The 144,179-nt window shown below is 43.0% G+C and overlaps 2 protein-coding genes across 4 annotated transcripts in view; one reads left to right on the forward strand and one right to left on the reverse strand.

Moving 5' to 3' along the window:
* LOC141144595 (uncharacterized) overlaps positions 1–6,606 on the reverse strand; it is a 40,922-nt gene extending 34,316 nt beyond the window's left edge. The window contains exon 1 of one of the 2 annotated variants that reach the window (XM_073630430.1): positions 6,530–6,606. The gene's annotated coding sequence lies outside the window, so the exon portion shown is untranslated. The remainder of the gene's footprint in view (positions 1–6,529) is intronic. The other variant, XM_073630428.1, reaches the window with a different exon arrangement.
* Positions 6,607–37,057: 30,451 nt separating this feature from the next.
* CLEC3B (C-type lectin domain family 3 member B) lies at positions 37,058–89,295 on the forward strand. Of its 2 annotated transcripts, none has more exons than XM_073630431.1 (3): positions 37,058–37,215; positions 81,647–81,751; positions 88,496–89,295. In XM_073630431.1, the coding sequence occupies exons 1-3, from the start codon at positions 37,122–37,124 to the stop codon at positions 88,894–88,896; spliced, it is 600 nt and encodes a 199-aa protein (XP_073486532.1). In that variant the 5' UTR covers positions 37,058–37,121; the 3' UTR covers positions 88,897–89,295. The 2 variants fall into 2 exon arrangements, with proteins under 2 accessions (XP_073486532.1, XP_073486534.1); XM_073630433.1 differs by having other exon boundaries at positions 81,650–81,751.
* Positions 89,296–144,179: the final 54,884 nt, after the last annotated feature.

Raw genomic sequence — 144,179 nt, forward strand, 5'->3', positions numbered from 1 at the left:
ACTATACTACACTACACTGAGAACTACACTGTCCACTACACTGACCACTATACTATACTGTCCACTATACTACACTACACTGACCACTATACTACACTATACTGACCACTATACTACACTACACTGAGAACTACACTGACCACTATACTATACTGTCCACTATACTATACTATACTGACCACTACACTACACTGTCCACTATACTACACTATACTACACTATACTGACCACCATACTACACTGTCCACTATACTACACTATACTGACCACTATACTACACTATACTGACCACCATACTACACTACACTGTCCACTATACTACACTAACAACTATACTACACTACACTGACCACCATACTACACTGTCCACTATACTACACTGACCACTATACTACACTGACCACCATACTACACTATACTGTCCACTACACTACATTGTCCACTACACTGACCACTATACTATACTGTCCACTACACTACACTGTCCACTATACTACACTACACTGACCACTATACTACACTACACTGTCCACTATACTGCACTACACTGACCACTATACTACACTATACTGTCCACTATACTACACTATACTGTCCACTATACTACACTATACTGTCCACTATACTACACTGTCCACTACACTGACCACTATACTATACTGTCCACTACACTACACTGTCCACTTTACTACACTACACTGTCCACTATACTACACTACACTGTCCACTATACTACACTACACTGACCACTATACTACACTACACTGTCCACTATACTACACTGACCACTATACTACACTACACTGACCACCATACTACACTGTCCACTACACTACATTGTCCACTACACTGACCACTATACTATACTGTCCACTACACTACACTGACCACTATAATACACTACACTGACCACCATACTACACTGTCCACTATACTACACTGTCCACTATACTACACTACACTGACCACTATACTACACTACACTGTCCACTATACTACACTACACTGACCACTATACTACACTACACTGACCACTATACTACACTACACTGTCCACTATACTACACTGACACTACACTGACCACTATACTACACTACACTGACCACTATACTACACTACACTGACCACTATACTACACTACACTGTCCACTATACTACACTATACTGTCCACTATACTACACTATACTGTCCACTATACTACACTGTCCACTACACTGACCACTATACTATACTGTCCACTACACTACACTGTCCACTTTACTACACTACACTGACCACTATACTACACTACACTGTCCACTATACTACACTACACTGACCACTATACTACACTACACTGACCACTATACTACACTACACTGACCACTATACTACACTGACCACTATACTACACTACACTGACCACCATACTACACTGTCCACTACACTACATTGTCCACTACACTGACCACTATACTATACTGTCCACTACACTACACTGACCACTATACTACACTACACTGACCACCATACTACACTGTCCACTATACTACACTACACTGACCACTATACTACACTACACTGACCACCATACTACACTATACTGACCACCATACTACACTGTCCACTATACTACACTACACTGAGAACTACACTGTCCACTACACTGACCACTATACTATACTGTCCACTATACTACACTACACTGACCACTATACTACACTATACTGACCACTATACTACACTACACTGAGAACTACACTGACCACTATACTATACTGTCCACTATACTATACTATACTGACCACTACACTACACTGTCCACTATACTACACTATACTACACTATACTGACCACCATACTACACTGTCCACTATACTACACTATACTGACCACTATACTACACTATACTGACCACCATACTACACTACACTGTCCACTATACTACACTAACAACTATACTACACTACACTGACCACCATACTACACTGTCCACTATACTACACTGACCACTATACTACACTGACCACCATACTACACTATACTGTCCACTACACTACATTGTCCACTACACTGACCACTATACTATACTGTCCACTACACTACACTGTCCACTATACTACACTACACTGACCACTATACTACACTACACTGTCCACTATACTACACTACACTGACCACTATACTACACTATACTGTCCACTATACTACACTATACTGTCCACTATACTACACTATACTGTCCACTATACTACACTGTCCACTACACTGACCACTATACTATACTGTCCACTACACTACACTGTCCACTTTACTACACTACACTGTCCACTATACTACACTACACTGTCCACTATACTACACTACACTGACCACTATACTACACTACACTGTCCACTATACTACACTGACCACTATACTACACTACACTGACCACCATACTACACTGTCCACTACACTACATTGTCCACTACACTGACCACTATACTATACTGTCCACTACACTACACTGACCACTATAATACACTACACTGACCACCATACTACACTGTCCACTATACTACACTGTCCACTATACTACACTACACTGACCACTATACTACACTACACTGTCCACTATACTACACTACACTGACCACTATACTACACTACACTGACCACTATACTACACTACACTGTCCACTATACTACACTGACCACTATACTACACTACACTGACCACCATACTACACTGTCCACTACACTACATTGTCCACTACACTGACCACTATACTATACTGTCCACTACACTACACTGACCACTATACTACACTACACTGACCACCATACTACACTGTCCACTATACTACACTACACTGACCACTATACTACACTACACTGACCACCATACTACACTATACTGACCACCATACTACACTGTCCACTATACTACACTACACTGACCACTATACTACACTGTCCACTACACTACATTGTCCACTACACTGACCACTATACTATACTGTCCACTACACTACACTACACTGTCCACTATACTACACTACACTGTCCACTATACTACACTATACTGACCACCATACTACACTGTCCACTATACTACACTATACTGACCACCATACTACACTGTCCACTATACTACACTACACTGACCACTATACTACACTACACTGACCACCATACTACACTATACTGACCACCATACTACACTGTCCACTATACTACACTACACTGAGAACTACACTGTCCACTACACTGACCACTATACTGTCCACTATACTACACTACACTGACCACTATACTACACTATACTGACCACTATACTACACTACACTGAGAACTACACTGACCACTATACTATACTGTCCACTATACTATACTATACTGACCACTACACTACACTGTCCACTATACTACACTATACTACACTATACTGACCACCATACTACACTGTCCACTATACTACACTATACTGACCACTATACTACACTATACTGACCACCATACTACACTACACTGTCCACTATACTACACTAACAACTATACTACACTACACTGACCACCATACTACACTGTCCACTATACTACACTGACCACTATACTACACTGACCACCATACTACACTATACTGTCCACTACACTACATTGTCCACTACACTGACCACTATACTATACTGTCCACTACACTACACTGTCCACTATACTACACTACACTGACCACTATACTACACTACACTGTCCACTATACTACACTACACTGACCACTATACTACACTACACTGACCACTATACTACACTATACTGTCCACTATACTACACTATACTGTCCACTATACTACACTATACTGTCCACTATACTACACTGTCCACTACACTGACCACTATACTATACTGTCCACTACACTACACTGTCCACTTTACTACACTACACTGTCCACTATACTACACTACACTGTCCACTATACTACACTACACTGACCACTATACTACACTACACTGTCCACTATACTACACTGACCACTATACTACACTACACTGACCACCATACTACACTGTCCACTACACTACATTGTCCACTACACTGACCACTATACTATACTGTCCACTACACTACACTGACCACTATACTACACTACACTGACCACCATACTACACTGTCCACTATACTACACTGTCCACTATACTACACTACACTGACCACTATACTACACTACACTGTCCACTATACTACACTACACTGACCACTATACTACACTATACTGTCCACTATACTACACTATACTGTCCACTATACTACACTATACTGTCCACTATACTACACTGTCCACTACACTGACCACTATACTATACTGTCCACTACACTACACTGTCCACTTTACTACACTACACTGTCCACTATACTACACTACACTGTCCACTATACTACACTACACTGACCACTATACTACACTACACTGTCCACTATACTACACTGACCACTATACTACACTACACTGACCACCATACTACACTGTCCACTACACTACATTGTCCACTACACTGACCACTATACTATACTGTCCACTACACTACACTGACCACTATACTACACTACACTGACCACCATACTACACTGTCCACTATACTACACTGTCCACTATACTACACTACACTGACCACTATACTACACTACACTGTCCACTATACTACACTACACTGACCACTATACTACACTACACTGTCCACTATACTACACTGACCACTATACTACACTACACTGACCACCATACTACACTGTCCACTACACTACATTGTCCACTACACTGACCACTATACTATTACTGTCCACTACACTACACTGACCACTATACTACACTACACTGACCACCATACTACACTGTCCACTATACTACACTACACTGACCACTATACTACACTACACTGACCACCATACTACACTATACTGACCACCATACTACACTGTCCACTATACTACACTACACTGACCACTATACTACACTGTCCACTACACTACATTGTCCACTACACTGACCACTATACTATACTGTCCACTACACTACACTACACTGTCCACTATACTACACTATACTGACCACCATACTACACTGTCCACTATACTACACTATACTGACCACCATACTACACTGTCCACTATACTACACTGTCCACTATACTACACTACACTGACCACTATACTACACTGACCACTATACTACACTACACTGACCACTATACTACACTACACTGTCCACTATACTACACTGACCACTATACTACACTACACTGACCACCATACTACACTGTCCACTACACTACATTGTCCACTACACTGACCACTATACTATACTGTCCACTACACTACACTGACCACTATACTACACTACACTGACCACCATACTACACTGTCCACTATACTACACTACACTGACCACTATACTACACTACACTGACCACCATACTACACTATACTGACCACCATACTACACTATCCACTATACTACACTACACTGACCACTATACTACACTGTCCACTACACTACATTGTCCACTACACTGACCACTATACTATACTGTCCACTACACTACACTACACTGTCCACTATACTACACTATACTGACCACCATACTACACTGTCCACTATACTACACTATACTGACCACCATACTACACTGTCCACTATACTACACTGTCCACTATACTACACTACACTGACCACTATACTACACTGACCACTATACTACACTACACTGACCACCATACTACACTGTCCACTATACTACACTACACTGTCCACTATACTACACTACACTGACCACCATACCACACTACACTGACCACCATACTACACTACACTGACCACTATACTACACTACACTGACCACTATACTACACTACACTGACCACTATACTACACTATACTGTCCACTATACTACACTGTCCACTACACTGACCACTATACTACACTGACCACTATACTACTCTACACTGACCACCATACTACACTACACTGACCACTATACTACACTACACTGACCACTTTACTACACTACACTGACCACTATACTACACTGACCACTATACTACACTACACTGTCCACTATACTACACTATACTGACCACCATACTACACTGTCCACTATACTACACTACACGGACCACTATACTACACTACACTGTCCACTATACTACACTAACCACTATACTGTCCACTATACCACACTATACTGACCACCATACTACACTATACTGTCCACTATACTACACTATACTGACCACTATACTACACTGACCTCCATACTAAACTACACTATACTGACCACTATGCTAACCACTATACTATACTACACTGACCACCATACTACACTGTCCACTATACTGACCACCATACTACACTGACCACCATACTACACTGACCACTATACTACACTACACTGCCCCCCATACTGACCACTACACTACACTGACTGACCTCCATACTAAACTACACTATCCTGCCTACATTCTCTCTCTCTCACCCCCCCCCCCCCCAGTAACAAGACTCTCACTCACCTTCTTATCTTGGCCTGCATCGATCCAGAGGAGGAGAAGACAGCGGCGGCTCACATTCTTCTCTCCCCTGCGCCCTGTGATTGGGCGTATGGGGGGTCATGTGCGGAGGCGGGACTTCAGAAGCGATCTAGGACAGGCCAGCCCTACGCCTCACATGACCCCCATACGCCCAATCACAGGGCGCCGGCCACTTAACATGGCAGCCGGGCCGGGGACACAGGATCGAGAAATTAGGAGGAGGCAGCCAGTGACACATACTGGCACCCCCCTAAATGTCGCGCCCGGGGCCACGGCACCCCCTGCACCCCCCACGCTACGCCACTGGGTGACTGAGACATGACCTTTTGCCTAGACTGAGTTAATTATCACAGGACATTTTCTCACAATAGCAGCAGCTCCAATAGGAGTCGTCCCGTCTCCTACATTGTATAGAGGACAATGTGATCAGCTCATTCAATTAACATAAACACAGGTAGTTGGAGTTGATGACACCAGCATCTCCTCACAGTATGTGTCCCAACAGTATAATTCAGTCTTATCAGCAGGGGGCTGCTGGAGGAATCCCCCCTCCCTCTTCATGGACACAAATCCCAAATGACCACAGCAAGGAGTCCCCAACAGAATCAAACAACATACAATATATACATATATACACGACTGAGTCCGATTAGTACAGTTCAGACTGGATTTTTAATTCACCTCACAAAGAGTATTGTTCCATTGAAAATCCAGGGCACATAATCAAAAGGCAAGAGGCTTGCATTCAGTCCTCTCCAACAGCCTCTGTCCAGTCTAGGTCTGTCACACATCCTACCTATCCCAATGCACCTTCAGTGTCACTTACAATTCTACTTCCTCCACTCCTCTTCCCTTCTCTGTCGGGGTCCCCCAAGGTTCTGTTCTTGGACCTCTTTTATTTTCAATCTACACCTCTTCCCTGGGTCAGCTGATAGCCTCTCACGGCTTTCAATATAATTTCTACGCTGACGACACACAAATCTATCTCTCCACCCCTCAACTCACTCCATCAGTCTCCTCATGCATTACTAACTTACTAACCGACATATCTGTATGGATGTCACACCACTTCCTCAAACTCAACTTGTCCAAAACCGAGCTTATAATATTTCCTCATTCACGTGCCTCTTCCCCTGACTTGTCTGTCAAGAGCAATGGCACAACCATCCACCCGTCCCCACATGTCAGGGTACTAGGTGTTATCCTGGATTCTGAACTCTCCTTTCGGCCCCACATCCAATCACTTTCCAAAGCTTGCCGCCTCAACCTCTGCAACATCTCTAAATTACGTCCCTTTCTAACCAACGAAACCACAAAGCTCCTGATTCACTCCCTGGTTATCTCTCGCCTCGACTACTGCAACTCCCTCCTCATTGGCTTACCTTTAAATAGACTATCCCCCCTTCAGTCCATCATGAATGCTGCTGCCAGACTCATCCACCTTACAAATCGCTCAGTGTCTGCTACCCCCCTCTGCTAATCCCTCCATTGGCTGCCACTCGCCCAACAAATTAAATTCAAAATACTAACAATAAGTTACAAAGCCATCCACAACTCTGCCCCCAGCTACATCACTAGCCTAGTCTCAAAATACCAACCTAATCGCCCTCTCCGTTCCTCCCAGGACCTCCTGCTCTCTAGCTCCCTCATCACCTCCTCCCATATCCGCCTCCAGGACTTCTCCCGAGCCTCGCCCATCCTCTGGAATTCCCTACCCCAATCTGTCAGACTGTCTCCAAATGTATCCACATTTAGGCAATCCCTGAAAACTTTCCTCTTCAGAGAAGCCTATCCTGCCTCCATCTAACAACTGCACTATTTTCTCCATTAGCTCATCCCCCACAGCTATTACCCTTTTGTATAACTTGACCCTTCCTCCTAGATTGTAAGCTCTAACGAGCAGGGCCCTCTAATTCCTCCTGTATTGAATTGTACTTGTACTGTCCTCCCTAATGTTGTAAAGCGCTGCGTAAACTGTTGGCGCTATATAAATCCTGTATGATAATAATAATATTAAATACGTAGAATGTGATGTTAAAGGATAAAACTTACCCGAATATAGTCCTTCTGCAGGACTTGAATGATGGCAGAACAGGTCACTGGAATAATGATTCCCAGAGCCTGGGGGGAGATCCCAGTCATGAACTTGAGGTCCTGGAGACTTTTCCCTGACGCCAAGTACCGCAAGGTGGCGACAAGCCTTTGCTCAGGAGTAATGGCTTGCCGCATGCAGGACGCTTACTAATATAGGGGGACAGCAAAGCCAATAGACGGTGAAAGCAGGGGTCCGTCATCCGGAGATAATTCCTGAAATCATCAGGATTATTCTCCTGGAGCTCCCGCAGCAAAGGCATATGAAAGAATTGGTCACGATTAAGCATCCAATTCTTGGTCCAAGAACTCCTCCTCCCCCTGTTCCTGGACCGGACTTGGGTCAAAGCAATAACTCCAAGCCCAACAATAGTAGCACAAGAACGCCACATGGCTAGTATACGAACGGCCGTTCAGAACGAACTGACAGAATGCACTGAAAATCAGAAAGAACCTGACAAGCACGACTTGAAAATCAGAAAGGACCTGACAAGCACGACCTGAAAATCAGAAGCGAACCAAAAAGAACGCACTAAAAAACAGAAACGAACTGACAAGCACGCACTGAAAAACAGAGACGAACCGACAAGCACAACCTGAAAAATAGAAATGAACTGACAAACACGAGGCTGAAAAGCGCGAATCGACACTCACCAAACTTCTACTAACATGAGATTAGCAGAGGGAGCCCAAGGGTGGTGCATGACTAGTGAACTTCCTTTTTATCGGCTCGTAGTACGTCTAGCACGTCACTGCATCCGTAATTGTTGGCCAACATTTGTTTGATCGTGTGTATGCAAGACAAGTTTGAGCCAATGCCCTTCAGACAAAATTCCACGGTTTTGTTGGCGGAAAGTCCGATCGTGTGTACAAGGCATAACAGTTTTCCTTTTCATTCAATCCAGCCATTCCAACGTTAGTACAGCGATCTCCCCCAGTTAGCTGTTGTGTTCTGACAGGGGGATGGCCCCCTTGCCAGAAAACTCAGATCACAACATCTAAAGGATTGTTAAGCTGCAATATATTAAATTTTGGGCTTTAATGCCGCTTTAAGTTTTACTGCCCCCTACAGGAGGCTTTGGACACTGGCAAACACAAAAAACGTGTTTCAGCCTAATCTAACCCCTCCCATGTAGTTTTTATTTTGAATTTAAAAATATATGTAAGCATGTTAGAGATGGCTGCACTTTACACTAGCCCTTGAACCACAGAGGAAAACTTTAAAGTGACATGCCTGTCTTAAACCTCATCGTGTGGCAAATTCAATAGGCACCACTGCTGACAAACCTACACATTTGCAGCCAGGCAGAAGCAGTCCCAGTCTATTCCACCCACAGTCTAAACAGCTACAATGATGGCCCTGAGCCAGTCCTTACCACTCCCTATCTTTCTGGACTAACAAAACTAAAAGTGACACTGAGTGTGGGGTGACAGTGAAATGCTCTACAAGGTAGAGTGGGCAGGAGAACAGTAGGACCAGTTGATTCACTAGCTGCAACCCACCTTGCACATTGACCATTCCACTTAGATGCAACAATACTTCAAAGATTTAGACAATTGAGGTCCCAGGAAGGATCTGCGGAATCTGTAAAACAGTAGAGCAGGAACAGAACTGTGCAGCCCTGCAGTCTATTTTCAGTGACCTGCTGAATCTGCTGCACAGTGCCGGGACAAGGTCATTCAGCGTCCAGGACGAACATGCCAAACTGCCCCCCCGGGGTTGTGCATGGGTTAAATGCTCATTAATGCTTAGTACACATGATGAGAACATTGGATGAAAACAATGGCATTTGGAGCGATTGTCTGATAATCTGATCAATAGTACACAGCTTTGAAGAGCTGATTATATCAGTTCATGTGAAAATATCACAAAATTAGCACAAAAAAATTCTTGTAAGAGAACAGAACAAATGATTTTCGTGTAATTAGCATGGTATTTGCACACACAAAAAAAAATCTGGATAAAAAAAAAATAGGAGTTCTGTAATTTCTCAGGTTGCTAGTAAAAAATGTGTTTCGCCAGTAAATTTCCCATGTTTTGTCAGTAAAAAATGCTGCGGGAGGTTGGCAACCCTGGTTTCTGGTCCGAATTCAGCCAAAATTTAAGACCGAAATCAGATCTGAAACAGAGAACAGGAACGCACCGGACCCCCTGCTGTGAGCAGCTCCACACAGCAGTGCGAACCCAGCCTAACAGATTCATCCATCCACACAAGAGAGGTAGATGCATAAATCCCCTTTACCGAGACATATTCTGACAGTGGGGACTCCCTGTCAGAATACATTGATCAATGCTGCGGCTGATTGGCTGCAAGCCGCCGGTCGAACAAGGTTTTCCAGCAGTCCCATTCTACAGAAGCTGATCTGATGGGGCGGCTTCTAACAGGCAAGACCACACATATATCAAAATTCAGCTGGTTCCTGCTAAACCGAAAGAATTGTGATCTGTGTGTACCCGGCTTTACCTTATTTCTTGGTGGTCCACTAGGCTCTCCCAGTGCTGTGACTGGTCCTGTGGAGCTCCTGGGTGCATTGTGAGTGGCTGTGGTCACACTCCAGCCTCATCATACCATACAGGGTTAATGTTCCTGGATGGTATATAATAATGCTGAGGTCTGGGTGGAGGGAGGAGAGCACTGCAGCTTGCTGGAGCAAGTACAAGTTTTCTCCCAGCACTGCAAGGGTGGATTTTTTTTACTTTGGGCTGCATTACATCACCTGCTGTTTGTGGTCAAATCTTTTCATAGGTTAGAAATATACTGGAACTTTTCAGGTGCTATATAGATGTATTCCACATACACACTATGTTTTATTAAAATGCATGATTTTCATAAAGATACAGTGTGTGTGTGTGTGTGCAATACATCAATGTAGAGCCTGAAAAGTCCCAGTATATTTCTAACCTATTTATAAACATTTTACTTTTACTTTATTAAACCCGCACTGCAAGGGTCAGTACAAGTTTACAGCACAGCATTGCACAGTGTGGATAGCAGAACAGATCTGTATTTACAGGAGGAGAAAATCAGTCTGTTATCTGTCACTTCTTATCTTCAGTTGGCTGGAGGAGAGAGGAAAGCTCTGTAGGCTGAGCAGAATGCAGTGATCAGGGCTTCAGTGTAGTGTTGTCTGCCTGCTCTGCCCACCTGTACTGGAGCTCTCACTGTCTGATCCAGCCGCCCAGCCTGTCAGGGATCTGTGCCCAGGATAGTGTCTCTGTCCTTTCTGGGGAAGCCTGCAGCAGTATGGGCACATTCTCGGCTCTACTTTTGGACAGAATTAGCATCACAGAGGTTGACACAAAGCATGATGCTCCAGTGTTTTGGTGCCCCCCTCCCACACTCCGCCCAGGGCAGTGGCCCCTCCCGCCCCTGCCTTGTACCTGCCCTGCTGCTGCAAGACTCCTACACTGATTTAGAGCATGGACTTTGTTCGTGTGTCCATTTGGAGAGACACAAACCCTCCCCAGGATATTATCTGCTGCTTTAATACTATCAGCTAAAGGAAGGCATCATGCAGAAGGGCTGTGACCAAGCACTAGTTACCATTATTGGTAAGAGATAAAATAGAATGAAATAAAAATCTTCCAAGACCTCACCACAAATACAAGATCTATCTTTTGTGAACACTTACAGATTCCACTTGTCAGATTGGTGCAGCAAATTACTGAGCGTCAGCTTCAATCTGCAATCCACCATCCAGAGGATCATTGGCCAAAACACCCAACAGGCACAGCAGTGACTGAGCCCCTTCCACAGATTCTGGTCCCCAGTACTAGACAGAGCTGCTAAGAGGGCTATTGACCACTGACACATCCTGTTGCACAGAACTCAGCTAGGTTTAACAAATAGCAACTTGAAAGATTGGGTCCTTCAGCACCAAGGTAGTCAATTAACTCAGGAAGCGATTTCAACTCCTAGCTGAACTACATATGCAAAATGCAAATAGCTTTTTTGCAAGAAACACTTTTAATCTTGGGGGCCATACCTAAACTAATCCACACCAGATATCCATCTTCTTATGTCACAAACCTTTCTACTAAATCTGAAGGAGTTCTCAAAGGAATTGACCAAAAGGATCAAACTCAGTCTCCAAGATAAACTGGAGGACACAGAAAGATTGCTTCCTCTTCCTCAAGGATAAAATTAATGATAAACCAGTCACGTTAGCCAACATCTACAGCCTCAGTCCTAAACAAGTCCCTTGCAAAATCTGTGAAAAACTATTGAGCTTTGCCACTGGCATTCTCATCCTGGGGAGCAACTTTAACCCACCAGTCAATCCCCTCATTGACTCCTCTTCTGGCACATGTCATTACCTACAGAGATTTTAAATTCTAACTCAATTTTTTCCCCAGGTTACATTACACCTGTGTATGGGATGTAAAATGATGCGGTGGAGCGTTCCCATGTGTGTGCAAGATTCTGTTACTTTGGAAATTTGCGCTGCTATGTGGACAGAGCACAGAGTGAATGAACTACAAGTCCTGTCTGCCACTATGACAGACGGACTTGTAGTTCTTAATGAAATAAAAGTACAGATATACCTACACTTGTAACTCATTGACACTTTCTCCAGCTCTGTAACTGATAGTCCATACCTAGGTATGGGCAAGGAGCTGTAGAAAGAGCCTGCAGGACCCTGGCATTGCGCTCGTGATCCATGGAACGCAGGTGCAATGCTTTGAAGGCTCCTGTAAAAACAAATATTAAATGCACATTTGTTTTCCTGCAAAAAGGTGGACTTACTTCACTTTCCCCAAAATATGTTGTGCACGCTGAACCCTAAAGAGAAAAATTACAAACTTTATTCCACTTTCCATAAGAATTATTCCAGGTTAGGCAATTTTTTTTCTGTTGCAATAGTTTTTATTGAAATCTTTTATTTATGAACATCACAAAATAGAGCGGCAAACAATCCTTGCCATGCTCATATCATTTAACAATACAAATGCATAGGGAACAAAAGAGAGGGGAAGTGGGGGGGGGGGGGGGGGGGGCAGGAGAGGGAAACATAATTGAGGCTTTGTGAATAAGACAGGGCAACCTTGGTAGCCGATATAGGCACAATAGCAAGCATGAGGTCCGGATCCTTCCAGCATACACTTATAATCCTAAAAGCTTTGAACAACAATATCGCAAAACCTTTATGAAATATTCTTCAAACAAGTAAACTTTTATCTTACGTTGTAGGCTGCAGTTACTCTCTCCATTGTCAGAACACAATTCATTCTTTTATGGAAAAAGTAACTCCCACTACCGATCATTTGTAAGAAATAAGTAGAGTAAGGGGTAAAATGGGGGGAATGGAAAAAAATAGAAAAAGCGAGAAAGGTAGAAAAGAAAAGGAGGTGAGTCTGTCTGGGAGTCTAATGCCAACGGTTCCTGAAAAATCAGCACTTTATGTCTGCGACCAAGGAGACCATATTTTGTTGAAAAGACACTGTTTATCTCGAAAGATACTAACCATTTTATCATTTAGCATTATCCAAGTTAGTTTAAGCTTCATTAAGGCTATGTTTATAACTGAAATTTTCCAGGCGGTTGCAGTAGCAATTTTGGCAGACTATTTGTTTTCGTCCCAAACTATACTCCCCTACCCAGGAAAAGCAAGGATTGAACTCATGACTATGTCTGGCCATCACACTGTTAATATGACACTATCTTACCCCAGCTGGAACATAAAATGGGCAAACAAACCAGATGCTTTTTGAGGCTTAACCAGAAATGCTTCCATGAACAAAGCAATAAAAACAGTAGATTATTAACCCCTCTCCTCTAAAGCCAAACAGGCACTCCTATCAGTTGTTGCCATAAATGCAGTTGGCTGCAAAATACATGCTAGAAATGACAACATAACAAAACAATTCCAGGCTTCCCCTATCAACACCAAGTGTGTTGATGGAGGAAATGCATTACCTCTGGCCTGCTTTAAGCTGGCCATGGACGGAGCAAATTTCTGTCCTTTAAGCACGGGTTGCAGGAAAGAAAATCGCTCGATTCCCCCATCAACACAGTCAGTGTTGATTGGAAATGCCTGCCATGGAGCTAATGTGTTATCCTTGTGGTGGGCCCTTATGTTGTAAAGCACTGCACAAACTGTTGGCGCTATATAACTCCTGTAAATAATAATAACATAAGTGTTAGGAATCCATTTCAATTGATTCATGTTCTACTAAGAGTTGGACACATACCTGTAGGTATTATTGTTATTTGGGTAGAACAGCTGATTTCTCATGGATAATATCTATTAATCAAAATGATAGTTACTAATAACTCATGGATTCCGCTGGAGAATATCGGCTCAAATCTGTTTTTAGCTTTCATACCTTGGGAATAGTAGATACAGGACCTCCATATATACAGCTCCCATCTCAATACTATGATTCTTCTGGGCATAGAAGTAAGGGGTTATGTACTGTATCTTTTGTAGTTAAAGCCCTGTAAATCTGTGCTTAATGCATAAATCAGTTCTACATACATAACATCGATGGAGAAATCTCCCCCACAGATGTGTATGAACATACCATCTACCAATATGTGTCAAGTTTAATAACAGGGATTTCTACCCTCTCACACTGTAGCTTTCCCAAGGGGACTGGGGAAGAAAGGGCCATGGCACTAGATCACTCCTAACATTATGACATCACACACACAGAGCATAGGCATGCCTGTGACATCACCACATGTCTGGGGTAATGTTGAAGAAGCAGACAAAACTAGAAAAACTAGAGCCAGTCAGTCAGGGTGGCCCAGAAGATAGAATTATCCCAATAGCTGGCCAAGAGCGGGTGGCCCCATTTTCTACCTCATAAGCCTTATATTTATGCCTGTCTATTCTCTCGTAGGTTGTAGTCCTGGGGGAATTTCCAGCATGCCCAGAGGTCTTCTCAAACTCCACCCAGGTGACACCAGGGATACATATGTATCAGGGCAACAACCATATATACAGTACATTTAACGTGAACAATTATCAAATATTTAACATATTTTGGTATTGTCAAAATCAGCTCATCTAGTCTTAATATGATAAGATCATAAACTACACAACTTAAGTATATTAACCAGAATCCACATACCACAATGAATTTGAATTTGAATTAACTTAACCCAGGGGTGGACAAGTAGCCTGTAGAAAATTGATTCACTGTACTTCCATTTTTTATCTTAGTCTCCTCCCCAAGCATCTGGATGTTCTTTTTTTTATTCCTACCTCTTTATATAACAGCTAATTTGACTCTAAACCTTGCAGATACTACTCTCCTTCATTGCCTGATATTGCTTAAGGGAAAACACTTCTTTCTCTTAAAAATGATGTACCTTATAGAAGTGCTGTACAAAATCCTAAAACAGACAGGGCCTAAATTAGTAAATGAAGCTGGGCCTGATATACCAAAGTATAAAGGGTGGTGGAGGATCACTTTAAAAATCTGGCCACTTCACAATCATGGAGATTACATTTTGTTGTCCTTTTTTTCAAATTCCCCAGTATATGATTGAATGTAGTGATGAGGAGCAAACCAAGTAAAGTTTGCTGGACATTTGCCAAAAGTTTGCAAACTCCCAAAGCAATGTATGAGACCCTACTGAAGTCTATGTGAGCCAATTCTTGTATTTTTTCTAGCTTTTTTCAAGGTCAGTATGCAAGCATTTGGTAACTAGGCACTGCCATAGGGGACATGCACTAATGCAGTAAAAAAAAAAAATTTTTAAATATTGTTCAGTGGGGAGTAGCGCTTAATAAGACTTACAGGGCACCATGCACATTTTCTTTAAATACAATGCACGGTAATTGTTGCACCTGTAGTGACATTTTAAAAGAAAACTGTTGCTGCTAATGGCAGTTTTGATCCCCAGCCTGTTTGTGTTTGTAAAAAAATCAGCTAGGGAATCCCAAATGACATCATGGACCAAATTTGGTCAAAATTATTTTGGTCAATGATGTTCCTTAACCACTTACCGACTGCGCTATTGCCAAAAGACAGCTAGCGCGGTCATCAAGTTCTGGGAGGGCATCCATGAACGTCCTCCCAGAACCACGCATCCAGAGTGCTCTGTGATCACTGTGTCCTTTGGACACTCGGGGCTTTCACACTGGAGACACAGCAGCGGCAGTTTCAGGTTGTTTTTCAGGCATTATTTTTAGCGCAATAGCGCCTGCAAACCGCCCCAGTGTGAAAGGGGCCTAACCGGCAAGTGTGAGAGGTAATATTTACACTGATAAGGCACTGAATATCAGTGTCCTGATTATCAGTGTAGCCTCATCAGTGCCCATCGGTGCAGCCTATTAGTGCCCATCAGTGAAGGAGAAAAATTGCTGATTTGCAAAATTTTATAACAGACACAAGAAAAAAATTTCTTCTCAAAATTTCCAGTCTTTTTTTGTTTAGCAAAAAATAAAAAACCCAGTGGTGATTAAAAACCTTGAAAAGAAAGCACTATCTGTCACAAAAAAATTCATATAAGTGCAGTGTTGCATGACCACGCAATTGTCATTCAAAGTGCTGAAAGCTGAAAATTGGCCTGGACTGGAAGGGGGTGAAAGTGCCCGGAATTGAAGTGGTTAAAGGGGGCTTCCAGATTACAGTAAGTTCACACCTTACAGATCCCCGCATACACCAGGTCTTTAGTCTAGAAGCACCTGGAATGTATTCAGCTGCTTTATAATGAAGGGTTCATTTGGCTTTATTTAGTTATGGTTGATGGTCACATGGTACACATGCTAAAAAAAACTTTAACAAAGTACTTAAATCGTATGCCTTACACCCCTTTCTACTCTCCTTGCTTTCTCTCTGCTGATTTGCTGCATAAAACAAACAGTGTCTGAACAGAAAGGCAAAGGTTTCATTGAGAAATAAATTGTAGCAATATTATTAGTATGTTACATTATATTACATTATACCATATTTAGTCAGTTTAGGGCTATTCCTGTAATGTCAGTTTAGGCCTCCTTCAAACGTGGCATACTAAAGCATTAAAGCGCGCACAGAGGGCGGTGCACACCTCTGCATCCCTGTGTTGGTAAACATGGCCCTCCATAGGCATATGCTTTAGTACATCCCATGTGAACAAGGCCTTAGGCAACCTTACAAGTTTAGAAAAAAAAATGGAACTGTTAAAATGACTAACCAGTGGTGGATGTTGGGCATACTGTATGTTACATGCCCAAAAGGTTTCAGCAAAATACTTTAGGCCTATGCCATATGCCCTTCTCCTCTCTACTCACTATTGCTCTCTCCACTGGTTTTGCTGACTTGCTCTGTATCAAAGCCGCTGCTGTGTATAACAAAAGCAGTGCCTGAACAGTATTCCTTGAACAATACGATTCTATGAGAAACACAATGTAACAACATTATTTTTACATTGTATTTACTCAGTTTCAAAGGATGCACGATCTGAATATGATGTCAAGTAAAGAAACCCCACAAGTAAAAAAAAAAAAAAAAAAACATTTTTAAATAAAATTTGCTTCTTGATCCTTGTTAACCCTAATCAGCCCCGATTGGTTCCTTCCTCCCCTTACCTATTATTTTTCTTCTGACTTTTTTTTTTTACATACAAGATTCACACAACTTTATTGGATTTAATTAGAAAAATGGGTGAAACTTGTGTGAATCCTGTATGAAATTTTTTTCACAGAGACCCCCAAAAGATGCATGTAAAAATTATGCAAATTTGAAAAGAAATACTTTATTAAGGTGAATAAGTTACTTAGTAAATAACTTACAATTGCTTTGTACTAGATTTGTAATTTTATTGTCATAATAAATGGAACACATTAAAAAAAGAAGTTTGCAATTGGTATGGACAGTAATACTATGGGGATGATTTACATAAACTGGAGAGTGCAAAGTCTGGTGCAGCTGTGCATTGTAGCCAATCAGGTTCTAACTTCGGCTTGTTCAATTAAGCTTTGACAAAAAGCCTGGAAGCTGATTGGTTTTTTATGCAGAGCTGCACCAGATTTTGCACTCCCCACTTTTAGTAAAGCACCCTCTATGTTTTAAAACTAAAACTGATCAAAGTAGTATGTGTTTTTGTGTATAGGTGACATAGAAAATAAACAATTTTGCAAGACAAAATCACCAAAAGAAGCATTGTTTGTCCAGAAGAAATGACATATTTCCTGCCTGATCAAAAATAAATACAACGCTTGCAGTTGTGATAGTATAACATTCCCGTGGTAAAAACCACAATAGAAAAAAAACAATCTCTTGCAAAGTGTTCAGGTGCTCCAAATAAGTACAAAATGCTGAAGTGCTTCATATAAACATGCTGTGCCGTGTACCGCACTCCCCTCTTGTATCCCCACTCACCAGAAACAATGGACCCTCAGCTTTGCAGTCTGGGGGTCAAACACGCTAAGATCTGGTGTTGGTAGGGTAGGACTCTGGGACTCCTCAGCAGGATCTCCAAACATAAAGGATCTTGGGGTGACTAGAATATCCACCAGGCTTGATAAAAACAAATAGAGGCCCATAGTGCTGCATAAAATCGAAATGTATTGCACAATCATTAGTGCCGCTTACAAGATTGCTGATAAAAACAAGCATAGGACAGAGAATGGGCTCTTCCGGGTTTGCCGTGGCTCAGTGGAACAATTGCTAATCAGCCAATCACATGACAGAAACTCAATGCATTTAGGCATCTAGACGTGGTGGAGATGACTTGCTGAAGTTCAAACCGAGCATCAGAATGGGGAAGAAAGGGGATTTAAGTGACTTTGGTGCCAGACGGGCTGGTCTGGGTATTTCAAAAACTGCTGATCTACTGGGATTTTCACACATAACTATCTCTAGGGTTTACAGAGAATGGTCCTAAAAAGAGAACATTTCCAGTGAGCGGCAATTGTGTGGACGAAAATGCCTTGTTAAAGTCAGAGATCAGAAGAGAATGGGCAGACTGGTTCAAGATGATAGAAAGGCAACAGTAACTAAAATAACCACTCATTAAAACCAAGGTATGCAGAATATATCAAAAACACATCAAACCTTGAAGAAGATGGGCTACAGCAGCAGAAGACCACATTGGGTGCCACTCCTGTCAGCTAAGAACAGGAATCTGAGGCTATAATTCGCACAGGCTCACCAAAATTGGACAATAGAAGATTGGAAAGACGTTTCCTGGTCTGATGAGTCTCCATTTCAACTGTGACATTCAGATGATAGGATCAGAATTTGACACAAACAAAATAAAAGCATGGATCCATCCTGCCTTGTATCAACGGTTCAGGCTGGTGGTGTAATGGTGTGGGGAATATTTTCTTGGCACACTTTGGGTGCCTTAGTACCAATTGAGCATCGTTTAAATGCCACAGCCTACCTGAGTATTTTTTATGACCATGTCCATCCCTTTATGAATACAGTGTACCCATCTTCTGATGGCTACTTCCAGTAGGATAATGCACCATTTGAGAAAGCTCAAATCATCTCACCACTGGTTTCTTGAACATGACAATGAGTTCACTGTACTCCAATGGCTCCCACAGTCACCAGATCTCAATCCAGTAGAGCACCTTTGGGATGTGGTGGAACAGGAGATTCACATCATGAATGTACAGCCAAAAAGTCTTTAGCAACTGCATGATGCTATCATGTCAATATGGAGCAAAATCTCTGAGGAATGTTTCCAACACCTTGTTGAATATATGCCACGAAGAAATAAGGCAGTTCTGAAGGCAAAAAGGGGTCCAACCCAGTGGCGATACTAGAGTTGGTGCGGTAATACATGGTGTCACACCCCCCGGCACTAAGCAGGCTAGTGCATCGGTGCGTCTCTCCCCCCTTAACCTACCAAAGTGGATGGAGCTGGAATGGGATCGGGGGGATGGATGGAGCCGGGATAGGGTCGGAGGAGATGGATGGAGCCGGGATAGGGTCGGGGGGGATAGATGGAGCGGGGATAGGATCAGAGGGGATGGATGGAGTGGGTACGGGATCAGGGGGATGGATGGAGCGGGTATGGGATCGGGGAGGATGGATGGAGCTGGGATAGGATCAGGGGGATGGATGTAGCAGGTATGGGATCAGGGGGGATGGATGGAGTGGGTATGGGATCAGGGGGAAGGATGGAGCCGGGATGGGATCAGGGGGGATGGATAGAGGGGATATGGATCGGGCAGGTTAGATGGAGCCGGGATGAGATCAGGGGGGTGAATGGAGCGGGTATGGGATCAGGGGGAGGGATGGATGGAGCTGGGATGGGATCAGGAGGGATGGATGGAGCTGGGATGGGATCAGGGGGGTGGATGGAGCCGGGATGAGATCAGGGGGGATGGATGGAGCAGGTATGGGATTGTGGGGTGGGTGGAGCTGGATGGAGTCGGGATGGGATCAGGATGGGGGGGGTGGATGGAGCAGGTATGGAATCGGGGGGTGGGTAGAGCTAGATGGGATCAGGGGGTGGATGGAGCCAGAATGGGATTGGGGGGTGGATGGAGTCGGGATGGGATCAGGGGGGAGGGATGGATGGAGCGGGTATGGGATCAGGGGGGATGGATAGAGCCGGGATGGGATCAGGGGGGATGGATGGAGCTGGGATAGGATCAGGGGGATGGATGTAGCAGGTATGGGATCAGGGGGATGGATGGAGTGGGTACGGGATCAGGGGGATGGATGGAGCGGGTATGGGATCAGGGGGGATGGATGGAGCTAGGATAGGATCAGGGGGATGGATGTAGCAGATATGGGATCAGGGGGGATGGATGGAGTGGGTATGGGATCAGGGGGAAGGATGGAGCCAGGATGGGATCAGGGGGGATGGATAGAGGGGATATGGGATCGGGCGGGTTGGATGGAGCCGGGATGAGATCAGGGGGGTGAATGGAGCGGGTATGGGATCAGGGGGGAGGGATGGCTGGAGCGGGTATGCGATCGGGGGGGTGGGTGGAGCTGGGATGGGATCAGGGGGGTGGATGGAGCCGGGATGAGATCAGGGGGGATGGATGGAGCAGGTATGGGATTGTGGGGTGGGTGGAGCTGGATGGAGCCGGGATGGGATAAGGATGGGGGGGTGGATGGAGCGGGTATGGAATCGGGGGGTGGGTGGAGCTAGATGGGATCAGGGGGTGGATGGAGCCAGAATGGGATTGGGGGGTGGATGGAGTCGGGATAGGATCAGGGGGGAGGGATGGATGGAGCGGGTATGAGATCAGGGGGGAGGGTTGGATGGAGCCGGTATGGGATCAGGGGGGATGGATGAAGCCGGGATGGGATCAGGGGGCTGGATGGAGCCGGGATGGAATCGGGGGGATGGATGGAGCGGGTATGGGATCGTGGGGTGAGTGGAGCTAGATGGGATCGGGGGAGTGGATGGAGCCGGAATGGGATTGGGGGGTGGATGGAGTTGGGATGGGATCTTTGATTGGGGGGTTGGAGGATATGTGCTAGGGGGTGCTTTTGGAGGGGAGAGGATTTGCGCTGGGGGAAGGGGGTCAAACTTAAAATCTGCCCCCCTCCTTCTACTTCTAGTACAAGTCCTTTCTACCCAAAACAAAGAGCACCCCCTAGCACCTATCCTCTAACCCCCCTAAAATCACTCCTGGCAGCATAATTGTTACCTGCCAATGCCCCAACCCCCCAACCACTGTCCCCCTCCTCTGCAATACTCCTGTTGCATACCTCAGGGCAGGTGCTGTAGCATGGTGTCTCTCCTCATCCTCAGCTACACATCAGAGCCGATGAGGAAGCAGCAGTGAGTGCAGCCGGCGGGGACAAAGATGTGATTGTGGCCACACCATGTGGGGCTGTGTGTGGGGACGATCGGATCCCGGGCACCTAATCTGTCTCTGCCTCACTTCCTTCTCCTCCACTCTCCCCGCACATTGCATGGAGCAGAGGAGATCCCAGAAGGGAAGGAGGGAGCCGCGGTGCCCCTCTCAATGCGGCAACGGTGCCAGTCTGAGCCTGGTGTCACCTGGGTGCGGGGCGCACCCCCATAGCAACGCCACTGGTCCTACCCCGTACTAGCAAGGCGTACCTAATAAAGTAGCCAGTGAGTGTATTTTATCCATGTATTAAAATGCCTGCCTATAGTTCAGCTTTAAACAAGTCTGTCTGAAGCTGGTCATGCACTGCTCTAATTTCTACTAGCTTAATTCCTCACTGGATTGTGTATGGCCCTACTGGTATCATCAAAAGTCAATTGTTCATTTAACACTTGACGAAGAAACTTGTCAAGAAACAACAGGACCTGTATCCAAGAAGATGCAGCCACTATTTCAGAAATTTAGCCGGCAGTGTCTGTCGAAATGCAATAGCCTAACCGAAGAGATTCGTCCATCCACACTGTTTAGCCTGGATCGAGGTTTTTGTAGATTAAATTTGCTCAGCCCATTTGTGTGGCCATATTTGGTCTATCCTTAACCTTCACCCCTACAGATATTCCCGCTGACTGACAGCCTGATGAATAAGAGCAGTAAAGTACTGAGGAGAAGCAGTGAACAAACATAATCTAGTGATCACATCTGAGCAACCGAAGGTACCTGGACCAGGTAAGTAAAAGAATCCAGTAAATTTGTCATGATCTTATTTAGGCAGTATGTTTCACAAAATATGCAGTGAAAATTAGTTTAGTGGTGAGACATGCATATTTAACACATCCAGATATTTTTTAACTGAAACTCCTGCAGGGTATTTCTAGAACGTTATGCTTAAGTATTATTATTATTTTTTTTTTTTACATATAATCTTAACCACTTCAATACCAGGCACTTTCACCCCCTTCCTGCCCAGCCCAATTTTCAGTGTTCAATGCTACCACACTTTGAATGACAATTGCACGGTCATGCAATGCTGTACCCAAATGACATTTTTAGCATTTTTTTTCACACAAGTAGAGCTTTCTTTTGGTGGTATTTAATCACCACTGGGTTTTTTCATTTTTTGCTAAATAAACAAAAAACAGACCGAACATGAAAAAAAAAATGTCTTCGTCTCTGTTATAAAATTTTGCAAATACCGTATATACTTGAGTATAAGTCAATCCGAATATAAGCCGAGGCACCTACTTTTACCACAAAAAAACTGGGAAAACTTATTGATTCCAGTATAAGCCGAGGGTGAGAAATGCAGCAGCTACTGTAAGTTGAAAAAGAGGGTCAACAATGCCCATCTGCAGCTGCATGCCTCCCTGTGTCTATTGCAGCCTCCCTGTGTCAATTGCATACCTTCCCTGTGTCCATTGAAGCCTCCCTGTGTCCATTGCAGCCTCCCTTTGTCAATTGCATACCTTCCCTGTGTCCATTGAAGCCTCCCTGTGTCCATTGCATGCCTTCCTTGTGTCCATTGCAGCCTCCCTATGTCCATTGCATACCTCCCTGTGTCCATTGCAGCCTCCCTGTGTCTATTGCAGCCTCCCTGTGTCCATTGCAGCCCTTCCCTGTGTCTATTGCAGCCTCCCTGTGTCCATTGCAGCCCTTCCCTGTGTCCATTTCAGCCCTTCCCTGTGTCCATTTCAGCCCTTCCCTGTGTCCATTGCAGCCTCCCTGTGTCCATTGAAGCCCTTCCCTGTGTCCATTGAAGCCCTTCCCTGTGTCCATTGAAGCCCTTCCCTGTGTCCATTGCAGCCTCAGTGTGCCGATCTGATTGTTCAGTGTTCCGCCTATCATGGACATCCTCTCATCCCCGTCCATGGGATGAGGACGAGAGAACGTCCGTGATAGGCGGAACACTGACTCACTGCTGGAAAACTGAGTGTTCCCCTACGGACGAGGACGAGGAGGAGGCGCGGCTTTTGTACACTGGTCGGCTGCCGTCTGAGCATTACACACGGGCTGATCAGGTAGGCAGATGGCAGTGACTCGAGTATATGCCGAGGGGGGCACTTTCAGCACAAAAAAATGTGCTGAAAAACTTGGCTTATACTTGAGTATATATGGTACATATTTGTCTTTTTCGGTGATCTGTGCTGATGAGGCTGCACTGACAGGCACTGATAGGGCTGCATTGATGGACACTGATAGGGCAGCACTGATGAGGCTGCACTAATGGGCATGGATGAGGCTGCACTGATGAGCACTGATGGGGTGGCACTGATGGGCACTGATGAGGCTGCACTGATGAGCAGTGATGGGGTGGCACTGATGGGCACTGATGAGGCTGCACTGATGGGGCAGCACTGATGAGGCTGCACTGATGAGCAGTGATGGGGTGGCACTGATGGGCACTGATGAGGCTGCACTGATGGGGCAGCACTGATGGGGCTACGCTGATGAGGCAGCACTGATAAGCTGCAATGATGGGCACTGATGAAGAGGCACTGATGAGGCTGAACTAATAAGGCTGCACTGATATGCTGCACTGATGGACACTGATTTGCACTGATGGGGCTGCACTGATAATCAGGGCACTGATTATCTGTGTACATGTCCCCATCACAAGAAAGACACTGACAGTGCTGAGAAAAGGAAATGCTGATAACCGCATTTGTTTACATGTGATCAGCTGTGATTGGACACAGCTGATCACTTGGTAAAAGGGCGCTGTGATTGGCCCTTTACCCCGATCTGTGATCAGCTGTGTCCAAAGGATCACATGGTAAAGAGCCAATGCCATTGGCACTTTAACCTGATTGGGGATGCGTTGTGTCCAAAGGACACCACCGATCGCCGCACTGCGCACTCCCATGTAGCAATTACAATGGATTACAATTAACAACACAGAAAAAAACAAAAAAGATCTCCCCACACCTACATGAGTTAAATTACAATTATTTATTTGCCTTAAAGAGCAATATACAAAGAAAAAACACCAATCCCTATATCCCCCTATAATTTTGGCCAGAGGGGAAGACCCCCAAGAAAATAAAAGGGGGGTTCTCCTTGTGGTCTACCCCCTTCAAACAACTAAAAACACACAAACTGCGTAAATGGTGTAAATGGAAAAAAAAACCCTCACAAAGAGGAGGGGACACATGAATCACACAGTCTGCAGACCTGATCCCTCCCCTAATATAAAACACTCCCTTATGCGTACCTAAAAAACACATCGATCACCCATAGGAACCCAATTCCTAATGTGGGGCAGTGTGTTTCCGAAAGAATAGGTTATATGTCACTGTCTATCTATATCTTTATAGATATATACATATACATACAGTACTGTTCAAAAGTTTTATGCAGGTGTAAAAAAATTATGTAAACTGAGAATGCCTTCAGAAACTGTCCCACAGTTGAATGGGACACAGCCTAATGCCGCGTACACATGAGCGGACTTCTCATCGGACTGAACTCCGAAGGACTTTTCGACAGAGTTCCGTCGAAATGGACTTGCCTACACACGATCACATCAAAGTCCGATCCTTTCGAACGTGATGACGTACGACTGGACTAGAAGAGGAAGTTCAATAGCCAGTAGCCAATAGCTGCCCTTGCGTCATTTTCGGTTTGTCGGACTAGCATATAGACGAACGTTTTTTTCGATAGGAATCGAGTCCATCGGAAAGATTTGAAACATGTTCTATTTCTAGGTCCATCGGAATTTTCGACAGAAAAGGTCCGATGAAGCCCACACACGATCGGAATGTCAGCCGGAATCGTTCCGTCAGACCTTTGCTACCAGAAAGTCCGCTCGTGTGTACGCGGCATTAGATACACTGGGTGATATCCACTCGAGGGACTCCCAGTCGTCAGTCAGTCAGCAATTAAATGAATGCATTATACATACTGCTAATAGTCTTATCCTGCTGGATTGTGTATAGTAAAAAAGAGGAAGCACTTTCAAATATTCCAAAGGCTGTATGCAATGACAAGCTATTCAATTCTCAGCAAGTGTGAAGCAATGGAACTAATTTCCTATTTTATAAAACTGGGACTATTCCCACAGCCTGCAGGTAATTCTCATGAATAATCCTTAGTACACACATGTAGCTTGTATGATAGCTTGACAGTCACGGTTTTATACAACTTTTCTCAAGATTAGATCGAAATCAATTTGTCAATGTATGTCCAATCATCTCCAATTGCAAGCCAAATGATAGTATACCTTGATATTTCAATCTACATCTGTATATGCAATATTGTCTTCTGCTCTCCTCTCATTGAAAACGGGCTAAGCAAAACGCTGTGCGTCAATCTCAGAGTATTATAAGGTATGAAATAATGTTCTTAAATATTTTAGTTATGCCGTGTACACACGAGCGGAATGTCCAACAGAAAAAGTCTGACGGAAGCTTTTCATTGTCTATTCTGATCATGTGTAGGCCTCATCAGACTTTTTTTTTTCGAAAATTCTGACGGACCTAGAAATGGAACATGTTCTAAATATTTCTGACGGAACCAATTCCTATCGGGAAAAGCGCTTGTCTGTATGCTGTTCCGACGGACCAAAAACGACGCATGCTTTGAAGCAAGTACGAGACGGAAGCTATTAGCTACTGACTATTGAACTTCCTTTTTCTAGTCCCGTCGTACGTGTTGTAAGTCACCGCGTTCTGGACGGTCGGACTTTGGTGTGACTGTGTGTAGGCATGACTGCTTGAGCGGAATTCCGTCGGAGAAATCTTCGCAGTTTATTCCGACGGCAAAACCGATCGTGTATACAGGGCATAAGACTGGAACAATCCTCACAGATACTTTTAATGTAACCACAAACAGGGTTCCTGCAAGCTGCAGGTAATCTTATAGTGTGGGTTACTCATGGATCCGGTGATTATACAGAGATCGCTCAAACATTGGATTGGGATCGATCTGTATATATGTATACAATTAATTAGATGTTCAAAGAAGCTGTTCCTTTTCCGTTGGTTGTTTCCTTGTTTTCCCTTCTGTTAGCACAGTGTGTTGCAATAAAAGGAGGGCATTTGTAGTTCTCCTGTGGGAGTTTTTGTATAGCCAATGTTCACAATATCCTGTCACCAATCCTCTTTTTCCCAAGTTCTTTGGGGAATGATAGGGAGTCATTCAGGAGGTAGTTGTAAAGAAATTCATCCAGACAGAAATTTTTCTTCAGGCTTGTGCATCGTGATTGCAGTCATTAAGTCCTTATTATTACATCTCCCGAAATTCATTCGATAAGTACTACCATTTTGAATAGGCGGGATTCCCATTTTTTCTCTTTTTTGTCCATGTAGCAATTGACTCATGTAGTCAGTTCACTTGAGCAAAATGTAGTATTGCTGTGCAGAAAAAGCAGTAAACATGCTTCTAATTTATACCAGGGCTCCTGTGCACTAATTGTTTACTCCTAGTAATATAGACACTTATTGCCAAATGAAATGACAATTTCAATTGTGTAACCATCTGTCACAGCTCCCCTCAAAGATTCTATATCTTCATTCTAATCTAATCGGTGGTGGATATCGCTTTGCTGACCTGGATTATGCTCTACGAAAAGATGCTGAGTGTCTTAAGGGATAAACAACAGCTATTTGATGAAATGGAACCTCTGGCTCTCTTATTTACTGGTCCTGGATACCTAGAGGTGGTCTCCTTGAAGAGATGGCGTCAGACTCCTGTATCTTTGGACAGACATTCCTTGTCTCCCATCTTCCCCTTCTTTTTTTTTCTCTTCCCACTTTTGCTCTTTTGAGATTTTCTTTCTAAATAGTTTTTGATAATAATGTTGGATTTTGTACCCTGACTTCTGATTCTATCGCAGGTTTTTTGATGGGTTCACTTTGGGTTTATACCCTTGAGCTAGTTCCTTTCATTTAGTAGCATAATGCCGCGTACACATGGTCGGACTTTTCGTCTACAAAAGTCCGACGGACGCCGACGGACTAAAGCTGGCTGACAATCCGATCGTGTGTGGGCTTCCCCGGACCTTCAGCGGACTTTCAGAGGACTTTTGCAGCCTCAAATCTGACGGACTTTAGATTTGAAACATGCTTCAAATCTTTACGTCGTAACTACGCCGGACCCAGAAATCCGCTCGTCTGTATGCTAGTCCGATGCACAAAAAAACGACGCATGCTCATAAGCAAAAAATAAACGGAAGCACTCGGTCTAGTAAAACTAGTGTTCGTATTGTAGGTAGCACATTCCTCATGCTGCAAAATCTGTGATCGTTGAATGCAGCGCATTAATGTCTTCTTTAATAATGCTATAAGAACGAAGATGTTTTGCTGTTCATATTCAAACAGAGTTCTCTCAAACTGATTTCTGGATTCTTTTTCTCTTTGATCTCATGAATGATATAGTATTCTTTTTAAAAACAATGTCTCCATACTAATAATAATTTTTACACTTGTTTTTTTTGGTGGAGTCATCTTTTATTTTAGATTTTCTCCAGATGTTTATTTTATGATTGTTGTCAAACTTATTTTATCTTTATCTAGCTTTTTTTTTTTTTTTTTTTTGTGTTTGTAAAGTTACCACAAAGAACCATTTTTTTTTTTTTTGTGTTTGTAAAGTTACCACAAAGAACCATTTTTTTTGTTTTTTTTAATTTTTTTTTAGTTTTTTATTTCTTAAATTGAACACAAATACATTTTGATTTCATTTTTGTTTGTTTTTAATGTTGTTTGTTTTAACTTACCACAAAGAACCATTTTTTTTGTTTATTGTGTTTTTTTTTCTTTTGTATATAAAGTTAACACAAAGAACCGTTTTTGGTTATGTATCATTTTTTTTTTTAAAGTTACCACTAGAACATTATTAATGTATTTTTTGTGTGTTTTTGCAACCTCAAGGAGATTGTTGTCCCTTGTTAATTTGACATTGTGTCTAAATCAATGATTTAAAATAAAATACATAAAGTCTTTTCATAAACTCAAATATCCATTTATTCATGGTCTAAATAAAATAAAGAGGACGTCAACGCTGGAAAAAGTCTGTGGACAAGAAAATTGCGATCTTGAGGAGTCCATATAAGAGGGAGCACAATCTGGTCCAGGAATCCCAGAGATCAACAGCAGCAGCAGATGATATAGATGTCCCCAGACTGTGGTCCTACAACAGCCTGCGTCTTCTGTCAGACCAGACTGAACCCAGGTCATCACTTTCTTCTCTTCCCTGCAGCCTTTCCTCCACGCTGCCCTGCACCCTTCCCTGCAGCCTTCCCTGCAGCCTTCTTTGGAGGCTGTGGCTCTGGTGTTTGAGTTGTGGCAAGAGGAGAAGGAGGAGAAGGAGGAGGAGGAGGGGGGGCTGCCTCATGTAATTGTGTGTTGCTGGTTAGTGCGCCCTGCAGCCCCTTGTGTATTGTTTCCCCAAACAGTCTCTCACAAATGAGGCGTTGGCCCCACTCCATTTTAAACAGCCTGCTGGCTAAGTAGCACCCATAGGCCTCTTCAGCTTCGGGGGGGCTCCTTAAAAAATTGCTGGCCTCTCGCATGAGGCGCAGGGATGCCTCCTGTGTCACCGTCCCCTTCCTGGCCCTTTTTTTTGGAAGGCGGAGAGGAGGCACTTGTGATTGTGTCAGGCTCCTACTGGGCCCAGCCACCTCCTACCTGACACTGGGTCCGGCCTCCTGCCTGACACTGGGTCCGGCCTCCTCCAGGATGACACTGGGTCCGGCCTCCTCCAGGATGATGCTGTATCCGGCCTCCTCCAGGCTGTCCATGGGCCCGGTCTCCTCCTGCCTGCCACTTTCCCCACATTCCTCCTGGCTGCCCTCATCCTGTGTATAAAAAAGGGACATAGTTTTAGTTTTTTTTTGGGGGGTTCATTAATGACACACAATTTGCTTCTCATGACTTGCAAATTCAATGTGAATACATCTCTTAATAAAAGAGTCTAGAAATTAGACACCCTCATTTTTTGAAGCAGGTGACAAACATATTTCGCCACTACTGTCAATTGATATGTATACATCATTTTTTTTTTAAATTATTTTAATCAATCATAACATCCAGTTAACCTCATTAATATTAGGACAGTAAATATTTGTGAAATTAATTTACCTGACTCCAGATAGTCACATCCAGTTCATCCAGGATGGAAGACCCAGCTTGGTCCTCATCAGCCTCTGCTGGGGTGGAGGGAAGGATGCATGGAAGAGTGCATGGAAGGGTGGAAGGAAGGGTTGAAAGTGATGCCCTGGCTTCAGTCTGGTCATCAAGAAACCGTAGTTTATTGTAGTACCACAGCCTGGGTACATATACATCATCTGCTGATGCTCCTGATCTCATGGATTCCTGGATCTTGTTATGCTCCCTCTTATACATGTTCCTCAAGATCCCAATTTTCTTTAACAACGTCTCCATTGTTGCTTCCGGGATGGTCGTCTGGACAAATGTCAGAAGTCTCTCCAGCGTTGACTTCCTGACATGCTTTAAATAATAATCTCTCTATATTTGTCTATGAAAGCCGACAAAAATTCAGGCTCCTTAAATTTGGCATTCATAATGTCTGTAAAAGATAAAGACACAAGACAAAAAACACTTATTATGTTTCTGCTAAACCCTCATCATCTTATCCCTATGTAGGCCTCATCAATCTGTCAAGCCATATAGGCTGCTTGCTACAAAGTTTTTACCAAATTTATAAATTTAAAATTACCTTTGTTTAGTAGCGTCCCGGTCCACTATTACGCACAGAACGTACGTACGACACAATACGTAACAACGTTTTATACACTGCACATGCGTAATACTCCGCCTGCTTGGCCCACCCCTGACGTTCTTTTTGTTTACACATATACCCCGCCCTTGACTCTACGCACAGAACGTACGTACGTACGACACGTGCGCAAGAACCCTCTTTATACACTGCGCCTGTGTGAAACTCTGCCTGCGTCGCCCGCCCCTGACGTTCAATTTTAACTCATGTTCTCCGCCCCTTAACTCTACGCACAGAACGTACGTATGACACGTGCGCAAGGCCCCTCTTTATACACTGCACCTGTGTGAAATTCCGCCTGCGTCGCCCGTCCCTGACGTTCAATTTTAACTCATGTTCTCCGCCCCTTAACTCTACGCACAGAACGTACGTATGACATGTGCGCAAGGCCCCTCTTTATACACTGCGCATATGTGAAACTCCGCCTGCGTCGCCCGCCCCTGACGTTAGATTTTAACTCATGTTCTCCGCCCATTTTTTGTACGGTGCGTAGTGGGGTGAATAATGGCGGAGACACATCAGGTGTGTACTACCTCAGGTAGCGAAGAAAGCCCGGAGGCCGGAACGTCACGATGTGGGAAGCCGAGATTTAAGGCCTCCAATATGTCCTTTAAAGAGATGGTGGAAATGGTGGCAATTCTTAAAAAAAATGTTGGGATGATGGGAAGTATGGGCCGTATGGCCGGCCAAATTTGAGAAAAGCCAAAATAATGGCGAAGGTGGTGAAGAAATTACATGATTCTTTTGGGGTACAGCACTCGAAGGATCAGATTCGAAAAAGATGGTCCGACCTGAAACTCCGGGAGCCGGATCAGTACAGACGGATCCGTAAAGTCTTGAAAAAATGTAAGTACTTGTCGTATTTTCATCTTCTGTTTATTACCTTGTATACTGCTCCATGTGGTTTTCTTTACTATACGATTTTTGCATCGTTTGAAACGATCTTTTAATAAACCTTGTTACATATATATATATATATATATATATATATATATATATATATATATATATATATATATATATATTATATATATATAAAAATAATATATAATATATATATAAATAATATATAATAGATATATATAATATCTCTCTCTCTCTCTCTCTCTCTCTCTCTCTCTCTATATATATATATATATATATATATATATATATATATATATAATATCTCTCTCTATATATCTATATGTACTAAAATATCTGTGTGCTAAGTATATTCATTTTTTGGTTGACATAGGGGAAAAAACACTCAGCCAAGAAGAACCCAGTCCCCCCCAGCCAAAAGAACATACTTGGGAAATCAGCCCAAGCCCCACTGAGGATGTGGAGGAAGGAGAGGTGGGCGACATGGGCTCCCCACCAGGTGAGTGTCTGACACACCAGCTTACGGTAATCTATGCATGGCTGCCTTTTATTTTATGTAATTGTTTTACTCTATTTTAGGTGATCTGGTTGTGCTTGACTCAAGCAACAGCGCCACCCCCGAGGATGTTGATGAAGTATGCGACATGGGCACCCCACCAGGTCAGTGTCTGAGACACCAGCTTATGGTAAGGTAAACTATGTATGTCTGCATATTTCTAAACACATCTTTTTTTCATTCTATTTTAGGTCCAAGTGACTATTTCACAACAGACAGTGCCCAACGACTAATTTCTAAAATAATGGCCTGGAATGGGGAGATTGATCAAATGCGGAATCGGCTGGATCGTATGCAGCAGGAAATGAAGGACATGATTGATGTTTTGGGTCGAATCTAAATGCCCTTTTTCAACCCCAAAAACATCAATCATGTCCTTCATTTCCTGGTTTGCTGACCCCATTCTGGGCCTTCTCTTTTGTATTTTGTGGAAATTATATGCCTGTTTAACAACATAAAAAAACAAAAATTACAAAAAAATGGAGGCCTGTTTTGAAAAAAAAAAAACTGTTTTTAAAAAACCAAAAAATAAATAAATAAATAAATAAAAATAAAAAAAGGCCTGTTTGTAAAAAAAAAAAAGGCCTGTTTTTAAAAAAAAAAATAAAAAAGAGGCCTGTTTTTAAAAAATCAAAAAAAAAATCAAAAAATAAAAAAGAGGCCTGTTTGTTAAAATCAAAATAAAAAAAAAATATTTTAAACTATAAAAAAATATAACTAATTATATTTTTCCAAATTTGTCAATATATTGATATATTTTTGACTATGAACATTTTATACTAATGCTTAAGTGAATGTTTACAGAATATTAAAACATCTGTTTAGTAATTAACTAAATGTGTGGTTTGTTATTTCAATGCTCAGTATCAGTTTGTTTAAATTTAAAATAGTTGTTTACAGTGACAATGGAGCTTATTTAGTCAAGGAAAATACACTTGGCACTACAAGTGCTCTACCATAACCTAGGAGAAAGCCAAAAAGAAAGGCAAGCAATAAATATAATTCAAAATTTCATCAAGATTTTTTTATTTTGATAATTTAGATATCCTGGCCCATTGCAATGGCCCCCCTACCCATAAAATAATTTACATATTGCTGTCGAACTTGACGGGCACTTTGGGGGGCCAAGCCAGTACGGACAGTATCCAGGCCCATAAGATTGTCACTGATAAGTCCGGCCTCAGGCCCAACTGGCACAATATAATTTGTGGAATGTTTGTGCAAAAAGTTGTGCAGGATGCAGCACAATAAAATGATAAAATTAAGTTTGTGTTCCGCCAAGTTAATGGATGTTTGAAACAGGCGGAACCGGCTGGCCAGAATCCCAAACGCATTCTCAACCACTCTTCTAGCTCTGGCCAGCCGGAAATTAAAAACCCTCCTCTCCGGGGTGAGGGTTCTTTGGGGGAATGGCCTCATGAGGTGCTTGCTCAGAGCGAAGGCTTCATCTGCTATGAAGACAAAGGGGAGTCCTTCCACGTTATCCGCATCAGGTGGCAATCCCAGGCCACCACTCTGGAGACGCTGGCAGAACTCCGTCTGGGCAAATACTCCTCCATCCGACATCCGGCCATTCTTCCCCATATCCACATAGAGAAATTCATAGTGTGCCGACACCACCGCCATTAAAACAATACTATGGAACCCCTTATAATTAAAATAGTATGACCCCGAATGGGGTGGTGGCACGATGTGGACATGTTTCCCATCTATAGCCCCTCCACAATTGGGAAAGTCCCAACGGGGGGCAAAATGAGATGCCACAGTCTGCCATTCCTGTGGCGTTGAAGGAAACTGGGGAATCAAACAAGAAAACAAAACTCAGTAATTTATAAAAGAACATTGCAACAACATTATACACTTAAAACATTATTGCCCAGCATCAGTATAACATTAAATACTTGAAATCTTCTTGAATAAATAATATGGAAAGGCACACTTATCAGATTGCTCACCCCCTCTGATGGCACATTGTTACATTTTAGGGGGTGGTGAAATTAGAAATTAATTAAAAGTTTAAGGACACGCAGGGTTTTATTGACTAAAGGCTACAAGACTGTGCAGTTGTCGCACTCTGCAAGTGCAGTTGCTCCACAGCTTAGTAAATGAGGTAAGGTAAAAAGGCTTTCATGTTGCAAGGAGTACCCAATCACATGCAAGGGCAATTCATCCAAACACTTTGTGGCTTGCACATGATTGGATGATGGAAATCAGCAGAGCTTCTGCTCATTTACTAAAGCACTGGAGCAAATGCACTTGCAGAGTGCAAATGCATTTTGCAAAGTGCAATATATATTTGCTTTGTAAAAATCAACACCACAGAACATTATAGCAAATTATTAGGGGGAGTTTGGAAATCAAGTTAATTACATGCACACTATTTGGATTGAGTTTAGGTGGGGGGAAGGGTTTGGAAATCAAGTTAATTACATGCACACTATTTGGATTGAGTTTAGGTGGGGGGAGGGGTTTGGAAATCAAGTTAATTACATGCACACTATTTGGATTGAGTTTAGGTGGGGAGAGGGGTTTGGAAATCAAGTTAATTACATGCACACTATTTGGATTGAGTTTAGGTGGGGGGAGGGGTTTGGAAATCAAGTTAATTACATGCACACTATTTGGATTGAGTTTAGGTGGGGGGGAGGGGTTTGGAAATCAAGTTAATTACATGCACACTATTTGGATTGAGTTTGGGGGGGGGGTTGGAAATCTAGTTTAGGACACGCACACTGTTTGGATTGCGTTTAGGGGAAACAAAATACAATGCAGCTGACTAAATACATTCAAACTGAGTAGACTAGGTGGATATGTGCCCAGCATTGTATGCTGGGGAGGTTAGTGAAGGCAAATATACATGCATGACAAAAAAGAACAGGAAAAAATTCCAGCATGTGTGAGGAGAAAAAGGAAGGAAGGCAAATATACATGCATGACAAAAAAGAACAGGAAAAAATTCCAGCATGTGTGAGGAGAAAAAGGGGACATTCACACTATATTGCAATGATAGTAAGTAGTGTTTGAGTTAAGAAATACATTACATTATCAAAGATTAAAGAAAAGAACATGTGATGCTAATAAAAGAAAAAATTCTTACCTTAATATAGTCCTTCTGCAGGACCTGGATGATGGCAGAACAGGTCTCTGGGATAATGATCCCCAGAGCCTGGGGGGAGATGCCTGTCGAGAACTTGAGGTCCTGTAGGCTTCTCCCTGTCGCCAAGTACCGCAACGTGGCAACTAGCCTCTGCTCTGGAGTGATGGCTTGCCTCATGCAGGTATCCTGCCTGCTGATATAGGGGGTCAGCAAAGCCAACAAACGGTCAAAAATGGGGTCCGTCATCCGGAGAAAGTTCCTGAAATCCTCAGGATTATTCTCATGGATCTCACGGAGCAAAGGCATGTGACAGAACTGGTCACGCTGAAGCAACCAATTCTTGGTCCATGAACTCCTCCTCGCCCTGTTCATGGACTGGTCTTGGGCTGAAGAATGAACTACAGCACCAAGCACATACAATGCACGAGCTCGACGACGAGTACGTACAGGTAACATGGCTTCAAAATAGTCGGCTGGTCAGAAAGCACTTAACAGAACGCACTGAAGAACAGCAAGGCCTGTGAAGAGCGACCTGAAAATCAGGAACGAGCGGACAATAAAACAAAGATTTCTCAATGCCAACTGACCAAACGCACTGAAAAGCAGATACAAACCTCACAAGCACAGACTGAACAACAGTTAAAACGAACTGAAAAATACGAGTCTCACAAGCGCGAATCGTCTCTCACCAAACTTCTACTAACACGAGATAAACACGAGATTAGCAGAAGGAGCCCAAAGGGTGTCGTATGGGCTATTGAACTTCCGTTTTATAGTCTCGTCGGACTTGGTGTACGTCACCGCGTACTAGGCTGTCGAACTTTTGTGTGATCGTGTGTAGGCAAGTCCGTTCGTTAGAAAGTCTGCCGCAAGTCCGCCGCAAGTCCGCCAAAAGTCTGCCGAAAGTCTGTCGGAAGGGGCTGTCAGACTTTTGTAGACGAAAAGTCCGACCGTGTGTACGCGGCATAAGAGTTGCAAATATTACCTGCTTGAAACACGGGACTATACTGGTATCCCTTGACTTGGTACTACTGTATGCCTTTGCCGTTCTTGATAGCCTCAGTAATGTAAAAATGTCTGATAGATTATATCACTCTCGTTTGTAAAACTAATAAAAACGATTGAAACAGAAAATATCTTCATTCTAAAATAACTGCAACTGTTTGCCAGTAATGTACAATAGATTTTTTATTTTTTTGGTCAATGTAGTTAATTAGATTTAGTTATGTTTTAAGATGCATGCCTAATCAGAGTTTATGTCTTTCTATACCCTTAAGTACCATAAAACTAGCATTTTCCAGACCTTTATTAGCATACATAATTGTATTATAATGCCTATTGCTAGGCTCTGCAGAGGTTAAGGAATGCTTTGCTCATGATGTGGAAGGAGTTCCTGAACAGATGTTTTTATTATAGGCGTATTTAATAAAGTGCAGGAACACAGTGTACTTCAAACGGTGCTTGGGTTCGCCATGGAGTACAAACGAGCCTTCCTGGTGCTGTGCCTCTTCTGCTTTGTCCAAATCACCATTCAACAGAAGAAGCAGAGGCATACAATTAAACAAGGTAAGACCTATTTTGTAAATACACTTTTTATTCTTGTCCCTTGCAGGAGCACATAAAAAGCATTTAGATACATTTGGTAAGAAAAATATATTCATTTTGATTTCATTACAGTACCTTATTTTAATGTACTTGTAAATTATATCATTGATAGTTTTTTTTTTAATGTTATAAAAAGGTAAATATATTTAACATTTTTTACAGTATGTAAAAAAATATAATTATATCATTAGAAATCTATATAAATAAATATATACATATATAGAGAGGGGGGAGAGGGATCCTGTCTGTCTATCTATCTATCTATCTATCTTTAAATAATTATAGATATATATATATCTATATATATCTATATATATCTATATAGATATATATAGATATATATAGATATATATATATACATACAGTACTGTTCAAAAGTTTTATGCAGGTGTAAAAAAATTCTGTAAACTGAGAATGCCTTCAGAAATAGAAGTGTTAATAGTTTATTTTTTATCAATTAACAAAATGGAAAGTAAATGAACAGAAGAGAAATCCAAATCAATATTTGGCGTGGCCTTTGCCTTCAAAACAGCAGCAATTCTTCAATTCTTCTAGGTACTCTTGCACACAGTTTTTGAAGGAAATCTCCAACTCTATTTGCAGTAATGCAGCCCCAAACTTGCAAGGAGGCTCCGTCATGCTTCACTGCTGCCTGCAGACACTCATTGTACCGCTCTCCATCCTTTCGCGAACAAACTGCCTCCTGCTAAGCTAAATATTTAAGATTTTGACTCATCAGTCCAGAGCACCTGCTGCCATTTGTTTGCACTCTAGTTCCTATATTTTCATGCATAGTTGAGTCGCTTAGCCTTGTTTTTACATCCTATGGATATATTAAAAAAAAAAATATATATATATATATATATATATATATCCTGAACTGTAAGTAGAAAGATATCTGGAGCTTCTATTGCTAGTTCCTCATCCAGGCCTTACCACCTAATGTGTCACTGGTCAGGAACAAGCATGTAGCTAGTGAAGTATGAAAAGTTTGTATTCCTACCCTGCATGCAGATTCCAGATCCATAAATTGCTATGAAGTAAAGCAGGGATCATAATGACAGCTCTGCAACTTAAACACTTGTGTATGAACAAGTCAACAGTGTCCCCTCAAATGTTTCTGTCCTCCCAACGTCCCATTAATTCTATTAACTGCATTTTACTATACATTCCTATGACCAGAGTGTTAATCGCTGAGCGCTGCAAGCTGGAATGTTCAGCACTTAGAATTATTTCTTCTCTTTCCAGCTCTTTCCAGCCCCCCCCCAAAAAAGTTAACCCTTTGACAAAGATGGGGCAGCAGATGAGAGTCCTAATGTAACAAGCTGCTGATCTCTATAGCAGTTCAGGCAGTTCTAAACATTCAGTCCTTGTACATTAAAGAAGTGAATTCTATGGCTTATAAAGCTCTTTTTACATGTGGCTTCGTTAATTATGGTTCTCTCAATATTCAACGGGGTGTTGTAATGGGCCAAGGGAGGGCTCACTGATGCTGATGATGTTTGATTCTAGTTCAGCATTAATTTGGATAGACAGCAAAGGCAGATCGAAACGGGCTGAAAATGATCTTGAAAGATAAATACCATAATTATGAAAATAAGTGTTTTTGGATGAAAAAACACTAATCACAGTTTCACTGTCTCCGTAACCACCCATCTGCCAATGTGAGCATTTATCTTTGATCAGAAAACTGGGTGTAGTTGAAGGGGTGGTGTAGTATCTCTATCTTGGCTTGACTTTATTTGATGATGTGTTGTGTTTCGCTGTTCATATGCTTTCCCTGATTAAATAATCCGACTTGTTAGCATTCCTGTATCTGCTGCCTGTATACTAACTGTATGTCAATACCCATGATTCTAATACCTATTAACTATACCGAATAACTGGAGAGCATGTGGAATACATTTAAGCTCAACACATAAGTTTTAGATATGACCTTAATAAAATTGTCCAGTACTCTGCTGTGACTACATAAATAAAGCTTGTAAGGGTATTTGATCACTCCTGCATGAAAGTTAAAACGTTTTAGCTATAGGTTATACCGTGGGGACGGAAAGTATTCAGACCCCCTTAAATTTTTCACTCTTTGTTATATTGCAGCCATTTGCTAAAATCATTTAAATTCATTTTTTTCCTCATTAATGTACACACAGCACCCCATATTGACAGAAAAACACAGAATTGTTGACATTTTTGCAGATTTATTAAAAAAGAAAAACTGAAATATCACATGGTCCTAAGTATTCAGACCCTTTGCTGTGACACTCATATATTTAACTCAGGTGCTGTTCATTTCTTCTGATCATCCTTGAGATGGTTCTACACTTTCATTTGAGTCCAGCTGTGTTTGATTATACTGATTGGACTTGATTAGGAAAGCCACACACCTGTCTATATAAGACCTTACAGCTCACAGTGCATGTCAGAGCAAATGAGAATCATGAGGTCAAGGGAACTGCCTGAAGAGCTCAGGGACAGAAATGTGGCAAGGCACAGATCTGGCCAAGGTTGCGAAAAATTTCTGCTGCATTTAAGGTTCCTAAGTGTACAGTGGCCTCCATAATCCTTAAATGGAAGACGTTTGGGACAACCAGAACCCTTCCTAGAGCTGGTCGTCTGGCCAAACTGAGCTATTGGGGGAGAAGGGCCTTGGTGAGAGAGGTAAAGAAGAACCCAAAGATCACTGTGGCTGAGCTCCAGAGATGCAGTCGGGAGATGGAAGAAAGTTGTAGAAAGTCAACCATCACTGCAGCCGTCCACCAGTCAGGGCTTTATGGCAGAGTGGCCCGACGGAAGCCTCTCCTCAGTGCAAGGCACATGAAAGCCCACATGGAGTTTGCTAAAAAAATACCTGAAGGACTCCAAGATGGTGAGAAATAAGATTCTCTGGTCTGATGAGACCAAGATAGAACTTTTTGGCCTTAATTCTAAGCGGTATGTGTGGAGAAAACCAGGCACTGCTCATCACATACAGTCCCAACAGTGAAGCATGGTGGTGGCAGCATCATGCTGTGGGGGTGTTTTTCAGCTGCAGTGACAGGACGACTGGTTACAATCGAGGGAAAAATGAATGCAGCCAAGTACAGGGATATCCTGGACGAAAAACTTCTCCAGAGTGCTCAGGACCTCAGACTGGGCCGAAGGTTTACCTTCCAACAAGACAATGACCCTAAGCACACAGCTAAAATAACGAAGGAGTAGCTTCACAACAACTCCGTGACTGTTCTTGAATGGCCCAGCCAGAGCCCTGACTTAAATCCAATTGAGCATCTCTGGAGAGACCTAAAAATGGCTGTCCACCAACGTTTACCATCCAACCTGACAGAACTGGAGAGGATCTGCAAGGAGGAATGGCAGAGGATCCCAAATCCAGGTGTGAAAAACTTGTTACATCTTTCCCAAAAAGACTCATGGCTGTATTAGATCAAAAGGGTGCTTCTTGTAAATACTGAGCAAAGGGCCTGAATACTTAGGACCATGTGATATTTCAGTTTTTCTTTTTTAATAAATCTGCAAAAATGTCAACAATTCTGTGTTTTTCTGTCAACATAGGGTGCTGTGTGTACATTAATGAGGAAAAAAATGAACTTAAATGATTTTAGCAAATGGCTGCAATATAACAAAGAGTGAAAACTTTAAGGGGGGTCTGAATACTTTCCGTCTCCACTGCAAATCCTAAATGGTAGACATGTGCATTCGTTTTCGTCCGAATGCATTTTCGTCCGAATTTCAGGTATTTTCGTTATCGTTTTAACAAACGATAACGAAAGTGCAGAGTCCGAAAAACGAAAGATCCGACATAAACAAATGCTTTATTTTCGTTTTCGTTGCTACAACAGTTCGATATAGATAGGAGATTCGACATGATGATGACAATAACAATCTGTGTCCATCAAACCTGTGGTCGAATGTGCCTAACCTTGAATCAAAGAAAAAAGGGGGTACCATCCAGTTATGTCACAAGAGTTGCCGCCATCCCTGACGTAAGGAGAAAAAAGAAATAACCCCTCAGAAAATGGTGGGACTTTAAAGGCAACGGAGTAAAGATAAAAGCAATTTTATTAATACAAATATACAAAAAATATACATATCAAGAAAAATCTACTACAATCATGTAGAATGGTCAATTTAACAATAAAATCAGGATTATACTGGTGAGCGAACCAAATGTATATTCGTGTAGTCTTCCACCTGAGCCTACGCATTTCGGGACTGCAGGAGTCCCTTCATCAAGGGCAAATTGTAGGCAGACTTTACACTACATAATGAAACATGAAAATAGTGTAATTAGAGACAAATGCATTGAACATGTTTCCTGCATCTAATATCATTCTGAAAAAAAACAAAAAAAAACGCACCTACCCAAGTATAACCGGGGAGGGAGGCTGACTGTCGGAGTAATTCTCGGGGGCAAAAACAAACCGGACGCCAGGAATCCAAAAAAGGAAACGGGCGTATCTCTGGCCCCGCCTCTTCCACACTGGTCCCGATGTGCCACCCCAGGAGGGGATTCCGGGAGTGACAGCACTATCCCAAAGGGGCCCAACAAGCAAAGAACCAGAGGGGGGGGGGGGAATATATCTGAAAATACAAAAGAAAGGAGGCCTTATAGGCTGGAGTACTATAAAGAAGCAAAAAGCACCCATATGCTGAGAATGCATGAACACCGCATCATGCGGGTATGCGTACAGGCCGGGTGTAGAAAAATAGTCTGAATGTTCATAACTTACCCCCAATGCTGGTGTATGAGGGACGTGAAAATTAGGTGTAAATAGATGTCCCCGATGTGCAAGTAGGGGGAGCAGATGTCCCTCAGGAGCAAGAGCAGTTCCACGAGTTGTCAGAAATAGCAGCTTCGTACAATACAAAGTCTGTAGGGTAATACAAGAGAGAGGCTTACTCACCAGCAAGACAAAGGTATTGGCTGTGTGTAGTGATACCTAATGTGCGTGGACAGGATATTCCTCAAACAAGCACAATAAAGAGCATACCATAATTGGAGGTTACCGAAAAAAAGAGAGAGGCAGTATTAACAAAGAGATGCGGGATAGCCTTACCTTGTCTCGAGTATTATGTTGCAGTATAGTCAGTGGCTTTATGCCGTCTCCAACCACCGTCGCCGAGCCGGACAGTCACACCGACACGGCGTCCGGTGGTTGAATATAAAGGGGAAGAGGGAGTGAATGCGGCACTGATTGGCGTCTGAATTCCGCCAATCATATCGCCGCTCCAATCAAGATGTAGGTGCCATGGAAACCCCACAGCGTCGATCCGCCTACGGACGCTGAGGGAGGGGATCCATGGCAACAATAAGACGCCGCTCAGTCCAACAGAGAGGCGATCTGCCCCGTCTGCTGATATTAAGACAGGGTATACACCAACTGAAGTGCTGCAACCCAATCAAGCAAGGGGACTGCTGGAAAAGCGTTACTATATGAAGATTAAAGGGGGAGTAAGTGAATAGGAAATAGGAAAGCAAGAACAATGAATAAACACAACTGCCTAAAAGAATTTGTAATGGAATCATCAACCTCATATATTAGTACCCTCGGGTGGTCACTAAATGGGCACCACAGGGGCAGTGGGACCCTGGGCGGGAGCTGCACGGCCCCCCCCACAGCGGACTGTGGGGGGGGTCATGCAGAAATCGCCCACCGACGCATGAAGGGGCGCCAAAATCCGCAGGCGTGGAAAGGCAGCGGAAAGCCGCCAATCCCCCGCGAGTATGTTCCGGGTACCCATAAAAAGGCCCCCCAAAGGACAAAAATTCCCGGGAGGCCCGCATGCGCCGGGCGGGAAAAAGAGGGGTCAGAGCTGTGGTGAACAAAGGTGTTCCCCAAGAAACGCCGACAGTGTGCCTCAAATGAGGATATGTCTGTGTATATATATATATATATATATATATATATATATACACACATATAAAAAAAAAAATATATATATTTTTGAATTAATTAAACTGTACATGATGAAAAAATACAAAGGGGCAACCGAGAAAAGCATAACAGCACCCTACACATAAGCACCTTATAAATCTTTCTCACAAACTCCAGAGGAGAAACCCTCTAAAAAGGGTCTAAAACTCAAATGATCATTCAAGCCGGGGGGTGAGGTGGCAGCAAGGTCTGCAATCCAGCGGGCTTCCCGCTGTAGCAAGGCCTTGTTCCAATCCCCACCTCTCGGGCTGGGGTGAACTCTATCCAAAATGAAAAAGTAAATATTTGGAAAGGTAACATGATGCACGTTCATCACATGTCTCCCCAGTGGGAGCTCGGGATTCGCTTTCCTCATGGCAGTGATATGCCGTGAGGCTCACAAAGAGAATTTTTGTTTGGTCTTGCCTACATAAAATTGAAGACATTGGCAGACTAAAAGGTATATCACACCCTCTGTCTTGCAGTTTGCAAAGTGGCGTGGTCTATAAGGATGCCCATTTGGGAGGGTCACATTCTGTTGTGTATTCATATATCTGCATATGGAACATCCTCCACATGTGAATGTTCCAAACCTCTTACATGGGTCCCCATGTGATCCACTAACAAATTCACTGCGGACCAAATGGTCACGCAGGGAACTGATACGCCGATAGGTGATCGCTGGTCGTGCGGGTAAGTATGGACGTAGGGTGGAATCAGAGTATAAAAGGTGCCAATGTTTGTTGAAAATGGATTTAATCGATTCATGTTGGTTTGTAAACCTCATAATCATCCTAGTGGTGGAATCCATCATAGCTTTTTTTTGAGGACTAAAGAGGAGTTTCCGCCGAGTATGTCTGTTTGCACGTTTGAACGCTTTTTTCAAAAGCGTAGAAGAGTAGCCCCTCAGACGGAGTCTGTCTCTAAGAGCAGCAGCTTCCGTCAGATATGTCTGTTGATCGGAGCAATTCCGTCTCAGCCTCAAGTATTGGCTGTAGGGAATCGCTCGGATCAGTGGTTGGGGGTGAGAACTGGAGGCATGTAAGATGGTATTGCCAGCGGTGGGTTTCCGAAAGAGGCTGCTAGAGAGAGTTCCCTCAGAATTTTTGCTGATGGTTGTATCCAAAAATGTAATACTGTGTGGACTGTAGGTCACAGTGAACTTTAAATTAAAGATGTTATGCTGCATCATTTTGATGCATTCGTTTAGTTGGCTTTCAGAGCCTTCCCACAACATCAAAATGTCGTCTATGTAACGATACCATGCGGCTATGTGTTGAGTGTGTGATCTAAAGGCCTCATCAGAAAGGAAGGACTGCTCCCATTCCCCCAGGTACAGGTTTGCGTAGGACGGGGCACAGGAGGTCCCCATCGCAACGCCCTGTACCTGGAGGAAGTGGGAGCCATCAAAAGAAAAGATGTTATGATGAAGGATAAATTCCAGGGCCATAATGACAAACTCACAGAGTTTCTTGTCATCTCTGTGTGTTTGGGTGATAAAGTGTCTGACCACAGTCAACCCCAAATGGTGGGGAATTGAGCTATATAGGGCCTCAACATCAATAGCTACCAGTAGTGACTGTGCTGAGACATGTAGACCTTCCAGGGATTGTAATAAGTGGATGGTATCGCGCACATATGACGGCAAGTTTTCGACGAATGGTTTTAGGTGGGAATCTACAAACAGACTCAGATGTTCCGTAATAGCCCCATTCCCGGAGACTATAGGTCTACCTGGTGGTGTTGTACAATTTTTATGGACTTTGGGTAGACAATAAAAAGTTGGAATTTTTGGAAATTTAATTCGTAAAAATTCCCAGATGTCCTGATTGATGATACCCTGTGAAAAGGCACCGTCAACTAGGGCATAAAATTGGATCTCAAATTTGGCAATACTAGTCCTGGGAATAGGCCTATACCAGTCCCGGTTGGACAAAACTTTATGACACATGATTTTATATTGCTCGTTTGACATGATCACAATATTGCCACCCTTATCAGAAGGCTTAATGACAAGGGAATGGCATTTTTTAAGGGTATTTAAAGCGAGCAATTCCGTGGGAGATACATTCCCGGTCTTTTTGTGTATTTTAAGTTTTTTAATTTCAGACGTGACCAGAGTGACAAAAGATGACAAATTAGGGTTAGAACCAAGGGAAGGGAATTTATCCGATTTGTTCTTTAGCTTCTTATTAGCGTAGGATGGAATGGTAGGTTCGGTGGATTTATCAAGAAGGAGGGAATCTAAATTAATTGTGTCGATAAGGTCAACAGAGTCCTCATTCTCCAATAGCGACAAAAGGACGTCTAAATCCTTGTCATGTTGTTCATCGGTGGTTTCGGGTTTAGTTTTGGCCTTAGAGTACATGCTCTTCAATAGCAACTTTCGGGCAAACAGGTTTAGGTCTTTAATAACCTCAAAAGTGTCAAGATTGGAACTGGGACAGAAGCTCAGACCCTTTGACAAAAGGGATTTCTCTTCATCTGATAAAGTGTAGTCGGATAAGTTGATGATGTTTCTATCATCAACATTGGTGGTATTAGATTGTATACAATTTAAGTTTTTGATTTGGGAATGGTGTCCTTAGGAAAAAAACGGCTTTGGCCCACCTCCCTTTTAGATGCTGAGCTCGCACTTAATTGCGAGAGCTGAACAGTCGTAAGTGAGGAGGAAGCGGTGTTACCACCAGGGTTTCCTGTGGGGGGATAGGGGTCCTCACCACATGTACCGTAATTGCCCGACATATGTGTAGTGGAAGGAGCAATGGGAGTGGAATGTTCAGAAATGTGTTTCTTATGTGCATTTCCCTCTTCTCCGGATAAAGGGCGTTTAGGTTTGTTGTGCCTGTTCTTATTGCGGTTGCGAGAAGAGGAGGAAGCGGAAACAGAGGAATTGATAGAGGAGTCTGACCCTCTTTCCAGGGTAGATTTAGTTAGACTTTTGTTTTTGGAATTTAGGGTATGATTATTTTGGGTCCACTTGTATGCTCTCCCTTCCTGGAAGGACAATTTGTCGCGCCAGAACTTTTTATCTTTTTTTCCGAGAGTTTCGGAGGCAATTTGATCCAAGTGAATCTTAATTCTTTCCTCATGTTCCTTAAGTGAGGGAAGACTTTTAAAAGATTGTAATTTTGAATATATATTATCAATCTCTTTGTCAAGGGCCAGACTACGAATCTTATATTCCTCTATGAGCATCCTCATCATCCTGCGTGTGCACGCCTGCAAGTTATCCTCCCACTGTTTCTTAAAATCAGGGCTGATGTTCTCAATCAGAGGGAAAATTTGAATGCGCAATCCATAAGGATTGATGTCCTCTCTGATGTATCTTTCAAAGTGTGCCTAACCTTAGCTCTATTAGTCCAAGATTATTCTACATAGAGAGAAAAGATTTGACGTAGAGAGAAAAGATTCGACGTAGGGGAGAAAAGATTTGACGTAGGGGAGAAAAGATTCGACGTAGGGGAGAAAAAGATTCGACGTAGGGGAGAAAAAGATTCGACGTAGGGGAGAAAAAGATTCGACGTAGGGGAGAAAAAGATTCGACGTAGGGGAGGAAAGATTCGACGTAGGGGAGGAAAGATTCGACGTAGGGGAGGAAAGATTTGACGTAGGGGAGGAAAGATTCGACGTAGGGGAGAAAAGATAAATAAAAATAATGATGATGATGAATGTTATTGGCTGATTGTAACCAAAGAGGTGGAGCAATAAAATAGCTAGAACTAAGTACACACGTACTTTGGCTTATGGTGTCTGTTGAAAGTTCTAAGAAGATTCGACGGAGCAGGTAAACTATACGGCATTGTACAGTTTAGCTGCTCCGTCGAATCTTCTTTGAACATTCGACAGACACCATAAGCCTTCAATGACAGATTCGACCTTAATTTGGATTTTCGGACGAATGCAATTTTTAACGAAAAACGAAATAAATAAAAACGAATTTCAAGAGTAACTAAATAAATTTATTTTTGAGACGAAAACGAAATTCCGAAACGAAATATTTCAGTGTGCACATGTCTACTAAATGGTTGTTAAAATGTGCCTGGTATAGTTATTATAACATAGGCCAGTTTTATAAGATGTCTATTGAAAATAGCTCTAAGCTTGTTATTTTTGTATAATGTTTATATGCTAATTTATTGGAAATGCAAGCTCTTTAAGAGCCCATTCACACAGGGGCAACACGTCTTTCAGTGCGACTTTGGGAGGCAACTTGGACACGACTTGAGTATGAATCACACCACGACTTGGGGCAACTTACAACACAACTTGAAGTCGCCTCCAGGACAGGGAACTTTACAAATGGCCAATCAGAGCTTATCAGCTGTGTGTGAGAAGGAGGGGGTTGGCTGTTTAGTGGAGGAAATTACTTTCTGTTTCCTTTCTGCTTCCTGTAAAGTTGCCTCAGTATGAACAGTGATCAGACTTGGAGGCAACTTCCATTGAAATCAATGGGTACAAGTTGCCTTCTAGTCGGATTGAAGTAGTACAGGAACCTTTTCTGAAGTCGGAGCGACTGCAGTAGTGTGCATTAAGACGGATCTATTCACTTACATTGATTTTTTCATGTAGCGCGACTAGGGGCGACTTGGGGCAACTTGAAGTCGGATCCAAAGTTGCCCCTGTGTGAATGGGCTCTAACTGTAAGAGGTCTGTGTTTTGGATTATCTGCTTTCACTTTTACGTCTCTTAATAAGATCCATATAGATGAATATAAATTTCACTGACATTCTTGGAACACCTTGGAGCCTACCAGACATCTGACTGACAGAATGTGAGGAAACAAAACAGGAAACAAAACAAAAAGACTAAAAGGTCCATCTAATGATGTGGAAGATGCATTGCCAGTACTGGACTTATAAGAAAAGTTGCATAGTCAACTATCAATGGTTTAGACATTTTGCATTATTTCTTTTAATTACATTTGCAGTAAAGATAAAACGGAAGCCTTTCTTTTTACAGGATCCATAGAAAATACAGATTTTTATGATTTTTTAGTCCATTTACACATTTTATTTTTTACACACCCCCCCTCCCTTCTCCAGTTCAGTTAGCAGCTCCCATTTGAAATGGACATCCTTCATTGCAGTCCAGGGCTCTAAGATCTTAATTAGTCAGCAAATCTGGTCACATAACTTTTTTTTTATATCTTTTTCAGCTTGGGTCACGCACCCACCTATCCTACTTATAAGACAAAACGCCTCTTGACAAACTGGGAACTGTTCATTGGCACTTGTGATTCCAAGTGGCAATGAACAGTTCCAAGACTGTCAGGTTGTTGTTGTTTATCCAACTTAAGCTCTCATACCTATATACCTCTAGTGCACAGGTGTCAAACACAAGGCCCGCGGGCCGAATCCGGCCCTCCAGGCCATTTTATGTGGCCCTCGCACCTCTCCTGCAGCTGCAGGAGAGCTCCAGCCCTCCTCTGGTCCTCCTCCAGACCCCTACTTTCTGCTTTCAAGCAATGCATCCAGCTTCTTCCCAGCAGCAGCATAAGGAAAGGGGGTGCACTGTGATGTTAGGGAAAATAGGGGACTTAACTTCTGATGGTGGGGTGGCTCTTGAAATCTAATGTAAGGGGAGGGGATGCGCTGGACATCTAATCGTACAGATACAACCGGCCCTTTTGAGGACAATCATAATACTGATGTGGCCCAGGATGAAATTGAGTTTGACACCCCAGCTCTAGTGGAATAGAGCATTTTTTTACATTTCTGCTATGGGCAAACCAATGTTAGTTATGAAGGAACATTAAAGTATAACTAAAGGCAAAAAGTTTTTGGACAGAGTGGAGATGGATTAGAACACCTGACAATTTTTATTGCTGTCTGTGCCCCCATTAGGAAGACTCACCCTCTCTATTTGTCCTGTTTACCATTATCATAGAAAGAGAAAGTAAAAGAAAATCCCAAATTTTGGGTTGTCCCCAGAAAAGTAATAGAGGGGAAATCTTCCAATGGGGACACTAGATCTGGGGGGTCCCCAAGGAATTCCCTTAATTTGCAGGGATCTCCTCTCACTTCCTGTTTGGCTATGGGACAGGAAGTGAAGAAAAATCTCTGCAATGGGACACAGATGGCGAAAAACAATCTGACAGGGGTTATAACCCTCTCTTGCTCTATCCAAAATGAAAAAAAAAGTTTTGCCTATAGTTCTACTTTAAATAAATGTCATTGTATGACTACACTCCTGGAGGTATCATCCATTCCAACCATAAACAAAAATTAGAACAGAGTAGTGAGATTTTAATTATGAATGCATAGTGAATGCATAGAAAGATAGATTAGGTACTGTTAAAAGCCAATCATTTTTATTACAAAGAATTAAACAAAGATTTTTTTCATAAAATGCTGATAGGCAAACACAAAAGGTGGTAAAATTTAAAACATAGTATACAGGTGCAACAATAGTAAACCATAATAACTTGATCGGCCTACGTGTTACGCAAAAATCTTTGCTTCAGGACTATATATGTCTTATACAGCTGCTAACCCAGAAGCAAATGAAAAACACCCACCAGACCATGGGGGGCCTTTACAGATTTGCCAAAGACTGGAATGAACCCAAAATAAAAGATATAAAGGCTCGCTACAAGGTTGTCTCATATACAGTGGGGACGGAAAGTATTCAGACCCCCTTAAATATTTCACTCTTTGTTATATTGCAGCCATTTGCTAAAATCATTTAAGTTCATTTTTTTTCCTCATTAATGTACACACAGCACCCCATATTGACAGAAAAACACAGAATTGTTGACATTTTTGCAGATTTATTAAAAAAGAAAAACTGAAATATCACATGGTCCTAAGTATTCAGACCCTTTGCTCAGTATTTAGAAGAAGCACCCTTTTGATCTAATACAGCCATGAGTCTTTTTGGGAAAGATGCAACAAGTTTTTCACACCTGGATTTGGGGATCCTCTGCCATTCCTCCTTGCAGATCCTCTCCAGTTCTGTCAGGTTGGATGGTAAACGTTGGTGGACAGCCATTTTTAGGTCTCTCCAGAGATGCTCAATTGGGTTTAAGTCAGGGCTCTGGCTGGGCCAGTTAAGAACAGTCACAGAGTTGTTGTGAAGCCACTCCTTCGTTATTTTAGCTGTGTGCTTAGGGTCATTGTCTTGTTGGAAGGTAAACCTTCAGCCCAGTCTGCACTCTGGAGAAGGTTTTCGTCCAGGATATCCCTGTACTTGGCCGCATTCATCTTTCCCTCAATTGCAACCAGTCGTCCTGTCCATGCAGCTGAAAACCACCCCCACAGCATGATGCTGCCACCACCATGCTTCACTGTTGGGACTGTATTGGACAGGTGATGAGCAGTGCCTGGTTTTCTCCACACATACCGCTTAGAATTAAGGCCAAAAAGTTCTATCTTGATCTCATCAGACCAAAGAATCTTATTTCTCACCATGTTGGAGTCCTTCAGGTGTTTTTTTTAGCAAACTCCATGCAGGCTTTCTGCCTTGCACTGAGGAGAGGCTTCCGTCGGGCCACTCTGCCATAAAGCCCCGACTGGTGGACGGCTGTAGTGATGGTTGACTTTCTACAACTTTCTCCCATCTCCCGACTGCATCTCTGGAGCTCAGCCACAGTGATCTTTGGGTTCTTCTTTACCTCTCTCTCACCAAGGCTCTTCTCCCCCGATAGCTCAGTTTGGCCAGACGGCCTGCTCTAGGAAGGGTTCTGGTTGTCCCAAACGTCTTCCATTTAAAGATTATGGAGGCCACTGTGCTCTTAGGAACCTTAAGTGCAGCATAAATTTGTTCGTAACCTTGGCCAGATCTGTGCCTTGCCACAATTCTGTCTCTGAGCTCTTCAGGCAGTTCCTTTGACCTCACGATTCTCATTTGCTCTGACATGCACTGTGAGCTGTAAGGTCTTATATAGACAGGTGTGTGGCTTTCCTAATCAAGTCCAATCAGTATAATCAAACACAGCTGGACTCAAATGAAGGTGTAGAACCATCTCAAGGATGATCAGAAGAAATGGACAGCACCTGAGTTAAATATATAAGTGTCACAGCAAAGGGTCTGAATACTTAGGACCATGTGATATTTCAATTTTTCTTTTTTAATAAATCTGCAAAAATGTCAACAATTCTGTGTTTTTCTGTCAATATGGGGTGCTGTGTGTACATTAATGAGGAAAAAAATTAACTTAAATGATTTTATCAAATGGCTGCAATATAACAAAGTGTGAAAAATGTAAGGGGGTCTGAATACTTTCCGTCCTCACTGTAATTCCCAAAATTTACTAAAGTGTAAGTTCACCTTTACAGAAAAATCTTTGAGGGGAACTTACACAGGACCCCTTCTTCCTCGCCTCCCCCCCACCCAGTCCCGCAGACCTGGACCGCGGCAATCTCCCGTTCTAAGCCCCGGTATATCTGCATCAGGAGTCCGGGGCTTAGAAATCCCCTGAGCTGAATGTCCAAAATGTACCTCATCAGGAGTGGTGTTTCAGAGCATTCTAATTGGTCAGCGCCGTCACATGGGTGGCCACAACCAATCAGCAGCCGCATAGCCTGACCTGTCAGCTATGAAGAAGACTTGTGGATGCCGAGGGGATTTCTATGCCCCGGACTCCTGATGCGGATATATCGAGGCTTAGAACGAGAGATTGCCGCAGTCCAGGTCAGTGGGACCGGGGGGGGTGGTGTTTCGAAGGATGGGGTTCTGTGTAAGTTCACCTTACAGATTGTTTTGTAAAGGTGAACTTACACTTTCAAGAGAAAGCCAGATCTTTCCCAAAAAACACAACAGGATACAGTAAGATAACCACTAGAAGAAAAAGTCACAATAGGCTGGAGTGGACCGCCCCACGCACATATACTATACCTAGTACGTGATCTGGCACGTCCGGGTCTGCCGATCGTTCAGGAGACAGGCAGACCGCCATTCTCTGCAAAGGAAATGTACTGATCCTGTGTTTCTGCTAAGAAGGAACACGGATCTTTACTTTCCCCCAGTCAAAGCACCTCCCCCACAGTTAGCAAGCACTCCCTAGGAGCACATTTAACTTTTTGATCACCCCTGATGTTAACACCTTCCCTGCCAGTGTCATTAGTACAGTGACAGTGCATATTTTTTTAGCACTGATCACTGTATTAGTGTCACTGGTCCCCAAAAAGTGTCAAAAGTGTCAGTTAGGTCTCCAATTTGTCCGCCGCAATATCGTAGTCCTGTCTCTGCCGCCATTACTAGTAAAAAAAAAAAAAAAAGAAAGAGAAATATCCCATAGTTTGTAGACGCTATACCTTTTGCTCAAACCAATCAATATATGCTTATTGGGATTTTTTTACCAAAAATATGTAGCAGAATACATATTGGCCTAAATTGATGAAGAAATTAAATTTTTGACATTTTTTTATATGATATGTTTTATAGCAAAAAGTAAAAAATATATATTTTTTCCAAAATTGACGATCTTTTTTTCTTTATAGCGCAAAAAATAAAAGAGGTGATCAAATACCACCAAAAAAAAGCTCTATTTGCGGGGAAAAAGGACAAACATTTTATTTGGGTACAGTCTCGCATGACTACACAATTGTCAGTTAAAGTAACGCCGTGCTGTTTTGCAAAAAAATGGCCTGGTCATGAAGGGGGTACACCTTCAGGAGCTGAAGTGGTTAAAAGGTCTAAAAATAAAATATAGTAACCCAAATTACTGATATTAACAAAAGATTTAATGTCCAAAATCTAAAAAGGGAAAACAACATCTAGCTTAAAGGGGTTGTAATGGAATTTTTTTTTTTTAAATAACAAACTTTATACTTACCGCCACTGTGCAGCTCGTTTTGCACAGAGTGGCCCCAAACCTGGTCTTCTGGGGTCCCTCGGCGGCTGTCTCAGCTCCTCCCCGCAAGAACTAAACACTTTCATGCGAGCTCTCTCGCATGGTGTTTAGTTCTTGCGGGCGCACTCCCGTGATAAAGCCAGCGGCTATAACCACCGACTGTATCACTTGGCCCCGCCCCCCAGCGTGTCGTGTCATTGGATGTGATTGACAGCAGCGCGAGCCAATGGCTGCGCTGCTTTCAATCCATCCACTCTAGCCAATCAACGGCCAGGCTGAGTGGCGATGAGGAAATCGGGGGCGAGCGCAGCAGGTGAACAGGCTCAGGTAAGTAAAAAGGGGGTGCTGGGGGGGCCAGTATTGTCGGATGTTTTTTCACCTTAATGCATAGGATGCATTAAGGTGAAAAAACGTGAACCTTTACAACCCCTTTAATGAAAAAATTATAATAATAAGCCCAGTGTTAAAATTAACTACATACCAGCTTCTCCAAAACAGGCAGAGCAGTTATTTAAATCTGTTTTTTGCTTTTTAAATATGTTGGGTTATCCTTCCCATTTTTCTTTGGTATGAGTTTTATTTGTTCTGTTTATTTTTCAGTAAAAAGTTTATTACCTGTGGTCAAGCATATATAAGATGTATAAGGGCCTGATGAAACAGAGATTTCCATGAAACGCATAGACTGTTTAAGTTATTGTGGTTGTCTATTGTTACGCCTATGTACTATGTTTTCAATTTTACCATATTTTGTGTTTGCCTATTAGGAATTTTGTTGAACAATCTTTAAATCTTTGTAATAAAAATTATTGGCTTTTATCACTACTTTAACTCCCTTTTTATGAATTCACTCCCAACTGCATAATCAAATTCCTGCTACTCTGTTCTAATTTTTGTTTCTGTTATTGGCCTGTTTATTTAGTGATAATGCTGTCATAATTTAGATAATTAGGTAACATATACAGTTATTTATTTGTCCAGGAAAACACAGCTATCTTTTGACAATACTGTCTTTCAACAAATATTTTTTTTCTATTAATTCTATTGACAAAAAAAAAAAAAATTAAATGAAAAAATATGTTTTTTTGTTCCTGTTTTAAATAATAGTTTTTAAATAAGTAGTGTTACTGTAGACAAAAAGTATACATTTTATTCTATAGTCTGTCCCATGTATAATGACGCTAAAATTACACCTCTGTTAAAAAGCATGGCAAAGTTATTTGCCAATAAAAAAAAAAAAAAAGGCGTTTCGTGCAATTTTTTTTTTTGGCAATACTGAAAAAAAACAACAAACAAAGCAAATGAAAACTAAAACAGTATGATCCATGTTCAATCAGTTCCTGGTAGGATAGTCCTGAACACCAAATCCGAATTTCCAAACATTTGAAAACTAAAAAAGTTTTAATATTAACAATAAAAAAAAAAAAAAAAAATCAGCAGAAGAATAATAGCTGCGAGGGAAAGGGGTGGGGAGATCACTACTTTGATCTACATATGGATAAAATAGTACATACATACAATGTAATATTTGTTACATTGAATTTAATCAAATAATTTAATTGAATATTTGCAAGTCTCATTTTATACAGGAGCAGCTGCATTTTCACGTTATCAAACTGCATGTAAACAAAATGACAGCCTGGAATTGTTGGTATTTACAGTGAGGGAGCAGCAACAGAGTAAGAGGAGCAGGGTGTAGGAGATATGCTTGTAGCGCTACCCCCGCAGTGGTCCTGGTAACTGGCTCTCCTACTCCTGCACAGCCAGGCAACACGCATTCTTCACTTGCATCCAGACACAAGAAGTCCATTTTTTGGCTTTGTTTTTATGTTTTATTAGGGGTAACAACTTGGATGTGTGAAGGAATTTATGGGATGCCCAACTTAAATCAAGAACAACAGGGGACAACTTCCTTCCTCTGTACAAAACATCCCAGACTGTTTTCTCTCCTTCCCTTACACAGTGCTTAGAAGCAAAAGTCCATTAGAGACTATGGGCTCTCAGCCTCTCTTGAAAATAGCACAAAACTTGAGGCAAACTGCATGCAGGAGGGTATCCTCTCCTTGTGTAGAACTGATCCCAGCTACTCTGCTTTCAAGATCTCCCAGGGCAAGGATAAAAAGGGTTAAGCACAATGCTGTTCTTTTAGAAAGCTTACTACATGTGGCAGTCTTTCCGCTTGAATGTCCCTGGGTGTGCTGAGTGTACTCACACTGTTATCCTTGCTCATGCTGCCTCCCAGGCAAGATTCCATGTCAAACCACTCTGCTTAATTGATCCCCCTGAGCCAGCCCATGCCCAGCCTGGAGCTGGAGTCTCCACTAGACCTAGGAAATCCCTCCTAGGCCACGACTGTCTCCTCAGCACTCCATCTACCACCCAACGTCTCTGCTGGCGCGACTCATCCATATTTAAGAGCTTACTCTAGCCACTCCCCCAGGCCCACTGCTTGAGGATTGGCCAAATTCCCCTAAGTATGCAGATCAACCCCCTTGGACTCTGTCCACTAACTTCTCCAAACTTCCAAAATCAGGGGGAGGCACCAGAGACCGGCCTGTATCAGTCACCCAGCCTGACCTGCAATAAACCCTTGACCCAGATTCCAGACTCATTTTACCATGAGTCAAAAAATGTGTCTGCACTTAAACACTAGCACACTAGAGGGTACTACACCCTGTAAAATCTTTGTTGAAGTTTTTAGGGCATATCTCTTACCCACATTATTCTCAAGTGGTTTAGTTTTAAAAAAAGCTTTCTCAGTAGAATCCTATTTAAAAAAAATATCTGATAGTTTAAGGGCCAGTGAAAATGAATGTTTGCTTTAGAGCTGCTTCTTTCTTTGAGTCTGTAGAAAAACAAAATCAGCCTGAAGCAGGTCAAATGCAGTTGAAAAGCACCTGCAATGAATATGAATGGTCTCAAAGGCATCTTAATCTGATATGTAAATCACTGTGCAAAAGCCTATCCACACTAGCCTTAGAACCATTCACACTACTCAGGGCCGTTGGGGTGCATTTAACATATTGTGATCTGGAGGATCGTTAGCTCATGTAGTAGATGCATTTGTGAGTCATGTCAGTCCAAACTGCAGTTTAAGGGCATGGCAGCCCACTTTTATTCAGTAAAAGAAAATGTCACAGACTTGGGGCTGCAGAAGAACCATTGCCCGGAGAACTCTGTTTTCAAGTTATCCAGAAGGAGCTGGTCGCTAGTTGACTTTTATGCCCATCCGAACTTACATCTAGCTTGGCCACTCCATCAGCGTTTTACCGGGTCCTAGCCACATTCGCATGGAACTGTATAGTGGCTGGGACCAATAGGAATACCCGCTAACTTAACTAGGAGTCACTTAGAAGGTCTATTATCCTGCCACGTCGCCTTTTGGTGGGACATGGTTACTGAGAAGCAGATTGCTTGGTAACCACAGAATTTTAGAGTTACATCTCACCAAGGTTTGGTAACCACGGCTATGGAACTGTAGCCTGGTTACTCTATGAACAGGACCTGGGTACCTTTAACCAGCTGTCATTCTGGCCCCGTCCATAGAACATGTCGCTTTTTTGATTATATCATCTGGGGTTCCAGGAGTATCAAATGGCATTCCGGGATTGCTACCTCTCCCTCTGGATCACCCCATTGAACTATCATTGTAACATATGGCTTCCTGTGTATAATGTATTTCTATGTGGGCTCCAGACTGTCTGAGTTTGGGCATTGTCTGTGATAATGTTGTTAGCGGTTATCTGGTGGTTTTCTGTATAAATTCAGTGTGTTTCTCTAATAAAGCAGTTCTTCTTGTTCACTTCAAAAATAGGTGTTGTCTAGTTCTTTGGGGCAGCTACAGCTATAGCCACATGTCTCGTGTTTCATAACTTGTGAAGTAGATTCCATCACAGAAAAGGAAAAGTACCCAACAGTAATGTAACCCACACTGGGGTTTTTCTCCAGCAAAAACAATCACTGAAAATACTGAGCCGCCTGCATCTTTTGTCATCAGCACAGCTGCTCTTATCTATGTTTTTTTAGGCTCATTCATCCTCAGTTGCAGCACCTCACTGCACATGCCCACTCTTGCCAGGCCTCTAAAAAGGGTTCTCCAGCCCTTCGAGTTTGCTTACTCTTCCAGAGACTTCTGAGCTCCCTACTGACCTGCTTGCCACCTCAGCTTTCTCAGTCTCCCAGACTCTCTCTTGGTCTCCCGGCCAGCATATCTGCCTCGACTTTTATCAGTCCTGTGACATGGAACTCCATCAATAAGGGACACAGTCTCAGGCAGGAATATGCAACTCTCCTGAGAGGGCTCTGTCTCCAAAATGGCAGTGCTTAGCTATCCATTGGAGCATTTAATGCACACAATTTCTGGATAGGTTGCCCTCTACATACTTCTTGGGAACTGTACTCACACCTGGCAGCAGTAGGACAAGCCTGTAATGTTTGCCTTGGACACTGAATCCTGCACTTGACGATCACTTTGGCTTGTGGTATAATGAGTGTAGATAGCGGCAAAGTGCTATACAGGTCCAGGGTTGTAGTCCATTCCTAAAGCACTCAGAACCTAAATATATACCTACTATGATTGGTGAAATCTATTTCCCCAGTCCCTCCAGTAACCTGCAGCGTGGATAAGGGTTTCCCTGTATTTATGACTGAATCTTGTTTTTATATGTGGGGCATTACTTTATTGTATAATTCCTCTCTGTAAAGTTTTCACGATTTTGGTAGTAGGTAATGTTTTTGGAATGTTTACCTTTTTAACTACTTGAGCTATGGAAGGTTTTACCCTCTTCATGACCAGAGCATTTTTTGCTCTTCAGCACTGCGTTACCTTAAAGTGGTTGTAAACTCTCCCCCATAACTTTGTCCCATGTGAATCAGCATAAAAAAACCCCAATGAACACTGCTTGTAGATATCTCCTTACTTGCATAGTATTGTTGTAATCCTTTTTGTTCTTTAGAATGACGTCACTGAGCATGCCCATATCTCCCATGATTTACGGCACACTCTGTGTGCTTGTCTATCTATTATCAGGACTTCCTATGGCACAACACTGAAATCCCACGAGACTGCACAATCACTCAGAGCTTCCTACTACTCACATCCTTCCTACTGACATCACATGGAGTGGAAAAAAAGTCATCGGACAGCATTACTGCAGTCTTATCAGCTGAAGCACTAGATAATCGGCACAAGTAAATACTATGAAATAAAATAAGTCAGCTATGAGCAGGGAAGCATGGTTGCCATAGAAACGTTGGATTGAGAAGGAGGCTTGGTTAACAGTACAGGAAGTGCTCAATGTAAGGGCGGAAATACACTCTACTGTGGACTCAAAAAACAATACTTAAGATGGAGCTGCCTTACCCCTGGAAACAGGTTTTTAAAGTTTCTTTAAACAGTAAGTAATATGCGATTTGGGCTACAGTGGCTATAGTTTGATAATTACTTATTATAATGGACTAAATGTAAAGAAGCATCAGAATGGGAGAGTTTACTTCCTCTTTAACTTTCTATTGCACGGTCATGCAACACTGTACACAAACAAAATTTATATCATTTTTTTCACACAAACAGAGCTTTCTTTTGGTGGTATTAGATCACCACTGTGTTTTTTCGTATATAACTGAAAAAAGACCAAAGTTTTGAAAATAACCCCAATATTTTCTACTTTCTGTTATAAAACATATCAAATAAAACCAAACTTCTCCATAAATATAAGCCAAAATATATTCTGTTACATGACTGTTACTGATCAATCCTGATGTACTGACGGCATGTCTTGTTTCTTGAGGCCCCAAAATGCTAGCACAGTACAAATACAACCCAAATGATCCCTTTTTGGAAAGGAGACAGTCCAAGGTATTTAGTAAAAGGCATAGTGAGTTTTCTGTAATTTTTTTTGTCACAATTTTTTGGAAAATGAAGGAACAAAATAACGCGTTTTACTTTTTTTTACATAGTGTCACCAGTGCAGTATAGCGTCATCATATGACTAATATGGCAGTAATCAGGGATACTAGCTGGTGACAGTATGTAAAAAAAATAAATAAAAACAAATCATTTTTTATTACATTTTTTAAGCATATATTTTCTTTTTTAATTTTTTTTTTTTTTTTTTTACATCCTGTCATCAGAATAGCTCAGTGTCACAATACTGACACTGTACTACTCTGTGGGGTGATCACTGTATAAGCTTCAGTTTTAGCTGTCATGAATGGGTTAACCATTTATGAACAAAGTGCTTATGGTTGTGATCTGTGATTGCCTAAGCTAATCACATGGTACAGGTAGCCATGTACCATGTAATTGCTTTGGACTAATCACAGATCACAACAGTAAGCAAGTTGTTTATGAATGGAAAGCCGTTCATGACAGGTTATTTGCATTTCGATCACGTGATCGCTATGAGCATTCATAGCGATCACATAATACCTGGTTACCGATTGAGTGGGCACACTGCGCGATCCTAACCCAAAGGAGGTTCAATCACGTGTATATATACGTGACTGAGCCTGCCCGTCCCACCCCATTGCAGTAATTGTACTGTAGAGGGGACTGCAAGTGGTTACATTTGGTAGGTTTGATCTCGGTCAGCCTTGCTGCTTAGGTGGTGACATAGGTGGAATTGGCTTTCTGGATATGGCACTCCACCATTTCTACAGAGAATGCAAGAAGCCTGTCAGCTGATCTTCTGACTACCTACTTTTCCAGAGACACAGCAACAGGATATCAGTCAGTGATTGGGTTATAGCTATGGACTTCTTTCCTGGACACGCATTTATCCTCTCTGCCTGCATAAGTTTTGTGAATACTCCCAAGGGGATCCCCTCACTTAGTAAAAGCAGAGACTAGGTGCAGAGGAGCTGAGAAAAAAGAGCCTAAATAGTACTTGTGCTACAGACAGCACTGAGGAAAATGAATGAGATGCTCAGGGTGATATCTGTTCCCCTGCAGCAGAGCAAGACCATATATTGACGCCAAAACCCTCCAAAACTACCCAAATGCCCCCTTCAAATTGAAGGCGTGCCTTCACTCTACAGAGTGGAGGGATGTGGACTGGGTTCAATCTGTAGTTATCAGTGACTACAATACATAATTTATACAGGTATTTCTGCTGCCTCTTTGATTTCCAACCTCCAACCTTCCACCTTCACCTCAAAGACAGACAGACAGACCTTTAAGCTGCACTGAGTCAATATTTTAATCACAAAGAGTAGTAATCCCAGTTCCTACAGTGAAAAAGATTTTACTCAAACCTTTTACAGTTCCAAAACTGAACAAGGACATTCTCTCATTTTAAATCTAAAATCCCAAAACAGATATCCCCGTCCTCAAATTCTGCATGAAGTCTGCAAGTTCTGTCATAATTTCTCACAGAATTACTGGTATCAGTGGACATCCAAGATGCCTGTCTTCACATTCCTATCTTTCCAGCACACAAACACTTTGCTGTAGGAGACAAACACTTTCAGTTTGTTGCTCTGCCATTTGGGCTCTTCTCTGCACCAAGAGTCTTCACAAAAATACTGCCTCCGCTCCCGGCTTTTCTAATATCTCAAGGCATTCTTGTCATGGGCTACCTAGATGACCTTCCGCTGAAAGATTCCTAAGCCAGGGTCCTATTTACCAAAATTCAAGGGACAAATTCAGTTCCTTCAAACTTCGGGCTCTCTTCGGCACCAAGAATTTTCACAGAAATACTGCCTCCGCTCCTGTTTTTGCTAACCTCTCAAGGCATCCTTGTCATGGGCTACCAGGACCACCTTCTGCTGAAAGATATCTCAGCCATGGACCTGTTTTCCAAAATTCAAGGGACAAATTCAGTTCCTTCAAAATTTCCCGAAGTCTGCCTTCCAGCTCTTGCATCATCTGGAGTGTTCGGGGCTGTTCTTGAACATGACCCAAGCAAAAGTTTTCCTTCACCGGAAAAAGATTGCTTCTCTGTGGTCCAACTGTCAGACTCTCAGGTCAACCATGCATCCCAGGACTCGCTTTTGCATGAAGGCTGGTCGCCTCATGGTAGCCTCCTTCAAGGTGGTCCCTTTTGCTCTGTTCCACTTGAAACTTTTTCAGGTCAACATTCTCATGATGTAGGAAATGAAGATCCTTTCTCTGGATCGCCGATTATTGCTGTCCAGACAGTCAAAAATCTCCTTGGCGTGACAGATTTCCAATGCAGCCCTAGACTACAGGAAGCCTGACAGCTGGGGCAGGGTCTATAATTCTCTGACTGCTCAGGGAACGTGGTCCCATAGTAGTCATTGCTCCCCATCAACATTCTGGAACTGAGAGCCATAAGACTCCTACACTGGAACCCTCTCCCACATGGTCACCCAGTCAGGGTGCAGTTGGACAACATCATGGTTGTGGCCCAGATTCTACAAAAAAATTAGAAAGGTTTGTGGCCAGGTCCAGGGATCCCCTGACTCTTGAGGTGGAGGCCCTAGTGGTTCCTTGGTACACATTCAGAATGGTTTATACATTCCCTCTAGTGATGAATCTTTCTCGACTACCCTGCAAGATAGAGGAAGTATGGATTTCAGTGATCCTGATAGCCCAATCTGGCCCACTTGTGGTGCGCACAAGTTCACAGACTCCTGGAAAACCCTAAGGTGGTTACTTTCTTTCTTCTCAGTGAGGATATTTCCCCTATAACCTATGTCCTGCCACAAAGCACACCAGTGAGATTTCACTCCATTGTCTGGATGTGGTCAGAGCAGTAAGAGCTCTTTCAGAAGGCCAGCCAGGGGGTGGTAAAAACAGGTAGTTGAACTGTGGCTTTATCACATCCCCCCAGCTGTCCACCAGAATTGTGAAAATAAAGCCATACAGGGCTGTACACATGCCATGGTGACAATGCTTTGCCTAAATCATGGTGCAGAGTTTGACGGGAAGCACTATTGCGTTCAATGGTGCCGCAATACAACCACAAGTTGAACGCTTGGCTCGCTGTTGCAGCATGGTCCCACAATGCAAGATCGCCATTCGGTAATTTAAAAATAAAGGTAAAAAAAAAAATAGCCTTTCAGTAGGCAGCACGTTTTTCAGCCACTACTATACCACCCTCTGAAAAGTGATCCACCGCAGATAGATTTTCAGAGTCCTTTGCTTTCCCTGAAGATCCAAACAAGGAACATTCCTTACCTATCATGGCCTATTCCGCCAGAGTTGTCAGTGTTTCTTGAGCTTTTCAGCATCAAGAATTTGTTTTGCAGGTTTACAAGGCTGCCATCTGATCTTCTATTAATACTGTACCTTTTAAAAAGTTTTGCCATGGGAATCTCAACTCCACTGCTAAAGCAAGCTTCAGCTGCAAGGTGCTTCAAGCTGTCCTTTATGAATTTTGGATCTGTTGACTCTTGTTTTCTGTCGGGCAGTTGACTACTGTTTGCTATGTCAATTTATTGCCATGGTCAATAAGTCCTGCGTCCATCCCCTCTGTCTGCTGTTTCTCTTTAGTGCTACAAGAATGGAGTACCATGGAGAGAATAGGGTTATATGATGGTGCACTGGGGCATTCCCAGAAAAGCTTTTGTCAGTGTCCAATCACCTGAATGTAGCAGCATATAACCCATGGTTTATGAATACAAGTCTTATGTACAGTTTGTACTGTACTCCAAGATATGAAATTTACAGGTAGGTCAAAAATTCCCGGTTTAAAAATATTTTACTTTAAAAGTATTGTATATATGAAATGAAGCATATTAATATTTTGTCTCCTCTATTTGAGGCAGCAGGTGGAGTTTTATATTTCTTTTTAACATTTTACAGGCTCACAATGAAAGAAGTCCATTGTTTACAGAACTCAGTGAGTCAGAGCAGAGATTTATTCCAGTGAAACATACTTTATGAAATTGTGCCTTAAAGCAAGCTTAAACTACTGTGCTATTTATCTAACCCATAATGCTGTGGGATTTTTTTTGTTATGTATTAAATGTTTTTGTAAAACAAAGACAGCACATGCAGTAGAGCAGGGGTAGGCAACCTTTTGATCACAGTGTGCCGAAAAATGTTTTCAAAGAAATTAAGTGTGCTTTTATAACAAAAACATTTCAACTTCACACTCTCAATCACGAAAAGGATTTTTTATGAACTAAATGATGTAAACGACTTTAGTAGTGAGAAATTAGCATCCTGCACTCTCACGCCTCAGATCAGCCCCAATTCCTGCAACTCCACACCTCAGATCAGCCCCAATTCCTGCACCTTCACACCTCAGATCACTGTCCCCCGTGCAAATCTGTTTTCACCACTGTACCCCCTGCTCATCTGCCTCACCACTGTAATCCCCTGCTCATCTGTCCCACCACTGCACATCTGCCCCACCACTGTACTACCCTGCACATCTGCCCCACCACTGTACTACCCTGCACATCTGTCCCACCACTGTAACCCCCTGTACATCTGCCCCACCAATGTACCCCCTTTCTCATCTGTCCCACCAATGTACCCCCTTTCTCATCTGCCTCACCACTGTACCTCCATGCACATCTGCTCCACCACTGAACCATCTTCTCATCTGTCCTAACACTGAACTTATCTGCTCATCTGCCCAACCACTGTACCTCCTGCACATCTGTCCCACCTCTGTTCCCCCTGCTCATCTGCCCCACCACTGTACATCTGCTCCACCACTGTACTACCTTGCACATCTGCCCCACCGCTGTAACCCCCTGCTCATCTGTCCCACCAATGTACCTCCTTTCTCCTCTGCCTCAACACTGAACCCCCCCTGCTCATCTTTCCCACCACTGTAACCCCCTTCTCATCTGGCCCAACACTGAATACCCCCTGCTCATCTGTCCCACCACTGTAACCCCCTGCTCATCTGCCCCATCACTGTACCCCCTTGCTTTTCTGTCCCACCGCTGAACCCCCTTCTCATCCCTCCCACCACTGTACCTCCTGCACATCTGCCCCACCACTGTACCCCCTTGCTCCTCTGTCCCACTACTGTAACCCCCCTGCTAATCTGCTCCATCAATGTACCCCTTTTCTCTTCTGCCCCACCACTGTACTTCCTTGAACATATGCTCCACCGCTGTATCCCCATGCTCTTCTGTCTCACTACTGAATCACCTTCTCATCTGTCCTAACACTGAACCCATCTGTTCATCTGCCCCACCACTGTAACCCGCTTTCTCATCTGCCCCATCAATACATCTCCTTTCACATTTGCCCCAACACTGAACCCCCCTTCTCATCTGGCCCATCACTGTACCCCCCTGCTCTTCTGTCCCACTGCTGAACCCCCTTCTCATCTCTTCCATCACTGTACCCCCCTGCTCTTCTGTTCCACCTCTGAACCCCTCCTATTCATCTGCTCCACCGCTGTACCCTCTTCTCATCTATGATATGCGTGATATGCAGAGTGGTGGAAGGAAGCAGAGATGAGACACATCTATCTGTCCTGGCACACTCATCCTGCTGAGCCAACTATCGCATCCAGCTCACGTGCTTGTATGTGATGTATGTGATGTCACATACAAGCATATGGAATGGATGCGCAATGATGAGCTCAGGTCAGGGGCATTTTCTGAAAGCAGTGGGCCTGTGTGCAGAATCATAGGTTGGGCTCCCACAGCTGAGAAAAAGTGGTTGGGTGTGATTTTCATTGTGCTTATCACTGGCTGTGGCTTAAAGGAACACAGAGTGCCGGGGTTCAGTAGTAAGTAACCCAAAGGTTCAGGAATAATTTCAACAAAGTTCCCAGACGCTCAACAGTAATTCCGCAAACTGTCACCTGATAGTGGTGTAGCGCTGACAACTTTTGTTTTTAGTCATCTGTATGGTTTAAAAGAATATAAGTTGATCTAGTGCCATCTAGTGGACAATTGAAAAGGTACAACACTTTTATGTTTCATGATTAAGAGAAGTGACATGGAAGTGATTGATTGTTTACTTCTGAACATTAACTATGACCTACCCACAATGCTCCTAGACAAAAGAAGAACTGAACTGCATTGTGGGAGGATATAAAAGGGCTGGGAGCGGCCATCTTAGCTCTCTTATTCCTGGAATGCGTGGCCTGCCAGCAGGACTCTGTGGGTGTGTGTGTGTCCCACAGGGTTGCGGCCTACCTTGTGAAGGAGCGGAGCAGCGGCAAGGATCCTGCCATCATATCACAGCGTGCTGAAGCAGCAGAAGTGATTGTTCCGGAGACCCGTGGGGGAGGTAACCGAGGACTTCTGGTCGTTAGTAAACGGAACAGTGTGACGGCGTGGTGGTGGCTCCATACGGACTGAGAACTGCTGAAACTGAGACATCCATCTGTCCGGATCCTGTGTGGTGAGAGGGTTAACACCCGCAACTTTATTTAATATTACACACACTTAGGACGGTTACAGAGCATTGCTGGGACTGATAGTCCCACGGAAAAAGTTAAGTTGGAGAACATTACATTTGCATAGATTTCAGTATTCAAGAACTGATACTAGATGTTTGTCTTCTTCGTATAAGAACACCTAATCAATCTTCTGGACTATAATTGTCTTAGTGTATTACCTTACACTGTGCAATGCCCAAGAAGAACCCTCTGTGGATTACAATTACAAATTTGTAGCTAGCGAAGATTGAAGACATCAAGACTATCTCTTTTATTGCAGGGCCCTGCATCTAGTTACAAAGGGTAGTGACTTTACGGTTTAGAGCAGGGGGAGCTCCCTGGGACAGGTAAATATAAATATAAGTGTATATTGTGGGTTAAAGTTGGTACTAATATTATTACAACACTGCACTACAGCTGTGTCAAGGGGATTTAACAATTTAAGAGGGGTGACGAGAATAGAGGACAGGCCCAATAATAAACCAGCAGCTCCACCGTGAGTTATTGCTACATGTGGGGGCTCGTCCGTGATCACTGTCACTCTGAAGTCAAGCACCCCCTTAAGAACCATAGAATGGATCCCCCCACTGTGGCACAGTAGTGTGAGGCGGAAGGCACCCGCTCAGAAGCGAGTGTGGCCATGGAACTCTGGGGAGATATCTGGGAGAAAGAACACATTAGCCGAGTGGTAAAAACACTATCCCCAGTACAAAGAGCCAAGGTGGTCGCAGTAAGACCCAATCATGAGACATTCCATACTTATGCATTATTGGAGTGGAGGAAGGGGGTTCTGGAAAATTTCAAGGGTGCAAGTGTTGAACTTGCTGACAAGACCAAATTCTATCTGACCCACCCAAGGGACGAAGGGGAGAATCTTGCCACCTTCCCCCAGATGAGTTCAGCAGAAATCAAGGTTCCATCACAGTCAGCACCGGCTGCAATTGAGCCAGAACTTTTTACAGCCCTGGGAAATTTGGTGTCCCAATGTCAAAAAGGGAACCCAACATATTCAGGGACTGGGTACCGAAAACTGGGCATTTTCTAGGGCCAACGGCCCGTACCCAAAGGAGAAGACACATTTGAAGAGTGGTTGGAACAGGCCACGCAAGTGTTGGATGAGTGGGACATCCCTGAAACGCAAAAAAAACAGCGGATTACTGAAAGTCTGAAAGGGCCTGCTTCCGAGGCTATTCGAAATCTGAAGCTTAGCAAACAAAATTGTGTAGCCCAAGACTACTTAGATATCCTGCAAGATGTGTTCGGACGTACCAAGAAGGTTTCTGACCTAATTTATCAATTAGAACACACCTATCAAGAAACAGGAGAGAAGCTGTCAGAATATATGAGACGGTTAGACAAGGTCATTCACCAAATATTGTTAAAGAAGGGATTAGATCCTAGTAAGGTGGATGAAGTTCGAGCCAAACAAGTTTTAAGAGGTGACCAGCCTTTGGATCCCATCACCCTCCAGTTAAGAACTCGTCAAGATGGAGGCATATTGAAGTACCCAGATCTAATTCGGATTGTACGGGAGGAAGAAGCTATCCTAGAAAGGAAGAAGGAAAAAAATTCAAGAACCAAAACACACTGTTGGAGTCAGGACAGTTAGTGTGATGGAAGAGGATCCTCAGATTGCGCTCCTTAAGACTCAGGTGGCCCAGTTAATGGAGATGATGGCTTTGCTGACCGCAAGATCCTCTGATCCGCCCAATGGAGGAACTAAAGAAACTAAAAAAGTATCAGACTTCAGATTCAGAAGGGAATCTGGACTTTGTTTCAACTGTGGAGGAGCTGGACATGTTGGGAGAGTGTGCCCAAGCCCAAGGGCAGCAGCACAACGTCAAAAGCCGGCGGAAAACTTCAAAGGGCCTCAGTGAAGGAGTCAACTGGGTGCCCTGTAACAGTCGTCAATTCCAACGAAACCCAGGTTCACAAAGTTTTGAGAGTAAGAGGAGGAATGAAGCTGAGTGAGCATCCATGGAAACGAGGCGTCAAGATGCGCACTAACAAGCAAAAGAAGCCGAACACTCATGGTGAATTTCCCCACCTAGTGGGACCCTCTCCGATCATCCCCATCCAGGTAGAAGGAATATACGCCAAAGCCCTGCTGGATACCGGAGCCCAAGTGACCTTATTATATAAAGATTACATGAAGCATCTCAAGCATCTCCCTCTGCAAAAGTTGGAAGAGTTGGAGATATGGGGCCTAGGTACCCAGAACTTCCCTTATGAGGGGTATATCCCTATCAACATCCCTATTTACCTTTGACCCGAGTGTGGCTGGAAAGGCGGAGACTTTCGACACCCTGGCGGTTGTGTGTCCTCGGCCCCCTGGGGCTCATAAAAGTTCCCTTATCATCAGAACAAATACTGATCTTGTCAGAAGACTCCTGACACCGCTTGTACAGAAGGAAAGTGCCCCAGCCATGAAGGTACATCCCATGCTAACCCAAGTGTACAAGAATATAGTACACGAACAGAAGGCCCCACCAGAAGGGGTGGGAAAAGTTTGGCGTTTAGACCGAGGTGAAGAACTGCTACAACCGGGTGAAGTAATATGTATGAGGGCCTCTGTCAAGTTGAGTTGGAGACAACCTGGTCCTTTCGTTGTCTTGGAGAAAGAAACTCGAGAAGAGGATGTGGGTCTGAAAATACTCCCAAAAGTGTTATCCATTAAGGCACTCAAGAGAAGCAGAGGGAGGGTTTCAGTCAGTGTTCGGAACACGACAGCCTTGCCTGTGAAGATACCAGCAAGAATGTTGCTGGGGCAGACGAATCTAGCAACCCTGGTCTCACCAAGTGATGTCAAAAGAGGACCCGAAGAGGAGATTCCCATAGAGAACTTCTACCCGAAAAACACCTCTCTTATGCCTGTTTGGATGGAGAGGGCCAAAGCCCAGCTTATGAAATGGAAAGAGGTTTTCTCAAAGAGTGAGTTTGATGTGGGGTATACCAAGAGCGGGGAGCACAAGATTCGGCTGGAGGAAGACAAACCTTTTCGAGAAAGGGTCAGGAGGATCCCATTGGTAGATCTTGAAGACCTTCGGGAACAGCTGGCTGAGCTGAAAAGGACTGGGATTATCAGGGAGTCCAGGAGTCCATACGCCTCCCCTATAGTGATAGTGAGGAAGAAAAATGGGTCACTACGGCTGTGTATCGACTATAGGACCCTGAACCGACGGACCATTCCCGATCAATACACTACCCCTCGTATAGAAGATGCCCTACAGAGCCTGTCAGGGGCAAAGTGGTTCAGTGTATTAGATTTGAAGAGTGGTTATTATCAGATCCCAATGAGTCCTGAGGACAGGGAGAAGACTGCTTTCATTACCCCCGTGGGATTTTATGAGTTTAACCAGATGCCACAAGGTTTGTCTGGGGCCCCAGCAACTTTCCAGCGGCTTATGGAGAAGACAGTAGGCGACATGAACTTGATTGAGGTCTTAGTATACTTAGACAATATCATAGTCTTTGGCCGAACTCTTGAAGAGCATGAAGAGCGACTGGAAAAGGTTCTGAAGAGATTACATAATGAGGGCTTGAAACTTTCAATGGAGAAATGTCAGTTCTATCAATCTTCGGTGAACTATTTGGAGCACATTGTGTCTGAAGAAGGGATAGCAACTGACCCTGAGAAGCTCAGATCATTCCTAGGATTCTGCTCCTACTATCGGAGGTTTGTGGAGGGGTTTGCGAAGATAGCCCACCCACTCACAGAGCTACTGAAGAATCAGGAAGTGGCTGATGTGGATTCGGAGGAACCTGGGAGGTGAAAGGAAGGGCCTCGGAGGAAAAAGGAGTCTATCCTGGATCAGTGGACTCCGCAGTGTGAGGAGACATTCAGACAATTGAAGTGGAGCCTTATCACTGCTCCAGTGCTAGCTTATGCGGATCCTACCAAGCCCTATGAACTGCACGTGGATGCTAGCTGAGATGGGCTAGGTGGAGTACTCTACCAAGATCATGATAGACATTTAAGGCCCATTGCTTATGTGAGCTGGAGCTTGTCTCCCGCCGAGAAGAATTACCCTACTCATAAGCTTAAGTTCCTGGCCTTGAAGTGGGTCGTGGTAGACAAGTTGAGAGATTACCTGTATGGTGCAGAGTTTGTAGTTAAAATGGATAACAACCCCCTCACATACTTGCTTACCACTGCGAAGTTGGATGCCACAGGCCATAGGTGGTTGGCTGCTCTTTCAACATTCTCCTTCAGTTTGAAATACAGACCAGGAGTGGGCAATAAAGATGCAGATGCGCTATCCAATAGACCTCACAGTCCCCTGAACTTCCAAGAGGATTGGACTCAGCTTGCCCCCGAAGGGGTAAGAGCCCTTTGTGAAGGAGCAGAAAAGCAGGAGAAAGGTGGAGCCAGAGCTGAAGAGATTGGAGTGACTACAGCAGGGGTACCTAGGTATTACTGTAATGTCTCTCAGATTGCAGCAGAAGGTCTACCTAAATTATCGAGAAAAGACCTTAGGATAGACGAACAGGGGGATCCACTCTGCAGCTTGATAATGGAAGCTCTGGAGAGTCAGCACCCTGATCTACTTTTGAAAAGTGCTCTGAAAGAAGCTCTGTTCTTACATAAAGAGTGGAGTCGGTTTCAGTTGCAACAAGGGGTGGTCTACGGAAGGGGCCCCTCTGAAGATCTAGAGGAGAAGTGGCAACTGTTTCTGGCAGAGAAACACAGAGAGACAGTGTTAATCGCTCTGCATGATTGTCATGGACATCTGGGGGCAGAAAGAACTCTTCAATTGATAAGGGATAGATTCTATTGGCCTTACATGAGGAAAGAGGTGGAGAGTTACTGCCATTCCTGCCATAGATGTATCCAGAGAAAGACTTTGCCGCAACGGGCAGCTCCCATGGGTCATTTATCAAGCCAAGGTCCCATGGATCTAGTTTGCATAGATTTTCTCTGTCTAGAATCTGACTTGAGTGGGCAAGAAAATATTCTGGTAGTCACAAACCATTTTACCAGATATGCTCAAGCTTTCTCTAGGAAAGATCAGAAGGCAGTCACAGTAGCAAAGACACTAGTGAAAAAGTTCTTCGTCCATTGTGGCCTACCACAGAGGATTCACTCAGATCAGGGAAGAGACTTCGAGAGTACGTTCATCAGGAGATTATTGGATCTGTTAGGGATTCAGAAGTCTAGAACTACACCCTATCATCCACAAGGAGACCCTCAGCCGGAGAGGTTTAATAGAACTCTTCTCAATATGTTGGGAACACTGACCTCTGAGCAAAAGCCCAACTGGAGTAAGCATATTGCCGCTTTAGTACATGCATATAACAGCACCAAGAGTGGCGTCACAGGATATTCACCTTATCGGCTGATGTTTGGGCGAGAGGCTAGACTACCAGTGGACTTGGCTTTCGGAACTTCTCTGGACCACACCTCAGAGACCTCTCATCGAGGTTATACAAACAGGCTGCGAGAGAGTCTGAAAATTGCTTATGAGAAGGCTCGGACTATGTCAAACAACAGAGGGAATAGAAATAAGAGGAACTTTGACCTCAAAGTAAGGATTTAAGATATACAACCTGGTGACCGATTTCTATTAGGAATTTGGGTATTCCTGGGAAGCACAAGCTGGCAAATCGCTGGAGGTCACAGCCATACATTGTATGTAAACAGCTCCCAGGACTTTCAGTCTTTGAAATCAGACCAGAAGGAAGTGCTGGACCAATTAAGACTTGGCATCGGAATCACCTTCTGCCCCTTACTGATGCAGTCAGGATAGTCCCAGAGGAGGAGTTATCATCTACATCAGAGGTTGCACAAAGGCCTGTAACTAGGTCTCAGTCTGGGACTTTAACAACTGAAGATAGTGAGGAGAGAGACATGGACATTAGCTGGTTGTGGTCATCTGAGATACCTGAAGCTGAAAAGAGTGTTTCATCCCCAATAACCGAGGAGGGTAGTGAGGCCCTCAGGCCAGACACTCCAGAGTTTATACCATTGTCTGAAAGAGCTGAAACATGTTTATCTCCCTCGGAAGTAGAAGAAAACAGTGTTCATTCAGAAATAGAGGACACACCAAAAGAGCAAAGGGGAAAGAGGAGCATTCGTCCACCCAAAAGACTGACATATGATACATTGGGCGAGTGTTCTGAAGTAACAAAGGTTACTAGTAAAAGGAATGTCGATGAGCCTAGTCCCTCCTCAGTCAGTCTGGACAATGAGAGCCCTGTTTCACCCCTTGACACATCTGTATCTGATACTAAGGTGTCAGTTGTGGGTACACAGAATAGCTTTCCAACACCTGAAAATTGGTGGGAGGCTCCTGTGTTGGTCCTGTGCACTCGTTTAGAGGCTAAGATGTGTATTAGAAACAAGGTCTTGCATATCTTTGGGGACCAAAGATTCAAAGCAGGGGGAATATGTAGCGCTGACAACTTTTGTTTTTAGTCATCTGTATGTTATAAAAGAATATAAGTTGATCTAGTGCCATCTAGTGGACAATTGAAAAGGTACAACACTTTTATGTTTCATGATTAAGAGAAGTGACATGGAAGTGATTGATTGTTTACTTCTGAACATTAACTATGACCTACCCACAATGCTCCTGGACAAGAGAAGAACTGTAATGCATTGTGGGAGGATACAAAAGGGCTGGGAGCAGCCATCTTAGCTCTCTTGTTCCTAAGACGCGTGGCCTTCCAGCAGGACTCTGTGAGTGTGTCTGTGTCCCACAGGGTTGCGGCCTACCTTGTGAAGGAGCGGAGCAGTGGCAAGGATCCTGCCATCGTATCACAGTGTGCTGAAGCAGCAGAAGTGATTGTTACGGAGACCCATGGGGGAGGTAACCGAGGACTCCTGGTCGTTAGTAAACGGAACAGTGTGACGGCGTGGTGGTGGCTCCATACGGACTGAGAACTGATGAAACTGAGACATCCATCTGCCCGGATCCCGTGTGGTGAGAGGGTTAACACCCGGAACTTTGTTTAATATTAAACACACTTAGGACGGTTACAGAGCATTGCTGGGACTGATAGTCCCACGGAACAAGTTAAGTTGGAGTACATTACATTTGCATAGATTTCAGTATTCAAGAACTGATACTAAATGTTTGTCTTCTTCGTATAAGAACACTTAAGAAATCTTCTGGACTATAATTGTCTTAGTGTATTACCTTACACTGCGCAACGCTCAAGAAGAACCCTCTGTGGATTACAATTACAAATTTGTAGCTAGCGAAGATTGAAGACATCAAGACTATCTCTTTTATTGCAGGGCCCTGCATCTAGTTACAAAGGGTAGTGACTTTACGGTTTAGAGCAGGGGGAGCTCCCTGGGACAGATATATATATAAATATTTAGGTATATTTGTGTTTGTTACCAAGATTGTCATAGTTGTCTACTATACTGTTGCACTACGTTGGTGTGATAGTGTAGTCACTGTAATACTTCTTTATATAAATATATCATTTATTCAAACAAAGAAGTTATCTTGGTTATTACAGAAGTTTGTGTGCAGTGTTGTTATTTCTCCTGCAGGTGGAGCTACAAGCACCCAGGTAGAGGTAAATATAAATATAAGTTTATATTGTGGGTTAAAGTTGGTACTAATATTATTACAACACTGCACTACAGCTGTGTCAAGGGGATTGAACAACTTAAGAGGGGTGACGAGAATAGAGGACAGGCCCAATAATAAACCAGCAGCTCCACTCTGAGTTATTGTTACAGTGGTTTTCTCAATCACAGTGAAATCCCCGCTTTCTGAGATTGGTAGTGGCAACCAAGCGAGTCATCTTCCTCCAGATGGTGGGCGGGACTAGCAGAACTGTGATCGGCTTTAGCAGTGGCCAATGATAGTACTCCTCCTCCTGGAAACAGTGACCACCACCCCTCCCCCAGCAGAACTGCACCCAATCTCTTCCCCATCAAGAAAGCTGCCGATCGAAGCTACAGCAAAGTTAGAGAACCAAACAATGTTTTCCATCTTTTACAATGTGTGGGGGCGCAGTGCCTCCCCCTAAGTGTAGGTGTGGCGCAGGGATTTCTGAAATTGGAATGTATTAGTGTCTCACTGACACTTCCCTGCGCTGCTCTGCTGATGGGGAGGGAGTCGAGTGCTGGCAAAAGAGGCTTCGCGTGCCGGGGGTTGCCTACCCCTGCAGTAGAAAGTGAAACAAAAACATAAAAAAAAAGAAAAACTAAAATAAAATTGACCCTGTAAAAACGCAGTCAGTTTTTCATCAGATTTGAAGATAAGGCTTCTGGCATGATAGCATGGTAGGTAAATTGCGTTCTATGATATCCCCGTTCCTACATGGTAAAAGTTTTATGTATAATGTGGTACAAATATATCAAATTCACTTGCCATCAAATCAATATTATATAGTGAAATGACAATAAAAAAGATGACATTTATGAAAAAATGCTATATTAAAAATCTCATAATTAAGAAGATTTATTGGCTTATTCAACAATGCTAAGACTGATGATGTGCAACATTCATTAATTCATAGCAATCATATCAAATTTTGGTTTCAGTCTTATTAAATAGTAACTCAATTTTCGCGAGAAAATGATCACATTTAAAAAATAATAATATAGCATATACAATTGGGACACACTCCATATTCCAATATATTGTTATTAAAAAAGTATTTTCTGTTCAGTCTGCAGAACTGTAATTTTCTGTAAAATTCAATGGAATATGGAAACCTGGAGGCATTCTGTACACAATGTACAGAATGTCCCCAGAGGTGTCATTTTCTGCTTGTGTGATTGGCTCACTGATTTTCCCAGAAGTCTGCACTTTAAGTCAGATTTAGCCATCCTCTGCAACAAAATTTTAAATTTTGTTGAGATGCTTTGGAACGGTTAAACACTTCTAAAGCAATGCAGACCCTGCCTCATTAGAGCCCTGCAAATTTATCCACTGATCAAAAATGAAAAAGTCATTCCTATTCAGATTCAGTCCTGCACAAGACATGATCTAACAAATAGCTATTCCTTCAGATCAGAAACAGGTAAGACTGCAACAAAGTTTGTTAAATTATTTGCAATGTACATTGATCACCCAGAGGGGATTGTTTTTTTCTTAACAAATCCCAAGACCCTCAGCCTCTCCAAACAAGACTATTCAATGTAGAGGTCCTTGAGGTGTTTGTATTGATTTACTAAAGGCTTAGAGACACATTACTTTGCAAAGTGGATGTTTACTTTGCAAATGAGATGTTCCCTGAGCTTAGTAAATACAATGAAGCAGTGTTCATTTCAATCAACCTATTATATGCTAGCAAAAATCCACTTTTAAATTATCTTGCACATGATTGAGTACTCAAGATAAATACAGGTTCGCCATGCATTCACCACCAAAACTGCTTGTGGATTTTTTTGGGCCTCCTAGACTTTCAACCCATAATGCGGCCAACAACTGCCTCAAAAATGCTCACTAACCCATCATTGGCGACCGAATGATAGATAGCCACCCTGTCAAAGTTTTTCTGTTTGAAAGAACACAAGAAGGGTGCAGCAGCCCCTGCATTACCAATTTTTCGAATATACAATGCCTTGAAAAAGTATTCATACCCCTTGAAATTTTCCACACGTTTTCAATGCTTTATTGAACCAAGTATCGAAGGAAGGAGCAGGAAAGAGGCAGGAGGAAAACTGCAGGGAAGCTCAAATACCTTTCTTTAGGTTTCTTTAGAACATCCTTTAAAGTTGAATACTGTAATTGAATGCAATCCCCTTCTTGTGGAACACGATCTTTGCTCGCCTGGATAGGCCTCTCTCACTTGCCAGCCAGTACGTAGCACGAACAAAAGTCTCTGCCACAGACTTGCTTGAAATTAACCCGTACGATCCTCTGCCACAGGATGTATTGGTTCGCGATGAATATCAGACACAGTACTTGGACCTCTAAGCCAACCCGGCAGTACTATGCGGTAGGATTACTTTAGGATACGTCCTCCAACCGAGTCACCAGGCCCCTCTCCAGACCAGCACTCTGCATGATCCTTCCATGACGGGTCCTCCCCTGGGATCTCCTCGGTTGTCCAGCTTCTTCACTCTGGATAGACAGCTCAAGACCATTCCTCGGCTGCTGTGGTAGGCCCCAGACAGGCTTCTGGGCCCAACCACGCGCTGCAGCGACGCAGGCCTCCGGAACGGAGGACCACGAGGTGGTAGTCTAACACATACCTGTCGGCCAGGAGGGCCAGCAGGTGGCTGAAAACTAACCCCTAAACATGGCGTCTCTCCCATAAATACCCTCTCCCAGAATGCAACTTGGATGACCACCTCGACCTAGTTGTCTCCGGGACAAAGGAGCACTCATCTGCTTCAACACGTTGCTTTTCCAACATCCGCCGATGGTGACAACGACACCCACCGGCACAATTTAGAACCACACGCAACGTCAGCCAAGCTGGAACAGAGGCAAATATAACTTCCTATACGAGCAATTCACTAAATTTACCTATCAGATGGTAGATCATAAATCTACCAGCGTTACAATATAAATACCTGAAAAGTGTGGCATTGTATTCAGCCCCCTTTACTCTGATACCCCTAACTAAAATCCAGTGGAACTAATTGCCTTCAGAAGTCACCTAATTAGTAAATAGCCTAGCCATGTCTGGCTTCATATAAGTACCAGTCAAAAGGATATCAATATACCATTAGGATCAGGCATTAGGAGGGATCTGTACATCACAGTGGATATCCAAATATGGCTGCCTAAAAAGCATGGACACTCTACTCTCACACCCTCCCCGGGCAGTAGGTCTGAGTGGGCTAGACTGGACCCTCTAAAAGTACATCCAACCCAGGCAAGGCCTAAGGTGCTAAGGACTAGATCCCCTACACCAGTGGTCATCAACCCTGTCCTCAGGGCCCACTAACAGGCCAGGTTTTATGTATTACCTTGGGGAGATGCAGACTAGAATAGTGCAATCACTGAGCAGCAAATAATATCACCTGTGATGTATTTCAGTTATCTTACAAACCTGGCCTATTAGTGGGCCCTGAGGACATGACTATGACCACTGCCCTACACACACACACTCTCCAGGCAAAGCTTGGAAGGACAACTCTAAAAGGTCTTGCATATATGTATTCCCTTCCCCAGCCCACACCACTGGCATAAATCCCTCAGTGGTAGGCCAGTGTGAAAAAATATTCAGAACCTACACTATTGTAATTTTCTCACCCTATCTACTGGAAAGCACTTTATAATAGTAAGTAGAAGCAAACAATGTCCTGGGATTAGGTAAAACACAACAAACCCACTTAACATTAGCAATCAGAGTTCAGGCTGGCTACAGTATAGCTGCCAACAGTAAAGCTTGTCTTCCTTGTATCAGCAGGGGCCGGCCTAATTTCGATCTACATATGGGCAGGGAGGTTGTACAGAAGTCGATCTACCGAATATATGCGATCTTTGATCTGCATATGATGTCAGTTAAAGCAATCCAACCAGTATTTTTTTTTCCTATTTAAAGCAGACCCCCTATTCATTACAGCCAAGGAAGCTACCATCTTAGCCACTACTTGATCTGCAGCTGCCACGGTCAGGGCCACTGATAAGGCAGTACAGCCAGCCCTCCTGTACCAAGCCATACCAGTTTAAAAGGGAGGTTAAGGCACCTGCCCAGCAGGAGGGCCAGCTGTGCTGCCTTATTTCCGATTCTTGTGGCCCCCCTGCAGCACTGCCAGGTTCCCTTTTCTCCTTTCCCATCGGAACCGATTGCTTCTGTGTCCATTCATCACTGAATCATAGTAAACTATGTTTACTATGCTTCCGTTTGTGAATGAACAGGAAGCCTCAGAGCACTTCCCATTCATTCACTGTTCAGTGCAGCTGAGGCTGCAGAGAACCTTACTTTGTGCACTGGTCCAAATCATTTGGTGGAGGGAGGATTATGGTGTGGGATTGTTTTTCAGGGATTGGGCTTGGCCCCTTAGTTCCAGTGAAGGGAACTCTTAAGGCGTCAGCATAGCAAGACATTTTGGACAATTTCATGCTCCCAATTTTGTGGGAACAGTTTGGGAATGGCCCATTCCTGTTCCAACATGACTGTGCACAAGTGCACAAAGCAAGGTCCATAAAGACACGGATGAGTAAGTTTGGAGGCAGAATTTATGATTTCTTGGCCATTTTTCAGAGAATATGAATGATAACACAAAAACTTTTCTTTCACTCATGGTTAGCATTTCTCTGAAGCCATTTATTATCAATCAACTGAGTTTACTCTTTTTAAATCATAATGACAACAGAAACTACCCAAAATGACCCTGATCAATTTAACATTAGCGACAGCTTAAAGTCTTTTGTGGTATTTGTGGATGAGGCTCTTTGTCTTCTCAGATGGTAAAGCTGCCCATTCCTCTTGGCAAAAAGCCTCCAGTTCCTGTAAATTATTGGGCTGTCTTGCATGAACTGCACGTTTGAGATCTCCCCAGAGTGGCTCAATGATATTGAGGTCAGGAGAAGGGACGAGCCCGATGTTCGAGTTGAACGTATGTTCGACTCGAACATCGGGTGTTCGCTGAATAGCGAACAATTTGGGGTGTTCGCGGAAAATTCGAAAGCCGCGGAACACCCTTTAAAAGTCTATGGGAGAAATCAAAAGTGCTAATTTTAAAGGCTTATTTGCATGGTATTGTCATAAAAAGTGTTTGGGCACCTGGATCCTGCCCCAGGGAACATGTATCAATGCAAAAAAAAGTTTTAAAAATGGCCGTTTTTTCGGGAGCAGTGATTTTAATAATGCTTAAAGTGAAACAATAAAAGTGAAATATTCCTTTAAATTTCGTACCTGGGGGGTGTCTATAGTTTTCCTGTAAAGTGGCGCATGTTTCCCGTGTTTACAACAGTCCCTGCACAAAATTACATTTCTAAAGGAAAAAGAGTCATTTAAAAGTACTCGCGGCTATAATGAATTGTTGGTCCCGGCAATACACATAAAACTCATTGAAAAAAACGGCATGGGATTCCCCCAAAGTCCATTACCAGGCCCTTTGGGTCAGGTATGAATATTAAGAGGAACCCCGAACCAAAATTTAAAAAAAAAATTGCGTGGGGGTCCCCCCAAATTCCATACCAGACCCTTCAGGTCTGGTAAGGATATTAGAGGGAACCCCGCACCAAAAAAAAAAAAAAAGAGCACGCAACTTGGCAGGCTGCAGGGAAAGAGGGGGGGGGGGCGAGAGAGCGCCCCCCCTCCTGAACCATAACAGGCTACATGCCCTCAACATGGGGAGGGTGCTTTGGGGTAGCCCCCCAAAGATGCAAGGGTCTGTCAGAAGTCCAGAAACTCACTGTCCTTTTATACACAAACACTAATTAGGATGGTAATCTTTAATAGCCATTCAAACGCCTTTGTGTCAACTTGTGTGCATGTTATCAGGCCAAAATCGCCAAGGTATGTAAACAGGGTCATTTGGGTAGTTTCTGTTATCATTATGATTTAAAAAGAGTAAACACAGTTATTGATAAGAAATGGCTTCAGCCAAACACTAACCATAAATAAAAGACATTTTTTTGTGTTATCATTCATATTCTCTGAAAAATGGCCAAGAAAATCATAAATTCTGCCAAGGTATGTAAACTTATGAGCACAACTGTATATATGATATAAAAAGTATCTCACAAAAGTAAGTATACCCCTCACATTTTTGTAAATATTTTATATCTTTTTATGTGACAACACTGAAGAAATTACACTTTGCTACAATGTAAAGTAGTGAGTGTACAGCTTGTTTAACAGTGTACATTTGCTGTCCCCTCAAAATAACTAAACACACAGCTATTAATGTCTAAACCACTGGCAACAAAAGTGAGTACACCCCTTAGTGAAAATGTCCAAATTGGGCCCAATTAGACATTTTCCCTCCCCGCTGTCATGTGACTTGTTAGTGTTACAAGGTCTCAGGTGTGAATGGGGAGCAGGTGTGTTTAATGTTGTGTTATCGCTCTCATTCTCTCATACTGGTCACTGGAAGTTCAACATGGCACCTCATGGCAAAGAACTCTCTGAGAATCTGAAAAAAACTATTGTTGCTCTACATAAAGATGGCCTAGGCTATAAGAAGATTGCCAAGACACTGAAACTGAGCTGAATGGTGGCCAAGACCATACAGCTGTTTAACAGGACAGGTTCCACTCAGAACAGGCCTTGCCATGGTCGACCAAAGAAGTTGAGTGCACACGCTCAGCGTCATATCCAGAGGTTGCCTTTGGGAAATAGACGTATGAGTGCTGACAGCATTACTGCAGAGGTTGAAGGAGTGGGGGGTCAGCCTGAGCTCAGACCATACGCTGCACACTGCATTAAATTGGTCTGCATGGTTGTCCCAGAAGGAAGCCTCTTCTAAAGATGATGCACAAGAAAGCCCGCAAACAGTTTGCTGAAGACAAGCAGACAAAGGACATGGATTACTGGAAACAGAAGCTGAGGGTAAAGGTGATGGACAGATCAAGCATGTCTCTAGAACTAAACCCTATTGAGCATCTGTGGGGCGTCCTCAAGTGGAAGGTGGAGGAGTGCAAGGCCTCTAACATCCACCAGCTTCGTGATGTTATCATGGAGCAGTGGAAAAGGACTCCAGTGGCAACCTGTGAAGCTCTGGTGAACTCCATGCCCAAGAGGATTAAGGCAGTGCTGGCAAATAATGTTGGCCACACAAAATGTTGACACTTTGGGCCCAATTTGGACATCTCCACTTAGGGGTGTACTCAATTTTGTTGCCAGTGGTTTAGACATTAATGGCTGTGTGTTGAGTTATTTTGTAACACTCTCACTACTTTACACTGTAGCAAAGTGTAATTTCTTCAGTGTTGTCACATAATAAAATATTTACTAAAATGTGAGGGGTGTACTCACTTTTGTGAGATACTGTATACACATATCTTTATATTAAAGCAATATTAAACCCAAAAACAAAAATGTAATATGTTGCAGCTTACCAATTCTTCAAACGTGGTGGCTGTGTTAGTGGGGATTTTTTAAGCCTTTTTTCCCCTTAAAACACCTGGTGCTCTGACACTTCCTGTATTAGGGTGTTTGTATTCTGGGTGAAGTAGTAAAGAAGGTTACTAAAGAAAGTTTAAGAAAACAGACTTATTAGATGGATTGCCAGGTAAAAATAAAGAAAAAGCCTAAAAAAAGGAAACAAATGCAGCCACCACATCTACGAACTTGTGAGTTGCAAATTGATACAATTTTGTTTTTAGGTTTAATACCACTTTAAGTAATGCCAAAGTTATTATCAAATCAGTAGGCCCATAGCGGAAAAATAAAAATTTCTCTGGTCTTTAAGGGGTATACTGCAGGTGTACGAAAAGAAGTGGTTGAAGCAGAACTTCACTGAAACAATTAAGTACCACTAATTCTCTACTTCCCACAGCCTGTAACTGAGTTTTTTTGGAGGGAGGGTGGTGGAGTCAGTAGCGTTTTTTGTCAGTACCCTCTCCCCCTTCTCCAATTCATGCCTTGCTAGGGTGACACTTCTCATCCCGTTCTCCAGCCTTGCAGTCTTGCACAGTGGGGAGCTGGCTGTGATCTAACAGTGTTTGTAGCTGCTGACTTTTACATTTTTAAATCTTGATGAAGTTCCTTTTTACAGGACACAAAAGTGATGAACTTGACAGCATGACCAGGGGTTAAAAAGCCAATGTTTTAATAGAACAGTGATGTATGGTTTTTCATTTTACAGAGATTCAGAGGAATTATACCCCTTGAGATAATTTTGTTTCTCTAAATCAGCATTTTTCAACCATGGTGCCCTGGAACCCTGGGGTGCCTTGAGGTGTCTTTAGGGGTGCCTTGGCAAAATGCCAAAAAATTGGTTATAAATTGTATACAAGCCAGCAGGTGGATCAAGCCTGCCTTTTAGTTACACAAAGGCACAGGTTTTCATTATGCACAATTACAACTTTCTAGACACTGGCATCCTAACAACCAACTCATCAGTAAATAAGGAAGATGTCTGTTGCCTCCACAGCATCCTTCTTTGACCCTCCTGTGCTCCTCTCCCTCAGCACTGTGGCGACATTATCTGACTGATGGAGAGAAATTGATGGAGAAGAGAAACATTGGAATACTAGTCAGTACCAGTGTGCAAAAGTGTATTTGCTTTGGAAGAATAAATCACCTTCAACATTGGGTGTCCTATGTGTGAATGTTGCTGAATTGTGAAAGCTATTAGAATAGTTTTTTTTCATTTTAGAATGGGGTATCTCGAGATTGTCCATAATTGTAAAGGGTGCCTTGAGATTGTCTATAATTTTAAAGGGTGCCTTGACTGAAAAAAGGTTGAGAAACACTGCTCTAAATGATTGACAGTATGTTACTAAGCAGCTGACAGTGGAATCTCATTTTTCTGCCTTATTCAGCAGATGTAGTAGTTACCCTGAAAATGCATGAGGAGCTGAAGAAGGAGGTCCAGGACCTTAAGCAGGAGATAAACCACCTAAAGGAACAACAGTCATTGCAGACAAGTAAGTAAAGTGCAAACCATTTATAAATCAGTAACCAAGAAATCTGTGCTGTTTGCTCTCATTGTAATAATGACTTTCTTTTCAATAGCAAAATACGACGATCAGTGTTTCTTTACCCTTTAAATGGTACTTTAGGCTTGCCCTCTAATTAATTGTGTACCTGTGCCCAGAGCAGATTCAAAACTTAATTTTGCTCACTACAAGCATAAATCTGATGGGCATCCTCCACAGAAAAATAATGTTACACTCTCACAATACACATTGTGAATCTGGTTTAAGTCCATGACAAGCACTGAAAAGTGTAGTGTAAAAAAAAAAAAAAAAGATTTTTATTTGATCAAGAATATTATAGAATACATTCAGATTCATATATTAAAGTGCTGAGTCAATTAGGATTTTTAACATACAGGGCTGAAAAATTGGAAAATGTCAATGAACTGCAGTGGCGGCCCGTCCATTAGGGCCGCCTGGGCGCCACCCCCTCCCTCCATGCCACCCCCTATATGCAATGGATAGATTCATGCATAGCATGAACCTATCCAGGGCCACCGTGGCCACCCCCTATTCATGCATCCGGCCCCTTTCAGGACACCGGGCGCATGAATTACAGTGGCCGAGTATTTTTTTAAGCACCTGATTAGAGCCAGAGGCTCTAATAGGCTTCAAAATTGGGTGGGTTGGGGTCGCAGAGAATGCGCTCCGATCCCACCCAGGTGTGTTACATCAGCGAATGAATATTCACTGTTGAAACACTGATCCTCAATCCGGCCAATCAGAAGTGGGTGTGAGGCCCATTTTCTGATTGGCTGAAAAGAGAAGACTCCCGATTGGCCGCCGAGGAGGGAGGAAACGGAAGCCACCGCCATCGATGTGATGAGCCCTGGAGAGCAGGAGAACGGGAACACCAAACAGGGGACGCTGCCATGATGGGGTAAGTGCTACCAACCGACCGACCGGAGGGGGGGCTCTATACTGTTTGTAATAAAATTTCCACCGGCCGCCACTGACGAAATGTCTTATAATAATTCATTAATGTTAGATAAATGACATAGCTTCTCAATGACAGCTCCTAGTTGGCATAGTGGAGCTAGACCTCTCTCAGTGCACATGAAATGTTAGGTGACAAATCATGAGTTATTTATTGACTGCAGTTCCTTCCTAGTACACCATGCCCCTTTCTGCCATTGTGTCATGGCTTCTGGAGAAAGCTGCACTCCCACTTAAAGTGTACTTAAATCAAGAAGCAAAAATGTAATTTAATGCAACTTACCAGTCCTTGGATGTGGTGGCTGAATTAGCACCTCTGTGTTCCTCATGCATATCATTACCCCTCTGTTCCCGTAATGTCTCTTACTAGTATTCTATACCATGCCTGCCTGTAACACCAGCAGCCCCAGTGCTGCACAGTAGTAGTTCCATACTTTCCCATATTCTTGTCTCTAGTGCTTTCCTAAAGAAAAGAAAACGCGGCCCGTGCGGGGCTCCGCCCGCCCAGCATCATTATTCATTCACAGTGTTCTGTGAATGTGAAAACTACAAGTACTGACAGCCTTTGTGGCTGTCAGCTTGTACTTCTCAGTGAACTACCAGGGTGCTGTTGAGGGCTCTAGCAGTTCATTGATTCTGCCTGTGAGAGTGTAACTGCTTGTCAGTATAGGAGATTTTTTTTTAAATAATGAAAGAGTTTCAGTTTTAAAAAATTATTCTTCTGAGGTTTATATGTGTCTGTGAAAACCCCACTTGTGGAAAAGTAATTAAAGAGACTATCACCAAAGTTTTTTTCCTTTATTCTTAAGTTTTACAAAATTAATAGGAATCTGACACCTCTGAGAGTGTTGAATTCATATATATTTCAGCTCCCCCTAAAGCTGTCATGCCACATATCAGCTTCTGCATTGTCAGTGTTCAGCTTTGTGGGAAGCTGCGGCCAGCCACTACTGCAGGTATGATTCAGATTCTGCTGCTAGAGAAACTGAGCCCTTTAGGAACTGACCATATAGTCATCTAGTGTAGCACTAACCCCCGAAGGAGCTTCTGATTTATATCGGGCTGTTACCGTCACCTCTTTACCCGTAGTTTCACCAATATCAGAACTTAGAGTCCATGTTGAGCTTTGTATCTGACAATGTAGGCACCACTCACTTTAGTACTTTTCCAATGCTTTAATAGGAAATAACTGGAAGACGTAGCAGGAAAGAGGTAGAAGAAGAGTTTCGGGAAAGTTCAAATACCTTTTCTTTGAATCACTGAGGAACTGAAATCTCGGGGACGAATATACCTTCATTCCAAGACTAAATCTTTGCCCACCCGGATAGGTCTTTCTCACTGACCTAGCAGCCGGAGCATAGCACGAACAGAAAAAGTCTCTGCCGCAGACTTGAGAAGAACAATTTAACTGTACAATCCTCTGCCACAGGACGGAGTAGATTTAGATGAACAGCAACACAGTACCAGAACCTTTAAGCTGACCCGGCAGTACTTGTGTGGTAGATTAGGTTAAGATGCATCCTCCAATTGAGTCACCAGGCCCCTCTTGAGACACCAGCATTCCGCACGGTCCTCTCCAAAGACGGGTCCTCCCCTGGGTCTTCTCAATTGTCCAGCTTCTTCCCGCAGGACAGACAGCACAGGACCATCTCTGTAGTAGTAGGCCCCAGACAGGCTTCTGGGCCTACTTGCACGGCTGCAGCAACGCAGACCTCTGGCCTGGAGGGCCACGAGGTAGAACTGATTCTTAGCACATGGCGTCTGTCCCTTAAATACTCTCTCCCAGAATGCATAGCAGTGGACCACCTCTGCCGAGTTACCTCTGGGAAAGAAGAGCACTCAATACACTTCATCTTGTTGCTTTTCAACACTGACCTATGGTGACAATGCACCTACAGGCAACAGTATGGACCTGCACGCAATACAGCCAATGCTGGAACAGAGGCTAATTTAGCCATAGATTAACTTCTGAACTATGTACAAAACAAATGACCAACTAAATTTACATATAAGCGCCTAATCAAAAATCTGCCAGCGCTACACTAGTATACACTGTGTACAGTATTAAACAGGCTACGTTAAAAAAAAAAAAAAAATTCACTTATCAATGTGTCTCCAAACAAATGAACCCTGTTAAGGTGCAAACTGACCAAAAATGCAGACAACGTGTAAAAACTGCAGTCAATTCAAATGCATAGTACAATCAATACAAAAAATATTGATGCAAAGCAGTGCAATCAATATGCACAACCAATCAATAAACTGCAATAAACATAAATAAAGAACATATAAATTCATATTCACTCGTGAGCCATGTACAGTTGTCCGTGAACGGTGGATAAAAGAGTGTGATCGATGTGCACAACCAATCAATAAAAAACAATAAACATCAGTAAATAAAAAAAACATTAAATCCATATAAGTTTGTGATCACTCCTGATCCATGCAAACTTATCTGTGACCAGTGTTGGATTTAAAATTCCAAGGAAATGTTAATCCAGAAAGGCACACACAGAACCACCATCAGGAATCCGGAAAGGGCGTATGCTCACCCTAAAACTGGGCTCTTATTAAGAGGGCCAATGAAGCCTCAAAACAATCTGGGATCTGAAATAGCTACTACAGGTGTGTATCCGATGGATATGCAGGTATTCATAGCAGGTGACAAAAGATTCCACTTCAAACCAAAGCTAAACTCAGAAAGCCTCATAGTGTATGACATAAAACAAATTTTAATAAATAAAAGCATAATTTGCACCCACATTAAGGAGCCAGAGCAACTGCACAAAGAAGTACTAAGCCACCACCTTCCCTCACAATTCAAATCAGCGTAGACACAGCCTTAGCTGCGGGAAAGGTAACAGAAGCTGGCAGCTCACTCGTGGGTACTCTCTCTCCTTGATCAGTGAAGCTCTGCCCTACATGGTTCATCCTCATGACATCATCAGGGCAGAACCAGTGACGTCATCACGCAAACCCAGAAGTAACCGGGTGGAGTGGTTTTCTGAAGTGATGCCAATACCCAGGTCTTAGAGGGGCAATGTACTCCTAATTTAAAGTGATCCTATTTGTGCAGTGGCATTTAAGTGCACTATAAATGCATAGCTCCCAACTGTCCCTGATTTTGAGGGACTGTCCCTGATTTGGAAGAAAGTCGCTCTGTCCCTCTTTCTTCCTCATTTGTCCCTCATTTTGGTCTGATCTTTATAGTTGTATATAAAATGCATTATTTATCTTTCAAAAAGTTTCTCCCAAAATGTCTTTCAACCAATTACTAAATTGCTGCATTTGTAAATTTCAGAAGTCAGTATAAAGGAATAGTAGTAGTAAAAAATAAAAAAAAAATCACTTGTGGATTTAACTAATACATTTTTGGGTATAATTCTTCTGAGGTATGGCAGGGGGTATGTCCTATTCCTACATACTTTTGCTTATAGGTGTCCCTGTTTCCATCTCAAACAGTTGGAAGGTATGTATATGTGAGTGTGATTCTTTAATATTTTAATAAAGTGCATATTATAAGAGATAAAGCACGATGATGGTATTTTATGTCACATGTAAATGAGCAGAATTTATACTGTTTTGTTTTTTCTTTTTTTGTTGGTTAATATTGTATTGTATAGCACATTCATACATATGTACATAAAGAAGTAAGGTGTAATATTTTAGTTATTATAGGGTTACATTGGAGACATGGAAGGTTGTGTTACACTTTGTATAGCTTATATTCTATCAGGTGTGGAAAGCCGATAGTGTGAGCATCAACAAGGGGTGTTTCGAGTGTATTATATATTATTATTTTTTGATCATTTGATTGGAACATTTAGGCATTGCTTGCCTAAGGAATTTGTCAATAAAATCATGTATTGATTGGTTGTGCATATTGATTGCACTGCTTTACATTGATTGCTTTTTATCGATTATACTTTGCATTTGTATTTACTGCCATTTTTACACATTGTCTGCATTTTTGGTCAGTAGAGTTCATTTGTTTGGAGACACATGAAATTTGACACATTTATAAATTAATTTACTTTTTTAGCACAGCACATTTTATACATAATATTTATTACACACACTCAGTGTGCTTGCAGCTTATTATTGTTTTTGATGTGCATACGTTTCATTTACATCTATTAGTTTTATTGCTGCCTGCAGGCTCGACTGGGACTATTCTCATGTGCACCAGTGGTACAACTGGGCCCCAGCGCTAGCCAGCTAAAGTGTTAGGACTAATGACTGTCCCTTTACAGCTGCTACACAGAGACCTTTACCTGTTACTTATGCTAAGAGGTACCTCTCAGGGGACATTGCACCATATCCTGGCCATTCTCCTAGAGTGCACTCTAGACTAATCATATTGTACTCACATTGTAGTTAATTGCTGACCGTTTATTGCAACATACAACATATTCATGAGTTATTCACAGCCTAGTGGTAGAGAACTCAATTCTAAGTTACCTTGGCATAGTGATTAAACTGTCTAGCGACCTGTATCTGAACCTACCTTCTGTGTGTTCATTTTCTCAAACCACCATTTATTCTAACCTGTACCAATACATTGAGTTAATTTACCACAAACTGGTCTTCTCTTTCCTGGTACTAATTCACAGCCAAGTTAAAGGTATCTATACTCGTGTTCTTATAAGAGCTTGCAGTAACTTTCATTCAACCAGGTGTGTCAGAGGGGCTGAGGTTGTTCTTGGAGTCGAGGCACAGAACAGAGAATCCAAATTACCAAGTGGCTCCTGTGGGGGTAGTGCAACATTTGTTTAGTGTAAGCAGATAAATCTGGCTACATAAAGAGTTCATATGTGACCTAGACTGATCAAATAAACAGAAACGAGAAGTTTTTTAGCTACAGCAACAGGGGCCTGTGCCGTAACCTCTCTTACAGTACAAAAATCCAAACTCTGTTACTTGTAAATCAGTTAGTAGACACTTTTTGTCTTGTATGGTCCTTTTGCCCCTTTATTTTAATGGGACTTCCTTATACCGTCCCTTAAGTAGAGAGTAATGGAGTCACAGAGATGCTGCAAACAAAACATTTGAAGACATCCATAAATTCCAAATCTTTTCTAAGATAACATTTACTGTTTTCAAAACATAATTTTAGTTTATGATATACAGTGATACCTTGATTCATGAACTTAATTCGTGAAACGACTCTGGTCGCGAACCGAATTAGTTGTGAACCGAGGCAAATTTTCACATAGGGTTCAATGAAAATCAGGTTAATCCATTCAGAACTTTTTATCTAGGGGCCAGAAAACAGCACTTTGCATCCAGGAAAAGATCACCTGAGGGCATAATAAAGTTGTAGAATTCATATGAACTGTTTTTCCGTGGTTCCCAATCAAGTGAGCCCACCCTCATGGTAGTCAGGGGCCAGAAACCCCTATTTGAGTGGACTGGTTCACCTAAGACTCTCATCTTGCACTGCTCTTCTCAATATGAACGTGTCAGAGCAGGGAAGATGGCCATGGCTCGTGTTCTTGAACCGAAGTGGTGTTTGCGTACCGAAGCAAATTTTTGTTAAGTCATTCGTGAACGGAGGTATCACTGTATTGCTGTTTTGCTAACATTGCTGGTGTAGAAAGACAAGAATACATTTCTAGATTAGTATGTCAGCTTAGAATGAATATTCCTACAGTTATCCACACTTAACACCGTAACTGGCAACCCATAAAGTACACTAGCTCATTTGATATTATTTCAGACTCATGGATCACTGTTACTTATTACATGTTTCTTCAGTCTGTTTGAAGGGCACAAAAACACTCAACAAATGCTTACTGTCTGTCTCTGAACCAAAGAACTACCACGAGGCCAGCGATGACTGCATTGCACAAGGTGGAACCCTGAGTACCCCAGAAGCCAAAGATGAGAATGACTTTTTGAATGATTATGTGCGCAAGAGTTTAGGCATGAACTCTGAAACGTGGATAGGTATCAATGACATGGCAACTGAGGGTTCTTGGGTGGATATGACTGGCAGTCGAATTTCCTTTAAAAATTGGGAGACCGGAACAACCTTTGAGCCTGATGGCGGCAAACAGGAGAACTGTGCAGCATTGTCTGCAACTGCAGATGGCAAGTGGCTTGACAAAAATTGCAAAGCGGAACTGCCTTTTGTATGCCAGTTTGCAATCGTTTAACATCTCTCTATTATCTTATATGACTTTAAAAAGTAAGTCCAACCATAATGGACAGCTTTGGATGGCTGTTGCTAAAACTACCAGCATCCACCCAAAACTGAAAAATGTTATATTTGTCCCTAATCTACAAGCATGCTTAGAGTGATTATGTAGCAAAATCTAATGACAATAAGCTCAGTCACCTAAAAAAAAAAAATGTAAAACTTCATGCTTAATAAAACTACACTTGTCATTGTCACTGCTATATTTTATTTAGACCCAGTCTTTAACTTGCTGACACATGTATTTATTTACATATTCTGTATTGCACATGGCCTAATGAGAGGAAATAATTAACATTACATGCTATGTTAACTGTACCGAATAAAGTATTTTTCATTTATATCTTCATATTACAAATTAGTGTTTTTCACTTGTGGTTTTCAAAATGACGTCCCTTGATCAAAATGGGCCTTTATTGAGACACTGTCGCCAGACCATTTACTTCAACAAAAATGCATTCGATTATATGTGCTTTTAATATATATTATATGTTATTTGCTTAAAAAAGCATCCCTTGTGTAGATATTCAAAAGCCCCAAAGACCATCTTGGATGTGATGTCAGCAGCCCCAGCAGGCTCAGAGTTGATCTTTGGGTTTTTTAGGGTGAAGTGTATGTAAGGAGGTAAAGAGGAGGGTGGAGGTGCTGAGCTAGCACAGACAGCACTTAAACACTCTCAGAAGGCTATTACATGTAAGGAGGGAGAAGGCTGTGCAAGGTAAATGACTCTTCCTAGCATGGTCAAATTTTCTAGCTAGGTCAATGGAACATTGCAAGCGAATAAAAAAATGTTTTACTGGCCATTCCACATGGCTAATTGCTAAAGTGACCCCCTGGGAGGCAAATATGGAATTAACTGATTTAACCACTTGCCGATCGCCGATTTACGTTGGCAGAATGGCGTACCTGTACGTCCCTTTGAATTTGTCGCCTAGCTCGATGTTCGCCGGTGGCCTGCGATTGCGGCAAGGAGAGGCAGAACGGGGAGATGCCTATGTAAACAAGGCATTTCCCTGTTCTGCCTACATGACAGGGATCTACTGCTCCCTATCATCAGGAGCAGTGATCTCTGTCATGTTATAGTGAGCCCATTCCCCCTACATTTAGAATACATTCAGGGAACACACTTAATCCCTTGATCGCCCCCTAGTGTTTAAACCCTTCCCTTGACCATGTCAATGGTCCCAAAATAGTGGCAAAAGTGTCCAATCTGTCTGCCATAATGTCGCAGTCCCGATAAAAATCGCAGATCGCCTCCATCACTAGTAAAAAAAAATTTATACTAAAAATGCCATAAATCTATCCCCTATTTTGTAGACGCTATAACTTTTGCGCAAACCAATCAATATACACTTATTGCAATTTTTTACCAAAAATATGTAGAAGAATACATATCGGCCTGTGGAAGAAATTTGTTTTTTTTTTATATTTTTCGGGGATATTTATTACAGCAAAAAGTAAAAGATATTGCTTTTTTTCAAAATTGTCGGTCCTTTTTTTGGTTATAGCGCAAAAAATAAAAATCACAGAGGTGATGAAATACCACCAAAAGAAAGCTCTATTTGTGGGAAAAAAAAAGACGTCAATTTTGTTTGGGTACAACTTCGCAATTGTCAGCTAAAGCGACGCAGTGCCAAATAGCAAAAAATGCTCTGGACAGGAAGGGGGTAAATCCTTCCAGGGGGTGAAGTGGTTAATCTCACTCCAGCTCACATACCTTTTGTTGTGCTCTGTGTGACTCACTGTAGTCACCCAGTCTTCCATTGATTGTTATAGTTCACTTTGGTGATGTGGATAACAGGATACGAGCCCAATCAGATTATTAGCCTAGACATTTTGCATGAGAAGAAGTGAAAATGTGTATTAATGCTCCCTAAGTATGCCTCTGTTTTACTATATAAGTGATAATGTTATGTAGTGTTGTACCCTAGGCTGGGTAAATTTAGTTTTTTTTGCTCTTCTGTATCCAGCTGAGCAGCAGCTGAGCAGATTCCAAAGGTAGAGTAGGAGACTCAATTCTTGGGCTGCCCCCTGGAAGGCAACATGTGTTACTTAAGATCTATTACTGTAAGGCTTCAGCTATTCCTTAACTAAGGGCATGAAGGAGCCTGGATTAAAGAGAATTTGTTGGATGACTCTACATTAGAAAGCTGGGTTGTCGGGCGTGTCCGGATGTGAACAGTGGCGGACGTGTTGAAGAGGAGCTCCGGGAATCCTAGACTTAATCCTGAGCCATCTGTGCATCTATCGGCCTGGTGAACATTGATACTCTCCCAGACCGTTCCTCTGCATCTCCTGCCTTGACCCAAACCAGAATTGAGCGGTGTCTCTGCCCACTAACTAAGAAAAAAGGGGAAGTCTACAAGCTGCTCCCTAACATGGAACACCTCCATCCCTAAACTATATGCAGAAACGAACAGTCGCCCGTGGGACTTTAAGTGAGGTGTCCATGGTGGTCATAAGGTCAACAAAATGCGTAAGAGAGATAATAAATTTATTAATATGAACATCATCCAATATAAACATGATTATAAATAACAATTCATAAAAAAAGCAACGTAGCATAATAGTCCTCTAAACATAGCCATAATGATATAATATCACAAAGTATACATAGTACAGATATACATGACACATCTCTAACCCAACGCGTTTCGCGAGCTCTACTCGCTTCATCAGGGGATGATGTGTACATCAGGTGTCTGTAAAGAATAAATGAGATATGTGTTGAGGTATAGGTTATGATTGGGACAAGAGCATGAGGCCGAAAAATGGTAATCCCATACTTACTGGTTAGACAATTGGCTTCAGAGTCTGATCCCAAGCGAGGGACAGCGGGAAACATCTCCCCCGGGAGCTGAGGGGACGGAGACCACAGCAAGGAGGACCGAGACCAGACGCAGGGCAGGCATGGCAAAGATATGAAAGGAGGATATGGACCAAGGTGTCACCCATAAATCTTGCAAGACATACTGGCTGTAAGGGAATATATGGAATGGAGTAAATATATGGGTGTGCATGTAGATCTATGTCAGAAACAATAACATAACTAAAGATCATAAAAGTATAAAGTTGTGTGCTAGAGTACCAAGAACGCAAAAGAGGGCATGCAGAAGATGGGAGAGTCTTCAAAAGCATGCTCACTGTAATGGAATAAATATATATCGATTAATAATAGGTCTAAAGTAGTCATTGAAGGCTGGAATTGTGTACATAAGTACAAACAATATAAAGTATGGAAATTCCTTGCAAAGTATAAGAAAAGAGAGGGGGTTTGTGGGGAGTGCCAGAAAGAGTATGTTTCCCGCTGTCCCTCGCTTGGGATCAGACTCTGAAGCCAATTGTCTAACCAGTAAGTATGGGATTACCATTTTCGACCTCATGCTCTTGTCCCAATCATAACCTATACCTCAACACATATCTCATTTATTCTTTACAGACACCTGATGTACACATCATCCCCTGATGAAGCGAGTAGAGCTTGCGAAACGCGTCGGGTTAGAGATGTGTCATGTATATCTGTACTATGTATACTTTGTGATATTATATCATTATGGCTATGTTTAGAGGACTATTATGCTATGTTGCTTGTTTTATGAATTGTTATTTATAATCATGTTTATATTGGATGATGTTCATATTAATAAAATTATTATCTCTCTTACGCATTTTGTTGACCTTATGGCCACCATGGACACCTCACTTAAAGTCCCACGGGCGACTGTTCAATTCTGCCCACTAACTAATACCAATCTTATTTCCTTTCTCTGGGGCACGAGCCAGCTGAGATTCAAGCTGAGGTTGTTACAGAGACCCTGGGGGGGAGGATTAGCCTGCCCTGACCTGCATAAATATTACTTGGCTGCATAGTTGTTCCACGCACACTATTGGCTCATTTCGGACGAGTCCAACGCAGCAGTGGGTCTGGAAGCAGCTTGTCTGGGTTCCTATTAAGCGCTGTGGAACTTACCGCAGATTTTGCACGCCTTTTCCTCTAACGATGGTTATGAAGACTGTCCTGAGGGCATGGTCCGTGGCTCTTTCCCTGTGCCCCGTCCCCTCTGGGCATATCTCTTCATGCAAACCGCTCTGGTTTAACCTGACGCTGCTGGAGTTTATGTCAATAACCGATCCTAGTGTCTGGGCACTTAAAGGTATTAAATACGTAGATCAAATATGCACGGGGGGGTCGGCTCCAGATTTTTGATGGGTTGAAACAAAAATATGATTTACCAAACTCATATCTGTTTAGGTTTCTGCAACTTAGACATGCTTTTAATACCCAATTTTTGAACTCTCAAGTGGCTTTTTATACTTCAACTCTGGAAGATCTGCTCAGAGACTAATCTATGATCAAGCCTTTGTCCACTATTTACAAAGAACTGTTACATAATGTACACATGGGACTTGAAAATCTCAGGGCCAGATGGGTTGAGGACTTTCCTACAATGGATACAGAAGATTGGGAAGTTGCGTGGGAGTGCTCCTTCTCGCAATTGGCCTCCACAAGGGACAGACTGGTGTAATTCAAAATTCTACAGAGTTTATTTCACACCCACACGATTGCACAAACTATATCCAGCTTCCCCAGATTCCTGTTGGCGGTGTACCGCACCCTCAGCAGACTTCATCCATATTTTCTGGTCCTGTCCACAGATCAAATCTTTTTGGACTGAGGTCACCACATTTATTTTAAAAGTTACCACTGTTCAAATCCCGCTAATGGTGGAGGTGTGTCTGTTGGGTAGTGTAGACCCTCTGGCTCATCGCCGGGTAGTAAGAAGCCTCCTGGGATTACTACTTTACTATGCACGTAAGGCCATTGTACTTCAGTGGAAATCCTCTGTTGCACCATCCATTAACTTTTGGAAACAATTAGTTAACACAGCCCTGTCATTATACCAGGCCACTTATCTGTCTAGAGGTTCCAAAAAATGTGGGATATCTGGGTGGAATCTCCATCCACAAATGCAGACTCTCTGGATGACTAGGGAGTATTACGTTATGCAAGTTGTCCCTCCGTAGGTAGTAGAACTTTGTGTCTATGCCCCACCAGGTAGATGATTTTCTGGGTGGCTAAGTTCTGGGAGAGTGAGCATCTCATTACTGACTCTGGCACTGAAGGTTGTTTGGTGAAGCTCCTGTAATCCAACCTACATAGGTGATCCGAGCATATTACTTTTTGGTTGTTTTAGGATATCTTATGCCGCCTACACATGATCCGAAATTTCCGTCAGCAAAACTCTGATGAGAGCTTTTTGTCGGAAAATGCGACCGTGTGTATGCTCCATCAGTCTTTTGCTGGCGGAATTCCAGCCAGCAAAAGATTGAGAGCATGTTCTCTATTTTTCGGTCGGGAAAAGTTCCTATTCAAAAATGCGATCGTCTGCACAAATTCCGACGCGCAAAATTCCTACGCACGCTCGGAAACAATTCGACGCTAGCTCGGAAGCATTGAACTTCATTTTCTTGGCTCGTTGTACATCACCACGTTCTTGACGGTCGAAAGAGCCTGTGTATGCCCAAGAGGCTCTGTTTTGTACTTTACATTTGAAAATTGCAATAGAAATAATAATAATAATAAAAAAAGAAAGCTGGGCTGGAGAAGAACTCCTTTCACTGAAGAGTGTCACAGGGAAGGTGGTTGGGGACCTGGGTTGGGGACAGGGCTGCCACCTGTCCAGTTTTCCCCCGGACAGTCCAGTTTTCGAATGATGTGTTTAGGTTTTCATCTTTCTCAGACCTTAACACATTATTCCCCATCCGACTGCACCCAGAGTGATAGGTCTGCTTGCCATCTGATGCATCTCCCCTCCCCGACGGCAGCCTGTTTCAGCACGGCAGAGTGTCAGTGGATCAAAGCTGTCCCCTCCTCCTCCTCCTTCTCTGCTTTGTATATACACACACAGAAGGAGGATGGGAGAACAGGGACACGCTGATCGAGGTCTGTAGAAAGTTTTTATTATGCTCTGTAGTTGGACAGGGGAGGGGGAGAGAGTGGCTGGGAAGGAAAACAACCTAAAAAATGTGCAGTGATTGGGGGGTTAAGAGGATATGTGCTGGAGGGGCGCTTTGGCAGGGGAAGGAACGTATGCTAGAAGTGTGGGTTGGATTTGAAATCTGACAACCCCTTCTATCCCACTCTCTTTTCAATGACCCCCACCCAGCACATATACCGGACCCCCCTACCACCCCCCCCACCTTGCACTATCCCTCTCCCCTCTCAAAGCACTCCCTCTTGCACTAGCCCTCTACCCTCACAAAGCACCCCACCAGCACATATCTTACCCCCCCAAGCATATCCACCCCCCCCTGCACTATCCCTCTCCCCTCTTAAAGCACCCCTAGCACATATCTGACCCCCCACCCCCATCTTCCACTAGTCCTCTCCCCTCCCAAAGCACTCCCACCACATATCTGACCCTCCCTTGCTAACTCTCTCCCCTCCCAAAGCGCTCCCCACCACATATCTCCCCCTCCCTTGCTAGCTCTAGCTTTCTCCCCTCTCTAAGCGCTCCCCCTAGCACATATCTGACCCCCCCGCTAGCACAAGTCCTCTCCCCTCCCAAAGCACCCCCCGCACATATCCAAGCCCCCTGCTAGCTCTAGCTCCCTCCCCTCCCAAAGTGCGCTACCAGCACACATCCAACCCCCCTGCAAGCACTAGCTCTCTCCCTTCCCAAAGCACAACCAAACACGTATCTGACTCTCCCCTAACACTAGCCCTCTCCCCTCCCAAAGAGTCCTCCCAGCACATATATAACTCCGCACCACCTCCCTCCTAGCACTAGCCCTCTCCCCAGCACATGTCTGACCCCTGCATTTTGTACACTAAATATTTCTTACCCCCGCATTCCTTGCAGAACACTCACAATTTGGCCACACGCACTGTTCACCACTGAGTGCTATGCGTGCAGCATTACTACTCTCTTTCAGGCCAACAAAAGTGTCCCAGGTCTTTTACAATCCTATAGCGTATACTCCAAAAAAAATTAAAAATGCCACCGCTAGGGTTCGGGTTTGGCTTGAAGAAAGGTGGCAACCCTATTGAGGAGCTGTCTCTGGACATTGTTGGTAGGACCTTTTGCTTTGAGCTCCTGGTTTGCCATGCTTTGAGGTTTAGACGTCAGAGGTTGCTAAAGTACTGTGACTGCCTAAGTTTTGCTATCGTGCTGTGGAGATGGTATCTGGGCCTGGCAGCCTATGAACAGGTAAGGAAGACCTGGGTACCCCCTTCAGGGTTGGGTGCTACACTTACATTTATATATGCATAAGCCAGAGAGGCAATCGGACCTGCAATAGAATTTGGTAAAAAAGGCTTTTACTCCGATTGCTGTAGAGCAGAGGTGCTCAAACTTTTGAAGAGCAAGGACCAATAAAGTGATCTGGTAATCAGTCGCAGGCCACAATAAGATGAAATAGTTCAGAATTTAAATTTTTTACATTTTTAATTGGCATAATGAACATTTTCCTACTACAGCCACTGAATGCCAGCAGGAGGAAGAGGAGGAAAAGCCAGATTTTAGAGGTTGTAGGAGGAAAATAGAGAGGATCAGTACTAGTATATGCCACCCCCACCACCCCTCCTGTCTAACTGTAAAAACTGAATTTGACAGCCTGCACAGGCCCCCTGAAGCATAGGGTAGGATCGCCATTGTGACCTCTGACGCTACACTAGTGGTTGATGGGGGGTTTTCAGACTTCCCATTCACTAAAACAGTGTTTGAACATATCTGTCTTCATTCGACTGGCTCGCCCAAGGTCGTCTCAATCCTGTATACTGCTCTGAATGTCCAACGCCCTTTGTCCTTCATCTCCTATGTGGGCCATTGGGAATGGGACCTTGGGAGTCCTATAGACTCGGAGAACTGGAGGAAAGCCTGAATGAACATAGGTAAATGTTTGTTTAACACCACTATTCTAGAATCCGCATACAAGGTTTCTCTTACTGTGGTACTGGGTCCTGGCCTGCTGATCTCATGCGAACCTGAGTCACAGTGATCGATACTTCAGAGGTTGTGGACAGGGCAGGGATGTACTTAACCTATTGTGGACAGCATTTTGGTTTAGAATTTTTAGCCTACTACATACCCTATTTTACCTGATCATTCTTAAGGATACTAAGATAGCCCTCATTCATTGCTTAGGAGCTATAGTAAAATGTGAACTAAATTTGAGGGGGGATGTTCTTACACGCATCCCCCAAGGAAGTCATGTGTCCCGGTGATGAAATGCATTGGGGCAGAGCTTGGATTACATCAGCACGCTGTTCACATAATCTGGTTGTGCGGTATATGTAGGAGTCGGCTGTTTTGCTTTTGTCATATAGTGGTGCACTTGAGCGCTTTTAAATGTGAGTGCAAAAAATTGTGAGTGGGTTTTTAATAAAGTCTTTAAAAGTTTAAAGCACTATGCAGCTTTTGTCTTTGACCTAATGCTATCATTCTGGCGGAGTGGAGGATATATGAAGCCTGGACAGAGGATTGAATGTAAAGAGGACTTGACACCTCTTGCAGCAGTGGAGATAAAAAAGGAGCTGGAGTCCAGAGGATCCCATAAGAAGTGGTCACAAGTTTTTTATGATCTTACATTATATTTGTGGGTCAAAAATATAAGATGAGAGGCTGATGTCATTGTGGTAAGTTATTATGCAGCATCTGCACCTGAACAGATTGGACCACTACCAACTCTCTCCTTACTCAACCCGACTGTTGGAGAAAGTAACACCCCAGCCAGATAGACTACAGTTTTTGTTCACACCAACATAACTAATTCTCAAAGATTGATCACATAATGTCATCATCATCATGTCCCACACTATGCAGCCTTCCACTGTTAACGCCACAATTAAATCAGTACTCTGTATGGTTCACTGCATGGTATTAGTCACACTTAACCCATCTTTAGCACTAAACATTGATGCAATTCCATCCCTTAATGACTGCCTCCTTTAGAATTAATCCTCCTAAACAACCATTGACTCCTTTATGAAGGAAGACACATCTCACAGTTAATCCCCTGACACACCACTGTGACCCTTTGGAAGGCCCAAAGACCATGCATGACCAGGGGCCGAAGTATTTATTTAGCATTGTGACTTGTGCATCTCCTTGAACAAACATTTCATGAAAAAGTACTTTAGAGAGCCCCTCAACAAAAAAAATAAGACTGAAGTAGAAAATGTTAGATGCAAACTCAATCTGCTCCTGGTAGATCAAGCAGAGAAACAAAATTAGGCATATTCCATTAGACTTATTCTACCTTAAAAGAAAACAAGCAAGACTTCCTTCTGGCACCCAGGCTGAGGAGAACTGAGCATATGCAATAATCTTTCTGACTTCAAGACATAATATTGGGAAGAACGCATATACTAGTAATACTGCCAAGCTGTGGAAATTCAACGCCTCTTCTCCAAGTTGTAATCCTACACCGACACATTTTTCTGGCATTGGTGGACACTTTATTATCTCGTAGTTTTACTAACATCAACAGAATCCATCAAAGATAGTTTAGAATCGACAGTCATAAGCTATGAAGTATTAGCAGTAGGGATGAGCTTCGAGTTTGAGTCGAAAGTAATTTCGACTCGAACATCGGGTGTTTGCCCGTTCACCGAACAGCGAATTTTATGGGGCGTTCGCGGCAAATTCGAGTGCCTCATTATGCACTGTGAAACCGCAGTGCATTGCTGTATGATGATTGGCCAAAGCATACACCTGACCTGCATGCTTTGGCCAATCACAGTGCGCTCCTCAGCGAGAGCCATAATTGGCCAAAGGCGGGGTTCCTTTGGCCAATCATGGCTCAGGGGGACTAAGCCCACGCCCCACACTATATAAGGCTGCTTACACAGCACCATATAGTGTGTTATAAAGGATGGAGATAGAGAGATTGAGCTAGATTAGGCAGGCAGGTTAGTTTAGTTAGTGGCAGTGTATTTGATATATATACAGTCAGACTATATATATATATATATATATATATATATATATTCTGCATTCAGCGTAACCTATATATACAGAGTAAACTCTATATAGCTACAACGCCACCTGGACACACATCAACTCCTGGACCCTCTGCAATCAGGCTTCCGCCCAGGCCATGGCACAGAAACTGCACTTCTCAAAATATGGGATGATGCCCTCGAAGCAGCAGGTGACGGAGAATCATGTCTCCTGGTACTGTTAGACCTCAGTGCAGCATTTGATACAGTGGACCACAATACTCTACTTTAAAAGGCGTCCGGAGCGAGGACGAAAAAAGAACAAAGCTCCTAGGGCTATGTTTCATCTACTGCGTCCCCAAAGTCGCGCGATTTACACTGCGACTTTGCTATGTGATTTGTGATGCGATGTCATTCGACCTGTGAAAACCATGTGAGAACAAGTTGCACAGATGTCGAAACAAAGTAGTGCAAAAACCTTTTTTGGAGTCGCTGCGACTTAAGTCTCACCAATTAGAACGGGGACCATTGAAATACATGGGTTTTTTGACTTGTCATGCGACTTCACATGTGTCAAGTCGCACAACAACTCGCAGTAGTGGAAACAGTGCCTAAGGCTTCAAATAAGATGATGCCTGGATTGTAGCTGTCATTCGATCACGTTATCGTCTCGAGTTCAGAACAAGGCCCCCTCAGACCTTGTTCATAGAAACTGGACTTCCTACGGATTTGGAAAGGAGGCAATGTTTGCAAGGATATATAGGGGATCTATTGGCAACAAGGGCCATCCTTCCGTTTTCCAAGCTAGAATTGGGTCAATGAGTATGTTCCCCTCTGTTTTTGGTCCCAGAGGCTTCAGGGGGTTTCGGACCAGTTTTTGACCTCAAAATCCTGAATTCTTACATGAAGGTTCCACCATTCAAAATGGAGTCATTGGAAACGATCGTTTCGGTTGTGCAGTCAGGAGACTGGATGGTTTCCATTGATCTGGCGGATGCGTATTTTCATATCTCCATAGGCGCATCTCACCATCGCTTTCTCAGGCCTTCCGTGGAAGGCTCTCATTTTCATTTTTAATCTCTCCCATTAGGTCTCTGCACAACTCCAAGAACATTTTTAAAGCTACTGTCTGCTGTTGTTGCGACTCTCAGGGTCAAGGGAGTGCAAATATTCCATTATCTAGACGACATGCTACTTCTGGATCCGTCAAATGAGCTCCTTCTAGTTCATGTGAATTTCACCAGCAAAACACTAGCTCGTTTCGGTTGGTTGACTTTCGGAAGAGCCAGATGCATCTGACCCAAATGTTGGAGTATTTAGGAGTACAATTCAACACGGATCGGGGTCATGTTTCTCTTCCTCAGAGGAGATGCAGTCTCAGACAAAGTAGTGATGGCCAGGCCTCCTATGATGCTGAAGGAATGCATGCAGTATCTGGGGGTTTTATCAGTCACAGTTCCAGTAGTCCCGTGGGTCAGGTGGCGCAGAAGCAGGTTTCAATGCAACTTTCTTCTTCAGTGGGATCGTCTGCCAATGGTCCCTGGTTTGGTGGTCAGTAGCTCACAATCTTTCCCGCGGAGTTCCGTTGAAGGCCTCAGAACCAATGGTGGTGTCGACCAATGCCAGTCTGGCAGGCTGCGGGGCACACTGCCTGGGACAGCAGGTTCAAGGCCAATGGAACCTTTGTGGGGTGTAGAGTTCAAATTTCCTGGGATTGGATGCTGTCAGATGCGCTCTTAGCGTTCCAACCTATGTTGCGAGGTCGAGCTGTCAAGATTCTTTTGGACAACAAAACTACGGTGGCTTATGTGTCTCATCAAGGGGGCACAAGAAGTCACCCTCTTTCACACTGGAATTAAAGCAGCGGCACTTTCGGGTCGGTTTGCAGGCGCTATTATTAGCGCAATAGCGCCTGCAAACCGCCCCAGTGTGAAAGGACCCTTACAGCATCTTATCTCCCAGGGCCTGGCAATGTTTTAGCAGATCGCTTGAGTCGAGGTTTTGGGGATCACAACAAATGGGGCCTCAACCCCAAGTAAATAAGCAAGATCTTCAGGGTCTGGGGGACGCCTTCGATAGATCTTATGGCATTGGAGGAGAATTGTCAACTGCCATGCTTCTTCTCCCGGACCTAGCATCCACAGGCATTGGGTCAGAGTGCTCCAGGTCTTGGAACTTCCCCTTGGTGTATGTGTTCCCACCGCTTCCATTGGCTCTCAAAATCCTGCTGAAGATTCAGCGAGAAAGGGTCACAGCAATAGTAGTCCTACCTTACTGGCTCAGGGAGCTGTGGTTCCCTCTGGCTTGGAGGATAAAGTTGGGCTCACCAATCCCTCTGCCTCCTTGTCAAAATCTCCTTCTGCAGAGTGGGGCCTGACACCCGAACTGCAGGAGGATAAAGTTAATGACATTATTACAGGCTTGTCAGAATGAATGTAACCTATCACCGGATCTGGAATACTACGGAAAGGGGTTGGGACCTTGGATCTCCTTCAGTATCTAACATTTTGGAGTTTCTGCAGAGTGGTCTCCAAGGGTTAGCTTATAATTGCCTGAAGGGTCAAATCCCTGCCTTGTCGGCTATGTCATGTACAAGATATGCTCTATATCCATTGGTGATCTGATTTTTAGGGGCAGCCATAGAAATCAGACCTCCATTGAAATCGTTTTTTCCAAAAGAGGACTTAACACTAGTCTTGGGAACATTGCCAGTTCCTCCGTTTGATCAAGCTTTCTCTTGTTCATTATTTCTTTTAACAGTTTTTTGTTTTTGTTTTTTACTAGCCGTGGCCTCGGCCAGAAGAGTCTCCGAGTTGTGTGCCTTCTCATCTAAAGAACCATATTGTTTGATGCTCCCAGACAAGATAGTCCTTAGGTCGATACCGAGCTTTCTACCTAAGGTGGCCACATCATTTCATATGAACTGGGAGGTCATTCTCCCAGCCTTTCCGGCGGATACAGCTGATGAGTGGAGTAGGTTATACCTGGTCTCTGCAGTTTCAACCTACCTGAAATGGACTAAAAGCTTTGGAAAACAAGATCAGCTGTAGGTTTTCCCAATGGTGCCTAAAAAGGGTATGCCAGCAACATCCAGAGTTGTGTCTTCCTGGTGTGTCAAGACCATGCATATTGCATACAAAACGCTGGGCCTTCCTCCTCCTTCAGATATCAAAGCACATTCGACGAGGGGTATGGCAACATCCTGGGCATACGCGAAGGTCGCCCCTGATGTAGTTTGCAGAGCAGCAAGCTGGAGCGCGCCCAACACCTTTTATTAGGCATTACAGGCTTAATATGGCTTGTCCACCTGAGGAAATATTTGGCTCTACGGTTATTACGGTGGCTGTTGCCCATTAAAAATTTTGAGTAGCATTGCAATGAAGGTTCGGCTTATTTTTTATCTTCCCTCCCTTCTTAATATTGCTTGGTACATCCCATAGTAGGCTGATATGGGGAGGTCCAGGAATAAGGAAAATTGTTATCCATACTTACCGTAATTTTCCTTTCCTGGATCCTCCCCATGTTAGCTGGAGGATTCCCACCCAGTTTATCCGTCGCGAGGTGGGGTTTTTTTTTTAACACTGGTGTGGGCAGACAGCCGCCCTTTTATGGGCTAGAAAAGAGGTGGTCCTGGAGGTTTCAGAGGTGGCGGAGCTGTCCCATAGTAGGCTGACATGGGGAAGATCCAGTAAAGGAAAATTATGGTAAGTATGGATAACCATTTTCCTTAAAAAAAAAAAAAAAAATATATATATATATATATATATATATATATATATATATATATATATATATATACATACACATACACATACACACTCTGCATTCAGCGTAGCCTATATATACAGTGTAAACTCTATTTTCAGTCAGTACAGGCAGTGTATTTGATATATTCAGTCAGTACAGGCTGTGTATTTGGTATAAATATGTATTTATACAGTCTACTAATTTTATATATATATATATATATATATACACACACACACACACACACACACTCTGCATTCAGCATAGCCTATATATACAGTGCATTTGGCAGTGTGCAGTTTCTAATACAGTGCAGGTGCTGCACACAGTATATAATACAGTATGTACAGTTTCAAATACACTTCAGGCAGTGTACACAGTATATAATACAGTGTAGTGCAGTGTTAAAAAAAAAAAAAAATACCCATCATGTCCGGAAGGCCTCCAAGGAGAGGCAACCATTCACAGGCCACTAAAAGAGGGTAAGCAGCCTCTGAAATAATACTTAACAGCAGGGACCGTTCCTGCACCCAACAAGAGTAACTGTGAGGGGTTACCGTGTTCTAGCACCACCAACACCTAAGGCCCAATGTTTCTGCCCCTGTTTAACAGGGGCATGTAATTACAATTTTTGAAATAATATTTAACAGCAGGGACCATTCCCGCGCCCAACAAGAGTAACTGTGAGGGGTTACCATGTTCTGCCACCACCAACACCTAAGGCCCAATTTTTCAACAGAGTATATAGTGCAGTCCGTATATTATATATACTGCAGTTCAGAGTATATAGTGCAGTCCGTATAGTATATATACTGCAGGTCAGAGTATATAGTGCACTCAGTGTAGTATATATAATACAGTGCAGGGTATATAGTGCAGTGTACAATATATAATATAGTGTATTGGGTCTGGTATGGATTTTGGGGGGCCCCACGCCATTTAAAAAAAAAAAAAAATTGGCTTGGAGTTCACCTTAATATCCATACCAGACCCGAAAGGGGGGAACCCACGCTGTTTTTTAAAAATTATTTTTTTATGTATATTGTCGGAATCTGGCAATCCATTACAGCCGTGAGCAATTTTAAATGACATTTTTTCTTTTAGAAATGTCATTTTGCTGTGGTTTTTCTAAACATGGGAAAAATGCGCTACTTTACAGGCAGACTAAGGGGATCCCCCAGGCATGATATTTAAAGGAATATTTAATTTTTATTGTTTCACTTTAAGCATTCTTAAAATCACTGCTCCTGAAAAAACAGCCATTTTAAAAAGTTTTTTTGCATTGATACATGTCCCCTGGGGCAGTACCTGGGTCCCCATACACTTTTTATGGCAATAACTTGCATATAAGCCTTTAAAATGGTCAATTTCCCAGCTTAATCAAAATTTTAGGTACAATATTATTAATATAATACAAGACTTATAGCACTAAAAGTTTGTGCTGCACTTTACAATATAAAGGGAGACAGTACAGTTACAATATAGTTCAATACAGAAATAATAAGAGGGTCCGGCTCATGGAGCTTACAATCTATATTGCCCAATAAACTCAATTTAGGCATAGCAGCTTTACCCCAACGATCAGATTGGCTTAAGGGCAACTAGACAAATAAGCAATAAGTTTTGCCAAACTTATCTCATGCTTAAAGCTGCAAAATTTTGCCCAAATTAGATCCAGCCTATGGATCTGTGGTTATGGAAATGACAATGGCTACATATTCTCCTTAAGCCACTCACTAAAAACCTCTTTGCTTCTCAAGTTAGTGTTCCTAATTAAAATTAAGTGTGCTTCCAGATAGGCTGTAACCAGCCTGAGCCTAGTTCATTTTTCTGGACTTTGTTGGTTCTGTAAGTTTTAGTGTTAAGATGTCTTCTGCCTGTTACTATTGGGGAGATTCCAGTAATCAATGTGAGAAGGACAATATTTGTCGGACCCAACCAATCTCTGAGCTCTCTGTTCAGAGGTATGATTTGGGAAAATGATAAATATTTGAAGCACCTTTCTTCAACTCCTGGGCTTCTGCCTGAAGAGGATGCCTGCATAGAGTGATTTCTGTTTGGGCCTTGCCTCAGCTTGGGACATGTGCTGGGGGTGCGAAAACTTGCTGTGGTTCCTTTTGCCGGCGCCTGCATCACTACTGTTTTCTGTACTGATGTAAGGGTTGACTGGCAAAACCACAGCACACACAACAGACTGCAGCTGTTGAAACATATGTAAGAGTTCTATATGCTGGCTGTAAAGAAAATGCATAATCTATAAATTCCTTTAAAACATGGGGTGAGCATAGCTAATGCAGCAACAACTGCTTGGCAACAGTTCAGATAGAGAACATAATTTACATAGTACGCAACACAAGGGTTATCCTTGGTACAGTACCCAGGTATGTCAAATTCAGAATAAACAATAGGCTGAATAAGAAAAATAGCTCTTCAAGGGGACCGTAATATATGTACAGTGGACAGCGTTTTGGCTACTAAGAGCCTTAACTGCTTAATTCCAGAAAAATTGATTGCCCTTTGGAACCTAACATTTTAACAAAAATTGCAACTTCCAATAATTGATCCCAGAGAAAGGGACCATAAAACATTTCCTATAGCTACAAAATTATTTACGGTACGTGGAACTGGAGAACAGCTGGATGTACACGACACAGAGCTCCACAGTTCACAGCAATGCTAGTGCTTTTGGGTGCTGTTCAAAAAGAATAGCAGTGCAATGCACCATGGTATGTGCATTGTTGCGTGCTGCAGTTTACTGTAAATACTGTACATTTGTGTGTTGTTTCATCAAATGACATATGAGAATGTGTGCCAATATAATTTCATAGAGTATTTCTAAATGTCCTTTGTTGACTTTCAGTAGCATTGCTTCATGATTATGTAACTGTTGAGTTTTGTATGAGTTTTTGTTTTTGTAATTCATTTTTGGGATCCCCAAATGAATAGCTTTACGATAACCATATTGGGGTCTATTGATAACTGGGTAACATTTTTAAATGACGCGTTAGTACTGAGGCATTGAGACAGTGGAGAAACTATAATAAAAACCTTACAATGAGAGGGGCTTTTTAAATCCTTAATTATTATCATAATACACTAGATTTTTATTAAATTAACTAAAAAAAGGATTTAATTAAAACCATTTCTAGTATGCATACTGTATGTTAGTAGCTGTTCCTCAGGGGAACGTTGAAAGTAACTACCATATTTACATATCTATAGTAAAGAACTCACTTGAGGTCTGTCAGGGCTGGTCTCAGCCCTTCCTTCTCAGAGCTCTGTGCTCAGCTGTCAGTTAATTGCCAGTACTCTTCATTCCACAGTGACTCACCTGGTCTTCATTTCCTGCTCGTCAGCTAGTCCTGCTGGCTATTTAAACTGCCTGGATCAGATCTGCTGTGCCTTTGCCTGGTCAACATATCCGGATACTCTCTGCTGTGTGTTCCTGTTAAAGACTTTTGCCTTCCTGACTTTCCTTCTTGTTCCTGATCCTGTTTACTGCCTCTACTATTCTGATCTCTGGATTCCTGTTTCACTGGCTTGTTCCGACTACCCTCTCTGGTTACTGAAGTCGCAGGCAATCCACTCATTGGATACATATTTTTTCCAGATTGGATGAGCAGGATCACCGCATGGATCAGTTTATAGCGTTACGGACGCTCCTGATTCGCACTGCTCACCTGGATCCTCCCACTGAGGCTGTTCCGGTACAACCTGTTGTAGGCTGTTCCTGCTGCTGCTTCAGTCTCTGTGCAGGCAGCCGCCTCGAATATTCCCTCTATAAGAGGTATGTCTGTTTCCGCTCTCATTTCCCAGCGATTTGGGGGCAATTAATTTCAATGCAGAAGGTTTCTCAACCAGGTTGGGATATACTTTGAGATGCTGCCCCAGGCATTTGCCACGAAGAGAAGCAAAGTAGGCTTTGTGATTTCCTTGCTTTCTGAGAGAGCCTTGGTCTGGGCGAACCCTCTATGGGAGATGCAAAACCCTGTCGTCCTGAGTTACCCAGAGTTTTTGGCTTCCTTTAAAAGGATATTTGACATTCCCTCATGCTCCACTTCTGCTGCCAAGAGCCTCATGTTCATCAAACAGAGTGTTGCCAATTACGCCATTGAATTCCATACTCTGGCAACAGAGGTTGCTTGGAACAATGAGGCCCTCCTGGCTGCTTTTTCTCATGGTCTCTCGTACACTATCAAAGATGAGATAGCAGCCCGAGACATACCCACTGAGCTGGAGAAGTTGATCACGCTTGCCATTGACTCCCGACTCCAAGTGAAACCTTCCTTTAAGGAGCGCTTGCGGAAGCCTCCTGTACATTTGGCTCCAAACTTTGCAGTCCCACCCCTGCCTCCTTCACCTCCCATGTCTCCTGGGAGTTTGCCAGTGAAGAAGAGCCCATGCAATTGGGCTTCACATGTGTAGCGCTGGTATTTTTGCCTACTAATGCAATGTAATGTGAAAGTATGGACAATGCATATGTTATTTGGCTCCCCCCAGTGGCGAAAATTGTGAATAGATTTCTTTAATTTCACATTCAAGAATTCACAGAGCCTGACAGGAAGTGACTTAATGTTTACCTTGTGGGAAGCCTGACCTACCCATAATGCCCACTCACCTACCCATGAACCCTGAGTGACTGAAGTGCATGCTGGGTAGGATATAAAAGAGTATCGCGGCCATTTTCTTTCTCTTCTGGATGCATGGCCTGCCTGCCAGGGTCACGGAGGAGGTTTTCCCCAGAGAGCGGCCTACATGAACTGCAGAGCGGAACGACCAGTGTCTCTGTTTTACATCTGTGTGCTGCTGAGACAGTGTGACCGGGTCGGGAAGGTTCCAGAGACACCTGACGGAGCCATCGGAGGGTCTCGGTCATCCTGCGGAACAGAAGCAGCGTAACGGTTCTGGCTGCAAGCAGGACAGAGACAACCGGAGCGGAGATTTTCTATTCTTCCAGGCCAGAATTGGTGAGAGGGCTGCCGCCCATAATTCTTAACGCATTTTTATACACTTAGACCCTACATTAGTGTTGCTGGAACCTGCAGTTCCACGGAAGAGGTCTCATCTTATTAGACTGAGTTTAAGACGGCCTCAAGCCTATACTTTGCTGAGAACTAACACTGCAGGGTTTAGAGACAACTACACCGGAAGCAGTTTTAAGTGTGCTATACCACAAGAACCGTTACAACAATTACTCTACACTATTCTTTGCCTGTTAACCCTCTTGGATTACAATACAATAGCTGGCAGAAGACAGAAGATTAAAGGCTACATCTTTTATTGCAAGGCCTTGCATTTAATTACAATAAAGAAGGACTGTATTATAAAGCAAGGGGAGCTCCTTAGCAATTGTGCTGTGCTGGGTGGAAAACTTTACCTTACTGTGTTCATTACAGCGTGCTGGAAGTGGGAAGGTACTCAGAGTCAAGACATTGTCATTCTGAGCATTGGTCCCACTTGGAGACGCGCCTGCAAGGGTCATCCAAGAGTTCCTTATATGTTAAGATTGTTGTGAATACCCACTGTGCTGTCGCATTACGTTTGTGCGACGGTACAGCGTTGTAATTATTGTTTTATGGCAGTTCCAGTAAAGAACACATTCTGGTTACAATTGGTGTGAAGCGTTGTCCCTTTTTCCCTACAGGTGGAACATCGAATATCCAAGGTAATGGTAATGGTACACTATCATTACATCGTACATTGTGTGATTATCCTGTGTTGCTAGCTTCACACCAACACTGCACCACAGCCCACAGCTTTGTCAAGAGGATTGAGCCAAGTATTGGGGGGTGTAAGAGAAGCAGAGTACAGGCCCAATTTAAACCAGCAGCTCCTTCGGGGGTAAGTGCTACACACGTCTCTCTGCAAAGGAGAGGGCCTTTTGGAGGAGGGAGAGATTGTGCCTTTATTGTGGCCAGGTAGGTCACTTCCTGAAGTCTTGTCCTACCCGTCCGGGAAAACGCTGGCACCTGAGGTCCTGTAGGGGACAGACCTTAGGTGGCGTTATGTCCCCAGTTATCCAGAAGGATAAGACCCTGGTTACGGTTATCCTTTCTTGGTCTGAGTTATCCAGGCTCTAATTGACTCTGGGGCTGCAGGCCTGTTCATAGATGGTGCCTTTATGTCTATGCACTCGATTCCGCTGCAGCTTAGTGCCGCTCCACTTGCCATTGAGGCTATTGGGAGACCGCTACAACCTGTCCATGTGACTCATGAGACTGCTCCATTGACCATGGCTGTAGGGGCTCTTTACCATGAGATAATCCACTTCCAAGTAATTCCCTCACCTCATTTCCAATGGTTCTTGGTTATCCTTTTTTACAGAGGCACAACCCCTCTTTTGATTGGCTTTGTGCCGAGGTTCTTTCCTGATCGCCACAATGCATGAAGACATGTTTTCAAAAAGTGACTAAGGTCTTGTGCACCTCTTCACTCTCCACCCTACCGAAGGAGTAATGCAAATTTAGCAATGTCTTTGACAAAGGTCAAGCGAGTAGTTTGCCTCCACACTGGTCATATGATTGTGCAATTAACTTTCAACCTGGTGCCATACCCTCTTGTGGCTGGGTTTACCCTTTGTCTGCCTTAGGACAAAGCCATGGAGGAGAATGTTGCCGACGCACTTTCTCAAGGATTCATCTTGAGATGATGAGCCCAGGAAAGTTGTTCATTTAGAAGAAGTGTAATAATGAACCCCACCGTAATGTCCCCTGATGAGAAAGTTTGGAGTAACAAGGAGAAATAAAGTTCACAGGCGTTTCGGAAGGTAGGGAACTTTTTACGATCTCCCAAGAAACGTTCAGGCAAAGGCACTCTAGGTTCTTGAGGAAGAGTAGCCTAGCTGAACAGGCCAAAGTCAGTTTACACAGAAGAGTTCACAACTGTATGGGAAACAGAGGCAAGCGAGGCATCCATCTTGTCCTGTAGCCGACCTTGCAGGCGGCCGAGGTCCTCTTGTAGACTCTGTATGATATAGGATAATGCAGAAATTGATTGGTAAATGTCCTCTAAAGGCGAGGCCTCCCTTTCAGACTCCATCCGTGGCTAACTGGTACTGTCAAGTACCGGGTTGGAGTCTGAAGTGACGAGGTCGGCCACCCTTGTATCTCAAGCCCAGGCCCCACTGAGAGTGAGACAGAGGGTGCCAAGGGACAGGAGGAACACAAGTGCCTGTAGGTGTAGGTTGCAGAGCTGGTGGCAGAAGTCGTAGACTCTGAGATTCAGGCAGAACATCAAGTCCAGAACTGTGATGATGCTGGGTAGATCAACCATGATGAAAGGCTTGCCGTTTCAGGAAATGCGGCTTACAGAGGCTTCCAGTAGACAGGAGACAGGAGTGCACTGTGTTCAATGGAGCTTGGAAGAGAGGAAGCCAGCTCAGGTACTCAGTGGTGGCGTGGAGCCAGACAGGAAACAGAAGCAAAGTCAGAGGATCAGCCAGAGTCAGCAGCGAGCGGGCAGAGAAGTACCAGGGCATCAGACAGAAGCATGGTCAGGGATAAGCCAGAGTCAGGAACCAGTAATCAGCAGTATAATCGGAATCCAAAGGGTATGTCAGTGGTAAACCAGGTCAGCAACGGATGATTAAACAGGATACAGGCAGGTCACAGGGAAACAGCTGAAGACCAGTCAGCATTAAGCAAGGGTGCACCCTTTAAATAGGCTGTCTGGTGCCAAAGGGAACTGTGGATGCACTCCTGCGAGCGTGCACATTCCTTTGCGCATGCGCATTGGCACACCTGCAAACAACCAGGTTCCGTATGTGCCCGATGCGCTACAACAGTTCTTTTACATCCTCCACCTAGGGTAAGGGATAGGTACTCTTACCGGGAACTGTGGATCCACGTGCCAGTGGCAGCGAGTCAGCCAAGCTTAGAGGTAGGGAACCGGAACTCCAATACAGATCACAGAATGTCCTGGCGATGCATACAACGATCCCATCCAATGGATGTTCAAACACGGGGGTCATAAGAAGGAAAAAACGCCCCCCGCATGGTGTAGGTCAAAAGGATGGATTTATTTAAAAAACAGTACAAACATCTTGAAGATGTGTACAGATAAAATGTGATCACAAGTTAAAAATATTCAAGCGCAATGTGAAGAGCTGGACTAACAAATCCAACGCGTTTCGTCCCACTGGACTTCAACTGGGGTTTATAGTCTCTGGTCAAACCCCTGACTGATATGACCAGAAAGGACGGTAACCCACAGAATTGGTCTCAGGATTTCATTAATGCCTTTGAGAGTCTCAAGGCTGCCTTTGTTTCTGCTTCTGTGTTGGTACATCCTGATCCTATGGTATCTTTCATCCTTGAGGTTTATGCATCCGAGACTGGATTTGGTGCCCTACTGTCTCAACGTCCTACCTCTGAGAGCGCTATGCATCCTTGTGGTTACTTTTCCAAGCAATTGTCTCTTGCGGAATACAATTATGATATTGGGGACAGAGAGTTGTTAGCGAGCATTTTAGCTCTAAAAGAATGGAGGCATCTCCTCAAAGGTACCACTGAGCCGGTTCTTATTCTGACTGACCATAAGAATCTAAAATTCTTGTCTGAGGCTAAACCCCTCTCTCTCAGAAGGACACGATTGGCTCTTTTCTTGTCAAACTTCAATTACATAGTCTCATTCTTACCCGGTACTAAGAATGTAAGGGCCGATGTTTTCTCTCGACAGTTTACCTCTGCTTCCAAGATGGATGGTTGCTGCTCCTGTGATACCTTCCGATCGTATTTTGGCTATGGTTTGTACCAGTCTCACTTCACCTTTGGGTGACAGAATTCTTGCCACTCGGATCCATTCTCCTCCTGAGAAACCTTGTGACCGCTACTTTGCCCCTGAAAGTCTCCGCACTGCCGTGTTTCAGACTTACCATTCTCCCAAGCCAAGGCTGCTGGCCACCCAGGGAAGAGTACTTATTGGGAACTTATTTGAGCTAGTTCCCAACAATTCTGGTGGCCCAGTCTATGCGCTGATGTAGCCGCCTTCGTAGCTGCTTGTTCCTTGTGTGCTCAGAGTAAGACACCACAACACCTTCCAGTGGGCCTCCTACAACCTATAAACAATGGAGAGAGGCCTTAGACCTATGGATTTTATTGTGGAGTTACCCAACTCTCACGGCAACACAGTTATCCTTATGGTGGTTGACCGATTCTCGAAAATGTCTCATTGTATTCCACTCAAGAAGTTGCCCACATCCAAAGAAATGGCTTCTGTTTTGGCTCCGGAGATCTTTTGCTTACATGGGCTACCCAAGGTTATCATTTCGGACAGGGGTAGCCAGTTTGTGTCCAGGTTTTGGCGAGCCTTTTGTGCACAGTTAGGAATTCAGCTTTCCTTCCCCTCTGCATATCACCCGAAGTCCAATGGGGCCACAGAACGAGCCAACCAGTCCTTGGAGCAGTTTTTACGTTGATACATTTCTGACCACCATAACAACTGGTCAGTTCTCTTACCTTGGGCGGAGTTTGCTCACAATAGTGTCTTCAATACTGCTTCCCGATTGTCTCCATTCATGGCGAATTATGGTTTTCAACCATCCATGTTGCCTGACTCATTTGTAACTCAGAGTATTCCTGCATTGAAGGAGCATCTCTGTCATCTTCGTTCCACTTGGATACAGGTCCAAGAGTCCTTGCAACGTGCCAATAATTGGTACAAAATCCACACTGACTGCGGACGCCTACATACGCCTTCCTACTCCTTCCTACCAAGTTGGGGACAGGGTCTGGCTGTTATCTCGCAACCTCCGACTCCGTGTTCCCTCACTTAAACTGGCACCACGGTTTAATGGGCCTTTTCATTTTCTCCGTAGGATCAACCCAGTGGTTTACACTTTAGACCTTCCTTCTAATATGCACATTTCTAATGTATTTCATGTCTCCTTATTGAAACCTTTGGTATGCAACCACTTCACTACCTCTGTACCACCTCCTCACCCAGTTCAGGTTGAGAACCATGAGGAGTATGAAACACAATCTATCATTGACTCCTCTTGGTTCTGTGGGCGCACACATTACCTGGTTCATTGGAAAGGGTATGGTCTGGAGGAACGCTATTGGGTCTCATCCTCGGACGTATATGCTCCTGTCCTCCGTGCTTTCCATAGACGTTTTCCCCTCAAACCTGGTGGTCCTCCGAGGGAGAGGGGTCATTGAGGAGGAGGTACTGTCAGAGCTGCACTCAGCCCTTCCTTCTCAGAGCTCTGTTCTGAGCCATCGGTTAATTGCCAGTACTCTTCATTCTTCAGTGACTCACCTGGTCTCCATTTCCTGCTCGTCAGCTAGCCCTGCTGGCTATTTAAACTGCCTGAATCAGATCTGCTGTGCCTTCGCCTGGTCAACATATCTGGATACTCTCTGCTGTGTTTTCCTGACTGGCTGACTTCCCTTCTGGTTCCTAATCCTGTTTACTGCCTCCACTACGCTGATCTCTGTATTCCTGTTTCACTGGCTTTTCCCAACTACATGCTATGGTTACCGAACCTTGGCTATGTTTTGACTAAGTTTGCTCTCTTTGTACCATTTTACCATTTTATTAAAAAGTGTAATTTTTACTGCACTTCTGTCTCAGTCTGATTCATGGTACCTGACAAGGTCAACGTACTGCATTATATTGTATGATGTCACAAAACTCCTTTGACTGGCAGCACCCATGAGTTCCCCAGCATAAAAGATAATTCAGTGTCTTTTCTTGAAGATTCCTGGCAGTGATGCATTACTGCACACATGTGCCACATCTGCACATATATGAATAGTGTTTGATCTCTCTGATTAGATTACGTTTTCCTACTCAGAATCTATAAGACAAAAAGTACCACCTGCAACGTATTTAACCTTAGATGGATATAAAACATGAACATAGAAGAAAGCACATGTGAATGGCTACCATAACCCAGATGTGTCCTTTAACAGAGTTTGAACTGATGTTCTTTAATCTTTTGGGTTTTTTTTTTTTTTTTTTTTGCAGTTCTTTGTTGAGGATATTTACTAGTGGAAAAACCTGTCATAAAGAATTTATTTTATAAAATACTGTAAATAAATCCAACAAATGAGAAAAACAAATGAATGCTTATCGGTGATTGGATGCTACAGGTTACTGCACATCACAACTCTTAAATATGGAAAACCTGGAATAGAGGCTGCCAGCTGTTAGCATGACAACTATTCACCTTCCATCTTCAAAAACAGAGGTCATTATACCTACCCTGCCAGCCCTGAAGTGAAGATCCAGCAACATTAAAGCAGAACTTGCAGATTAAAGCAGAAAATAAATATCCCATTAAAAGATAAAACAGCACTTGCTTCAAAATTCACCTTCAGTCAAGATATTTCCCCCGCAGTACTCTTTTTTTCTGCTGCTAGACATCCTTAGTCTGATTGCCAGCATTGTCCAAACCACAGGCTCTGGACCTAAGTCATCCTGGACCCATCGCAGCCTGTGATTGGACAATGAACTTGAGGCAGTGCAGTGATGGGCTCATAACCCTGTCGTTCTACTTTCTATTCCTATCAGCATGCTTCTTGTCAACACTTGAACTGATCATCTACTTGTGCTGCTGCTTCTTCTCACAGTCCAGCACTGCTGTGCAGGGACTGAAAAGGGCGGATACCAGGTCAAATTCAGATATTTACATTGCATGCATTTACAAATACATGTAAGGATTTATTGATGATTATAAAGCTGCATTAATTTGTGTTTGAGATACTGTACCTGATTGTTTGTATATGTTGAGCTTGTCCCTACCCTCTCCAAATTTCCATGCCCAATTATAGGTGACTTAAGCTGGCCATAGATGGATAGAATTTTAAACAAATATTCTTAGGAACAGTCTTAGGAAAATTTGTATGAAAATTCTCTGAACATTCTTAGAACATTTGAATTTCGTTCAAAAGATTTTGTTTGTTTTCAACTTTTAGTTTTGGAAGGAATGGACTTTACCAAATGAAAAGCACATATGCTGCTAGAAATTAATTTGTTAAAAAAAAATTTCCATCCTGCTTTTTTTAATTTTCTCATCACTGCAATCCAAAATGAATATTGATTTGCCCCCACCAATGACTAGAAAAATGAATGAACTTAGAGGTATTCCGGCCGAAATAATACTTTTTAAATAAAAATACCCCTATAATACACAAGCTTAATGTATTCTAGTAAAGTTAGTCTGTAAACTAAGGTCTGTTTTGTTAGTTTATAGCAGTAGTTTGTTATTTTATAAACTTACAGAAGGCCGTGGCCATCTTAGGTGTGGGCATCTGAAGCCAGACTGTATTTCTTCCTGGATCTCATCCTTGCAGATCTCGCACATGCTCAGTGCAGCACAAGCAGTGTAATAGGTTTCAGGTCAGGTTTCCATAGCAACGGCAGTGTCATAGGAAGTTGTCGCCTCTTCCCAGAAGGCATTGCAAACAGGAAATGATGCGATGGGCCACGGCCAGAGAGGAGGAAGTGAAAAATGAATATAGCAGATATACAGTAGGTGCTGAGAAAAAAAAAATCCAATTTGTTTACAGTGCACAGTTTAGTGAGGGATTCTGAAGAGTTGTAAAAGTGGGTGAAACTCCACTTTAAAACATTCTTTTCCTAAGAAGTTTTGTTTCTAAATTCTACCCATCTATGTGAAAGCTGCTGCAGGTATGTGCATCTCAAGGTTCCTGCACTTGATACCTATTTAAACGTGATAGGTTTATTTTAAAATCATTGTAGTATATTACCAGCATGGGCTAATTGCAGCCACCAAGAGATGCCATATGTAAAAGTACAATAATTATTTTTGGAGCACCTCTGAAACTGTGAAGTTTAAAATTGTGGGGCATTCAGTATGTGCAAATACTGACACCAATGTCTAAGTCACATCTGCCCAACCCTCTTCACCATTGGTCTAAAACTATGAAGGACAGTCTCTCTGACAAATAGCAAGGCATGGAAGGCAGTCATCAAACACTACCACTCACATCAACTTCAACCAAAATATATAAAAAAGGAAACGGTTTATCCCAATATGTCAATACAATTTTTTGCACATACAGCATAACAGCCATTTTGAAACTTTGCAATTAGTGTTTACATATATATATACAAACTTTATCTGATATTTTGTAGCCTCTTCCTTTGATGGTGAATTACTTTAATATGAAAATGTCTGGAAGATTGCAATGGATGTGTACTAAGAGGCTGTATACCATTGGCATATTGGATTTACAATGTACTTGGGCTGAACTCTGTTTTGATTATACATAAATAGTCAGCATTATGAGACACGGGTTATCTGGATTCCTCTACCCACAGAGATAAAGAAATAAGCATAATTTGGCATAAACCAGAAATTATGACCTTTGAACACATTACCATTAAGTGGTGGAACATGATCAGGCATGGATAAGTCCATTGAGGTGTGGTACTGTATTGTAATCATTCAGCAATATGACAAACAATATTTGTGCAGGTTATGAGAAAGGGCTTTTCTTTTTTCAAATAATATTTTGGCCAAGTTTTTATGTAAACTCTATATGTGCTTGGGAGAAATAATGCTGTCTGGGGTCTTGTTGTCCTTCTCTCAACTCTCTCAGTTTTTCCGATTGCTGAGCTGGATGCTATTCAGACATTACCAGATACATCATGCTGTCCTGTCACAGTTTTCGCAAATGCCTACCACCCAGGCCGACTCCATTAAGGATTTGATAGCTCAAGAGGATCTGACTAAACCTCTCTCCACTCTCTACGCTGCCCTCCTCTGTATTGACTCCCCGAGGGTTGCCCGTCTCTGGGATCTCTGGCAGGTTGATATACCAGCTCTAGATAGAGGACTGGGAAGACTGGAGAGCTGTGCTAAACTGGTTATTTCCTCCAAGGATAAAAAAAATCCAAAGTAAGTTTCTCCATAGGGTTTATACTACTCCCTCCTGGCTTCATAAAATTCACTCAGATAAGTCACCCCTTTGTCCGTGCTGCCTAATTCACCTACATGGTTTGGGACTACCCCAAGGTTATCCCCTTTTGAGATATTTGCTCTCCTTATGGATAAACTACTGTTGAGCCTTATGGTGACCCCCAAGTTGGCCCTCTTGGGTACTCATGATGTGGTCAGAGGCCCCATCATACTAAATTGTTGATTTCCTACTTATTGTATTACGCTAAGAAGGAGATACTTTGCAAATGGATCTCACACTCCCCTCCTTCCGTGGAGTCCTTGGAATTTCTTGTCACAGTGGCTTGGCTGCTTTACAAGTTGACAAATCTTAACTGAGGTTTTCCTTCTTCGGTTGAAGGTTGAACCTTAAATAGTCGGGTTTTCCTACTCTGAGGATGCTGGGTATTATTGCCTCTGTTCTCTTCCACATTGCATCACCTGACTGTTGAGTCCTAGTTCCCCTTTTCCTTTCTCTTCACCTCACCCTCCCCTCCCTTTTTTTTTTCTTTCCTCTTCTTGTCTGGTTTGGAACTTTGCATTTCATCTGTCTCCTTCTTTGAGTGATTATTAGTTGTTTTCCACCAACACTGCTGCACTTCTGGGCCGTGCATTGTTTGTAATATTGAACATTGTATGCTTTCCCATGCCAACTGTTTCTTTCCTTTGTACTATGCTGCTTTTATAATTTTATTAAAGCAATCATATTTGGTAAAAAAAACTCTAGTATGTACTAAAAAAAGTATTTTGATAGTGCCATCAGCTCCCAATAAGGTGTGCCACTTTCTTTGAACATTTATGGTTTAGTTCTTATGCCGCGTACACACGATCGGAAATTTGGCAAGCAAAAGACCGACGAGAGCTTTTGGTCGGAAAATGCGACCGTGTGTATGCTCCATCGGACTTTTGCTGGCCGAATTCCAGCCAGGAAAAGATTGGGTGCGTGTTCTTAATTTTTAGGTCGGAAAAAGTTCCTATTCGAAAATGTGATCATCTGTAGCAATTCCGACACGCAAAAATCCTACGCATGCTCGGAAACAATTCGACGCATGCTCGGAAACATTGAAATTCATTTTCTCGGCTCGTCATAGTGTTGTACATCACCACTTTCTTAACAGTTGAAAGTTCAGCAAACTTTTGTGTGACTGTGTGTATGCAAGGCAAGCTTGAGCGGAATCCCGTCGGAAAAGCCATCATATCTTTTTCCGACCAAAATTCCGATCGCGTGTACGCGGCATAAGGACGTCTTTACTTTTCACAAATTATTAATAGGACTTTGAGGTTTGGTTTTAGTTTTTGCAATGTTCAATGTGGATATCTCTCCAAAAGATTGTATTCAGGTATTCAAATCCAGGTCTGTAAAGTCATGATTTGATGAGTTTGGTGTGGAAGAACTGCACAAGCCTGCACAAAGCCCTGACTCAGACCCTATTGATCACCTTTTGGGATAAATGTGGAAGAACTGCAAGCCAGGTCTTTTTGTCCAACACTGATACCTGAGCTAACAAATGCTGTTTTTGGCAGAATGGGCACATTTCCCACAGACACACTCCAACATCAGGTGGAAAGCCTTCCTAGAAAAGTGTAGACTGCTGTAGTTGCAAAGGAAGGGGGGGAACAACACCATATTAATATCTATGGTTTTGGAAGAGGATATTCAACAAGCTTGTGCAGGTGTGATGGTCAGTTGTCCACAAACCTTTAGCCATATGGTATGGCTTCTAATATCTCCTAGAAGATCTGATTTTATGCTGTGGAGACTTTATTGAGTATTATGGGAAAGAGGCTGGAACCCCTCCAGGAAAACACTGTTTTTGGTATATGAGAAGCCAGTGGCAGCTCACCAGCATGTTCTCAGAGATGATACATCAGTCTCCACAAACTATTCAATATATTGTATTTATGCCGTTTTATTTTCTAACTCGATGAGAGTCTATATAATCTAATAGATGTACTGCTACAATTTGTATGGAAATAGATTTACAAAACTTCTGTAAGTTTTTCCATTTACCTGAAGATTAACAGGATTACTAAAAGCAATCTATAGTTCTGAGTGACCTAGTTTGCAACAAACCCAATCATATCAGTTGTTAAAGACTTCACTGAGAACACCTTTCATGTGCTTTTCAAGTATTAAGATTTTTATGTGCACAGTCTTTTCTGATTTCCAGTATATCATGCTGAATGACAGCACAGATTACAGATGCAAAAAAAATGAGTTTAGCACAACGTTTCTTAGAAGCTGGATTTAATTATTCCCTTTAGCTGGCTGCCAGGGCTAAGCAATGGAAATCATTTTTTGAAAGGAAAGTGAGAGAACACGAAGACTGCTGCTGCATTCTTCTGAAAATGCTGCTTAGTCCCTAGCATAAAACCAGGGCAACTGACATTTATGAAAGGATAATCTGTAAATCTGAATCCTATTAACACAGATAGTCTAAAGCTGCCGCTACAAGGCCCAATTTAAAAAAAAAAACTGCTCATCTGAGCATTGTTTGGGAGAACTGACCAGTGCAGAGATGCTGTAACAACTGCACTTCCAATTCTTATCGTACAAGACCTCCATGTTTCTTAGTATGGGTTTCAATAAATAAACTTGTATTGAATTACTTCTACAACACGTGGGACAATAGGGATAGATAGTCAGTTATCTATAATTGGGTCTTGGTGGGGCAGCTTTAGACTATTTGTGTTAATGGCATTCAAATTTACACCCTTAGATTTTGGAGAGGAAAAATCCTCTCCAAACTCTAAGAATTTTACAGAGAATTTTAATGAACTGCAAATGAGGCATTTTTCAACAGAGAGTTATAGTGTGGGTAAACTAACAACAAAATGATCTTATTTTCTCCCTTGTAGTGCTGATAACGTGTGCTTCTGCCTCTTATCAGATTATCTCTCTGTGGACTACAGAACACCTCCTTCCATGTTAGGCAGAAGGGGAGCTGCTCTGTGCTCCTGTTCTAGAATAGAAACACTGCTCTTCCATAGATACAGTACAGCCTATAAGAAGACAACTAATGCAGCATTTACATCTAATGACTGGTTAACTTTTTGCTCTTGGCAGTTGTTAGTGCTCCTTTAAAGTGATAATAAAATCTATTTTTTTTTTTTTTTTCTTTAAAAATAACAAACATGTTATACTTACCTGCCCTGTGCAGTGGTTTTGCACAGAGCAGCCTGGATCTTCCTCTTCTCAGTTCCTCTTCGGTGCCTCTGGCCCCTTCCTTCTTGCTATGGGTGCACCCCAGTTGAGCCGCAGCTCTGTGTCCATTCAGACACGGAGACGCGGTTCGGCCCTGCCCCCTCTCTCTCTCTCTTGATTGGCTAACTAACTTTGATTTATAGCAGCGGGAGCCAATGGTGTTGCTGCTGTGTCTCAGCCACTCAGAAGGAAGAGTCCCAGATGGCCGAGGCACTCGTGCACATTGCTGGATAGAGATGAGGCTCAGGTAAGTATTAGAGGGGTTGAAGGGGGCTGCTGCACAGAGAAGGTTTTTTAGCTTAATGCATAGAATGCATTAAGCTAAAAAACCTTCTACCTTTACAATCACATTAAGTGTTACTGCTCCTGAAATTATGTAATGGGTGGAGTTACTGCACCTTTATATGCCATCTGTTGGTGGGGCCCAGGGCACTTGGGGTATGGGAGCTGAACTTAGGGAAACCTCTGCAGGACTGTACTGCCAGGGTGATAAGAGAGGACACTTAGGAGCAGACATAAAGACCTTGCCACCCCTGACCCTTAGCTGTGGGTTTGTGGCTAGAAGTGGATGGATCCCTGGGCCTATGGAGGATCTCCTTCGTTTCAGAGAAAAGACACACGAGTAATACCTTGCTAAAAAAAACACTATGGGAAGATGACTTTACTGACTTGGGAGACTATTAAGTGTTCTGCACTTGTGTGACCACTGCATTGCAAGTTAGAAAAAAAGTCCAGTGCTCTGCCCTGTCAACTCTTATTGGTGAGTCTGAACTGTCGATGTGTCGCACTGTTTCTGTAACTAAAGAATTGTGCTGGAGTGGCATTTAGGCAGTAAAGCAGTGAAACCGCAACTTGTCTGGACATTTGTTTTATAGGCTGGAAATAGGCTGGAAATATGTGTGTGAGGGAGTGAGCAGGCTTCAGGCCAGGAGAAGATGACACGATATGGCGAAATTTCTCTAAAAGACATGCTGGTAGGTTAATTGGCACCTAGTATGTGTATGTATGAATGGGAGTTAGGGAGCTTAGATTGTAAGCTCCTTGAGGGCAGGGAATAATGTGAATGTACAATATACAGTGGGGCAAAAAAGGATTTAGTCAGCCACCAATTGTGCAAGTTCTCCCACTTAAAAAGATGAGAGGCCTGTAATTGTCATCATAAGTATACCTCAACTATGAGAGACAAAATGTGGAAACAAATCCAGACAATCACATTGTCTGATTTTTGAAAGAATTTATTTGAAAATTATGGTGGAAAAAAAGTATTTGGTCAATATCAAAAGTTCATCTCAATACCTTGTTATATATCCTTTGTTGGCAATGACAGAGGTCAAATGTTTTTCTGTAAGTCTTCACAAGGTTGTCATACACTGTTGCTGGTATGTTGGCCCATTCCTCCATGCAGATCTCTTCTAGAGCAGTGATGTTTTGGGGCTGTCGCTGGGCAACACGGACTTTCAACTCCCTCCAAAGGTTTTCTATGGGGTTGAGATCTGGAGACTGGCTAGGCCACTCCAGGACCTTGAAATGCTTCTTAAGAAGCCACTCCTTCGTTGCCTGGGCGGTGTGTTTGGGATCATTGTCATGCTGAAAGACCCAGCCACGTTTCATCTTCAATGCCCTTGCTGATGGGAGGAGGTTTGCACTCAAAATCTCACGATACATGGCCCCATTCATTCTTTCATGTACACGGATCAGTCGTCCTGTTCCCTTTGCAGAGAAACAGCCCCAAAGCATGATGTTGCCACCCCCATGCTTCACAGTAGGTATGGGGTGCTTTGGTTGCAACTCAGCATTCTCTCTCCTCCAAACACGATAAGTTGTGTTTCTACCAAACAGTTCTACTTTGGTTTCATCTGACCATATGACATTCTCCCAATCCTCTTCTGGATCATCCAAATGCTCTCTAGCAAACCTCAGACGGGCCCGGACATGTACTGGCTTAAGCAGGGGGACACTTCTGGCACTGCAGGATGTGAGTCCCTGGCAGGGTAGTGTGTTACTGATGGTAGCCTTTGTTACATTGGTCCCAGCTCTCTGCAGGTCATTCACTAGGTCCACTGTGTGGTTCTGGGATTTTTGCTCACCGTTCTTGTGATTATTTTGACCCCACGGGGTGAGATCTTGCGTGGAGCCCCAGATCGAGGGAGATTATCAGTGGTCTTGTATGTCTTCCATTTTCTAATTATTGCTCCCACAGTTGATTTCTTCACACCAAGCTGCTTGCCTATTGCAGATTCAGTCTTCCCAGCCTGGTGCAGGTCTACAATTTTGTTTCTGGTGTCCTTCGACAGCTCTTTGGTCTTCACCATAGTGGAGTTTGGAGTGTGACTGTTTGAGGTTGTGGACAGGTGTCTTTTATATTGATAACAAGTTCAAACAGGTGCCATTAATACAGGTAATGAGTGGAAGACAGAGGAGCCTCTTAAAGAAGAAGATACAGGTCTGTGAGAGCCAGAAATCTTGCTTGTTTGTAGGTGACCAAATACTTATTTTCCACCATAATTTGCAAATAAATTCTTTCAAAAATCAGACAATGTGATTGTCTGGATTTGTTTCCACATTTTGTCTCTCATTGGTGAGGTATACCTATGATGACAATTACAGGCCTCTCTCATCTTTTTAAGTGGGAGAACTTGCACAATTGGTGGCTGACTAAATACTTTTTTGCCCCACTGTATATGTAAAAGCGCTGCATAAATTGACGGCGCTAAAGAAGTACCTGTAAAAAATAAATGGCCAACCAATGCAGACCCAACTTACATGCTATAAAACTGTTAAGCCTTTAACTGCCAAGAACATAGTCTATAAATCACGGCTTTCCCTCTCTTATCTGGGTAAAGATGTCCTTAGACTCCCAATATCTCTCTAGAAATACATTTCTACCTCCTATATACATTCACCGGCCACTTTATTAGGTACATCTGTTTAATTGCTTGGTAACACAAATTGCTAATTAACCAATCACATGGCAGAAACTCAATGCATTTAGGCAGATGTGGTGAAGTCCAAACCGAGCATCAGAATGGCAAAGAAATGGGATTTAAGTGACTTTGAATGTGCCATTGTTGTTGGTGCCAGACAGGCTGGTCTGAGTATTTCAAAAGCTGCTCTCTAGGGTTTACAGAGAATGGTCCAAAAAAAAGAAAATATCCAGTGAGCAGCAGTTGTGTGGAGGAAAAGGCCTTATTAATGTCAGAGGAGAATGGGCAGACTGGTTTGAGATGATAAAAAGGCAACAGTAACTCAAATAACCACTCATTACAACCAAGGTATGCAAAATACCATCTCTGAACGCACAACACATCGAACCTTGAAGCAGATGGGCTACAGCAGCACAAGACCACACTAGGTGCCACTCCTGTCAGCTAAGAACAGGAAACTGAGGCTACAATTCACACAGGCTCACCAAAATTGGACTATAGAAGATTGGAAAAACCTTACCTGGTCTGAGGAGTCTCAATTTCAGCTGGGGCATTCAGATGGTAGGGTCCAAATTTGGCGTAAACATGAAAGCATGGATCCATCCTGCCTTGTATTAATGGTTCATGCTGGTGGTGGTGGTGTAATGGGTTGGGGAATTTTTTCCTGGCACACTTTTGGCTCCTTAGTACCAATTGAGCATCGACCAAATGCCATAGCCTACCTGAGTTTTGTTTCTGACCACGCCCATCCCTTTATGACTACAGTGTACCCATCTTCTGATGGCTACTTTCAGCAGGATAATGCACCTTGTCACAAAGCTCAAATCATCTCACCACTGGTATCTTGAACAGGACAATGAGTTCACTGTACTCCAATGGCCTCCACAGTCACCAGATCGCAATCTCCCATTCCACCACATCCTTTGGGATGTGGAGGAACTGGAGATTCTCATCATGGATGTGCAGCTGACGAAGCTTCAGCAACTGCGTGATGCTATCATGTCAATATGGACCAAAATCTCTGAAGAATGTTTCCGACACCTTGCTGAATCTATGCCACGACGAATTAAGGCAGTTCTGAAGGCAAAAGGGGGTCCAACCCGATACCTAATAAATACCAATACCTAATAAAATGGCCGGTGAGTGTATTCTCTTATAAAAGGCGCATGACAGCCCCATTGTCAAAGCAGCAACAAAAAGTAGAAAGATAACTATATGTACTACAGGTTTTTATTCTAACACACTTATTTACAGCTTTGATTACTTTAAATTTGTGCTGTTCTACAAAAATGCATAAATTAAATGTACTCACGCTTTCGATTTTTTAACTGAACCCAAGATTAGCCTTTACACCTCTTTCACACGGGGTGGATCCGTTTTATTTTTAGAGAATGTTGGATATGTTGCCTTTGTGTACACTAATGCTATATTTTTTTTTAATTAACAATAACATTTTGATGAGCATTTAAAGTGATTGTAAACCAGTTTTTTATTTTAAATAACAAACATATCATGCTTACCTCCACTGAGCAGTTCGTTTTGCACAGTGCGGCCCCGATCATCGTCTTCTGGGGTCCCCTGGCGGCGCTCGCGGCTCCTCCTCGCATCGGTAAACACCCTGGGAGAAGCGCTCACCCATGGCGGGCGCGCTCCCGAGTTCAGCACTTGCGTGCATAGACACAGAATGTTGGACTCGGTCCCCCCCCAGCAGTGGGAGCCGAGGAAGAGCGCGTCTCTGTTGAAGGAATGAAGGGCTCAGGTGAGTAAAACGGGGGGGGGGGGGGCTGTGATTGGAGGAGGCAAACCTCCATCCATTCATCCATCCATCTTCCACTCAGAGACTTTTTTTTTCACTGTGGGAACTGATAGTACAGCTTTAAGAAGAGACATGCTAAAGCAGAAGTGCCATCATTTAATTTCATAGATCCTGCAAAAGCACCAGTTTTTTCTTTATTCTTTGCAGTGCTCAAGTGACAGAGACACGTTTGGCATGGTGGTAAAAACCGCACTCCAATTTCCAAGCATGTTTTTCATATCATGGCCACCAGTAACTGGCAACTTTACCAATGACAGCTGGAAACATTAATTGTGATGGAAGCCAAATACGGAAGTAGATTGTTAAACCAGGCTCGTGTATGACTTTTCTGCAATATATATACAGTACTATATTTTTAGAGACTACTGAACTGCAGTGACTAAGTTACTAAAAAAATCCAAACTGGACTCATACAAAACAAATCCTCCTTCAATTATGTATCTTTGCTGCCTTGCAAATCTCATTTGAATATTGCTCAACCAGCAAACTCACCTTATGTGACCTTGTACATCTGGTTTTACATAAAAGATACCTAGGTGTACACTTGTCTCTTTGGCTGAAATACGAGATGATTGCCACTAATGTGAAAGCTGTAAAGCTCATAACCAAAAAAAAGAAAATCTGGAAGAGCTTTAACCATTTCAGCCCTGGAAGGATTTACCCCCCTTAATGACCAGGCCGTTTTTTTGCCATACGGCACTGCGTCGCTTTAACTAATTGCGCGGGCATGCAACGCCGTACCCAAACAAAATTGATGTCCTCCCCCCCCACACACAAATAGAGCTGCCTTTTGGTGGTATTTGATCACCTCTGATCAATGTATAAATGAAACTGGCAGGGAAGGGGTTAATACTAGGTGGCGCTCAAGGGGTTAACTACTGTTTCCTGGGTGTGTTCTGTGTGGGGGATGGGCTTACTGGGACAACACAGAGATTGCTGTTCCTGATTACTAGAAACAGCCAATATCAGAGTTGTCCCGTCAGAACAGGGATCCACCTTGTTTACATAGGTTTAGTTTAGTTTTAGTCAGTCGTATGACTCAAATGCAGTTTTAGTCGTATTTTAGTCATCAGAATTGTTTACGTTTTAGTCGTATTTTTAGTTTTAGACTAAAATCTCCAGTACATTTAAGTCGGCTAAAATGTAATGGGTTTAGTTAAATTGTAATGCATTATATAAGCATTTCTCTAGAATTTCCAAATTCATTATATACTCCTGGAATAAAAATCTAATAACATATTTTTGGTATTATGTTTTGAACATGCACTACAGACACAGATTTAGCCATTGTGAAAGATATAGTCTTTTGACTATAATGCCATGTTCGTTTTAGTCGTATTTTAGTCATATGTTGGTCAGCTAAAGTAGTGTTATTTTTGTTGACTAAATTAACACTGCTCAGGATTCAATACTTTTTGTCACTGACTTAGAACAATCAGGAAAATCATAAGTCCTCATCTTTATTCTCAGGGCAGTAATTCTGCATGGGTGACATAAGCTGTGGCCCCATGCTGCACACTCATTTTTTTTAAATTCTTTATTTAATATTTATAAAAGTACAAAAAAAACACAAAAATCAACATATCATAACCATATAAATACTTCATTATTTCCCATGCTACCCCTCCTGAAACCCTCCAACCCCCCTCCCCCCCCATCCTGCAGTTGCACTCCATATAAAATTCCACAACCCTATCCTATAGACACTTCAGCATATCTCTTCGTTTTTTTAAAGGATACCCATTTCGCCCATTTAGCACTATCTAGTTCACCTTCCCGGGGCGAAATACCTACTACTTCCGTTTTCTCTAAGATATAGGTTTCATTAACCCTTGCTATCCAGTCCCGAATTTTTGGACCCTCTGCTTCCTGCCATTTCTTTGGTATTAAACTTTTAGCAGAGTTCAATAGAATGGGAATTATTGAAGAAGTGTACCATCTGTTATGACCTTCTGACCCATGGAACAAACAGGCCCATGGATCATCCGGAATGGTTTTCCCTGTTATCTCCTCGATAATCTTTATCACTTCCTGACAGAATTTTTTAATAATGGGACAATCCCACCAAAGATGTGCCATCGTTCCCTGGACCTTACACCCTCTCCAGCAGTTCGAAGATTTGTCCATTTGAAATTTACTTATTTTGTCAGGTGTCGCGTACCACCTAGTCAAGCACTTGTAATTTGTCTCTATCATTCTCATATCCACTGCCGACCTATGTGTTGCCTTAAGAATAGCCTCTAATGTGTCTTTACTGCAGACTGATCCCAGTTCGGATTCCCATTTTTTGATGTATGGCGGCACCTCCCGCCTCCCTCCATTCATCAAAATTCTATATAACACTGATATATTATATATTATATAATAATAAAATGTAAAATTATCCCTTAAAAAGTGCTTCTCCACTGGCTTACAGTTTTTTCATCTCTAATAGGCCCTGGGAGGCTTTTAACAAAATGCGCGAGCTGGCTGTACCGCCACACATCAATTTTCATTAAACCAGTAAGGATAATTCCTGAAAGGTGATAATTTTTCCGTTCTTAGTGATACTTTTAGTTGTGCATCTCTTTTTTTATCCAATTACCTCCTATCACCACCATCCCTGGTAAGACAAACTCATTATCTTTTAAATAAATGAATGATGAGTTATACTCCCATTTATTTTGTAAATGAATCTGATCCCAAATTTTAAATGTATGCCGCGTTATGTCGTGTGTGTTTGAACCTAATTTCCTAAATTGTGGGGGATCCCAATTTTAGTGATTTAACTGTGAATTACTCAAGGCCATTTTTAAATTGACCCATCTTTTATCCGACCTATCCTTTGCCCAATCTAACACCCGTGACAAAACTATTGCATTATAATATTTTTTAAGGTCTGGAACAGCCAGACCACCCTGTGCTTTCTCCTTACTTTCTTATTAATCCATACAAATCTAGTTATTAAACCATTCAAAATTCTAAAATATGAATGGGCCAAAGGGATTGGGAGCATCTGCATCTTGTAAAAAATGTTAGGGGCCAAGATCATTTTAACTGTATTTATACGTCCGATACAAGAGATCGGTCGATTGGAAATTTTTTAAATTTCCTGTTTAATTTCATCAAGTAGTGGGATGTAATTTAGTAGATAGATTTTCCTTAGTGAATTGGCTAGTTTAACCCCCAAATATTTAATGTTTTTACTCCAAGGGAAATAAAACACATCCCTAAGTCTGGCAACTTCTTGTCTATCTATATTGATGTTTAGAGCTTCCGACTTACTGAGATTAACTTTATAATTTGATAGCTCTCCGTATTTCCTCAGGATAGCCAGTAAATTCGGGATCGAAATCCTCGGTTTAGTGATAAAGAATAGCACATCATCGGTGAACGCCGCCACTTTGTGCTCTTCTCTTCTCATTACACATCCACTGATATCTGGGTTTTTTCGGATCATGGCCAATAAAGGCTCCAATGTCAGAACAAACAAGAGAGGAGACAACGGGCATCCCTGCCTGGTCCCGTTCTCCATTTTGAACTCCACAGTTGGACCCAATCTCACAGCTTCTCGGGTTTTACTCATGAATCCCCAGTCTAATCTGTCAAAAGCTTTCTCAGCATCAATTGACAGCAGTAGACCTGGGGACCCACTAGCTTTGATTGCTTCCAAAATAAGGAGCAACCTCACGCAATATCTTGGCATAAAGCTTGATATCTGCGTTCAGTAACACTATCGGCCTGTAACTGGGACAAAGCGTGCTATCTTTGCCTTCTTTTAAAATTAAAGTCACTGTTGCTGTCAAAGCTCCCCCACATAATTCCCCATGCCCCCCCCCCCCCCCCAGCCCGTTCCAAACCTGCAGAGCTTTGGGACCAAGGAATCCCGAGGCAGATGATCTTAGAGCCAAAAAGATCTCTTCTTCAGTAATCCGTCTATCTAATTCTATTGAATCATTTTCAGAAAGTATAGGTAGTCCCGTGGCTTTTAGGAAATCAGTCACCCTCTGCTTTCTTCCCGGAGGTCTGCTTACACTTTGTCTGACTGAGTAAATAGCTGTAAAATATTTCCTAAATTCTTCCCCTATCTCTTTAGATGTGTGTTTAAATTCCCCCTTTTTATTTTGAATCCTGTCTATAAAATTTACCTCTCTTTTCTTCTTCAACACTGTTGCCAGATGCTTACCTACCTTGTTACCCCACCACAATCTATCTTTTAGGTGTTTGTTTAAAATCCTATTTGATTTGGTCTCCATTAAATTATTGAGTTCTTCTCTTTTAATTATCAATTGCTGTAGGAGAGTCCTCTGATTCCCTTTGTAGGCTTTTCGAGGCTGTGTATTTCACTTATGAGATTCTCCTTTTTTTTAATCTTTTTTTCAAGCCCGCCCCAATTGATATCAAAATGCCCCTGATATATGCTTTTAGGGTCTCCCACAGGACTGATCCTGTTGTCTCTCCTGTATCATTTATCGAAAGGAACAGGTCAATTTCTTGCTGAATTTTTCAGCTATCTTGGCGTTATTAATAAGATTTTCATTAAGGCGCCATGAAAATGGGAATTTTTGAAGTCCCGAAATTCTCACTTTCATCAAGACGGGAGAGTGATCTGATAGCGTGATTATCTCTATCTATGATCTACCATTAAATAATCCAGTCTTGAATAAGTCCCATGCACATGAGAGAAAAAGGTATAATCCCTAGATTTCGCATGCTGCACTCTCCAAGCGTCTATAATTTGGCAATCATGCAATTTTCGTCCGATGTTATTTAAGAAGTTTTTACTTACTCCCTGTGTACTAGACGTACTATCCAACATTGGATTTAAACAAAAATTGAGATCCCCCGCCAATATCACCTCTCCCGTCTTAAATTCCATCAGCCTGCTTAAGGATTGAGAAAAAAATGTAATCGGATTTCTATTTGGGCAATACACGTTTGCCAAAGTAAAAATCCTTTCTCCAATCCTCACCTTCAAAAATAGGTAACAGCCCTCAGGATCTGTTCTTCTTTCTATAAGAACAAATTTGGTCCGTTTTGAGAACCCAATTGCCACTCCCTTGGCCCGTTTAATAGGTGAGTCACTATGAAACCAATTCGGGAAATATCTTGATACCTGTATCCAATGTTAGATGGGTCTCCTGTAGGAATACCACATCCGCGCCATAGTGATGTAACTCTCTAAGCACTTTATGTCTCTTGGAAGGAGAATTAAGCCCTTTTACATTGTAAGTCAAACAGTTAATCTCCATCATCCCTTATTGTTCATAAAAGGGGCCTCATAGCCATGACGCTCACACCTTTTGGAATACCTTTTTTTTTTTTAATTCTTTATTTTTTCATATAAAGTGTGTACAACAAATAACACGTCCAGCATAGGTACATTACAAAAGGCAAGCATAAAAAGAAAAAAAATTCAGACAAGCTTACAAAAGCAAGGTCAACAAATCAAGTTTTCTTGATTTGGGCGATAACTCCCACACTGCAGCGGGTCTTTCCTCTCTTTTGGGATGAGGGAAACGTAGGCCCTTAAGGTATCCACCGGGAATGAGTTTCCCTCCGTAATGGATATGAGGACAGAAACAAGGGGTTGCGACAATGTGTCAAAAAAAGTTTTATAGTATGCCGGAGTCAGGCCGTCGGGGCCAGGGGCCTTTTTTGGTTTTGAGGAGGCCAGTGCCACTCCCAGTTCTGTTACTGTAATGGGTTCTTCCAGCTCCTCCCGTACAATACTGGGAAGCGATGGCATGCCTGAGGCAGCTATGTATGACTGAGGGGTATGTCTACTTTCCTCCGGGGAGCCCGCAGATAGGGGTCTGTCTAGATTATAGAGACCTGCATAAAAGGAGCGGAACTCCTTCTGGAGAGGTATTTAGCTTTTGTCCAGTAGAGTTCAGGATGTGGGGAATATAAGTTTTCGTGCGAGGGCCTTGCAAAGCCCTAGCCAACAGTGACCCGGGTTTGTTAGAAAATTCATACATAGTACGGCGCACCCACACCAACTTCTGTTTTGTTTTGTGGAACAGAAGCATACAGAGTTCCTCACACGCCTTGAGGAGGTCCTGAAAAGTTGCATGTGCAAGACTAGCCCTGTGTGCGCACTCCAGGCTGCGGATCAAGGCGAGGAGTTCTTCCGTGCGTTGGATTCTGTCGCCCCTAACAACCGTCTTGTGAGCCTCCCAAACCACAAGGGGGTTAGGTACGGACCCCTCATTAATGGAAAAATACTCCCGTAGTGCGTTTAGTATCTCAGAGCGGGTTTTCTCCGACTGAAGCAGGGCTTCATTCATTCTCCAGGTTGGGGGGGACCGAGTCACTGGCCCTAGCTGGAGTGTCAAGTGGACTGACGCATGGTCTGAGAAAGATATGACATCGATGGATGTAGATACCACTCTGGTTAGGTCTTTATGCAACAACAGCAAGTAGTCTAACCGTGAATAAGTGTGATGCACCTGGAAATAGAAAGTATAGTCCCGGTCAAGCAGCCGCCAAGGCTATGAAGATCTGCCTTCAGGCGTTTTAAATGTGAAAAGGACAAATGGGAGGCTCCGCGTGAGACGTCGAGGGCCGGGTCCATGGCAAAATTAAGATCCCTGCCAAAAATAAGCATCCCATCTGAAAACTCCAGGAGCTCAGAAAGGAGTTTACGCAAGAACTGTGGATGGTCTACATTGGGGAAGTAAACATTCGCGAAAGTGACCTGCAAAAAAGCACACTTCCCTTTTAAGAGGAGAAAACGACTCTGCGCGTCTGCCCGCTGTGCCTCAAACACCCATGGCATCGACCTGGCTAGTAGGATGCAAACTCCCTTCAATTTAGAGATCAGAGAGACACTATGGTATGCCAGTGGGAAATTTAGGAATGTTATCAGCACAAAAGTGCGTTTCCTGTAGGAAAGCTACGTGAGTTTTGCCCCTGCTCAGGTCAGCTAGAAGTTGCAAGCGCTTTTCTGGTATATTGAGGCCGCGCACATTGAGGGAGGTGATCTTGAGGAGACCCATTATATCATCTGGCGAGGAAATGAACGTCAACAAATGTGCGGGAGGTTCCCAACCTAGGAATTCCCCCCAGGCAGAGACCAGCAGCAAGAGGAAATAAAAACAAAAGAGGGAGAAGGGGGGATTAAAAGCAAAGGTGAGAAGAACAAGCACAAGCAAAGAGTAAGTGGGGGGAAGAGAAGAAGAAAGAGAGAAGAAAAAAGGGGGGGGGGGGGGGGAAGGGAGGGAGGGGGAAGAGGGGGAAGGATAGGGAAGGGGGGAGGGAGGGGGTAGGGGAGTGAACGGTTTCTGTCGTAGACTTACTATGAACCTCTGTTGAGCACTCGGAATGTCCACACAGGGGTCCGTCCTAATGGGGGGTGGGAGGAGCATTAAGGTCTACTCAAAATCGAGCAGTATTAAGGCAGTAGTTAGAATAGACAATATGAATGGAGATGTATGGGGTGGAACCACAGAGAACCGCAATGCGTATAATATGAGAGCCAACATAACATCAACTTAGCAATCAGTAACTGAAGCATTACAGCAGAACACTGTCTGCCGCTACCATACGGTGGTGGTGTCCCTGGGAGGCTCAAGTAAAGCAGGGGAGGCCCCATACCCACGACAAATGTTAGGAGTCAGGACCTACCCAAGCATCCCGCAGCATGACCCAGAGCACCAGGACCGAGGGTCTATACATTTGAAATGGAGGGCACCAAAACATGTTGCGAAAGGCAAAAACAATGTAAGCAAATCAGATGTAATAAAACAAAATAAAATAACATAAAATAACATAGCATACCACCTATGACTTCTGCAACCCTGTGAGAGCCGGCAGACGGACCACTGCCCCCCCCCCCCCACAAAAACAGCCACTTGCGGGGATATTGGAGAAAATTGGAGGGGGTCCGTGGTCTTATAGTCATCTCGAAAAACATATAACAAACATTAAACAGAAAACAGGGCCCACAGGGCGCCTATCTGGTGCAGGATAATCAACATAATCAGGGGATGTTATTGATGGGGTGAGAGTGGCCGAAGGTGTAGGAGCCTGTTACCCGTCTGCAGACCCCCCCCCCAGTGCTCCTGTCACCCCCACCAGTCACCAGTAGCGAGCCCGCAGGGGGGAAGCGGCACAGGACAGGGCAGCCCAGTATCAGTTATGGCCCAAAACCTCACATGTAAACATACACATAGTTGACAACCTACGTTCCCCATATGTGAGTAGGAGGGTCCCCCATGAGCCAGCAGTCTTTGGGGTGTACTGCGTAGTATAATCAAAAAGGGCCCATAAGGTCGCCCATCAAGGCAGTTCCAATAAAACATAGCAGGTGGGATTCAAATTCTTAGGATACCCAGGAAGCTGATGGGATATAAACAGTCATCATGTCTTACCAGTTCCCGGGGTATGGAAGAGAGTTAGGATTCAGAGGACCTCAAGTGGGGTCTGACAGTCTCCCGATTTGTAGCGTGTGAACAGTGTCGACGGACTCATTGCGGCCTGGGCAAGGGTGGGCCAAGAACCTCTTGAGACAGCAGGTAGTCAAACCAATTGGGGACACTCACAACAGGCTTGTCTATGAAGCTGAACAGGTCTGAGAGTTGGTCTGGTGAGCGAAGGTAAAACTCAGCATCCCACCTCCGCACAATTAGATGAAAGGGGTGACCGCAGCGGTAAGTGCCTTCTGCTTCGCGGATCACCTCGAGAAGGGGTCTAAGAAGTCCACGCATGGCTCTCGTTTGCCTGGAGATGTCAGGGTAAATCCGGATCAGCGCACCATCAAAGTCGATTGGGCCTCGTTCCCAGGCCAAGCGCAGGATCTCTTCCTTTATGGTGAAGAAATGCACCCTACACAGGACATCTTGTGGGAGGTCCATGGCAGCAGGATCCTATGACGCTGTGGACAGTGCTCTGGACCCTGGTATACGGTGGACCCTGTCTAGCTCCAGTTCTGAGGCCGGCGGTTTTCCAAGAACCTGGTTCAGGATGGCCACTACTGTGACACGCAGATCCGGGCCCATGGTAGCTTCAGGGATGCCACGGAGGCGCAAATTGTTGCGTCTGCTCCTGTTCTCTCCATCATCTAGCTTTAATTGTACCTCCACAAGATGGCGGCGAAAGGCATGCTGCTCCGTCTCAAGGGAGGTGATACGGGCATCAGTGGTGGAGGTGGAGGATTCCAAAAAGAGTGACCCTCTCCTCCACTGTATCCACTTGCTGGCGCAGGTCATGCAGTTCCCTGGAAAGTGCATTTACTATGGATGCCGCCATTTCCTGCAGATCCTGCCTGGTGGGCAGACCTGCCACAATGTCCCGGATGGAGCCCTCTGCATTGCTGCCTGTCTCCCTGGTATGACCAGAGCGGAGTTGCATGTCCGAGCTCTGTATCAGAGGGGACAGTATGGGAGAGGGTGACCTGTCATCCCGAGCGAACCGATCACCGCTTGTAATAGCTCCCAGCTGAAAGTTCTTTTTAGAAGAGGCGGCGGCGCTCGTCGGAGGGACTCGTGGCAGCGCCATCTTGGCTAAGGCAGCGAGGAAGGAAGCAGTGTGCTGCCGGAGAAAATAGTGGGTTATTTCAGGACCCTTCTGTACCCAAGTCCAGCAGGTGCTTGCGGGCCCCGGGCATGAATTACAGCTCTCTCTGTCAGTCTGTCAGGCCGTTCTCAGGGCTTCCCCGCACAGAGCTCCGAGGTGAGCGTCCTCACTCCTCCATTGCTCGGCCACGCCCCCCTTTTGGAATACCTTTATAATGCCTCTGCAGGATAGGTTCCCCCCACCCCCTCATCCCTCCCCCACCTCCAAATCCCCATTCCCCCCCCCCTGCCTCCCAACCCCAAACCAATATCCAACCCCCACCAATAGGGGGGGCGGGAGGACGCGGATGCTCAGTAACATCGCTCCCACACAGCCCGCCGATCCCCCATCTCCCCCCCGGCCCCCACCACCACTCTACACTTCAGTTATTACTTCCAGGGGACCCAAGCAGTACCAAAGACTCAGCCCCTCCAGAGCTTACGCAGATGTGCGTACTCGGCTTTCGGAGGTTATACCGGGATGATGCCCGCAGCTGCAGGCATCCTCCCGGTACTGTTTTTTAGAGCCGGCGTTCGGCTTTCCAGCGATAACAACTGATGCGGCTAAAAGCCACTCGGCTGTTATACCGGAGGAGCGGGAGGGGACGCCCCCCCTCCCACCGCTTCCCGACGCTCTTACCGGGCCTCCCATTTCACCGGGAGGCCGATCAACAAACGCCGCCTCCAGCGGCTAGTGACAGTCTGGAACGAAGCCATAAGCAGCTTCATTCCAGCCTCCTAATTGTAAACAAGAAAGCGACGTCATGACGTCACTTCCCGTTTACTCGGCTGCCAATGGCACCGGTTTAAAAAAAAATATATATATATATAAAAACAGCGATCTGAATACTTAGTAGTGCAAAGGAGGGATCGGGAGTCTTTTAAACCCCCAATCCCTCCATAAGGAGTACCTGTCACCACCTAAAAAAAAATTATTTTTTTTAAAGCGCCCCCATCACCGCAAGCTCGCACAGCAAAGAAAACGCATACGGAAGTCGCACCCGCATATGTAAATGGTGTTCAAATCACACATGTGAGGTATCGCCGCGATCAGAGCGTGAGCAATAATTCTAGCACTAGACCCCCTCTTTAACTCTAACCTGTTAACTGTAAAAAAAAGGTACCGTAGTTTGTTGCCATTCCACGAGTGAGTGCAATTATAAAGCATGACATGTTTGGTATCTATTTACTCGGCGTAACATCATCTTTCACATTATACAAAAAATTGGGCTAACTTTACGGTTTCGTTTTTTAAAAAAAAAAATGAAAGTGTCCCTTTTCCCAAAAAGTTGTGGTTAAAACACCGCTGCACAAATACCGTGTGACATAAAATATTGCAACAATCACCATTTTATTCTCTAGATTCTCTGCTAAAAAATATATATAATATTTGGGAGCCCTAAGTAATTTTCTAGCAAAAAATACGGATTTTAACTTGTAAACACCAAATGTCACAAATAGGCTTAGTCATGAAAGGGTTATACTAAGCTTTTAAGTGCCTTAATATATTGCATGTAATTGCTTGTCTGAAGTTTATTTTCAATTCATCTCCTAGTGACTAGTATTCTTGACAACTACCAGCACTGTGAGTGGCTGGTTTTGCGGCTTCAGCGCTGTGAGTGGCCGTTATCGGAAGCAGTGATCTCTGTCCTGTATCCCCCCCCTACAGTTAGAACACGCTGAGGGAACACATTTAACCCCTTGATCGCCCTAGTGTTTTTTTTTTAATATCAAATCGTTTTTATTTTTTTTTTGTTATTGCTTATTACATACAAAAATTTGAAAAGAATTAGTGGTAAACATAAAAATTATAAGCATTTAATTTAGTTTCTAGGTATACATAAAAAAGAGATTAGATCAATCAAGCACTATAATAGATATCTATTTTACAAAGAACATCTAACAAGACAAAACAACAGACACACACCTCTATATAGGATTCCATTTCCATTCATATTATACTATTCTCCGCTTCTTAATTTATTATAAATCAATGTCCTTTCCCCTACCCCCACCCCCCTCCTCCTCCTCCCCAACCTCCCCACATAGGCCATCATAAAACAAATTACTAGAGTCAAGCCAATAGGCCCATATTTTGTTGAATTTTTGGGGAACTCCTCTATGTTTATATGCTAGTCGTTCTCTTTTTAATATATAATTTATTTTATTACACTATTGTTTATGAGTTGGTGGGGTTGTTGCTATCCACTTTTGTAAGATGAGCTTACGGGCAAGATAGAGAGATCTAGTCCACATTATATACGTCTCTACGGGTAAGGCTCCATCTGGAATTATTCTCAATATTGATATTTTTGGGGTACTTATTATTTCTGTCCTACATATTGTGTTTAGGGTCAGAAATACTTTCTCCTAGTATCTGTGGAGCTTAGAACGATGAATAAGGGAACAATTAGATATGGAGCATCACGGACATAAGGGCGATAAATATTTTCCCCAGGCATATCATTTTTGCGAAGTATAATGGCTTCTGTGTAGTATAAAAAGCTTGGTCAGTTGTTGCGATGGTGAAATGGATACCTCGGGTAGAATCTCCAAAGCCCTATTCCATTCCTCTTGACTAAGAACTATCAGATCTTTTTACCATTGTATATGACTATTGACCTGGCGATCTTCTCTGCATTTAGCAGAATCAGGTAGAGGTAACCTATTAGTCCTCGTTTCATAGACTGTACTGAAGTTTCCTTCGTCAGAATATCTGATGGATTGTATTGTAGTTGGAATCTTAAGGTCTGGCTTTGTAAAGCGTGTCATAATGCTTATAGAAATTACGATTTGACAACTGGAAACGGTCTTTCAAGAGTAATAGCTTATCCCCTTCAAACAATTGATAGAGAAAAGTCAACCCTGCTTTTTTCCATTCTAAAAATTCTGGTAGTTTAACTCGGATAAACAATAGTTGTCCCATATTGGCATATGTCTTGTATATATCCCCTATGGTGCGTAATAGTACGTATTGTTTCCCATAATCTATGGATTAAGTGAAAAGTTGGAATCTTTCTCTTCTTATAAAATTGGTGTGAGACTATTTGCTGTACCAATGGTGAGGGTTTAAATTGGGTCATTATAATATTCTGTATAGGTTCTTGAATATCTAACTCCTCCCATCCACACCAGTGTTGAAGTTGTGCTGCCATGAAATATAATCTTGAATTAGGGACCGCTATTCCCCCTCTATCTTTTGCTTGTTGCAGAGTTTCTAGTTTAATTCTTGGTTTTCCATATTTCCATATAAGAACTCTGAAGGTTGCGTCTATTGTCCTAAATAGTTTTAATGTCAACCAGACTGGGCAGTTGTGTAATAGATATAATAACTGGGGCAGCCATATCATTTTCACCAGGTTTGCTCTCCCTATCATAGTCAACGGAAATTTACACCAGATTTTACCTTGTTGCCTGAATTTATCTACAAGGGGAAGTATATTTTTATCTATATATTCATTGACATTTGGTGTAATTATCACCCCTAGATGATGATACATACTTCATCTGGTGGTCCTGCTGTGAGAGTTCCAATTGTATCGGGTCAATAGGGTATATAGGCATTATTACGGATTTATCCTAGTTGATTTTAAATCCCGAGAATGTACCATATGTATCGATAAGTAAAATAACTGTAGACAAAGATGTATATGTATCTCCTAGAAACACTAAGGCATCATCTGCAAAGAGCAATATTTTTTCCTCTCCCCTACATCTCCAAAATCCCACAATATCTGGGATTTTGCAAATAGCCTTTGCCAGGGGGTTTTTGCCATTGCAAAAAGGAGCGGACGCAGGGGACAACCCTGTCTTGTTCCTCTTTTCAACAAAAATAGTAAGGACGTGGTTCCATTAATCTGTACTCTTGCACTCAGAGCACTATATAACAATTGTATCCACTTTATAAAATTTGGTCCTATTCCAAATTTTTTTAGGCAGATCCATAGGAAGTCCCAGTCTATACTATCAAATGCTTTAGTCGCATCCAAAAACATGATAGCTCTATTTCCTGTATTATCTATGGGTAGTTGTAGATTTAGATACAATTGTCTAATATTGTTAGCTGTTGATCTGTAAGAGTCGGTTCACACTACAACGACTTGGGATTCGACTTGTCAGCCCTCAAGTTGCCCCAAGTCGCTTTACTTTGAGAAATGCATTATAGTCAATGAGAGCGTCTTAATGTACACTACTGAAGTTGCTCCGACTTCAGAAAAGGTTCATGTACTACTTCAATCCAACTTGTACCCATAGAATTCAATGGAAGTTGCCTCCAAATCGGATCCCCATCTATATTGAAGCGACTTTACAGGAAATAGAAAAAAAAAAGGTCACCAGTACACATGCTCCTCCCTCCATCACATAGCACTTCCCTGAACTGAATGCCATTATCTCTGTCTTGCCTATTGTGAATCTAAAGTAGTTAGCAGAATGTCTACCAGAGCCAGGGAGGTAGTGCACTGAGAGCCCATAGACAACTAAAGTCTTATAAGGCTTGTGAGACAGCACCCATGTCTTTATGACAAATCTGATATACAGTATAAAGATCAAGTGAAGAGGGACAGTGCGTGGCTGGAGATCTGCCGTGGATCGTTTGAAAATTGGGACATGATGATCATCAACGACCGTAGTGAGAAATGTAAGTTAACAACTTTCTTTTAGTTATGTCTGTTTGTTATGCGGGTGTTGCGCAAATAAACATCCCATGAGGCATTAGGCATGATGAGACTTGTAGTTCATGAACAACTGGAAAGCCAGACTATGGACGACTATGTTTCCACTATTGCGTCCCCAAACTTGTGCGATTTTCCAGCATTTTTTTTTTTCCCGCGACCCGAAGCAATGTCTGTGTAATAAAATAAATAAGCAGTGCAGCGCTATAAATACAACCAGAAGACTCGAATGTTACTCATAGCATAAATAAAAAGTCCCCTTTAATGTAGAAATCAGCAAGTTGATAGGCACTCAGGTATTCTCAATTGGTGATCATATTCACATGCTTTTGTTATTTCTTCAGAATAACAAAAGCATGTGAATATGATTACCAATTGAGAATAACTGAATGCCGTCTCCAAAGTATCGTGTGACCGCCTGCCTATGCAAGTTTCCATCTATGTCCACTGAGAGTGGTAAATGCCTTTTTGACCCATCTGTTAGCTCAGGGGTCCAATTGCTGAGGTGAGCGGTTTGGCTAGCCGGTGGAGGAATCACAGATTGCATTGAACTATATGAACTGTTATGAGCACCTAGACCACCGCAGAGGAGACCTCTTTTCTCTCAACTTGCTGATTTCTACATTAAAGGGGACTTTTTATTTATGCTATGAGTAACATTCGAGTCTTCTTGTTGTATTTATAGCGCTGCACTGCTTATTTATTTTGTGTACTTTAGGGTTTTATATGTTTGCCTTCAATGTTCAGCTGCTTGCATTTTACAGTTATGCCCCGTACACACGGTCGGATTTTCCGATGGAATCGGAGCGTGTTGTCGGAAATTCCGACCGTGTGTGGGCTCCATCGGACATTTTCCATCGGATTTTCCGACACACAAAGTTGGAGAGCAGGAGATAAAATTTTCCGACAACAAAATCCGTTGTCGGAAATTCCGATCGTGTGTACACAAATCCGACGGACAAAGTGCCACGCATGCTCAGAATAAATAAAGAGATGAAAGCTATTGGCCACTGCCCCGTTTATAGTCCCGACGTACGTGTTTTACGTCACCGCGTTTAGAACAATCGGATTTTCCGACAACTTTGTGCGACCGTGTGACAAAACAAGTTTGAGCCAACATCCGTCGGAAAAAATCCTATGATTTTGTTGTCGGAATGTCCGAACAAAGTCCGACTGTGTGTACGCCCTATTAGGATTTTTTGTGCTGACTGAATTTCCATTTTCTAATGTCTGTGTAATGTTGCACCTCAAGTCGCAGTAGTGCAGGGACATACTTTGAAGTCGCTGGGATTTGAGGTCGCACAGATATGAACGGTACTAATTGGAAATCATCGAGAATGACTTGGGGTACGACTTTTCATGCGACTTATCAGGCCCAGATCGCATGAAAAGTTGCACAAGTGGAAACCTAGACAAATCATGGGGTAGACTTGTCATGTGACTATAATCATGGTGTACGACTTGTCATGCGACTTTTCAGGCCCAGATCGCATGACAAGTCGCACAAGTTCAAACCTAGTCTGACCCCTGGTGCAGACTATCACTCATCTGTATTCCTATTGCAGAATAAGAATCATGTTAGCTTTATGTTGTAAAATTAAATATCTTTGTTAATATATGTAGATAATGAATGATCAATATCAATACAGCCCCAAAAAAAGTATGGTTTAGTTTATTATAACAGTTTATTTATATGAAACCAACTAATAGTATGCGATACATTAACCACAGTATAGCACAGTATTACAAAATTAAACTCAATACCTATACAGGTTTTCATCAAACAGCAAGAACAGAAAAATATATATTAAAATAACTTAGCAAAGCAGTTAGGAAATAGCATCCAACTGCCATTCTACTTCACCAGCCGGTGAAAGGAAATATGAAGTAAATTGCTCGCGAACACTGTTACCATCGCTGTATCCCCTAGTAGCACTGAGGTGTGCACTCTCCAGGTCATGCATAAGGGAATCCTCGAAACAGTACCCGTCATGTACCCGAACATAATTGTGGAGCAGGCATGCTGCTTTGACAGCAATAATTGCGTTTTCAAGGTTTAAGGCAATAGGCGTGTGTAACAAACGCCATTTATTGGCAAGAATTCCAAAACTGCACTCAACCACCCTTCTTGCCCTTGTTAGACGATAGTTAAGGACTTTCTTAGGTGTACTCAGATTCCTGTTGGAGTAAGGCCTCATTAGGTATTGCCCCAATGCAAAAGCCTCATCGGCTATGAACACATAGGGTAGTGGGGGTTCACTAGTGTCAAGAAGTGGACAGTTCTCAGGAATATCTAGTTGATTATTTGGTAGCCTTTGACCAAAAGAGGAATTTGAAAAAATACGTGAATCGCAGCTACTTCCATAGGATCCTATATTTATATAGGTGAAGCAGTAGTTTGCATCGGCCACGGCAAGCAGTACAAAAGAGCAATATTTTTTGTAATTGAAGTACATACTTCCACTACCAACAGGCTTAATGACACGTATGTGCTTGCCATCTATAGCTCCAATGCAATTTGGGAAATTGCAACGACTCCAAAATAGTCTTGCAATAGCCTGCCATTTATCTTGTGTCGGTCTCTTCATAACGATGGGGTTAAGCACGTCCCAAATGATTTGGCAGGTTTCTCGGATGATGTAGCCGATTGTCGACCTGCCCACCAAGAACTGATAATGTAGGCTAACTAGGGAATGACCGGTTGCCAGGTACCTGAAAGACAAAATACATATTTGATTATTTTTCTATTTCTTTTTTGCAGTGTCTGCAATACAAATTAGATGGAAGGGATTGAGAGACTGTTATAAAAGATATTTACGGAGGCCAGAAGTGGATCGGGCTCTAAAAGGGTGGTACCCTATGTCCACGCAGATGACCTTGACTTTCTGAGACCGTACATGGAGCTGAGAGAGTGAAATAACATCTTTCATATTAGAAAAGTGCTATTATACAGTTATATAAAGAACGTTGTGCCTGACAGTATTATATCTTTATTACAGAACACAATCCAGTTGGGAAGTGGGTGAGGAAGGTCACAAGGCACCTACGGAACCTCAAGGGTCGCAGGACCAGTGTTCCTTGGATGAAAATACGACTCAGGAGATGAACCCCTCTGACAATTCATTTAATACGCAGGAGACAGCTAGCCCTAGTCAGGTCCAAAGGCCTGGGCCTACTCAAGCAAGAACAGTGCGTACTAATAGACCACGTGGAAGGCGTGTTGAAAACATGGAAAGGTTTGCAGACCTCATGGATCGTCTCAATCAAAAATTGGACGATCTTGAGTCTGAGGAGCATGGTTTCGGGATAATGGTGGCTGGAATGTTGAAAAAAAATTCCACAGGACAGAAGAAACCAGGTCAAGAAAGCAGTGATGGATCTACTTGATTCCAGTGTTCGAAATGAGCAATCTATTTGCTCCTCACCAATTTTTGGACCGCCGCCACCATCCGGTCCTTATTATTCTTACTCCATCCCTCCACCACCCAGAACCCAACACTACTATTCCTCTCGCTTCCGGCCATACTCGGATGAGTATGGCAACATGCAAAATTATTCCCATCCACCGATCCCGTATCCATCCCCATCCCCAATTCCCTTCACCATTGGTGCACCATGTTTCCAAGGAACACAATCCCAAAGCCCTTCCACCAGCACTGCAACCTCCCATTCTGAGTATCAACCCTCGTACCAGCAATTATAAGTTATAACAATTTAAAAAATGGTTCTTATTCTTTGATTATACAGATAATATGTATACAGATAATATGTAAAATGAAAAAAACGTTTATTATTCTTTGCAGATACTATGTAAAAAATAGAAGGTTTATTATTCTTTGATTATTGTAAAAAGTTTATTATATTTGATTATTGTTATATTAAAAAGTTTTACTAAATTCTATGGATGTTTGTGTGCTACATTCTACAATATATGTTCCACATTACTTTTTTGTTTTTTGGAAGAATGATACTTACCTAGGTGGATGCAGCATTGCACCGATGTTGCATCTGTTCACTGCCACTTCTTCACACAGAACTGAGTCAGCAAACATTGTTGATGGCTCTGTTCTCTACCCTCCCTTAGCAGAGAGCTGCTGACTTTCAGTCAGCAGGTCTCCTGCTCTGCTCCTCCACACTCCTAGGAGCGCTGAACTGTGGAGTAGCATGGAGCGGCTTGCTAAGAGGAGCTCAGGCTGCTGGTGGATAAAGAAGTTTGGAAGTCAAGATGATGCGCTGCCTGAACTGATCTTGGTGATGTCAGCGCAGAGCCGACTTCTGACCACTGTATGCTGAAAAGGGGTCACAGGAGTGCAAAAGAATTGCACTCCTGTGACCCATTAGAGAAGCACAGCTACTGTTGTGCTAATGTTGTGCATCCAATAAAATATAGATTACCTTATTGTAATAATCAGTCTTTCAGTAGGTGAGATACTTCTCCGAAATGATGTGTTCTGTCACTCCAGATGGATGGAAAGCAGACCAAGCAATTCGTCAAAACTGTTAACAAAAAAGGAGGTAATTTACTATATGGAAACACACACATTAACCCCTATTGTCTAGGGCCAATGATAAAAAAACAGATATCTAAGATTTGGGGCTCAGAAAGACTTTATCTATTAAAAGACACGAAGTAAAAAACAAATATATAAATAAAAGAGTAGTTAACCACTTCCCGGCCGCCTACGCTATAGCCGAAAGACGGCTACAACGCAGATGCCAATTGACGGGAGGACATCCCTGGACATCCTCCCATACTCGAGCGGCCTGCACGCCCCCCGCAGGGCACACGCGGCGCACTTTGTCATCAGCGAGTCTATGAGACTCAACTGATCACAGATCGGTCCCCTTACCACGTGATCAGCTGTCAGCCAATGACAGCCGATCATGTGATTTAAACGAAGCCGGTAATCGGCTCTTTTTCCTCCTCACGCCAACAGCGTGAGGAGGAAAAAAAAGCTGATCACCGGCGGTGGCGAGAGGGACATCGATCAAGATTGTGAAGGCAAATACCAACGCCTACCAGTGCCCACCAGCGCCCACAGTACCACCCATCCGTGCCTACAGTGTCACCTCACAGTGCCACCTATCATTGCCCATCAGTGATAGCCACCTATCATTGCCACCATCAGTGCCACTCATGAGTGCCAACCATCAGTGCCGTCTTATCAATGACCATCAGTGCAGCCTCATCAGCGAATCTTTTTGAATGAGAAAAGTTAACCTTTTGCAAAATGTTATACCGAACTATGAAACTTTTTTTTTATATATATGCATATCCACATATAGCATATGTACTTACCTTGTGATAGACATCCTGGTATAATTGAAAAACTTGTCATCATAAGCACGCAAATTATCGAACATGGCCCAGAACTGGCTTCTAGTATCTCTATTTACAATGATTGGATGTATCCAGTAGCGACGTCTTCTTCTCATCCTAGTCCTCCTCTTTCTTTCTTCCTCTTCCATCAATACTGCTACACCAGCTGTTA

This window comes from Aquarana catesbeiana, linkage group LG05 (genome assembly GCF_042186555.1).
Source record: "Aquarana catesbeiana isolate 2022-GZ linkage group LG05, ASM4218655v1, whole genome shotgun sequence".
Classification (NCBI taxonomy): domain Eukaryota; kingdom Metazoa; phylum Chordata; class Amphibia; order Anura; family Ranidae; genus Aquarana; species Aquarana catesbeiana.

Excerpts from the sequence above, each read along its gene's own strand:
- CLEC3B (XM_073630431.1), top strand. The coding sequence starts at position 37,122 with ATGGAGTACAAACGAGCCTTCCTGGTGCTGTGCCTCTTCTGCTTTGTC. Across the intron at positions 37,216-81,646 it reads GAGGCATACAATTAAACAAG|CAGATGTAGTAGTTACCCTG; the intron begins GTAAGACCTATT and ends TGCCTTATTCAG. Across the intron at positions 81,752-88,495 it reads ACAACAGTCATTGCAGACAA|TCTGTTTGAAGGGCACAAAA; the intron begins GTAAGTAAAGTG and ends ATGTTTCTTCAG.